The sequence below is a fragment of the Leiobunum rupestre genome, chromosome 2 (assembly GCF_980474605.1).
Source record: "Leiobunum rupestre chromosome 2, qqLeiRupe1.1.hap1, whole genome shotgun sequence".
Lineage (NCBI taxonomy): Eukaryota > Metazoa > Arthropoda > Arachnida > Opiliones > Sclerosomatidae > Leiobunum > Leiobunum rupestre.
The window spans coordinates 86,028,879-86,173,057 of record NC_143385.1 but is presented as its reverse complement, the minus strand read 5'-3'; the positions used below and the strand labels follow the sequence as shown (position 1 = coordinate 86,173,057).

At 38.3% G+C, this 144,179-nt stretch overlaps 8 protein-coding genes and 1 non-coding gene across 12 annotated transcripts; 7 read left to right on the top strand and 2 right to left on the bottom strand.

Annotated features, from left to right (window-relative positions):
• The first annotated feature begins 1,031 nt into the window (after positions 1-1,031).
• Positions 1,032-7,646, top strand: LOC149960218 (uncharacterized). 2 transcript variants are annotated; one of them, XM_090165199.1, is made up of 4 exons: positions 1,032-1,243; positions 1,305-1,380; positions 2,028-2,313; positions 7,427-7,565. In XM_090165199.1, the coding sequence occupies exons 1-4, from the start codon at positions 1,211-1,213 to the stop codon at positions 7,428-7,430; spliced, it is 399 nt and encodes a 132-aa protein (XP_090021325.1). In that variant the 5' UTR covers positions 1,032-1,210; the 3' UTR covers positions 7,431-7,565. The 2 variants fall into 2 exon arrangements, with proteins under 2 accessions (XP_090021325.1, XP_090021324.1); XM_090165198.1 differs by having other exon boundaries at positions 1,043-1,243; positions 2,028-2,308; positions 7,427-7,646.
• A 16,914-nt stretch (positions 7,647-24,560) lies between these two features.
• On the top strand, positions 24,561-27,635 carry LOC149960217 (uncharacterized). Its single transcript, XM_090167412.1, has one exon. The coding sequence runs from the start codon at positions 24,561-24,563 to the stop codon at positions 27,633-27,635; it is 3,075 nt and encodes a 1,024-aa protein (XP_090023538.1).
• A 36-nt stretch (positions 27,636-27,671) lies between these two features.
• LOC149960216 (uncharacterized) lies at positions 27,672-28,584 on the top strand. Its single transcript, XM_090167411.1, has 2 exons — positions 27,672-27,866; positions 28,111-28,584. The coding sequence occupies exons 1-2, from the start codon at positions 27,672-27,674 to the stop codon at positions 28,582-28,584; spliced, it is 669 nt and encodes a 222-aa protein (XP_090023537.1).
• A 5,862-nt stretch (positions 28,585-34,446) lies between these two features.
• On the top strand, positions 34,447-55,665 carry LOC149960215 (uncharacterized). The gene is made up of 8 exons (XM_090166591.1): positions 34,447-37,700; positions 37,790-37,881; positions 42,449-42,529; positions 43,171-43,270; positions 47,161-47,228; positions 50,440-50,719; positions 51,236-51,457; positions 53,628-55,665. Exons 2-8 carry the CDS (start codon positions 37,844-37,846, stop codon positions 55,512-55,514), a joined length of 2,676 nt encoding a protein of 891 aa, XP_090022717.1. The 5' UTR covers positions 34,447-37,700; positions 37,790-37,843; the 3' UTR covers positions 55,515-55,665.
• A 2,095-nt stretch (positions 55,666-57,760) lies between these two features.
• LOC149960214 (small Cajal body-specific RNA 14) lies at positions 57,761-57,893 on the top strand. Its single transcript, XR_016479360.1, has one exon.
• Positions 57,894-73,470: 15,577 nt separating this feature from the next.
• LOC149960213 (uncharacterized) lies at positions 73,471-76,399 on the top strand. Its single transcript, XM_090166590.1, has 3 exons — positions 73,471-73,614; positions 74,646-74,681; positions 76,035-76,399. Exons 1-3 carry the CDS (start codon positions 73,533-73,535, stop codon positions 76,322-76,324), a joined length of 408 nt encoding a protein of 135 aa, XP_090022716.1. The 5' UTR covers positions 73,471-73,532; the 3' UTR covers positions 76,325-76,399.
• Positions 76,400-89,729: 13,330 nt separating this feature from the next.
• Positions 89,730-109,794, bottom strand: LOC149960212 (UNC93-like protein). Its single transcript, XM_090167410.1, has 4 exons — positions 109,254-109,794; positions 103,493-103,824; positions 101,398-101,665; positions 89,730-89,947 (listed from the first exon to the last, which is right to left on the bottom strand). Exons 1-4 carry the CDS (start codon positions 109,792-109,794, stop codon positions 89,730-89,732), a joined length of 1,359 nt encoding a protein of 452 aa, XP_090023536.1.
• A 17,406-nt stretch (positions 109,795-127,200) lies between these two features.
• On the top strand, positions 127,201-135,168 carry 128up (GTP-binding protein 128up). 2 transcript variants are annotated; one of them, XM_090165196.1, is made up of 9 exons: positions 127,201-127,383; positions 127,862-128,027; positions 128,427-128,627; positions 129,728-129,897; positions 131,510-131,695; positions 132,253-132,365; positions 133,417-133,539; positions 133,709-133,804; positions 135,070-135,168. In XM_090165196.1, the coding sequence occupies exons 1-9, from the start codon at positions 127,342-127,344 to the stop codon at positions 135,074-135,076; spliced, it is 1,104 nt and encodes a 367-aa protein (XP_090021322.1). In that variant the 5' UTR covers positions 127,201-127,341; the 3' UTR covers positions 135,077-135,168. The 2 variants fall into 2 exon arrangements, with proteins under 2 accessions (XP_090021322.1, XP_090021323.1); XM_090165197.1 differs by lacking the exon at positions 135,070-135,168 and having other exon boundaries at positions 133,709-133,808.
• Positions 135,169-138,184: 3,016 nt separating this feature from the next.
• On the bottom strand, positions 138,185-138,958 carry LOC149960210 (uncharacterized). Of its 2 annotated transcripts, none has more exons than XM_090165194.1 (2): positions 138,811-138,958; positions 138,185-138,750 (listed from the first exon to the last, which is right to left on the bottom strand). In XM_090165194.1, exons 1-2 carry the CDS (start codon positions 138,817-138,819, stop codon positions 138,415-138,417), a joined length of 345 nt encoding a protein of 114 aa, XP_090021320.1. In that variant the 5' UTR covers positions 138,820-138,958; the 3' UTR covers positions 138,185-138,414. The 2 variants fall into 2 exon arrangements, with proteins under 2 accessions (XP_090021320.1, XP_090021321.1); XM_090165195.1 differs by having other exon boundaries at positions 138,185-138,747; positions 138,811-138,921.
• Positions 138,959-144,179: the final 5,221 nt, after the last annotated feature.

The following is a 144,179-nucleotide window of genomic DNA, read 5'->3' as shown; positions in this document are numbered from 1 at the left end:
TCATTTGACTACTTAGAGGTATCATACACTTATGCAAATAATTATTGTTTTCTATACTTAGCAACCAAGTAGTGCAGTTTTGATAGCTATACCCTCCAAGAAGGTAAAATTAAATTATGATAAAAATCTGAGAACATATTATTTATGTGCTTGCTCTTTTAACTGCTTTTTATAACTAAAAAAGGCATGATGTTTGTAATGAGCCCTTGCACAAGACTTACAGAATCCCTTAGGTGTAGCCATAAGTAACGTTCTACTTAAGTATGACACGTTCTATTTTTCCAAAAGAAAGTTTTTTAAGTGATATCTTGTTCCGCCCATGACCATATAAATCATAACCAGGCTATTTGGATTAGATGGGCCAAGTAAAGTAAGAGCCCCAATTTTTTATTTTTTGAGTCCTTAGAAGGATTTTTGGGCCACTTTTCATAGCTATCAAAGTATGGTAATTCATATTGACAAAATGTCAATTTCTATAATTCCTGTAATAATTTTCTGTAGAATTTTAAGGAAATTAAAAGTTACCCACCAAAACATTTTGCACATTTTACATTTTTGGGCCCCTTGGTAGGATCTGAGAGGCCTCTTAAAAATTGCAGAGTAGACCATAGCATAACTTGTCTAGCCTCTTGTACGTTTATTATGATACTTTTCTTTGGATATACCAGGTAATAATGATCTACAAATCGTCTTCTCCAGCCTAGAAAAAAAATGAAACTCTTTTAAAAGTAAAAATAATGCCCACTTTGAGAAATTAACGATGAATTAACAAATTTAAACGTAATAATAACTACTTCATTTCTGTAGTTAGTTAATTTAGTATTTGATACCTAAACGCGGTTTCAGCTCTAATTTATTTCCACCCAGTAGACCTGGTTTTGGTGTCTAAGGCTTTTGACCGACACCATGAGTTTGTTTAAAAAAGGTGACCTGGTAATGATTTTTCTTTGCTACAGACTATCATTAACCTATTTATATTCAGTTTCATACTTTTGTTTATTTCATTTTTTATGGTATAGCTTTGATGAAACTACAGTGAACTTTATACCTTTAAAACATATTTTATTGATACATAATTTAATCATCATAATAGCACGGTTTACGAGAATGAAGGTTAAAAGCTAGGATAGTCTAATAGATAAAACTTAAGCACGAGCGCAAGTTCCTTAATAATAACACAAAATCCGGGTTATTGGCTAGGTGTTTAAATATGACTCAAGAAATTGTCACATTATCTAATATGGTGAGCCGAAGTCAAAACCTTTTGAATACTGAATTTGTAATTGACTGTCGTTACAAAACAGGTGCTTTTGGACTTGCCCTTGGCCCATACTCCGCGGCCGCCGCACAGTGTCCACCCAGTCACCCCAAAGTTGAAAAGTAAGTATTTTTTATTCGTAGGAATTCATATTGACTACTAGGAATCAGGTCTTGCCGTGATCCGTGAAGCCTGGGGAACCTACATTTGTAGAAACGATTTCGTATAGCTATATCCAGTAATAAAGGCTCTCTAATTAGCTCAAAATTATTGTTTTCCTGAGGCAGGGACCCACTTTTGGCGGCTCTGCAAGGAATTACTATCCAGTATAGCATCTGGCAGTAAACTGATGCGGTACTAATTCTGGTTGAGCTCATAGAGAAGATAAGTCTGTGGACTCTGTGCTATCTTAGGATGTGGGGTGGGAAACTTGGCCAGGCCAGCCCATAATGTTCCACCATGCTTTACTATTGACGTTGATTCCTAGTATCAGCTATGAATTCCAGTCGTGTTAAATGGCTCAATTGGAGTACATAAAGTATTAAACGTGTGGGGCTGTTGGTGGTAGGATTTGAACACATGGTAATTTGAAAGAAAATATTATTGGTACCATTTTTAGACTAGGTGTATCACTTTAAAAACCGTTAAAACGTTTTATTCGGAAATATATCGGGAATAAACCCAAATTAACGGACCTTTCCTGAAAAGGGTACAACGTACTTTCAAATTAAACATGAGTGTACTTTCTTAATGGAGTGTTTATGTCCAGAATCAACATTTATCGAAGAGTGTCGTTCCAAAGTCATCGGAAAGCTAACGAAACGAAGGTGTATAAATGCGTCGTTGAACAAAGTGGGCGCTTCTTGTTTATCTCGCAGAGATCGGATACTGGTACTTTCGGTAGCGTGTCTTCTGTTTATCGGAATTACCGTGGCGACTGTTTGCGGCGAAATTTACGCTTCCAGTGGAACCCTCTCTGACGAAAGTAGGGTCCTGAAATCTCCCAGGACCACTGGAGCGACTACGTTAACCACCGCTGACGTGCCTGAAGTACGGTTTGTACCGTTAAAAATAACATTTGGTTTCGCCATAGCCGCCATTACTACTCACTATTGCGAGAGTATTAGGTGCCTATAGTATTGATTGAATGTTGTGATTTTGAAAAAATTATCTTACAAAAATCTACCGCCACTCTGCATTTGTTCGCTCCAGTCGTAGAGCGATCATGTTCATTTTTAGTATGTATCTATAAAAAGTCTACATTTCAAATTCAATCGTTAAGTTTTAGTATTTTTTAAGCTACCACTGGAAAAGGCATACAGGGGAAACCTTTAGGCTTGTAGACATAGCTTTATTCTGTACACTCTGCACTCCTATAAAGCCGCGTTCACACTAGCCACTTTGGAACCGTTTTAAAAAATGGTTTCGAAAGATAAAATTGTTAAATTTTGCCATCGAATGTATTTATCGTATGTCTATTAATACAGTTGACATCGAAAATGTTCTATTTTATCTTTCGAAACCGTTTAAAAGCGGTTCCAAAGTGTCTAGTGTGAACACGGCTTCTGTTCCCCTACACGTTTTAGAGAGGTAGCTTAACTTGTCTTTAACTTACTCTATCCCTTATATTTCGATATTACAACAAGTGGCAGCTCGACGTGAAGTAGCTCTTTATTCAATAGATGTCGCTAGCGTCGAAATAAAAAATGCGATACTTAAAGGTACCCCTCACGTTGATTCGATCGTTTGTAAATTAGTCAATAACATAAATTACAGCAAATATAAACAATATTTTTACCCGGGATATATAATTTAGGTTAAAGTCCACTAAACAGAGTATAAGTTGGCTAACTATAATACTCAACAATGGCTCTCTCGACGTTATCATTTGGCCAATTTTAATTTAGCTTCCTTTGAAATAAATAGATGGCACCAAGCTCTCCAGTAAAGTCGCATTTTTAGAAGCATGGGATAGATTCATGAGCTATGGCCATCTCTAATAACAGCAGAGGTGGGCAAACATTGTGAGCGTTCATTTCCTCTCGAAACGAGTGAGCACTTCAAATACGAAGGTCGGTTGGTCTTGTTAAGCGAGAAAGAGAAATTGAGCCAGCTCAGGGTGATCGCCGATTAGTTTGCTCAGTCTGAGCCAGCTCAGGGTGATCGCCGATTAGTTCGCTAAGTCAATGATTTTTCACGGCGCGGTGAGCGAGATCGGCCGGTCGAGGCGCTAGCCTGCTCAATTTTAAGCACCGCTTCCCCTAGCGGCGGGATAATTCGTTCACTAGAAAGCGCTGACGGCGGTCTGAGTGAGATCGCGCCAACTATCCAATGTTAAACAAGATGTCACGGACATTTAAGTACACACAATCCCCCGATGTATTAACTATATTTCAAATATTAAATTTATATTTGAACAAATTTCCGATCATCTTGTACTTCAACTTAATAATCCCAAGAGGAATTTTATAGAAAACGAATTTTTCGAGTTACCTGGTTTTGGAAATAAGGTAGTGAAACGCGAACACTTCAATTTAAATAAATTTTTAGACAAAACTAATTTTTCAAGTCACCAGGTTTTGGAAATAAAGTAAGTAACCGTGATCACGTTATTTTAAATTTATTTTTAGACAAATATAATTTTTCGAGTTACCTGGTTTTGGCAATAAGGTAGCGAAACGTGAACACGTTAAATTAAATTAATATTTAGACAAAACGAATTTTTCGAGTTACCCGGTTTTGGAAATAAAGTAGCGAAACGTGAACGAGTTAGATGGCGCCTGTATAGAGTTCGGCGGAACAGATAAATTAACGGCCAAAATTTTAATTATTCATAAAAATTTCGTTTAACTGTTTATTTATGAATATTATTCGCGGGTATAAAACGAATTAATATGCCAAAAATAAGTTTATATCGGATAACTTTCGGCTATGGATAAAAACAAATAAAACGGATATTTCTGACCCAAACGCCGAGCTCTACGCCTGTATCAATTGGCACTAAATTCAAATATGACAAAAGTGCGTACGCGGGTTGTAGAGTCACGCGAATTGACCAAAATTCTCACTTAAAATTAAAAAATCGTAGTTCAGAAATGATCAGTACCAACTAAAAATATGATATTCAAACAATTCGCTCTTAATTTAAAAAAGTACGTACATTTTAAGACGAAAAAATCGCCAAAAATCAATTAAGTGGGCAAATACCCCACTCCCAGGGCTCCGATCCCGAAAATTATGAAAATCCCGTCGAGGCTATAATAGTGCCTACCGATTGAGATATCAATCGCCTTTGTACCGCGAGCAATCGTGTGTACGGCGGCTGGGCATAACAAATATTTAGGATCACACTTATTTATTACGCGCTTGGTCAAACGTTAATCATATTTTAGGCAGGCTTTCAATGGAATGCGAATATAGCTTCAGCGCGTAAAGAATTCAGGTATGACGCGAAATGGCTAATTAACTCACTTAAAATTAACTCTTTACCCACACTTATTTGTTACTTCTGGCCATACACGGCTTCGATAAACAAGTGTCACACTTATTTGTTACTTCAGGTCATACACGGCTTCGATAAGTAAGTGTCACACTTATTTGTTACTTCTGGCCATACACGGCTTCGATAAACAAGTGTCACACTTATTTTTTACTACTGGCCATACACGGCTTCGATAAGTAAGTGTCACACTTATTTGTTACTACTGGCCATACACGGCTTCGATAAGTAAGTGTCACACTTATATGTTACTTCTGGCCATACACGGCTTCTTTTATCCAACATTATAACATTTTTAAAAAATACCCCACTTCCGGGGCCCCGATACCAAACATGAAAATCCCGTCGAGGCTATAATAGTGCCTACCGATTGTGATATCAATCGCCTTTGTACCACTAACGTACCGCGAGCAATCGTGTGTACGGCGGCTGGTCCTAAAAATATTTAGTGGCACACTTATTCTTAACTTCTGGGCACAACAAATATTTAGGGTCACACTTATTTATTACGCGCCTGGTCATACGTTATTCTTATTTCAGGCAGGTTTCCAATGGAATGCGAATATAGCTTCAGCGCGTAAAGAAATCAGGTATCACGCGAAATTGCTAATTAACTCACTTAAAATTAACTTTTTTCAACGCGACTGCAACCTAAGCTGGAATGGGCCTAGAAGAAACTAAACTTGTGGTTTTTGATCAAATCTTACTTACCTTCTTCCTGTCGTACGACGTGCGTAAAACGTGCGTAAAACGTTGAGTGTCCACTTAATGCTACTTCTGGGCATACGTTGAAAGCTCGGCGCGAACGGCCTTGAAAAATGCGAGAGGGAAACTGGCGTTTAGAACTCTATAGATACGAGGATTTACAATGTCGGAAGTTGCGAGGGTCCGTATACGCTGTCGAAAAAACCTCACCTAGAATTAAAATTAAACAACGTAATTGCAAATCTAGGTTATATGTAAACCACAGCTATTCAAAAATATAACTCTCATGAAAATCGGACTTAAATTAAGGAACGTTATGTAGACTTTTAGGCGAAAATATAAAACCGCGAAAATTGGGGTCCCGTAAATTATCCTGAAAACTATACTTTTAATATTTACTGATATAACTGAAGTTGTATATCCGCTGAATCCTAACCTAACCAAAATATTTTTTTAACGTTATCGGACTTAATTTTAAATAAAATATCAACCACACAAAGCGAAACCACCAAAAATAGTAAATTGGGCATTTGCCCAACTTCTCGGGCTTCGATCCCAAAATTACGAAAATCCCGTCGAGGCTATAATAGTGCCTACCGATTGTGATATCAATCGCCTTTGTACCACTAACGTACCGCGAGCAATCGTGTGTACGGCAGCGGCGGCGGCGGCGGCTACACAGTAGGTGATCGTAATACACACAAATCCCTAAGGATTGTGTGTAAAAACTACCGCTTCTCTCGGCGCGATCTCACTGAGCCCGTCGTCGGGGCTTTCTAGTGAACGAATTATCCCGCCGCTGGAGGACGTGGCGCTTCAAATTGAGCAGGCTAGCGTGTCAATCAGCCGATTTCGCTCAACGCACCGTGAACGATCAGTGACTGAGATAATTTCACGGCGCCCGGCCTGAGCTGGTTCAGTTTAAGAGCATTGCCAGTATTGAGCACTAGCTTACTTGATCACTCAAATTAAAAAGGTCTGAGCGTTCATTTCAGAATTCGCACACAATTTTTGCCCACCTCTGAATAACAGGGACCTTTTCATAATACACGTAGCAATGATAGAGCCGCCACTTAATTGCTTCAAACGACTGTGTATTAAATGACCTTATTTTATTTAAAAATAAATGAAGAAATACATCCCAAATCGAAGATAAGTTTGTTATTTAACAAGTTAGGCTTGTTTGGTTCCTTGGGTATTAGCTTAAGTCAACATGTAACTTGTGAAGCCAATTAGCGGTGACCAGGTTAAATTTCGTATTACCGAGAGGACGCTGTAACCTCGCCACCTATTTAAAGGCGTTAAAAAGTCACTCGATGACTTGGACCTAAGGTGGTGCCTTCGGTATTAGCCTAGCTTATTATTATTGATTATTAATAATAATAGTTAACTAAGTGCAAATTAAAGCAACTGTCGGTTCTATAATTGCCACCTGTATTATTAAAAGGCCCCTGTTATTAGAGATGGCCATGAATCTATCCGAATCTTCGAAAAAAATGACTTTCGTGGAGAGCGTGAAGACATCTATTAATGGGAACTGAAGCTAAAATTCAAAATAGCGAAACAATAACGTCTTCAGAGAGCGATTATAGAGTATTATATTTAGACCACTTTTACTCTACTTAGTGAACTTTCACCTAAATTATATATCCCTTATAAAATATATTGTAAACAATTACTTTAATTAAAGTTATTTACAAACGAGCCAATCAACGCGAAGCATACTTTTATGTCCCGCCTTTTGGGTCAAAATGTAGCTTCAGCATCTTGTTTAGATTTCGACGCTAGCGACATCTTTTGAAAAAAGAGCTACTTCACCTTGCTTTAAGTAGACTGCCAACAGACTACGATGATAGTGTTGCTAGTTGTCATTTGTTTAAAATGGCGGCGTTCACGTTTTAACGCGAAACCAATTCTATAGGAAAGCTTTACAGTAACTTGATTAACATGGTTTCCCTTCTTAGGTGACCGGTATGGTCAAGCGGAAGGCCTCTACTGAAATAACGGCTCGTGGGGAAGAAGTTAGTCATGATGCAGCAGAAACTCTAAAAAGACTTCTGAGTATCGCGGGACCATTACAAATCCATCGTACTTAAATATTTTACTTCAAATAAATTTTAAATAACGCAGGTCGTGTACCAAATGTAAAATCATGAAATTAAAATGGAAATTTTTTAGAATAGAACCAAAGTTTTGGGTTAATGCCCCCTCCTAAATTTTCTACTAGGGGACAACACCTGTGCCCCCCCCCCCTTGAAATAATGTTAATTTGTTTTTACAACCATCATGAAAAAGAAACTTTTCGTTTAAAAATTTAACAACAAAGTGAGAGCGAATTCAAATTCAACTTTTTGTCGAATTGAAGTTAAATTTCTAAATATTTGTCCACTTTTATAATATCATTTATTGCGGAGCGCCTTGCTCGCTTCGCTCAAACTCAAAAACGTTCCTACGCCACTGACATAATTGTCAATGAGACTTGTTTCACTCGGAACAAGACAGTATAGTAGTCCTAAAAATTTAAATTTATTTTTTTTCCCAATCGACCGCCATTACCTTACAGTCTACGGGGAGGGTAATGAAAAAAACCGGTTTTGGGAGGATGAAATTTTTGCGGTAGAGGGCTTGCTGGTTAGCTGTCTGAACGATAATGGCGGCGCCCAGTAAACGTTTCTATAAAGAGTGTATACATTGTGCGAGGAGTTCTGGGCTTTACAAAATCCGCTTCACTTACTCTCGTTTCCCATCGATAAAGTTGATGACGTCACGGAGTTGGAAGTAACGTAATTTACGTCATATCCCGTGAACAAGGTTTCAATTAAAGAAAATGCTTTTATACTTATGAGTGATTATGTTACATAGTGTCCTACTAATTAAGATTAAATATTTAACAACAATTAACTAATTTTCAATCTTTATCCAGCCAAAGCTAGAGCTCTGACGACGTGAGTTTAATCGGATTTACTCATAGTAGGGTGTCCTAATAATCGTCTATACCTTTTAGTTAATGGCGGATAATCTAGTTTCACATTTAATTCACCAGGTTTAACAGAAGCTACATCTGATTGGCGCTAGTTACGTTAAAAACAAGTAGCATAAATAATAGCAGACAACGCGTAATTTTTTTTTTCAATAAGAACTCGAATCAATGTGAGAAATAAGGCACTATCACAGGCCAACCGCCAGTTTAAAAATTAGCTGGGTTAGTTTAAAAATTAAATGCTTGGGTTGTTAGTGGTCCTGGTGACCACTTAATTAATTAATTCACAAGTTTTTTCCCTCCAAGATTTTAGTTCATTAAAAAAATTATATATTAATCCCTAAAATTGTTTGGTCTTTGCTTCTACATGTACGCTGTGTGCTTGGCCTTGTGTTAATTGTGTGTATGTGTGAGTGACTGGGTCTCGTGAGTCTCTCCACTCTACATTCTTTTTGACCATAAATTATGAAAGCCTGATTTTGAAGGTTAAAAATGGTAAGTGGCCACTGGCCAGTTTTTTAATTAAACTACCTAGGCTCTACTGGCCACCGGTCCAGTTTAAAAAAATTCCTTATTTCTCAGCCAATCGCCAAACCATTTAACCACGTGATTTTTAAAGAAAAGCAGTACAGTCAGAAGGTAAATACGGTCCCGTCGTGGAGCTTCTATGGTCCCTTTGTTATTAATTATTTCAGCGAAAATTGGGAGGTTGATGTGGTAATTAATAGCGTTTTCCATTTGACAGGTCTCGAGCGCTCTAGATCGCTCTGATCAACATTTTATGTTCCATTAGCGTGCTCGGATCTGCTCCGATCAAGTTTCGCGTGTTCCATTTCACGCTCTCGGGTGCTCTGAGATCGCCCAAAACCGATCTGCCGATTTCGACAGATCAACGGATCGAGCAAATTTTCGCATGTTCCTTTTAAATTTTTTGGCAAAATGGCAGACCAAGACGTGAAAATTCAAATTACAAGCAGACGAAAAACAACAAAGCGCGGGAATATATTCATGGAATGTTCAATTTGCTTTTTCTATGACGTCAGAGACAAATTCAGAGCGAATCTTGAGCAATCAAATGGAAAGTTTTAGTTAATTTAGATACGAATTTGAAAATTTAAAATGCCGCGGAAGAAAACTGCAGCCCAGTTATCAGTTGTATTAAAACCACAATCGACACAGTTTAAAAAGCACAACTGAAAAGTCAGTTCAGTCAAGCCTTGGCCCAATATTGAATTTCGAAATCAAATTGTTATTATTAAATACAAATGGAACTAATAATTATTTACATAACAAATAAATCTGAATTATTGAAATAACAATTCATTTTAGAAAGCAAATTTTAAAGATATCGCAAATTTTACGACGGAAATTCATTGAACTCTTATTAACCACCCTAAGTTTCTAGACCTTTTTTCCCCCGAATATTTCTAAAACCCTTTATAGTAGAAAGTCAAGTGATACCTTTTTGGAAAGGTTAAATTACGGAGAATCCTTTAGCTATTTTCAATTTCTAAAATTTGAATAATTATTCGACCGAGGCTTAAAAAACTAAAACAACGCCTTTCAGCTTACAGCCGTCCACAATGGTTTGGATTAAGAAAGTTTTTTAAAGCAGATTATTGATTGGCCATCAAAAGGTGCCGATATGAATCCTATCGAAAATATGGGGTAGGTACATTTGTTCGAATTTCAATCGTCCGAACGGTGGAACAAATGTTCGAATTTCATTCGTCCCAACCGCCGAAATAACAAAGGTTTCAATTGTTCGAATTGGACAATTTGTTTGTTTCATTCGTCCGAATCGGTAGCATCACTTGCCCGAATTCTGTCGCTAAATTTGTATTTCTTATTGCTGTTTTTTTGGTCCGGATTTTTTTTATTGCAAGAATAAAAAATAAAAAACTACATTGTAAATATCGTTGTTTGTTCAAGTGGTTTTTCCTTAATTGTTGCTATATCTATATATTGTATATTTTACTTCATATTCGTATTAATATCGATCAATGTTGTGGATATTTTAGGTAAGGTTAGGTTTACGTTAATGTTACTATTTTCTTATATTAACAATATTTAAAAAAAAAACAATTCCTAATGTTCGAAAAAACGGACAAACGATTATTCGAACAAATGAAATTCGCCAGTAAAGTTAACATAAATTGAACGACTAAATCACCAACAAAAAATGTGATAATTTTTTTCGGGCAATTGAAATACGTTTCCGGACATACGATCCTGTTTTCCGGCATTCGGACATTTGTACCACCGTTCGAACAAATGTACCCAAATCGAAAATGTTTGGGCAGAAATGTTGAAAATTGTGGATCACCGGAATGTTCGAAATCAAGAACAATTGTGGACGGCAATGCATGGGCTACTCTCAAAGAAAATTAAAATCTCTGGAGACATTTACACGAGAAGAATGCAACTGGTGCAGCAAAATAGAGGATATTGGTCAAAGTATTAAAATCAATAGACCCAAAAGATAACAATATCTTTTCATTTGTAGAAATTATGTTTAATTCAGAGAAAACGGCATGGTATTAGAAGATAAAACTTATTTTATACAAGACGTTTCGAGCCGAGGCTCTTCTTCAGTCGTTCGTTAGTTTTAATTTGATTTAAAATTTTTACCACGCGCCATATTCAAGTTCTAATATCACGCGAGCAGAAGGTCAGCGTGTTAAAAAATAAACAAAAGTTTTACTGATTTTAACAATTTACGTGTGTAATAGAATCAATGTAACCGATAAATCCAAAGTATATGTAAGTCAGTGTGAATTATTAAAATATAAATATAAAATAAAATAAAATTTTAAATCACAATATTACCCCAATTAGTTACTTCTTGACATCCTTTATCTAAATTTAAATTACCTAGTTTACGAATATACAATCCTTCATAGAATTTTCTTTTGTACCAATTGGTTTCCCGTTTTAAAATTTTGTAATCATCCCATTTAATAGAGTGGTTTAACGTAGACCAAATATGTTTTGAAATTCCGTTATTCATATCGCCCTTAGCCACGCAGGATTTATGTTCACGTATCCTGTCTAAAATGGAACGTTTTGTTTCACCAATATACGTTTTTCCACATGAGCAAGGGATTTCATAAATAACGCCTCGAATGGCGGAATCTTCAATTTTAGGTTTTAAATGAGAAATTTGATTTTTTAGTATATTAGTGGTTTTTGATACTAAGTTTATTTTATAATTTTTCAAAATACGTTTAAGTTTCTCTGTGGTTTTAGGTATATAGGGTAAAACTAAAACCTCCTCTTTAGGTTTACTTTTCATATCAGAAGGCATGCTGATTAAGTTTCTGTCAAATATGGTTTCTATAAGTGTTTTTGTCGATTGACAACCGGCGAAACTTCGCTACTAGAAAAGGGTCTTAACTTCAAACCAACACAAACCAATCCCAATATCAATGATATCTATGCTACAACTGAAAATTTCTTACGCACTTCAAAACAATCCGATCAAGATAAACAGGAAATAAGGAGTCTAATCAAAAATTCGTTCAAACACGAGAAACAAGTGAAAAACTTAACTCCATCAAATCTAAACAAAATTGAAAGAACAGCTCTCAAATTCTTTAAAGAAAATAAGGACATTATTGTTTTAGAAGCGGATAAGGGTAAAAAAGTAGTTGTTATGGATAGACTTGATTATGTTCACAAGATGGCTGAGTCTTTAGATAAGAACAATTACTTAAAGCTAAAAAATGACTGTACTCAGGACATTGATAGGAAACTTAGGATTATTATAAATCAAGCGGTGAAATCAAAAGAAATTACGGAAAAGGAGAGATTTAGATTCTATAATGACAATGTTCAGACCCCTCATATTTATGGAAAACCCAAAATTCATAAGCCGAATAACCCACTACGAACTATAGTAGCTTCATATGGAAACCCAACGTACAACACGGGAAAAATTTTATGTAATATAATTTCCCCTTTAATTGGAAACAATATTTCTTGTTTAAAAAACTCTGAAGATTGTATTAAAAAACTAAAATCCCATTGCCCTGTCTTATCCCAGAATGACGTCTTAGGGAGTTTTGATATAACCGATATGTATGGTAGTATCCCTATAAATGAAGCCCTTAAATTATTGGAATCTAAATTGAGAAATGACCCTAATTTATTACAAAGATCTCCTCTTAAAATCAATACAATTCTTAAGCTTTCGGAATTATGTTTAAATAGTACTTATTTTGACTTTAATTCCCAAATTTATAAACAAAAAGACGGCCTAGCAATGGGGAATCCATTATCACCGGTTATAGCAAATCTCTTCGTGGAAAATCTAGAGGATACCATTTTTGGGTCGGACATGGACAAAAATCATTTGGCTTGCTGGCTTCGTTTTATGGATGATATATTTTTTGTATGGAAGGGAGACTTGGATTCATTAACGACTTTTCACAATGATTTAAATAATTTACATAACTCTATTCACTTCACTCTTGAACTAGAAGTTAACCACGAAATTCCTTTTTTAGACCTATTTATTAAAAATGTTAATGGTAAACTAACCTTTTCATTATTCCAAAAGCCTACTCATTCAAAAACCTTTTTAAACTTTAATTCAAACCACCCCAACCATGTAAAAACATCAGTCGTAAAAGGTTTAAAACACCATATTGAATCCATATCTGATAACCCAATTGCGGATAAATTAAAAATTAAAAATCAGTTAATTGAATCAGATTATCCAAAAACACTTATAGAAACCATATTTGACAGAAACTTAATCAGCATGCCTTCTGATATGAAAAGTAAACCTAAAGAGGAGGTTTTAGTTTTACCCTATATACCTAAAACCACAGAGAAACTTAAACGTATTTTGAAAAATTATAAAATAAACTTAGTATCAAAAACCACTAATATACTAAAAAATCAAATTTCTCATTTAAAACCTAAAATTGAAGATTCCGCCATTCGAGGCGTTATTTATGAAATCCCTTGCTCATGTGGAAAAACGTATATTGGTGAAACAAAACGTTCCATTTTAGACAGGATACGTGAACATAAATCCTGCGTGGCTAAGGGCGATATGAATAACGGAATTTCAAAACATATTTGGTCTACGTTAAACCACTCTATTAAATGGGATGATTACAAAATTTTAAAACGGGAAACCAATTGGTACAAAAGAAAATTCTATGAAGGATTGTATATTCGTAAACTAGGTAATTTAAATTTAGATAAAGGATGTCAAGAAGTAACTAATTGGGGTAATATTGTGATTTAAAATTTTATTTTATTTTATATTTATATTTTAATAATTCACACTGACTTACATATACTTTGGATTTATCGGTTACATTGATTCTATTACACACGTAAATTGTTAAAATCAGTAAAACTTTTGTTTATTTTTTAACACGCTGACCTTCTGCTCGCGTGATATTAGAACTTGAATATGGCGCGTGGTAAAAATTTTAAATCAAATTAAAACTAACGAACGACTGAAGAAGAGCCTCGGCTCGAAACGTCTTGTATAAAATAAGTTTTATCTTCTAATACCATGCCGTTTTCTCTGAATTAAACATAATTTCTACTAATATTCACCATGGTAAATAATAAGTTTAATATATCTTTTCATTTATTAACAACATCGTAAATGTTTAGAATAACATATTATTATATTCATATATTTCTAAATTAGTTATATTTTGTTTCAACTATATTTCATTTTTCAAATGTGATTAACTTTTCTATAAACGGAGCTGGTGAAATTGAATCCACTTATTCATTCTGAAAAACATTAGAAAATATCGATAATAAAAAAAATTACAGAAAATAGAGTAAAACAGCTTAATAATAATTCAAAAACACTTTAAAACTGCGTGAAAAGGAAGCGTAACTTTCATAACTCAGCGTAAAATAGGTTATAATTAGCAAACACCGTTAAATACATGTATCGTCCAATAAAGAATAACTTTACAGATTATAGTTAGCGAGTATCTTTAAAACAAATACACCGTAACACACAATTACACAGCGCGATAATGAAGCATAATTTTAATAAAACCAAGTAAAACGTCTTGCGAGTTTTGTTTAAAAACACAGCGTTAATATGAAGCAAAACATCAATATTAAAGCAATTTAAAATAGCGTTAATATAAAGCGAAACTTCATTAAAACAACTTAAAATAGCGTTAATATAAATATTAATAATAATAATACTAATAATATATAATATTGTAATAACGCGAAACCTATCCAAAACTCAGAAAAAAAAGCCGATATAATAACGTGAAATCTATCTAAAACACGGTTAAACACCCATAAAGGGCGATATAATAACGCGAAACCAAAAGTGACATAATTACCAAAAGTATGTCAATCGGACCTATTTCTTAAGGAATGTTACGAGCGAAATACAAGTTGGGAGGGGAGAAGGGAAAGTATGCCTTGGGGAGGGAAGGAAGTTAAAACTAACAAATAACGCCTCGTAGTGAGGAACGGAGGAACTAACCCGAGGTGTAACTCATCGATTTTGTTTAAATTCAGGGATTAAGTAGACCTCCATGTAACTTAAAAAACCCCAAAGGGAAAAAATGCGATGGGCTTTAGTTTCACCATGGCAACCGAAAACGTTTTTGACAACTAAAATATTATAATTCTCTATGTAAATTAACATGGCAAAATCGAAATTACTCCAAATTTCAAAGATTTTTTTAAAACAAAGGTAAATGTCTAATTTTGGGTAAATGTCTAATTTTGGGCAAATATCTAATTTTGGGGTAAATGTCTAATTTTGTGTAAATGTCTAATTTTGGGTAATTGTCTAATTTTGGGTAAATATCTAATTGTGGCTAAATGTCTAAATTTGGGTAAGTGTCTAATTTTGGGTAAATGTCTAAATTTGGGTAAATATCGAAATTTGAGTAATAATTTGGGTAAATATTTTAATTCAGGTAAATAGTTAAATTTAAATATTTAAATAGAATTTAGGTAAGTATTTAAATTTGGGTAAGTATCTGAATTTGGGTAAATTATGTAAATTTACTATAAATATCTAAATTCAGGTAAATTGGGTAAATTCATATCAAATGTCTAAATTTAGGTAGATGGATCAGGTACTGTAAATTCTGTAAATTCATAACTAATGTCTAAATTTGTTTAGATTTATCAGGTACTGTAAATTGGATACAATTTTATCGGGTACTCTGAATTGGATGAAATTTTATCGGGTTATTTAATTAGAAAAGCTTTATTAAGTACGTGTAACATTTTTAATTTAGGGTAAATATCTAATTTAGACATTAGATATGAATTTACCTGAATGTAGATATTTATAGTAAATTTACCCAATTTAGCCATTTTAATTAAGATTTTACCCAAATTTATTCAGATTTATCGACCAGAATAACCCTAAGACTAATTTTTATCCAAATCTAAAAAGGAATTGTGGAAAATTCCAAAACATTTGGTCGATTTGTCGTGGAATGACCCCAAATTTAGAAGTTTACCAAAAATTAGACATTTACCCAAAATTAGACATTTACCCAAAATTAGATATTTACCCAAAATTAGATATTTACCTGAAATGAGCAATTTAACCACCTTTGTTTTAAAAAAATCTTTGAAATTTGGAGTAATTTCGATTTTGCCATGTTAATTTACATAGATAATTATAATATTTTAGTTGTCAAAAACGTTTTCGGTTGCCATGGTGAAACTAAAGCCCATCGAATTTTTTCCCTTTGGGGTTTTTTAAGTTACATGAAGGTCTACTTAATCCCTGAATTTAAACAAAATCGATGAGTTACACCTCGGGTAGTCTCCTTGTAAGTAGCACTGGTCAAAGTTAGTGTTTTTTTGGATATTTTGTCGTTCTGTGGAGATGCTATCGCCATCTACCTACGATATAATACCATAGACTAAAAAAGATCCAGAAAGGCGAAAATGAATAGTCTTTTATGTGGTCGATCTCGAGTCGAGCATTCATTAAACCTTTAGCATACGAAAGTATACGGATTGTCACACTTTTGGTAATTATGTCACTTTCAGCGAAACCTAATTAAAACACCGAAAAAGACGATATAATAACGCGAAACCTATCCAAAACACCGAAAAAGACTATAACGCGAAAGCAATTGAATACACCTAAAAAAAGCGATATAATACTCCAAAAACGATTCATTAAGCCAAAAGAGCCGATATAATAACGCAAAACACCCAAAAAGGGCGATATAATAACTCGAAAGCAATGGAATACACCGGAAAAAAAGCGATTTAATATCACGAAAATGATTCAAAATGGCAAAAACGCCGATATAATAGCTCGAATCTGATTCAACACTCCGAAAACGCGATAAACTATACCTAAAATACTGACAAAAGCTATAAAATATGATTTAAATATCGTAAAACACCGTAAAAACTACGAAGAAATATCATAAAACACAGTCAAAAACTCAAAATAGTCGTAGAACCGGGGCTGCCAACTTTCGATTAGGCTTAAGAATCTCGATTTTTGGTTTTGGTTTTTCCGCAATAATTCAGGAACCACTTGACTGATTTTGAAAACGGAATCGCTCGATTGGTGTTGGTTTCTAAACTATTCATCCGCCTATAGTCATATTGTAACGTTTCGTTACTATTTTACCTTTATGCCAAGAAACTTTTTTGTTTCTTCCATTATTTTCGCAAGACGAAACTGCGCATTTCCTACCCATTATGCTTAAAATTTCACTCAAAATCTATGAAAAAATAGTAAAGAACTCACAAAAGAAACCTTTATTGTGTGAATAAAGAGTTTTCAGATATACATGACTTTAATTTAAAAAACGCGTTTTCAAAATTTTTCTTAAAAACGCGTCGCTTTCCCTCTTCAATTCAAAAGTTAAAATTATAATAGTTCACTAAGTCGCTAATAGGTGGCGGCAGGGGCCATCGAAGAATTTTTCATTTAAATAGTTTCATTTTTCGCTCATAGGTGGCTTTTGTCGTAGTTGATAACCCTCCCATGATTTTCGTTCCTATCTTCACTAATGCTGTGTTAAAGCCTATGGGGAAAATTTGAACTGGGGCTCTAGATAGTATTATTCCCAACTCAATGTTCGGGACGATCATCTGTCGAACAACCAGCGTCGGCATTAACTAATAATAACAACTATGACGTAAGAACTATTTCTCTACACGGAGAGCCAAGCCACCGAACTCTCTTTGTGGGATAGAACTTTTTATCTCGTTAAAGCATGGTTAAAGCTATAGCGAAATGATTAAACTACAACCCTTAAATCTTAACAATGTCGACACTTTTCTTTTATATCCAAGTTTTTCAATAAAACCTTTAGACAAATCTATTTCGACCCAATAATTAATTTACAGTCTTAATCTACTTAAAAAGTGCCACAATATCCACTTTTGCTATTAAGTTGACAAGACGCGCTTTGGAGTTGATAGAAGTTTTGGATAATCCATTGAGTTGAGAATATAGTACTTTTAGAGCAAAATATTTAATTTTATGGCTGGAGCGTTTTCTTCAAATCACGTACGAACCGAAACACTTTATCATTAGTCGGTGGCGTCATCTACCGTAAGTCAGCGGTGATAATAATTTGAGCTAGTGGAGCTATCTACCACTACCATGAAATATTCGATGTAAGCCCAGTTTTTACGCCTATGGTTTAAAAATCTATGCGAAGAGTGTTTGGCGAGTAGTTACGAACTTTCGACGGATGCTTTTTTTCTAATAAATTACTAGCCGAGAAGACCGCGTTACAGGCGGGCCCTCAGCTAGGTGTGTGTTTCGACGCACTCCACCCCAGTACGCCCCCCCCCCCACCCCTTTTTCCCATGGGATAATTTCCGTGACACCCTTTAGCCCATAGCCGAACCACCGCAGTAAGGCCCCCTCCCTTTTTTCCCTTGCGATAATTTCTGTGGTACCCTTTACCCCATAGTCGACCTCACCGCGTAAGGCCCCCTCCCCCCTTTTTCCCATGCGATAATTTCCATGGTACCCTTTCCCCCAAAAGTAGAACCACCCCAGTAAGGCCCTTCCTCCCCTTTTTTCCCTTATGATAATTACCGGGGTACCCCCAGTAAGACCCTTCCGAGGGGTAAGACAGTCTCTGATAATCTGTACACTGAGTTGGTGCATTTAGCACTGTTAAAGGTACATTTTCAAGAGTTCGCGAGTTCCATTTAGCACTGTCAAAGGTACGGCAGTGTACACCGAGTTCGCAGAGTGTCTTACCTCTCGGGCCCTTCCTCCCCCTTTTCCCCATGTGATAATTACCGGGGTACTCCCCATTTTTCCCCATTTTATAATTACCGTGGTACCCACCTCCCTCTTTTTCCCGTGTGATAATTACCGGGGTACCCCCAGTAAGGCCCTTCCTTCCCCTTTTCCCCATGTGATAATTACCGGGGTACCCCTCCCCCTTTTTCCCATGTGATAATTACCGGGGTACCCCTCCCCCTTTTTCCCATGTGATAATTACCGGGGTACCCCCAGTAAGGCCCTTCCTTCCCCTTTTCCCCATGTGATAGTTACGGGGTACTCCCCATTTTTCCCATGTGATAATTACCGTGGTACCCCCCTCTCCGCTTTTCCCATGTGATAATTACCGTGGTACCCCCCTCTCCGCTTTTCCCATGTGATAATTTCCGTAGTACTCTCCTCCCCCTTTCCAATGCGAGAATTTCCGTGGTACCTTCTTCCGCGCAAAAATAACTCAAACTCGCAGTTGTACCAAACCCCCCTGTACCCCTTTAAACCCCCCTTATCCAATGGCTGATGCATAAAGGCCACGGGACTAACGTACGCCGAGAGAGCCACGGGATTTTCAAATCGGAACGAACCCGATACCCCCCCCCCCCCCCGTCCCCGTTTCCGAAACTCACGGGCGTTCTGAAACTACCCCGTACGATCCCCCGCCCCCTTCCGAAATTCGCGGCGGAAAGAGAGAAAATTTCGGGTGTATCGCGTATTGGGACAAACACGGCCCAACTCTCAGTGGCGACCGATTTTGAACATTTTTATAAACTGACATTTGCGTCACTTTTGAAAATTTGTAATAAAGAATTTAAAAACCAAATCGGAAATCAAAGCCGACTCGATGCGAAAACGCGAATCGCAGCGTTCGTAAAAAATGCCACGCGACCCTCGCGCCCGTAACGCGCGCGCGAAAAGCGTCAGAAAATCGAGAAATAAGTCGCCAAAATCGTATCTATTTCTGTTAATGAAATATGCTTGATTAATAACCATGTTTTAAAAATAGGGTTTGCAGATAGAATCAAAAACTGTTTCTAATTTTTACAGACTACTTACTTATCTAGTTCTAGTACCAATTTATATCTTTTAAGCCTTGGTTCACGAATGATTGCTAATTTACTATCGACAACCCGGCCGAGTAAGTTAATTTTTTAATTAATTATTTAGTATAAATTTATAATTAAGTTTATAATCAAAGATAATAATTAAAACGTAACTAAAATATAAAATAACTTACTTGCGTAAACGGTAGAAGATCGTGTAGAAGTAAATGCAGACGCTTGAAAGCTTCCCTAAAAACTCATTTAAAAAGAATACATATATACTAAGTTTTACTTACCCATCCTTGCTCTAGTTACTAACTATACTTTTTTATAATCCTGATTATCGAAAGTTTTCTTCGGCTGACATTCCTCCAAAATCGGTTGACGAACGAACCTACCACCCAACCAACAGCTTTTTATGAGATAGATAATTGTTTAAAAGAAAGAAAATATTTTTGGAAGAAAAAAAATATTTTTGAATAATCGCCGATCTTTTAAAACGCAAATAAGCCGATATGTAGAAATCTTGAAGTTTCTTTAGGCTTCGTCGAAAGGGAGTGGTGTACAAAAATATGCCTTGAAATCACAATTCCTATAACAATCCCAGGACAGTATTAGTAGTCCCGGACTCCCGGCTAGCGTAAAGTAGAGCCATCTATGTGTCGGTATATGCACTTTTTCATTTATAGCTAAAATATGTTTTCTCAATTATTAGACCGTGTTTTTCTTTCCTAATTTTTTTTCTTCCATAAATATTTTTTTCTTTCAAAAATATTATTTTCTTTTAAAAATACTTTTTTTTTTCCAAAAATATTTGTTCCAAATTTTTATTGATTTCTTCAAAAAAAATTAAATTAGTTTTCTTCCAAAACTATGGTTTTTTTTTCAAAATTTAGTTTTCTTCCAAAAATATAATTTTTTCTTCCAAAATAACAATTATAATTTGGAAAAATATCCAATTTTTTTCCAGCGAAAAATACCGTTTTTTTTCTGTTTAATTTTGACCTGGATGGCGTGCCATAGTACCATTTCTGGAATATTTATCTATTTTACAAATGAAATAAATTGACAAAATATCAAATTAAAACTGGTTAGTTTTTGCGTCGTCCTCCACCAGTGTTGAAACACGCGCTACTAGCTGGCGATACCGGCAAAAGTACCCCGAAAGGGACCCGCCGGCCTGGGTGCCTAAACAAACTTTTCTGACTATTTCCAAAAAAACCCATTTACCTGGGGCCCGAAATTCCTAGCGCCGGCCCTGGATACCGGTGGTGCCATCTCTTATCTAGATCCTAGGGGCATTTTCCAGTAAGAATAATTGTTACAGCTTTTTGAAAGAGAGACGTCTCGCTATACTATACACTCTCTGTAGCAACTAACAAGGAGACATACCGAAGTGTAACCCACCGATTTTGTTCAAACTCGGGGGATTGGGCCAAAGAATATAAAGCCCCAGTAATGGAAGGTGTAGCTCCGTCTAGTGGAACTTTTGCGCCTCTCGTTTTTAAAGAGAGACCGGGTTGCGATAACCGTTTCCGGTTACTCTGATTTGGTTTGCCGGAAGTTTCTAACGCAACCAAAACACGCGGCCAATAATATCAATCCTTCCATTCCTGGGGCTTTATATTTTTTGATTGGGCAGCCGTTTTGCCATGGCAATGAAAAATGTTTTTGAAATTTGCCCATTGAACATAACATGGGATTCCGACCCATTTTGATCTATTAATTAAAATTTTTATCATTTTTGACCAAATTGACCAAAATTATTTTTTTTTCAAATACACAAATATATATATTATTCCATAAAGTCCCCATTAGCAAAGGTCTAGGCCAAATATTTGACGATCACATAGTACATACCCGTTATAAAGAGGTAGGTTTTCAAAATCTGCACCTCAACTATGCATTTCTGAAATAAATTTCACGAAACATGGGATTCTGACAGATTCCTAGCCCGGTGAAAAATTTACAAAAATTGAAAATAAATTAAAATACCAAAATTATAAAAAATTGTTAAAAATTTACGAAAAAAATCAAAATTGATCACATTTTAATCAATTTAAACCAAATGGGTGAAAATGAACCGATATGGCTTAAATTGGAAAAAATGTGAGAAAAAAAATAAAAAAATACAAACATTGAAAAAAAATATAAAATTGAAAAAACATTGATCAAAAACAGTAGTTTCGATCAAAATTCATAGGAATTGACGGAAATTTATAAGTTGTGTAAAATTGGATTAATGTATAGATAAATTGCGATTTTTTGAAAAACAAAGTATTTATTTTGGTCAATTTGATCAAACTTGACCAAAGTTTGAAAATAATAGTTCGAAATTAGCAAAATTTTAAAGTTTTGTAAAAATTATAGAAAAATGAACCAAATTCGACAAACTATCTCAAAATTGTTTCAAATATTTTTTTTCAAAATTGAAAAATGTTAATAACACTGAAAAAAATTATTAAAATCAATAGTTTCGATCCAAGACGATCAAAATTGATACGAATTGATTCAAATTTATTTATAAAGATAAATTGCTTTTTTTTATATTATTTTCCAAATTTGGAAAATAATTGATCAAAATTAGCAAATTTTTAAATTATTATTATTATTATTATTGATTTTTTTTAAGAAACAGTGTTATACAAAATTGTTTTATTCGTTGTCATTAAACGTTTCTCGGTTTTTCTTGTTTTCTCATATTTTACCTTTTTAAGTACGTTATATTTACACAAACATATTTATATAAAGTACTATAATACTATATAGGAAAGAAATTAGTTCGCCATTTCCGTTTTCTACCAACCAACATGTTTTTTTACTAACAATTGTGAATTTAATTAAAAGTAATTTATTCGATGGTTTACTCAAGTATAATTGAAATATTTACGCTTTTACCCAATTTTACTTGAAGTAACTAATATTTATTGGTTTTACCCAAATTTGTTCGCTTTCATCCGTATTAAATTGTAGGCATGGAAAATTACCTATAGAAGCCAGAAATCGTAAAAATCGCTGTCATTTGGCGAATATTCTTTATTTTACCCAATTTGGGTTATTTTTAACGAAATCTCTTTATTATTACCCAATTTTAATATCTTTTTTATTTTTTCTCCCAATTTGGGTCAATTTTAGCGTAATTTCTTTATTTCACCCAATTTAAGAATTTAACCCAATTTGATTTGATATAAAAAATTGTTAATGAATTTCACCCAAATTTATTACAAATAACTTATTTTCCAAGGTTTATTTCATCCAAATATTTAAATTTAAAATGTTTTTACCCAATTTTATTTATTTGATAGAAATAGTTTTTAATGATTTTCATTTATTTTTTTATTTATTATTTATCAAGTAAATAATATTTTAGAACTTTTAGAACCAAAACAACTACGGATATAGATTGGAAATTAATGCGGTTTTTGATTGAAACTACTGATATTTTTAAATTTTTTATATTTTTTTAACAAAATTTAAAAATTTTGCTAATTTTGATCTGTTGGGTGTAAAATAGCGTAAACTTAATTTGTTTTTGTTAGCATATTTTAAGCCCATTTAAAAATGACGCAAACGTAAAAAAACCAGAACATTGTGTAATTTTATTTGTATTGTATTTTTTAGTTTGTATATATAAGGCATTTTAAATTTAATCGTAGGGCAGTCTGGTCTGGTCAAGTCATGTATTCGTATCAGTAATGTAAATAATAAATTGTTTTTAAAAGTTAAGCTGACTGAGTAAATTATTCTTCTAAGTCCACGATCATTTTTGGTCCGTCGAGCCGGATACGAACGCATCGATTGAATTTACGCCTCAATCTCGTTGGTTCCAGCTATCATTTCGTGAGATACTTGGAAATCCTTAATTTCAACTCAGCAATCAGTCAAGAACGTTGCCAGTCATCATGGACGCAATCCTGAATAAACGTAAGAATATCAAAAGTCAAGTCACCCGACTGGAAAACAACATTTTACAACCATTGACCAAGAGTGAACTGATAGCCCTGACTGACTCAGATGTGCCATTTTATCTTAACAAGATACAGAAGCTGACCGCCGAGCTAGACAGAGTCCAAGAATTAATTATGCATAATTGCAAGCCAGACGAATCAGATGGTCACGATACAGAGTATAACAACATCATGACGGGATCAGAGACGATGGAACGACTCCTTCTAGATGCCGATGCCAAGAGATCAGCGGCGGCTTTAGCAACTGCTATTGTACCATCCAAGCCTACCGCCGACATTAGACTCCCGCCAATCGACCTTCCAAGATTCGGTGGTAATTACATCGAGTGGTTCCCGTTCAACGACTTATTCGTCGCCACAGTACATAACAACACGCTACTATCAGGGGCTCAGAAGTTGCACTATCTAAAGAATGCTACGTACAGCGATGCTGCGCTCCTTATTAAGTCGCTTCAGCTCACAGACGGCAATTATAATGAAGCTTGGGATATCCTCAAGAATTGGTACCACAATTCACGAGAAATCATAGAAGCACACGTTCGACGATTATTCAATCAGCCATCAGTGAAGGAGGAATCGTCCTCAGCTCTACGGCGGTTAATCGATACGACATCTGAATGTATCCGATCATTGAAGGTATTACAAGAACCAGTAGATCAATGGGATGCAGTACTGATTTACGCAGTCAAGGAAAAATTGGACTTCGAATCAAGGCGTCAATGGGAATTGTCGATGACTGGAACAAAACGTCCGAAGTATGAAGAACTATCTACGTTCCTAGAACAGCGGGCCCGAGCACTGGCTGCATCACAATCGTCCGCAGTAGCTTTAAGAACGAGATAATCTACTCATCAAAGGAAGTATATGACCTCTCATCATGGAGCCGTAAAGGGAAAATGTATCATTTGCAGCGATGATCACGCAATTTGCAAGTGTCCCGAATTCCTGAAGGCCAACGTCGAAGAGCGTTGGGGCTTTGTGAAAAAGTACTCATTATGTTTCAACTGCCTACGGGGCGATCATCAGAGTAGCGACTGCAGATGGGGTACTTGTAAACTGTGCAAATTAAAACACAACAGCTTACTTCATCGTCCAAATCAAGAATCAAACAGTTCCAGCCCAGGAGTGTTCGCACATGTATCCAGGGAACTATCGTCATTATCAACTAAGAGGTCTGGAGATTTCCAAGTACTCCTACCAACAGCGGTTATTCAAGTCGAGGATGACACTGGTCATTTTCAACCGCTACGAGCATTATTGGATTCTGGATCTCAAGCCACTTTTATCAGCGAACCAGGAATCAGAAGATTGCAATTAAAACGTACTCGCTGTAATCTATCTATCGGTGGCATAGGAGGTTCCGGCATTGGAACTTCACGGGGAAGCGTGAAACTACACATCAAGACAAAGGCCAACCATATTTTGGAAGTAGAAGCCTTAATCCTAATGAAGGTTACCGAGAACTTACCCAGTCATTCGTTCCACTCGAGTCATCTACCACACATAAAGGGTCTGAAACTCGCCGATTCAACATTCTGCGTATCAAGCCCAGTCGATGTCCTTCTAGGCGCTGATGTTTATTTCAACGTCATCGAAGAAGGGAAACGTCAAGGAAAACGACACTTACCAGTAGCCTTCAAGACTGTTTTTGGCTGGGCGATCGGAGGTTCATTATACCAAGAAGAAGTATCGGTTCTGACGACGTCCATCCAAATCCATGGCTGTACCCTGGATGAGCAACTGGCGAAATTCTGGGAGATAGAGGAGGTTACGTCCCCGCAGCTACTGACGATCGACGAAAAACGATGCGAGCAGATCTTTGAAGCCACTTATACTCGAAACAAGACAGGAAGATTTATCGTTCGTCTCCCGTTTAAAACAGATCCAAAGGAACTCGGTAATTCTCGGAAGTCAGCAGTCAAAAGATTCCTGTGTCTGGAACGTCGCCTACAAACCAATCCAGACTTGTACAATCAGTATCGCACCTTCATGAAGGAATATGCAACGATGGGGCACATGAAGTCAGTAATGCCAAAGCAAGATACCGAGACGGCATACTACTTACCTCACCATGCGGTCATCAAGATTTCAAGCACGACCACTAAACTCCGCGTCGTCTTTGATGCTTCCGCAAAAACTACGGCTGGAAAATCACTCAACGACACGCTACTGATTGGACCGAGATTGCAAGACGATCTCATCAACCTTTTACTTAGATTTCGTTCTTGGCCAATCGTGATGACAGCCGACATTGCCAAAATGTTTCGACAAATCCTGATTCACCCCGATGACACGACCTGGCAGCGTATCATTTGGAGAGACGATCCAGCAAAGCCATTAGAAGAACAGCAGCTCGTAACCGTCACATATGGTACAGCGTCGGCGCCATACTTAGCGACCAAGGTTCTTCAACAATTGTCACGAGATGTAAAAGACGGGTTACCTCTAGCATCAGCATCGTTGTCCGGTGACTTCTACATGGACGATTTGATGACGGGTGTCCAAACAAGATCCGAAGGGCTAAAACTTCAGAAAGAACTCCTTCAAGCAACAGGAGATGCGGGTTTCGAACTCAGGAAATGGACATTTAATGATCCGGTACTAGTGGAGAATCTCCCACCGGAACTCCGAGAAAGTCAAGGGTCGTTGCGGCTGGACGGCGATGAAACCGTCAAAACATTGGGCCTACAATGGGCTCCGACGCCAGATCATTTCACGTTCACAGTCACGTCTCCGGAAGCCAGAGCCATCATTACGAAACGCACCATCCTATCAGACACGGCGAAAATCTTTGACCCTCTGGGACTGCTCGCTCCAGTCACGATCGTAGCGAAGTTATTGCTACAAGACATGTGGCAGTTAAAGAAAGATTGGGACGAAGAGTTACCGATGTCCATGATTCGAAAATGGCAACTGTTCAGAGAGGACTTAACTAACATTGAACAGATTACGACAGCACGATATATCTCGCAGGAAGAAATACAAGAACAAAGTTTGCACGGTTTCAGCGATGCTTCAGAAAAGGCATTTGCGGCTGCAATCTACCTAAAAACTACTTCAAGAACAGGTCAGGTCAAAATCCAATTATTAGTAGCGAAGACGAGGGTCGCCCCGCTGAAAAAGACCACCTTACCAAGATTGGAGTTATGCGGGGCTCTCTTGTTGGCGAAACTAATCCAAGTCGTTCAAACCTCAATGAGAAAAAGATTCTCCACCGTTCATTGCTGGACTGACTCCACGATTGTTTTGGCATGGATTCTGTCGGCGCCACAACGCTGGAAAACATTCGTGGCCAATCGCGTGGCTGAAATTCAAGAGCTTCTCCCAACCGCACACTGGCATCATGTGTCCGGCGACTCCAATCCCGCCGATTGCGCCTCTAGAGGTCTCCAAGCAATAGAGCTACGACGACATGAACTATGGTGGACCGGACCAATATGGCGGCGGAGTTGGACACCCACAGAAGCTAGGGTATCAACTGCAGAGCCAACAGAATGCGGTGCAGAAGAGAAATCGATTATACCGATCGTCACTCATTGTCGAGTAAACAACGATCTCCTTCAGAAGTACTCCTCGCTAAGTATGCTGATCAACGTCACAGCGTACCTTAAACGAATAGCTCATAACGCACGACTTCGTCACGGCGTCAGAGAAGCCAAGCATACTGGACCATTGTCCACAGAAGAACGGAAAAACGCACTACTGTTTTGGATCCAACGAACGCAGCAGGAGACATTTGCTGAAGACTACGAGCGACTAAAGCAGAAGAAAGATTTGTCCAGGAAAAGCAAACTTTTGACATTATATCCATTCCTCGATCCGTATGGGATTATTAGGGTCGGAGGCCGTCTTCAAAATTCTCAATTGTCGCCAGACAAGATTCACCCGATGATATTACCAAGACGAAGCTGTTTGACCCATCTCATTATCAACTACTAGCATGTAAAACAACTACATGGCGGTCCCCAACTATTAATGGCCTGTCTACAACGAAAGTACTGGATTCTGGGTATGCGGGATGCAGTGAGATTTCAGATTCGTCGCTGCGTTCGTTGCACTCGTCAACAAACTAAAACAGCAAAACAATTGATGGGTAACTTACCGACGACCCGAGTCCTTCAAACCCGAGCCTTCCTGAACTGCGGAATCGACTACGCTGGACCATTCCAAGTAACCATGCGAAAGGGGCGTGGTCAGAAGTCTTTTAAAGCATACGTAGCACTCTTTGCTTGCTTTGTTACCAGAGCGTTACACCTAGAACTCGTAAGTGATATGACGACTGAAGCGTTTTTAGCAGCCCTTAAGAGGTTCGTCTCTCGTCGGGGAAAATGCAAATATCTATTCGGACTGCGGATCGAACTTCATCGGAGCAGATCGCGAGTTGAAGAGTTTCATAAAATTCCTGTCTTCGAAGTCAACCCAGTCTCAGATAGCCAGATGGTCAACGGAAGAAGAAATCCAGTGGCGTTTCAATCCCCCAGCTTCCCCTCATTTCGGAGGACTTTGGGAAGCTGGAGTCAAATCTATGAAGTATCATTTAAAGAGGGTTACTGGTAACGCTACACTAACGTATGAAGAATTTCAGACGCTGATATGTCAAATTGAAGTGTGTCTTAATTCGAGACCGTTGACGTCTATGAGCACGGATCCCAGCGACCTTTCTGCCTTGACGCCTGGCCATTTTTTGGTTGGAGGACCGTTAACCGCCATTCCCGAGCCTGATCTAACTGCAACTCCGATCAATCAGTTGTCACGATGGCAGTTCAGCAAAGGCTGTTGCAACAATTCTGGAAGCGTTGGAGCCAGGAATACCTGTCCCGTTTGCAACAGAGACCGAAATGGGCAACACCTCATCCAAATCTCAAGATCGGGGACCTGGTCCTGTTGAAAGACGAGAACATGATGCCAACCAAATGGAAGATGGGTCGAATTCTGGAGGTGCACCCGGGAGCAGACAACCGTGTTCGAGTAGCCACAATCAAAACCATGGATAGTCAAATCAAACGACCAATAGTAAAATTATGTCCTTTGCCACTTGAATCGAGTATTTAAAATCAAAATTTTCAAGACGGGCGGAATGTTGGGTGTAAAATAGCGTAAACTTAATTTGTTTTTGTTAGCATATTTTAAGCCCATTTAAAAATGACGCAAACGTAAAAAAACCAGAACATGGTGTAATTTTATTTGTATTGTATTTTTTAGTTTGTATATATAAGGCATTTTAAATTTAATCGTAGGGCAGTCTGGTCTGGTCATGTATTCGTATCAGTAATGTAAATAATAAATTGTTTTTAAAAGTTAAGCTGACTGAGTAAATTATTCTTCTAAGTCCACGATCAGATCTATTATTCTATATAAATAAATTTCCATTAATTCCTATCAATTTTGATAGTTTTGGATCGAAACTATTGATTGTTATTAACATTTTCAATTTTGAAAAAAAATATATATATTTGAAACAATTTTGAGATAGTTGGTCGCATTTAGTTTATTTTTATATAATTTTTTACAAAACTTTAAAATTGGACTAATTTAGATCTATTATTTTGCAATTTTGGTCAAGTTTGATCAAATTGACCAAAATAAATAAAAAATCGCAATTTATCTATACATTAATCCAATTTTACACAACTTATAAATTTCCGTCAATTCCTATGAATTTTGATCGAAACTACTGTTTTTGATCAATATTTTTTCAATTTTATATATTTTTTAATATTTTTTTTGAAAAAAAAAAATTATCAATTTTGAAATATTTTTTTTTCTCACATTTTTCCCAATTTAAGCCATATCGGTTCATTTTCACCCATTTTGTTTAAATTGATCAAAATGTGATCAATTTAGATTTTTTTCGTCATTTATTTACAATTTTTTATAATTTTGGTATTTTAAATTTTTTTAATTTTTTTAAAATTTTTACCCTTGGAATCGGTCAAAATCCCATGTTATTTTCAATGGGAAAATTTCCATTTGTTGTTGTCAAAAACATTTTTCGTTGCCATGGCAAAACCGTTGCCCATTGAATAAATTCCCTTTAGGATTTTTCAAGTTACATGAAGGACTACCAATCCCCCGAGTTTGAACGAAATTGGTGTGTAACACCTCGGGTCGTCTCCTTGTAAGTAAATGACAGTTAGTCCTAATCATGCGAATTTTACATAGTATTTCTCGATAAACAGAAGTAAATAAATTATGGGTATATTGAACAATTATAAATAATTTAAGTGGATCAGGTGCAACTGACACTACGAACGTGGAAGCAAACACATCACCCGTCGCTTCCATTAGTTGCAAAAAACCAACTAAGAACGAAGCAGAAAACAGCGCTTCATAGCCTTTCACTGTAAATTCTAGAACGATGTGTGCATCACGTTTTATTTCGATTGGTATCGTGTCCTTGCTTTTCATTCTGAAAAATGTCCAAGGTCAGTTACATTTTAAGTTCGGTTTTATTTCAATAAATAAAAATCTAATCCTCAATATGGGCCGTTAAAAACCCTAAATTACTTTCTTTCGGTATTTTAAATTAGGATAAATAAATTATGCAAAAGACATAAGATGCTGACAAGGAGACATCCCGAAGTGTAACCCACCAATTTTTTTCAAACTCGGGGTTTTGGTAGACGTTTATGTAACTTGAGAAATCCTAAAGGGAATTTATTCAATGTGCAACCGTTTTGAGATGGCAACGAAAAATGTTTTTGACAATACAAAATGTTAAATTTTCCCATTGAAAATAACATGGGATTTTGACCTCAAATTGATCAAAAGTTGATCAATTTTGATGTTTTTATTGTCAATTTTTTTTTTCTTTTTTTTTGGCATTTTCGAAATTTTGAAATTTGTTGAAATTTTTCACAGGAATCGGTCAGAATCCATGTTATTTTCAATGGGAAAATTTCCATTTGATGTTGTCAAAAACATTTTTCGTTGCCATGGCAAAACGGTTGCCCATTGAATAAATTCCCTTTAGGATTTTTCATTATACATGAAGGTCTACCAATCCCCCGAGTTTGAACAAAATCGGTGGGTTACACTTGTGACTTCGGGATGTCTCCTTGTGAGTGCTGGTACTCTCATTCCATTATTTGAGGATACTCGTTTCAGCCTTACTCTGATCTCAATTGCTGTAAATTCTAGTGTCGTTACCCGTTTCATTAAAGCTCGTTGGCCACGGGACATTTTTAACAACCTTTCCAACCTTTACAATGGTTAGCAAAAGCCTCTTCATGAAATAGGACAGAGAACTGTCACCAAAAACGAAGCTAAACCAAGAATGTATTTAATTATAGGGAGAGTAACTATATCAAGACGATTCTTAGCGTTTATCAAAAACCACCTTACGGTCTGCTAGTATGCTCCTCATCTTAAAAGTCAATCAAATCAGCCCGGTACTCATTGGCTCCCTATAAATAACTTCATTATTGGTTAAATCTAAATGGGCCATAGGATCATGGAAATTTCACTAGTTTCCCGCGAGTCTATGGAAATGGGGCTGAAAAATACCAAACTAGAATACGGAAGAGGCGAAACACTTGAAATTTTCATATGATTCTGCGGCACTTTAAATGGCCACAAAATCTTTGAATTTTTATGGTAGGGCTACCTAATCACGTGTTTTGGGAAGCCGGAAAGAATGGCTGAGTCACGTGACGGAGTTCATGAGGAGCTACCTGAAATTCGGGTTGAATATTTCAATGACTATGTGCATTGTGGAAGAGCCAATGGTGTTCCACTTTTTCACGGTAAACCATATTTTGCAGAGGCCTTTGCATTTTTTCCGTACGGTGGTCCTGGTGCATTCTATTCCGTCGAGGAAGAGTCCTGGGAAGATGATTACTTTGGTGGACCGTGGTATTTTGGAAAATGAATTGAGCAGAAGAAGCAGTACCACTCTGTGATGCACGCCTCAATTTCAATTACCTATATAGCACCCATTTCAATCTAATTATATTTACTGGGACATACCACTCTGGACATACTCATAGAGAAATACCGATTATAATCGAAAATATAATAGCCTCGATTATGCCAATTAATTTGTAATCTTTCCACTTTTCCATTTTCACGTATATTTAAATGTCTTATTTGTCTTTGGGTTATAATTTCGATAATGAGAGAGAAGGCCATGTTTGGACTATAAGCAAAATTTACGAGGGCATATCACTCGGTTTAAAATTTAATAATTTTTAAACATCACTTAACCATACGAGCAGAGATCCTGGCAGTTATAGAGATGCGAAACTCCCTATACCCTAAGCAAACCAGTTTTTTTTCAAATTTTTGCCGATCGCAGCGACGCCTGTACGTGGGGAGTAATCGCAGAGATCCTAGGATTGTTACCGTTGTTTACAATTTTTGCGTCTCTCGGCTTGAAACGGGCGCTTCCTTCCGGCCGAAGGGCGGCGCTGATGCTTGCATTTTTTTGTCAGGTTTTCGGCGGAGTTTCGCATCTCTATAACTGCCAGGATCTCTGATACGAGGGTGTTCTAATAATCAAGGCAGTGAAGAAATTTAAAACTAAGCTAATGGGGTTTTCCATATTTATAATGGATCACCTAATTTAACATTTTTAACAACAACCATCACAACGCAATATTCTCAGGAATTGATTGCAGCTAGAACCATTAACCCCTGGACCCGGTACTAGATAGGCGACGCGGCTTTCACTTAGCCTCCGCTACTCCAGCGCCACCACTGGCAATAAGCGGAAATATTGGTCCTCAGTAAAAACGAGAACTGACGAAACGTATTCACTTCACTCTCCTATCGTGCGGCGTTTTACCGCTAAGCTCGTCGGCATTCGGCAGAATATTTTCCGTTCTTTCTCCGTCCGTTAGTTGCGCGTTGCGCCAAGGCTTACCGATAATAGCGTACAGTATTGAAATTATATCTAATATTTATTTTTACTTATTAAATTAATATCAATATTTTATTTATATTCTTGTGTTAGATGTAGGAAAATTTACATTGGAACATGGAACTAATAAGAAGCTTCTTATTAGTTCCATGATTGGAAGACCTAGTGAAAAATACCCTAATTTCCGGAGGCAGGCTCAGGCACCGCGTGAAAACTCGAGCCCGGGATCTCGAAGACGGCGGTCAGGGCGCGAAAGCGACGAACTTGACGATTTGCGAGGAGCACGAAACGCTCGCAGCCAAGAAAAGGGGGGTGGGGAAAACGAGCAACTGAGGTCCAATTTCCCCGTTTTACTCCGCTTGATGGTGCTGCCACGTGGAGAAAACTAAAACGGCGTTATAACATTGAGTACCGCGTCCAGGGGTTAATGGTTCTAGATTGCAGTTGCATTCCGATAGGAAGACAACAGAGTACTATCCGATATCTATATATTTATACCCTAGAAATCTCTAAGGATCCATTGCCACCGTGCTGCATACGCGGTTCGAGACAGGGGCGGGGCTTAAACTACGTCGCATGTAAAACCAGACCAGAGTTCCCACAGTAAAAGAGATGAGGAAGCCCAGTTTCCTGGCCCGGGGAAAGCCGGTACAAATTACCGCGGCCCGTACAAGTTTTGGGGGCCCTCGTTTGAGCCCTTCTTTTATACTTATCCCGCGAAATATTGTTAATTAGAATAATAAGGTAGCTCTTGGGGCCCGGGCGGCTAACCGGTGATCGCCGGTCAGATCGTGACCAACCAAGTCCGTGGGCCAACTCAAATTGGGGGCCAAAGAGGAAAAATTTGGCAATAATGGGAAATGGGGCCAACACGATTGCATAGCCGGTGGGGCCAACCACTAGCCAGTCCGGCCCTTCCAGTTTCCCCCCGTATTGAACCCTTGCGGCTGGTTATTAAACAACATTGCGGTAAATAGAACGAGTAGAGATGATGGGAACAAAGATAATTTAAATTCGTACGGTACCTAGATTCGAAATCACTCTCTCGCGCGTTGCCGATAGCGTTTACCCACTTCCCGCTGGAACTCAGAAAAAATCGCTCCATGGTTTGCACCGATGGAGCCCGATTTTTCTGAGGTCACGTAAGGGTAAACGCTTCGTAACAAAACCGTCAACGGGAAAGCTCTCAGTATTCGAATCTGGGTACGAGTTTAAATTATCTTTGATGGGAAGAACAATTTATCGAGGAATTCCCTTTGGTGGCAAATGCAGCTACTTATCAAGCTTCCCCTCTATAATTCACACTGCAAATTGAAAAACAACCACGCAAAAAAGGAAATTCTAAAAAAATAAAATAACCAATTTGAAGTTGGCTGTGGTTTTACATACACTGGTAATTTCATCGCCCGTCGTTACGAGCGTTGGTATCGCTCAGGTGGAAGGAATGTTTTGGAGATACGGGATTTTAGCATTACAGAATAGCCGGCTTTCGCGCAGCGGAGATAAAATAAAGAATACTGACTCGGAAAATAGACTCATCACCAACCATTTTCATCGCCACCCTGTGCTTTGCCCTTTAATAAACGTTTCAGTAAAACTATGGTAAAACATATATTAAACTTATTATTTACCATGGTGAATATTAGTAGAAATTATGTTTAATTCAGAGAAAACAGCATGGTATTAGAAGATAAAACTTATTTTATACAAGACGTTTCGAGCCGAGGCTCTTCTTCAGTCGTTGGTAAAACATCTTAAAGGAAATCGCCAAGATGTAATATTTCCGAGAGCCAGAACCTGCAAGTCACTGTTTATATCGTGCATGTTAAAATAATTGAAACCTTTCACCTGTACGGTTTGCAACAATTAAGTGTTCCCTTTTAACCACGTAACTTTTTTTTCACATATTAAGGCTTAGAAAAAAACACGACATTCTGTTTACAGGTGAAACGTTTCCATAATTTCAACAAGCACTTTATAAAAAGTAACTTGTGGATCTATGCTATTTCATATATCCATGGATCAGAGTCTGACCAGCCTTGGAAATAACGGTGGTCAGGTGGTCAAATACCGAATACCAGTTAATTAATTGCTCAGACCAGTTTATTTATTAAAAATTTGGGGGGTCACTGGTCACCGTGTCCAGTTTATTAATTCAAAATAATAACAAAAAAACAGAAGGTGACCAGTTTTATAATTCCAAATAATAGGAGATGAAATTTTAATTCAAGGTTTATATCAATTTTGATTTCCCTATTCACTGGATTTCTATGTACAGCGACTCCGCTTACTACCGCCGCGACCGCACGCCGAGGTTTAATGTAGAGCCCCTTCGCTCGCATCCCTCAAACGAGTGGAACTGTCTAACCCCCCTCCGGCCTCAAACCCTCAATCCTCTAGTCTCTCTTTCCCCCAAGTACGGTAGGCTACCCTGGCTACGCGGTAACGGACCGGGGACTCTGGAGTTACGGGGCCTAGAGAAAGAGAGATAATACGGTAAATTACGAGGGTCTTCTAGGCTATGGTAGAAGTCTTAGGTGAGATAGTACTATATTGTACTATTCTTGTGGTACTCATAAAATAAAGTTAACTATTTTGAATACGTGTAAAGTTAATGTTACCAACATAATCTAACTTCTAAACAAGTAATATAGGTTTTTTTAGGCTTATAAATGACATTAGAACATTTTATTTGAGACCAGTTAAATAATTAATAAGCTAGGGGGTCACTGGTCATAAGGACCAGTTTAATAATTCATATGCTAGGGGGTCACTGGTCATAAGGACCAGTTTAAAAATTCATATTCTAGGGGGTCACTGGTCAGAAGGACCAGTTAAAAAAAACCTTATTTCCAAGGCTGAGTCTGACGCGAAAACGAGAGCTTACTAAACCAAAGATAATATAACTACGTACCCTAGATTGGAAATCAAGCTCTTACTGAGTTCCCGGCGGAAGTCGAAAATAACGGCCTCCATAGAGCCGTGGCTGGCAGGGCTACCGACATCTAGTTAAAATGTTTTAGTGAAAATTGCGCCGTGGTTTTTGACTTGCGGTTTTCAAGATATCAGATATTTTTGCGTTATATTGTTTTAAAACAATAATGGATCATGCCTGTAGCTCTAAAAATGTTTCTAAACGAAAGAAAACTAAAGGTGAGTAATTGAGCGTAGCTCTCACTGTGGAAACTGGCAGAAAAAGTGGCTGTCCGGTCCTAGAGAAGCTATTGGATGAAACGAAAGGGGCGTTTCGGAAAACGACTCGAGAGGGAAAAACGGGTGATTGTTCCGCGCTTTAAAAAAAATTGGTATTCTCTCACTGCGATGAATTGGGGGGGAAAAAAGTGGGGTTTCGGAAAACGAGTCGAAAGGGAAAGAGTGGTTAATCGGTCGTGTTGGGGGGAAAAACGACTCCAGAAGAGCCGGCGCCAGAAAATTGCTGTCTGACGGAGCCACGAGAGGGGAAACAAGTGGGCCCGGCAGTCCCAAATAATAGTTTCACACGAGCCAAGCTTTACGAACACACGAATAGTAGTATAACCGGTAACGGAAACATGAACAAATAAAATAAACGGTCGAGAAAAACCGCTTGAAATATTTTTGTTCGTAATATGGGAACCACTCGAAATATGTTTGTGGGAAATATAGGGGTGGCAATTTCAAAAATTACCCAGAGTGGTTGGGCTAAAGGGTTAAAAAACCAACAGAAGCGATTTCACCACGTTTAGAGATGCACTTACGAAAACCCATGCCGCCCCCTCCCCTCCCTTCACACCTAGGGGCTCAGGGAAGGTGATAGCATAGTTCCCAAATTCCACAGAATGGCTGGGCTCCGAAGAGTCGCCAACAATAGATAGGAGCGCTCAGTGGGAGAGTCGCCATATCTTACCCTCCCCCACCCGAATGGAAGCGAGAGGCAAGCGCTGTTGCGGAAACCGTGTGCGAACGAAAACGCCAAAACGCCAGAGGCGGAAACGCCAGAAGATCGCCGAATCCCGATTGCCTGACTTGCAAGGTTGTTGGTTGTCTACACCGCGTGAATTTTAGGGATGAAAAGCTGGTATAACTATAGCAGCATATGGCTAGCTTTCTACGGCCTTTCCCTCTCTGGTTTAAAGCGCGAGCGTAGGAGGATTCTACCGTGGCGTAAGAGAACGACGTTGTTGCGGACGGTGAGAATCCTACCGTGGCGTTCGAAAACGGCGTGTTTGCGAACGGCGGCGGCGGCGGCGGCGGGGACCATAGCGGCTACGGGAGTTTTACTCTAGCCTATAGTAAGCTCGTGTAAAACTAAAAAGACTCAACAGCTGACAATGACCGAAAAACACAAAACGTTTAAATGAGTTTTGAAATTTATATTTTTATTGACCGAAAAACATAAAACGTTTAAATGAATTTTTAAATTTATATTTTTATTGACGAAAAAAAACAAAACGTTTAAATGAGTTTTGAAATTTATATTTTTATTTAAAAAAAAACAACACGTTTAAAAATTTATTTTGAAATTTTACGTAAAAGAACATTTAAACAAGGGGCCACGTCGACGTCGACCTCAGATTCCACACCGGCAAGTCGTTCCCCGCATCTTATAACTGTTTCTCCACTCATTAATGCAAACGAATTGAAATAAAGAGTAATCTTTAAAAACTAAATTATTTATCTCGCTTTCCTTTCTCTACTTGAGTTTAATTAATCTAAGCCTAATTAACCACCGGATTTGCATCTCGCTCCGCTCAAGTATTTGTTGAAAATTCCGTTTTCGGTTTTTGCAACGTCCTAGTATAATTTTTGGTTATCTATTGAAATTCCTTATTTCTCACCCTGATATGGAGCCCGATTTTTCCGACTTCCGGTGCGAACTCAGTAAAAGCCTAACGAGAAAACGGGCTATCGATAAACGCCGAGATTTCGAATCTTTGACCAAGCATGGAACTAATAAATAGCTATTAGTTCCATGGACCAAGGATAAAGAATCCTTGCTTTGACTAAACGCAGCCTATATACATTCTTTGGAATCAATCCAGCACTCGGAATCGTCTGCTACACTTACTGCTGATTAATCTATTCAGAGACTTGGACAGCTTGGACACAAATCTCTAATAACCTTGACTCCTATCACTCCTTGAGACGCTGATCAGACTCTTCAGGTTTGTTGTAATTTATATTAAATTAAAATTAATTTAAATTCAACAATATTTAATAAATAAAGATGTTTAATTGGTCTTTGTTTTTTCAGTTATTTTAGGAGTTAAGTGTATGATCTATTTTTGACACTTTTGGAAATCGTATTATGGATGAGGTTGTAGATGCTGCATCTATTATGGATAAGTAAGCTAACGAACGAAATGACTGCGTTTGTGTTTTTATGTTAATGCTAAAAAGTATGATATAAATATAGTACATAATTCTTCCCCATATAGAACTTATGATAAACAATTAAACATAAGTTAAATTGCAATTAATGTTGGGTAGTCTTTTTGTACTTAATGCCCCATGTGACATGGTCACCCATGCTTTATTTTTACTTAAAAAATTGGCATAGGAAATGGTGAGATTTTCCAATGAAACTATTATACAAGGAGTGTTTCTTACTAAATCATTAACTAGGGTTAGTATGATTCCCTTCATGCATAAGAATCATGTGTAAGAATCCCTGGTAGCCATTTTGTCTAAATGTCACCTAAATTATATATGTATCTCATTACAGCTTACAGCATAAAATGATCACGTCATAGCTTAAGATAGTGGCTTTATAACTTAAATAATTTCATTTCTAATAACACTTTCCATTTGGGACTTGAGATTAACTTTTTATGCATTTGCAAAGTCTGTAATCTCACCCTTATGGGGAAAATGGTAAATGTTTCATATATTCGAAAAGAAACACCAAACATTTTGTTCTTAGCAGACTGAGGTCAATGAAAATTGGTACACACAGAAAAACTTGCTTGAGTGCAGTAAAAAGCTTAAATCGATTGGAGCAGATATGAGCATGCAATTGGAACATGAAAAGTTGATTGGTTTGATCCTTCTTAAAGGCAGTGAAATAGAAAACCATATAAGCACGATATTAAAGGGGTTCCCCCCCCCCCCGCCTTCCATAAAATATTGTTGAAGTTAACGGCAATAATGAGTGTAGGGAGCTGTGGGCTCGCGTGGCATGAAAGGCTTGCCACCACCCTCCTATGCATTGTAACCTGGCATTAAAAGTCGCTAGATGACTTGGGCCTAAGGTGGTGCCTTGGTTATTAGTGTAGCTGATTATTATTATTATTATTATTATTATTATGGTTTTCATCAATTATGGTTAATTCATATCATCTTACCTAAGCCTTGGCTGAAATTCCACTTTTACCATATCATTCATATAATCTTCAACTTTATCCATCTTAAATAACCAGTTTCATATCTACATATTATTAAACTCTCTATACACTTTTACTTTTAATTTTACTTGCGATACATCTGAATTAAAGTTTTTTTCACGTGCTTTTTTTGTGGGGGAGTGAGAAAGCTTAGTGTTGAAAATGAAAAAAGAAACCCCCGTTCAAATACTTAAACCCTACCACCGAAAGTTACCAAATCATGTGACCACCGCTCTTCTTTGGAATCACCTATTCATTGTGTCAGTCAGACTTTGTTAAATTATTGACAGGGGGATATAAATAGAGGTGAAAAATTTGTAAACTCAAAAGCTATAAGGCTTGAGCTCTAAGGGAGTTTTCGACACGAAAAATCACTCTTATCTTCCCCATTATTGAGTAAGCTCGCTTTTTCTGTCGTAAGTAAGTACCTGCTGAACCTAATTTGCACTTTCTAAAATCAACAACACCAACCAGATTTACAACAAGAAACATATTACAACCTGATTAAGCTACAGGTGGCACTTCTACATAGAATTTTTTTATCTGTTGCCAATTGCTATCCTATCTCTAAATTATTGAACTGCACAGAGCTGTGCTATTACTAAAAAATTAAAAAGAAATTATTGTATCACAGGATTGTATCAAGATTATATTTATAGAATATGATAAAATTAGCGAATAAGTAGATTAGTCAATTATGGAAGGGATAATAAAGCTAACCCTAAACAAATTTGAAGAAATTTAAAAACTTACTAATAGCTTGTACCGATAGGTCTTCGAGCAAACAAAAAGACGCGAAACTCGGACCAGGGGTAGGTTCATTGGACCAGAACCTGCTCTCCCCATCTCCCGGGGACTTGTGCACGTCTTGATCTCTAAGTTTATGTCAGATCGTCCACTCAGACAATGGTCTGAGATTGAGGGTCAAAGGCAGGCCAAAGAGTTTACTCTTGGCCCTTCTAGGGAGAGAGCCAGAGAATTACTCTCGCTCTCTAGTTCTAGTATTAGGATTGTTATTGGCCTACTTACAGGCCACTGCCATCTGAACAGACATTTAACTCTCATTGGGGTCAGTGATGACCCAATTTGCAGAGCTTGTCTAGCTGAGGAGGAAACTGCCTCACATGTACTCTGTAGCTGCAATTACTATGCAGCCCAGAGGTTTGAGCATTTGGGTATGAATCGGTTGGAGACGTATGACGTCTCTAACATCACGGCCAGGCAGATTTTAAGCTTTGTGTCAGCAATAGGACTTATTTAAGTCGCCCAGTTTGGGGATGCACAATGGACCTTAGGTCGAAGTGTTTTGGCTTGCCACACCACTCAATAATAATAATAATACTAATAGCTCGTACCGATAGGTCTTCGAGCAAACAAAAAGAAGCGAAACTCGGACCAAATAAGTCAAGTCAAGTCAAAGTATTTTATTATTTAAGAGTTAAGTCGGTTGTCAAAGGGCCAAGGTCTTAAGAGTGAAAAATTTAATATAATAGCCAGAAATTCATTTTAACTTATATTTATTTATACTTGAGCAAATTTCAAGTTTTAAGTTTATGACTATGTTGAAACAATTTTTGTTAGCTTTTATTACCAATCCCCCACATGCACGAAGAGTAACCTCCGTCCCCCTAAAAAAATCAAATTAAGCCCAGTATCACATTGACTCCCTTATAACAGAAGGTGAATGAATCCCTACTAACTACTAATTACTATTTATAATCTAAACTAAAGGCAAACACAACAATAGAATAATTTAACGTTTCTTACTATAAACACTTTTAATAGAAAATAGAATTTTAAAAATAACTTAAATTCCTTACCAGGAATACCATAGGTAATGCTCATCTCAAAAAGTAAAAGCTTTTATCACTACATCTTCTAGGATTAGAGCATCAAAACAAAACTTTGTTTCACCACTGTGAACTGTGGACTAACCCCTCTGGAACTTTTGAGAGGGCAAAGATAAAAAATTAAATAAACTTGGACCCCAGGTGGCCAACTGATTATCAGGGTTAGATAAAAACGCATATGGGCAAGAACAATTAATTAAGTAACCTTAACAGTTTACTACTAGGGAATTAGATTTTTTTTTTTGGTGGTGGCATCTATTAAAAATCACTTTACAATGGAAGCAGAAACTTGCTTACTCTTTCAACTCTATTTTTTCTCTTCATGCTGAGTTAAAATTAGACCATGATGCCTGCGGAACATTTTAACAAAGTTATTATCCCTAAGTATAAATAAATACTTTCGTGGTTGTATTTTCAACATGCAATACCACTTTCCAAATCATTTCAAGGGGGAAATTACCATGCGGGTACCATTCTAGTGTCACCAGAACTGTACTACATAAAGCCAATTAAAACTATGTCCAGTAAGAGTACTATATGTGACTTTTTGAGTGTTAAATACTTAATCTTTTAATGAACAAATCATTGTGTAGATCATTTAAGGCCTTTCTGTAAATTTCTATGCAAGTGCTTAGTGTATGAAAGAGTCAAACTTTTTACAGATTTGTCACTGTAGAGAGAAACAAATAGGTACACGCATGAACATTCAACTGGAATACCCTAGGTCATCTCTTGCAAGGAAGAAGGCAGAGCTTATTATATATGTAAAACTCAGTGATTGGCTTGCTGTTAAGGTGTTATGAAAATCCTACGAAACCTAATTATATTGATTTCTTATTTTAAAGCAAGTGGTCACTCTATCATTGCCACCTGTATTATGAAAAGGCCCCTGTTATTAGGGATGGCCACGAATCTCCGATTCTTCAAAAAACGCGACTGTTTATGGCAAAGGAAGCTAAAATTAAAAATAACCAAATGATAATGTCGTCAGAGAGCCATTGTAGAGTATTATAGTTAGACAGCTTATACTCTATTTAGTGGACGTTAACCTAAATTATACATCCCGTGTAAAAATATTGTTTATAATCGCTGTAATTTATGTTATTGACCAATTTACAAACCATCCAATCAACGCGAGGGGTACCTACAAGTACTGCCTTTTTGATTTCGACGCTAGCGACATCTAATGAAAAAAGAGCTACTTTACGTCAAGCCACCACTTGCTTTAAAAATAGAATGAAAAGAATACTTGCATCATAAAGTAAATTCCAATAGATCTGAGAGAAAAACTAAGCTATGCGATAAGTTTATTTCAACCAAATTTTTGTTTGCTCAAAACTGATTTCTTAGACTAGCTCTCATGCTACCTCCAAGCAATGATTAGAATATATGTAATATGAAAATAGTTTCTGAATTTCACTTTCTGAGAGGGGACTAAAGGTAATGATAGAGTTGAAGATTCATGTTTGAAATAAACTTATGGTACTATCTGTAAGTATTACAGAAGTATACTATAATTTTTGAGAGGGGTTTGACTGGTATAGCTTGGAATTTATAGAAAGGTTATTAATAAAACTGAGGGCTGGACTCTGGTGGTTTTAAGTTGAAGTCAGTAAGGTTGGTTAGCCACTGTCTACAAACAGAATCTGTAATGAAAATGTCCGTATTCCATGTTCTTAGTGGAGGATCTGTGATAGAAGCAGAAATTGAAACTTTGAAAGCAATATTCATACATGAACTTGATGTTTGCAATGAAAATGGGTAAGTTACTAAGTTTGCAAAAAGTATCTATGTAATGTGCTTGTAACTTCTGTAGTATGTAGCATATTGTGTTTATTCAGTGCTCCAAGAGCTCTTTGAGGATTACCATACTTATACCGTAATGCTTGCCATTGCAAGCACTATCACATTTAAATTAAAACTATTACTACATTTGTTAGCAAGTATCAGAATGTCCTAGATTTATTTAGAAAATCTTTTTAATGTATGGGAATCTAGTTAGCACAGGCAGTATGTGGTTGAAAGTTTAACTCTACATATTATGTATAACAATAGTGAAATTGAAAAACTAAACAGTACCAAATCTTGTCAAAGTTATATTTCTTGAAATAATTATTCATTTTTAGACTGATAAATGGGAATATACATGTAGCTTAAAATATGTTTGGGAAATAAGCAGTGCAGCTGTTGGGAGGAGGGTGGGAATTTTTTTCTGCATCAACTAGATTAGGGCGTGTTCAAAGCTGTAAAGTACACTGTAAATTCCAAAGTATCGGCTTTTAAGGAAATACTTGCAATTACATTGCATTGGGATGTAAATCCCAAGACTTGAAAGCTTGCGCTATAAGAGTTTTAGGCCATGTGTTTTGCAATATTAATTGTGCATTACATTTTATTTATAGGTTTCCTATAACACTAATGATAAATTTGGAACCAGCAACTGCTGATAAAAAAGAAGAATGTTTTGTTTGTCTTACATTGTGCATCACTGTCACTGAAGAGGTAATTTCATATAAAAGGATATTTTTAAAATTTCAACTGTAACAAAGAGCTCTGAGCTGCAAAAAGTAGTTTAGTGCTTCCAATGGCATATGTTATTGAAGATGATAATCATTTAGTCGAATCAAGTTTATCTTTCATATTACCCTCTGATTTCAAATTGTCCTTAATTATGCCCAGTAATTCATCTGACCAGATTCAGCTAATTGACTTATATTTTTATTATGTATAATATCTTGTGGAAGCTTATCTACCTAAATAGTAAAAAAGATTTGAAAGGAATTTAATCAGTCGGGGATATTTAGAAAAGATAACTATCTGGTTTGCATTTTGATATATCAACTGATCTCATAATATCTGAACATTAATTCGTATAATAGGATATCACAAGTTTTTAATAAGGTCCTTCTAAGTCAGAATCACTATAATGCTCTCATGTAGACTGCATTGACGTTGTATAAGCATTTAAAAATTTTGTTGTTACGATGTGAGTGCCATCTTCAGATGTGTACGGTTATAAATATAAATTTTTTGACCGAACGTTAGAAGATTCAGTGATTGTTAGTAAATTCAAATATTTTGTCCCCTAACTTTGAAAACATTACCCCTCTTTTATCGCTTATGTGAATATGTCTTTAACGCTTTTCTTTTGAATCTAAGTTTACTTTGGTTAAATATCTCCCACATCTAAATTCGGTCGCCATTTCATCTAATGCTTCTAAGGCATGCGCATAAAGATTTGTGATTACAGTGGATTCCGTTTAAATGGGACATCGTTTAATCGGGTCAGCCGCGTATTAAGGACAAATCGTCAGGGACCAAATCCAAACCTATAGTATAATGTTTATTTACTTCGGATATTTAGGACAAAATTCCGCTTTATCTGGACAAAAAAAATTACGAAAAACCACAAAATGGTTTAGATAATAAAAGTACACGTGTACTTTATCTTTTCGAATCGATAAAACAAATTTTTTTCATTCAGTCGATGTTCACTCTCATTTTCAAACTAGTCATGAGTTAATACAGTCCATCAATATGCTACGGAGTTACTAGACTCTTTTGGTTAAAATTAGTCTGCTTAGTAAAATTAGGAGTCATCCACCTATCACTAGCCTTTGTCGCTTAGCGGATTTAACTGGTGTTCCAAAGTCTACTGTAGCTTAGACTACTAGAAAATCCACTTCGGGATGAATTTCATTCAAGTTGAAAATGAAGAAAGCCTTATTTCTGCTTTGAATACCTGTTCTGACTTTGTGAATTTACAATATTTTTTAAATTTTAAACGAACCAAACTTAATGATTTCTTAAAAAAAAATAATTCTTATTTTATACATGTGTAATTTTATTCAAAAATTTACAATATCTTTTAAAGAAAGTTGTTCTTCGGATTATTAAGACAGCCGCCTATTTGGGACAAAATGGCTTGGGCCTGATGGGTCCCAATTAAGCAGAATCCACTGTATTCTATTTCCGCGTAGTCTTCGCGTGAAAATATATCCTTAATCATAGTAGCAATGGGGGAGGCTACCAGGCAGCGTATGATAGTCGTGACGTTTCCCTTAATATAGGGCGTTTGATATCCAACTAAAATGCCTTTGATTCAGGCTTAGAGGGACATAATTATAAGCTTATGACGATATAATAATAATAATAAAATGCTTTATTGGGTGACACCATTCAGGTCTAGCCTGATTTACAAGGAGACCCAGCAGGGTTTACATAGACAGATTTAGTTAAGATTATATTTATTACAGTAAATCTGTCAATATAAATAGACGCAATTATCTTTTAAAGTCATTTAAAGATTGTAAGTTTTTTATTGTGTTTGGGATTTTGTTCCAAAGTTCAATTCCTCTAGATTTGGTGCTCACTTGACGAAGGGATGATTTAAGATTTTCTACGTACGTAGAAATTTGAGGATGAAGCTCGAGTGTTTTGTAGATGAATTTCATTAGGTTTCTTAAAATGTTCTTGAAGATAATCTGGACAGATTTCATTGGAGATTTTAAACATCATGGTACACAAGTTTAATACATAATGTTTTTTCAAGGTCATCCAATTTAGTTCTCGCTGAGTATCTGTCACCGATGCATATCTATCTGTTTTTGCTACGAATCGACAACCGTTATTATGGGCCACTTTTAACTTATTAAGGTATATTAAATTGGCTGAATTGTAAAAGATATCACCGTAGGTGAATAGTGGTAGTATTAATGAATTATAGAGCAGATTAAAAGTTTTAGTTTCTAAGGCACTGTGAAAGGGTTTTAAGTATTCCTAGTCTTTGGCTTGATTTTGTGACCAACATTTCAATGTGGTTTTTCCAAGAGAGATCTTCGTCAATAATGAATCCAAGATATTTGAATTTATTTACTCTCTTTATTGATGAATTTTGTAATGTCATTGTATTCTCGGATGAGATTTGTTTCCGTCTTGGGTGAAAAAGCATAAATTCTGTCTTGCTTTCATTCATAGTTAGATTTTTTGAAGCGAGGATCTCTTTTAATTTTTTGGCTTCTTGGCTCATATTATTTAATAGTTCATCGAGATTGGTATTAGACAGGATCAGGGCATCATCATCAGCATATTCATTGGAGATACTCGAGGTTAGCTGCCTATGTATATCACTAGTATATATATTATAGAGAGTTGGGCTAAGTATTCCTCCCTGTGGAACCCCGGTTTTTATATCCATGGATGGTGATTTAGCTTCGCCAATTGTTACGAATTGTTTCCTGTCGCGTAGGTAAGTATTGAACCAGGATACACTAGTGCTTGAGAAGTTTTTATTTCTTAGTGTTGATAATAGTATGTCATGGTCGACTTAGTCTAAGGCTTTACTTAGATCGGCGAAGAGAACTCCTACATATTGACCGTCATTTAGGCGAGAAATAATGGTTTCTAGGAGGTATAAGACACTGGTGATGGTCGAATAACCTGCCCGGAATCCAGATTGAAGCGGATTTAAGACGTTGTAATCTTTTAAATACTGTGTTACTTAAAGGCACGATAGGTATTCTATTGGTTTAGATAGACATGAGGGGATTGATATCTGGCGATAATTTCCCATATTTGAGAGTTCTCCTTTTTTATGAATGGGGATTACCCTGCTTGTTTTCCACTGTGATGGATAATTATTCGTTCTGATTTATCACAAAACTGTTATCTGAAAATCAGTTGGAAGCACTATTTGTCATAGAATTGCCCTATACCCCTATGTTTTATAATTAAAATACATTATGATTAATATATGATTATTATTTATTATATGTTTATATTATTTATTTGAATATTTTGGTAAAATGCAGATTGTTTATTCCATTTCTCACAATTTACGTGATGTTACAGTCCATGTGAAATCAACAATGCCCAAAACCCCAAAGCACTGTAGTCACATTTCTACCTTGGTGAAGAGGAGTAATTGAGGTCAATTTTAATGTCCATAGAGGGAGGGGGTTCAAAGATGTAAAAACATTTCTGCAACGTGGAATGTTTTTCCACCCGGGTGATTCAATGATACTATTTTCCCACGGGAGCTCCAGAAGTAACTGCTTTCCCTAGGTACTCAATTTTCATCCAGATTTTTCAAACACGGTTGTAACTGTAATTTCTTATAGTATGCTAAAAAGAAGCTAAGCTTTTTTACAGCTTTTACTCTTACCTTCGTTAAAAGTCAACAAAGTTCTTTGCAATCATTACCTTCAGGAGAGTTTATGAAGCTCAAAAAAAAGTACATGGGGCATCAATGATGATAAAAATGTTCAAAACTACGTCATGGCCATTATTATGAGCTATATGTTATGGGCTGTGTTGATTTGACCTGAAATTCCTAGTAATTGTTTTCCCAGACTAATATATATTCTAAAATAAAAAACATGAATCTTTTACAGTATCCCGAATGCCTGCCAAAGGTGCTTATCAAAAATTCACGTGGTCTTTCTGATGAGGGATTAAACAGGTACTTTGTTTCTAGAAATTTTTTATTGATGGGAAAACTTATTGCATAATTTCAAAGCTTCGAATTTGGTGAATAGGTAAAGCAACAAATCAATAATATTGTTTCATATGAATGTCTCGTTGATAAATATTATACTGAAAGATGTTCAATGAGTGATGTCATCTCGGGTAGTAACTCGCCGTCTAGTAAGTCATTGTGATAGGTTACGTGAAAGTTGTCGATGTAAAATGTTGACAAACTCCACTATGGAGTCTGTCACAAATATCTCAGAGTATGCATATTAGTTGTGTGAGAAATAATATGGAACAATATCATAAAATTGTGGTACAACTCAAGGTTCTGTAAATTGTGACAAAGCCCAGATTTAAAATCTAAACTAGCGCAAATACATAAATTATTTGCTTATCCAGGGCACTTTGAAATTGGGTTGTTCATTGGAACAAAATAGAGGTGTAAGAATAATTGAGTCAGAGGACTCAGACTCTGGAATCTCTATTGCCTGAGTCCTTTGCCAACGCTTAGAAATTAGTTGACTGAGCTTGAGATTATTATTATTATTATTAATGAAAGGGGATAAGGGCTAAAGACATGCCCATTCGCGCACTTGGACCAGTGGTCTATTGTGCAACCCCAAACCTTATGACTTAAAAAGTCCGATATCAGACACAAAACGGAGAATCCTCTTGGCCGGCATGTTATGGAAATCAGAGGTTCCCAACTGATGCATACCAAGATGCTCGAAGCCCTACAGATTTGGATCAACATTATTGTTATTATTATTCAGTGGGGTGGCAAGCCAAACACTTCAACCTAAGGTCCATTGTGCATCCCCAAACTGGGTGACTTAAATAAGTCCTATTGCTGACACAAAGCTTAAAATCTGCCTGGCCGTGATGTTAGAGACGTCATACGTCTCCTACCGATGCGTACCCAAATGCTCAAACCTCTGGGCTGCATAGTAATCGCAGCTACAGAGTACATGTGAGGCAGTTTCCTCCTCAGCTAGACAAGCTCTGCAAATCGGGTCATCACTTACCTCAATAAGAGTTAAATGTCTGTTTAGAAGGCAGTGGCCTGTAAGTAGGCCAATAACAATCCTAATACTAGCCCTAGAGAGCGAGAGTAAATCTCTGGCTCTCTCCCTAGAAGGGCCAAGAATAAACTCTTTGGCCTGCCTTTGACCCTCAATCTCAGACCATTGTCCGAGTTGACGATCTGACAAAAACTTGGAGATCAAGTAGCGTACAAGTGCCCGGGAGAAATGGACGAGCAGGTTCTGGCCCAATGAACCCAGCCCTCGCACCTTCCTTGGCCAAGGCGTCGGCCATTTCGTTCCCACGATGCCCCTTATGCCCAGGTACCCAACAAAGTTGAACTTTATTGTGCAACCCAACAGCACAGAAGAGATCTAAGCAGCTAAAAACCAGTTTAGAAAGAATACTATACTGGCTGAGAACTCTAAGAGCGGCCTGACTATCTGAATAAATCTGGATAACCTTCCCATGATACCCCTGATTTAAACAGTAAGCAACACAGGATCAAATGGCAAAAATTTCCACCTGGAATACACTAGTGTGTATCCCTAGGCTTTCATAAAAGCCAAAGTTATTAGTAAGGAAATACATCCCCGCAGCAGTGCCATAGTGGGCCTTAGACCCATCAGTGAACCAGACGATCTCTCCTCTGGTACTGAGGGTCAAGTTACTCCACTCCGCACGGCTAGGGAAGTTGACCTCAAAAGTTTTACTAAAGTAAAGTTTAGTAACCATCATATCAGAACCCATTGTCAGAATCGGCATCTGATTGGAAATATCCCGATTGAGCTTGGGGTGGCTATATATATGCTCCCAATTATTAGCCTTCCACCAGCCCTTTTGGTTAAGCCTATAGGCACCTAAAAAGGCAGCTTCCTCAATAAAAAGGTGGAGAGGAAGCATATTCAGGAGAATTTCTAGAGAAGCACTTGGGGCTGTTCTCATAGCTCCTGTGATGCTGACACAAGCCAGCCTTTGTAGGGTGCGCAGATCACTCTGCACAGTCTTAATTCGGACTCTAGGCCACCAGACCACTGCAGCATAGGAGAGCAATGGTCTGATGATCATGGTGTACAGCCAGTAAACCACTTTAGGGCCAAGCCCCCATGACCTGCTAACTGCCCTTCTGGTTCTCCAAAGTAACCTCTTAGCTTCTTAACTATAGAGTCAAGGTGAGGCTTGAGTTTAGGGATGAATGTTTAGTTCTGGTGCTCAATCGATTATTTTTGAAGTTGGCAAATAAAAGTTTAAAATAATTTTAATATAAATTTGAATTTTGGTGAAATTTCTTATTTAGTAATTTTCATATTTAAATGGCTTAGGGATAAATTTAGAACTCGAATAGGACTAAAACATTTTTCAGGACTAGAGGACTCTTGAGTAAATGAGCCCAATTTTCAAGGACACAAGACAATACTTCCAAAAACCAGAATCGAACACCATAAAACAAAGCACTTCACAAATTATTTGCCTGTGCATTTAGATTCTGCTCATGTCATTATCAAAAACCTCTTAACATTCTTTGCACTAAACTAAATGTCTCGGTATATTGAATAGGTTCCATGTAATGGAAAATCTATTGAAAAATCTCAATGGAAATGATAACACAAAGCACATTATGAGCTATACATTTTTAATAATGAAACAAAACTGAATAAATTCAAATTATAATTTTTAAACTCGCCGTTTTTAAGGGAACTCTTGCTTCTTCTTGGATATTTTAACAAGTTAAAACCATAGTATTGTAACAGGTTCGACCCTTTCGTATCTGATTCAGATTTACCATGTTTCAGCTTAACTATCACTATAATAATATTGAGAGAGGCAAGGTTTATTAAGAAGAATGTATGACCAATAATGGGAATATGTACTTAAAAAACAATATCTCGCCAAAAATTTCAGATTCCCACTGCTCTACTATTTACTGCAGATATTAGGGAGAAATAACTAATCGCACCAAATTTCTTTTAGAGAGTAGAAACTGATTTGAAAAATTGACTGCTAACATGCGACATTACTTTTTTAATGTAACTAGCACAACTACCCCTAGCTTCTGATGAACCTGGTAGCAGACATGTAAAATTCATTATCCCCCTAAAATACAGAAGTTTACACTCCCTTCAATTATTAACAAAATTAAATACTTTCATTAATATTTTAATTTTAATTTTTGTTAGGATTCTTAAAGATATTAATTTGAAAGCCGATGATCTGAAGGGCAATCCCATGTTGTTTGAGTTAATCGATGTTGCTAAGGAATATCTTACATTCTGTAATATGCCCAGCTGTGAATGCGCAATATGCCTTTATGAATTTCATCAAGATGATGTCTTTACAAAAACTGAATGTTATCATTACTTCCATTCTCATTGTTTAACCAAGTATATAAAGTACTCTAAAGAACAATTTGAAGAAGAACAACCAAAGGGAAGTGGGATTATTCCTAAAACCTTTCAGGTACTTTACAATTATTTATTTTTGGATTTGGATAAAACGACTATGTTGAAACTTTTTAAATTTTTTTAGTTTGTATGTCACTAATTACTAGCCTTCGGTTTTTATGTTGTTGTAAGAGCATGCATGATTAGTTTAATTCGTAATACAAAAATTAAGAGCAGATTTTATTTTTAATTTGGAGTAGGAGTAAGGTCACAGTTTGACCTAAGTTTCTATTTTATCACAGTTGAAAAAATGTAATTAAATAGGCCTCATTGTGTTGCTAAAAATAACTAGGCCTGTTCATGAAATGATTTTCTTAAATAAACTAATATTATAATCTGTTAGGTCTCACTACAGACCCATATAAGTGAGTGATTTTTAATGCTGTTAATTCAGGGGGCAGCCCTTCGAGTTAAGTGAGCCAACAGCTCCCTGCGCTTATATTAATTACCTGTTACCATTTGTTTAAAAAATATGGTGTTGTATATATTTGTATCACACCCCTCAGAAATGTTCTATTTTTAAAATTTCTAGGCGGAATGTCCTGTTTGCCGAGTAGCTATACAATTTTTTGGTGAAAGTGATGAACTATATCCTGCACCTGCTGCGTCTTCAATAGATGAATCTTTTGAAATATCTGATGATATGAAAGAAATTCAAGAAAAGCTTGCATCACTTTATGAGAACCAAAAAGCCAAAGGAGGCATTATAGATTTGGAAGAAGAAAAAAACAAATACTTAATTGAGATATCATCAGTAAGTAAAATTTTTTTTAGAGCTTAGCTAGGATAGGTCAATTGGGACAGCTATCCGGTGCCAAGAGGAGCCAAAATTAAACTTTTTAACCAACCCACAAGGTCCACATTTCTTAGCTACAGATTAGTATTTTGAACCAATTTATTTCAAGATCAAATTCTGAAAAGTCTGATTCTGCCTCAAAAGGGCGCGTTGGCTTCGAATTCAGGGGCAAATAAATCACCACGTGTTTCCGGCGCCTGCTTGCCGAAGTTGAATTCTAGCGGTCTTTAGGTTATGGGAAATTATTTTATTTTAAATTATTTTACATATTTATTAATTTTATCTGTGATAATGGATTTGCCCTTAGATCTTACGATTAACTCTCATCAATTTGACAATTTATTGAGTGGTGAGTATTTAAAAAAATATTTTTTAGGTTTAAGTTGCTATAGTTGTTTCTTAACGGTAAAGTCTGTAACCTATAAATATATTTGACAAATTAAATTTTGGTAAGTCTAAGTATAGTTACAGAACTTTAAAAATATCAACATACCAATTCTAATTTCATTAATAATTGGTGATATCTGCGCTATGGTGGGAACACTGGATTTTTTTGCTTTGATACTTATCGGCGATAGAGCGCAGCACAGTTTTGTGAGTGAAGTATAAGATCACGTGTTGCCCCTGAAAAGTTAGGTAGATTGTCTTCCCCCCCTCCTCCGGCACGCGCTCTAAAATTACCTTGGTACAGGAATCAAACTTTAGAGATAGCGTTGTAGAAGGCTGCCCGAGAAGAGTCCTCTTATAATTCGGCCAATGGCGGAATATTAGGCTAAAATAATAAAAATTGAAAACGTTTTTCTCGGCGCCAAGAGCTCGTTTTTTTATCACGCATGATTGGGACGCGGGCTTCAAAACAAAGCCAAAGCTCCTCGCGACTCGAGAACGTGCTCTCCGATATTATGTTAAATTTTTATCCAAACTTAGTCATCCAAAACGGTAAGTCACAAGTCTAAGTCACAGCTTGAAGAGAGTATCGGTACCGAAAAAAGGTTCGGTTAGAAATTTAGTATTAAAGCAATAGGAAGTGTCATACTTAATGTTATTATGTTACTTATGGTATCAGCCAATATTAACTTAAACAAAGCCGATAAAGGAAACTTTTGAAAGAAAATTCTTGATGAACTAATATTTTATTTTATTGGCCGCGCCATTGGTGCCAGACTTCAGAAGCTAGATCATACCATTTTTTAGACAGGGGGTTACCAGTGTAATCAAATAAAAAACTACGATATTCGTTTTTTGATAAAGAATTTGTATCAAGTAAAATTAAAAGAGACATTCCGATATGCTCTTACAAATTTTTTTAATGAAAAATAATAATAAAATGGTATGACAGCTGTGCACTGAGCCGTCTTTTAAAATGATTTTATCATATACACTTCTGTTATGATATATAACTTTTTAATTTTGGTCGATATATCGGCTGTACCCATATCAGTGCATCCCTGATATTTGTCCACCCTACCTTTCCATATGTCATTGAAATTTGGTAATCCTTATAGCACAGCGTTTTAAAAAATCCACCTTTGAACACCAATTTCAGAAATTTTTTACTATTAATTTTCTAATTCCCTGTTTGTCATTTACCATGCAGTATTTTCAGTTATTTACATGAAGTGACTAAATTGAACCCTGACTTTGATGTGAAGTGCTCATTTTAAAGTGCCTATCGTTTAGAAATCTTTTTTAATAACATAAGTGTTGATGGTAAGGGATTTGGGAAATAACATCTCCACGTTTAACCAAAATGTTCCAGTTTGGGCTACATATGTTAGACACAGGCCCAGACTGGCTCTTTTGGGGGCCCTCGGCTAGAGACTGAAGAGGGGCCCCCTTACCGGGCGGTGGGGGGGGGGGGGGGGGTTATGGAATAAAAATCTTATTTATTATTAAAATTTGTTATAAGCAATTTGGGGGCCCCTTGATTCGGGGGCCCTCGGCGATCGCCGACCATCCGCTATGGCCAGTCCGGGCCTGGTTAGACATATGTTCCAATTATTTTCTAAACACTAGTTACCACTATAAAATCATTTAAGTATAATTTGTATAGGAAAAGTTTTGTGTAATTTTGGGTTGTATTTATGGTCTATGCAAGAAATTAATTATCTTCAATCAATATTTTTAGGTACCATCCATATCACTACAAAAAGTTTCATTGCTTCAGGATGACCAAATTAAAATTATTCAGAGCAGTCAATCAAAGCCAGAAACACTACGCAAGGACAGTCAATATTTGAAAAAGAAAGCTTTGGCTAAGAAAACTGCAGCTAGTAATAATGCCAAAATGTCTCAAATTACAGATAAACATCAAGAGGATATTAGCGTAACTGACATTGTTTCTGATAACCAAACGGAAATAAACTCGGATAGCAAAACTGAAATAAACTCGGATAGCAAAACTGAAATAAACTCGGATAGCAAAACTGAAATAAACTCGGATAGCAAAACTGAAATAAACTCGGATAGCAAAACTGAAATAAACTCGGATAGCAAAACTGAAATAGATTCTGATGATAAAACTGAAAAGAATAAAAGTAACACTGAGTCTGTATCAACTCAAGAGAAGACTTTGAAAAATGTTGCAAGAGATAACAGAAATCACAACGGAAGGTACCAAAATAGGGTTCACAACCACAATTACAGAGGAAATTATCATCAGGAAGAAAAAAGTGGTTGGTATGGAAATTATAGACAGGATAACAGAAGATACTATAATGGATATAACTATAGGGACAACTATTATAATGATCGCAGGCAAAACTTTAGAAATAACGGAGTTGTTAGGAAAGAAAATATGTCTATCCCCGGAAATTATCGAAGTGAACCTGAGAACTCTAATGATAGACAATGCAATATCAGCATGAAGTCATCTAGAAATAGAAGAGACTCACATGGAAGCTATAGCGGTGGAACTCAGTCTGAAGCTGATAAAGAGATATTAGCAAATGGTAATGATGAAAAAGTAGAGGACTCTTTGTTAACTGAGTCACAAAGTGGAAAAGATGATGGAAAGTTTCAAAAACGACCAATTAACATCAAACCTAAAAGTAACAAATTTAAAGGCAACAAGGACCACAATACTAAGATTGATAGTAAAACTGATGATTTTACTAGAGCTTCGCCAAGTAGACGCAACAGATATAGTTCTAGATATAGCGCAGATAGTGAAGAAATTGCAACCGCTGTATCTTTTAATAACAGCAGCCCAAAATCAGATTTACCGACAGCTAACTTAGATGATACAAAAACTTATGATTTGACTAGAGCTTCGCAAAGTAGGCGCAACAGATATAGTTCTAGATATAGCGCATATAGTGAAGAGATCGCATCTGCTGCACCTTCTACTGCACCCATTAATAACTGCAGCCCAAAATCAGATTTACCAACAGCTAACTTAGATGATACTAATAATGATAAACGTGATATAATCCCTACCAAATCTCAAACTAAACGCCCTTTTAAAAACAGGAATAGGAAGTTGAATTCACCAAAGGAAGAACCATTAATTGATAAGCTTAATAAAGATTATGAAGGTTTTATTCAAGACTTCAAAGAAGAGTACCAATATTGTGATGAATGTGGTAAATCAAATCGAATACTCAAAGATGGTGTTACAACTTTCTCCAAAGAAATGGAACACTCAAAATCTTGTGCTATGGTAAGAAGGGTCAATCAACAGTATAACACCAGACCTAATCCCAGGTACAACTATAGAGGTAGACCGCAGTTCAATAGACCCTTCAGAGGTTTTCGTAGGCCTTATTTTGATTTTCAAGGAAGGCAAGGTTCTTATAATAAACAAGCTGCACAGAATTCCAAACTGGTTCCTACTGACATTGAAGATAGTTCTAAATCACATCCTGCTAGTTCTAAATCGCATCCTTCCATTACTAAACCTAAAGATAAACCAGATATTTCACCAAAGATTCTGCATCCTGCTGCCAAGTTTCATCCACCAGGCATACCAGTTACTAAACCCAGCATTAGTACACTGTCTAATGAAAATTTGTAAACCGTAGAATTGCTTTATTTTCCAGTAAGAGGCTTTCATACTGTAAAAAGTTTTTGATTTTTGTTTTTCTTTTCATATTCAATGCTGATATAACTTCCTAACTTTGTATAAAATATAGCCAATATAAATTTTGTTCAATAATTCTCGTTCATTTACTATCAATACTTACTTATTAGATTATGAAATGTACCAACACTTATTATCACCTGTTAAAAAAATGCATACCTTTTCAGTGTGTGTGTGAAGAATGTAGTGATCCTCTTAGGTAATGTTTCTTATTTGTACCAATATGAAACACACTTACTATTTTGCATCTGTTTTTTAAATCAATTTAATAATTATACCCATTGTAAGGGCTCAATCTTCATATATAGAGTAAGGGGGATGGAACTTTTTCTTTTAATAGTGCATTCATAGTAATAGAGTAGGGAGCTGTTGGCTCACTTGGCATGAAGGGCTTGCTACTACCCTCCTACACATAGTAACAGAGCCACCTGTTTAAAGCAATTTTAAGTTGCTGGATGACTTGGGTCTAAGGTGGTGCCTTGGGTATTAACCTAGCTGATTATTATTATTATTATTATTAGCTCATCAAGCGCTGAGGGACATTTGCTCTGTTTGTCCAACCTTGGGGGCTCTTATGATAATATCCTTATTAGCTGTAATTTCTTTATTTTATTAATAGTTATTTGTCTGCCAAGCTGTTCATAAATGAGATCAAACTGTAAGGAAAATAACTAAAAATTCAAACATGAAAATTGCAACAAAAAATGCACAACATTAAAAAAAAGTAAAGTAAAGCACTGGGCAAAGAACTCTACAAATACAATTATTAGAATATAAACAAAATTATGAAACCTGGGAATTAGGAAGTACCAAAATGTGCAACAAGTAATTTAGAATAATTATGCTGGGGAATTATAGATTGAGTGAGAGAGTTCCAATCATTTATGGTACTATGGGAAAAGAAACTGAAACGGGTAGCAGTGATGCCCTGGGGTTTTGTAAGTTTGAGGGAATTACCACTTGTTTTTGGGCCATCATTTAAGGTGAAGTAATCAGAAATTTAGAATAAGGTTATTATGAAAAAATTTGTGTTTGAAGCAAATAGTATTGTTAATTTTTTTTCAGGTCCCAATACACTATTTAGCGCCTTTTCCCCCTCTCTTGTATGCCCCACACATTCGCCAATACCAACACCCTCGTTGGGGCGTCCAGGCTTGGGTTTTTGGGCAGAGGGTATGGAGAATGGGGGTTGAAGGGTAAAACTAAAGATGGCAGGCCCAGAGAAATACCGCGGAATAGAGTGTATTTACTGAATATTAAGAAATTTTAAGCTTGGCTGGGCCTGGAAGTTTATTAAGTTTAGTCATGAATATATCTAGCTATGAATATCCAACCCTACGATATAGCCCTTCTATCATGTCGATTTGATTTGGGTGGCAACTTTCGAGACCAGTGAAGCGTTTTCAGCCAATCAGGAGACTGAGGGAAATGACGGCATGCTCCTCACTCGGTCGGAGCAGATGTGATTGATCACGTGACTAGATAAGCCCAACCCAAATTTTAGCGGGAGGTTAGAGAGGCTATTGCTATTGTATATTCATAGCTAGATATATTCATGGTTTAGTGGTAAGTTCTGTATTCTTATTTTGAGCTTTTTGGAGTTGAAGTTTATCAGATTCTAAGCAAATAGAGGGAGTTATATAGTGACTTAAAAATTTTTTGGATCCCGGAAATAAGTTCAGCATATAAGCATGCCATTTTTAAACATGGCCTCATATCGTAATACCTTCACACAGAGTGCAGTCTCTCGTATGCCTGTTTTTCCCAATTAGAGAGATGGCTCTATTCATTTGCATGCTTGCCAGATAAATTTAATGACACTGAAATATGCCTGTATTAATTAGTCTTAAGGCATATTAATTTTTTTAAATAAGTATCAAAAGGCAATAACAAAAACTAAAATATTCCCAAGGCTGTAAAAATATGGGAATAATATTTATCTCCAAAAGTAATGTATTTTTACACCATTTTGAGGGATTAAACGTATTTTTACTGTATTTAATTTGATTGAACCCAAAAACACTTCCATATGTCATCGCTTTGAATTTATTTAGTTATTTAAGTTTTCATATAATTTCATTTTGGAAAGCTTGAAAAACATTCTTTTCAGATATATTTTGTGGAATTTTAAGGAGTTTTGTGACAAATATATAAGAAGTTGAAAAAATTGTTTTTCGATGGTGCTAGAGCCTAAATTAAAGTGGAACTTAAAAAGTTTAGTTTCATTAATGGCTCAACACCTATATTAATTTGGAGAATTTGCCGACAGAGTCTTCTGAAGAACTGAGACACTGTGCGATTATTCCCCACAAACAAATAAGCTCCATAATAAAGTGTTCCTTACGCATACATATTCGTGGGGGCCTACATAGCCTTACTACCTGGGGAGGGGGCCCGTTTCTGGAATAGCGTTTTCCATTTGTTTGCTCTAGATTCACTCCGAATCTGTATCTGACGTCATAGAACCTAGGTAGTTGAATTAAAAAACTGGCCACTTACCATTTTTAACCTTCAAAATCAGGCTTTCATAATTGATGGTCAAATTATCTATTCTTGACAATGTGCTAGGGCATAGGCTTAGTAGGTTAGTTATTATGGGTATTTCAAAATTTTGGGAGTGTTAAATTAAGAACTATAAATCTGCTTAAAGGGACTTCCAGGAAAGACCTAATCGATTTGAAATACGTCACTCAGTCGTAACTTTAGCTTCACAACGAACGCCGACCGAATGACGTATTTTAAATTGACGAAGTCGCTGCAGGTGACACTGGCTGGGTTATACGCCACTTCAAAGTTGCCAAAGCGCGTCCCCACGATTTTCGACGCCCTCATGGGCCCTCCCTTGAGTTCCTCCACAAGTCTGTGCGCCCCAAAAACCGTACTTTGGGTTCCTCTCGACCTTCTCTTCATCCCTCCAACTTTGTGTCATTTTTCCGCTGCTCAACCGACCCATCTCCTATGCCGACAACTCAAACTTACGGACCGTCTCTAAAGTTCTAAAGTTTTTATTAACTGGCAAAAGGCAATGCCAATCACGGCCGTGGGAATACAGTAGGCGCTAACATAGCGCTAGATAGTGATACAGTTCGCGTGTGAATTTAGTCCGATTTGGGAGACATTTAAGGAAGTCCCGGGGGGAATTCCAATCGTGGACCGAGGAGGGGATAAACGAGGTCCGTCGCAGCTGTGTCCTCGTGAAGGGGAGGACGTAAGTAGAGCCGCACTTTGAGCCGCGAGGGGGCTGCACCCAAGACGAGATAGCGCAAGATATTGGCGAGAGTGCACAGTTCGCCTTATGAATGAATTAATTGTGACGAGTCGCTTGTCGCGTCGGCGTTGTACAAGTGTCAGCCATTCCACGTTGTGCAGCACACGCGTGATGCTAATATCCCACGAGAAAGCCGATTGAAGTGGCAAAGCGAACAGCTTTACGTTGCACCAACTTATGCTTACCCGCCTACGTGTGCGGCGACCAGACTGCCGAGCAGTATTCCAGGATGGGCAAGACATACGTTTTGACAGCAGAAGCCTTCGTGGTGAAGGAACAGCCGTAAAATTTCTAGCGGAGAAGGCCGAGCGCTCGATAAGCCTGTGAGACGACCCTGGAGATATGAGTGTCCCAGGAGAGAGTCGAGTTGAGTGTGACCCCCAATTACTTGAACTCAGGTACGTGACGTAAGTGACAAGGTAGGATTTTATGTGATAAGACACGGCGATGAGGACACATCAACCTTTGCCGTTACGATCGCTACGATACACGCTGAAGTCCGAGCCGAAGATCTCCGAGGAATCGATCGATGAATTGAGGCTGGTCTCAGTGAGCGCTACAATAGCGGGTCGGAGGGCCGCCAAGTAACCCTGGAAATCTGAGATTTTGTTCCCTAGCGATTGCATATTGGAGTGGAGTAGGGTCGTGGCCTCCCGTAGAGGTCAAGCCGTAGCAGCACTTCGTCTGGACGGGTGAGACGAAGCTTCACCTCTGCACAGTCCAATCTCGATGCCCGCTTCCCAGCTGGATGGGTCGAGGGCAAGGTCTACACACTGGGTTTGAATGGTCGCGTAAAACCGGCTGAGAGGCTGTTAGTAGGGGCCTTCTGAACTTTGACGGGGACAACGCCGAGGGTTTCTTGGTGCTTCTGGACCATGTCCTCGGTAGCTGCTTCATGGACGTGTGATATTTCGATAGTGCGCACGTCCTCGGCAGCAAGGCCAAGGATCGCTGCGTCAGTGCTTACACCCCTGGCGCCGGAGAACTGATATTTGACAACGGAGCGTTTGGCCACATCGAAGTAAACGCAAGGAGGCCAAAGAGATCCATCCAGAACCCACTGTAGGTGGGCATCCGCCACATCAAAGAAACCGATTTTGTATCGATGACCTCGTTGGAGGAGGGTTCGTATTGAAAAAGGCTGAACGCCATGTTTAGAGAGGTGAGTCAGCAGATCCTGGTTCTCAATTGAGGGGTGCAGCCGCGAAAGCAATATCGTAACCCTAGGGTCAGCGGCTTGTAGGCTGGGCCTGGCTGCCCCAGTAGAGGTGCCGACAGCCAGTCTGGAGAGGGCATGCGGTGGAGGCCGAGTTGCTGAGGGGGTGACACTTCGTCCAGGGCCACCCTTAGCTTTCGGTTTGGTAGACCGCTTATCCACAACCAGTTTCCACGGTGGGAGCGTCGGAGCTGGTTGCTTGGAAGTGGAGGCCATGGCAGCCCAAGACGATTTCAGAAGCATCATGGGCGTCCGAGTTGAGGGAAGATGAGTCATCGATTCTTGGAGCATCCAGGGTGATAGGCGAAACAGCGGTAGGGTTGACACTGGTAACTACCCCTTCAGCGCCGGATTTAGGAACACCGGACCCAGTTGTGAGCGCCTTGTTAAAGGCAGCAAGTGTGGTGACTGGGAAGGTACCAGTATCACTGAGAAGATGGGATGGAACTCTGGTACGTTCTACGGCCGTTACCCGGGCAGTGAGGGAAGCACAAGACTTTTCCAGGGCCGAGATGTAGCCAAACAGTGGTGGCAGTTTCGTAGTAAACTGATCACAAGCCCAGACCCAGTGTAGTTTAGTGCTAGCATTGATGTTTAGACAGGCCATGTGGAAATAGGAAGAGCATAGTGCGCAAGACAGCATTTTACCTTCTGATTCATCCTTCCTCCCCTTAGCACAGTCAATTTTGCAGTATAGTTTTTGGAAGTGGAGCTGGCAGCGAGGGAGCTGTTATGGTCGTGCCCAACTTGTTTTGTAGCGGCCGGGGTATTCCAATTCGGTGACCTTCTCTCCTAATAACAATAAAATTGGGCATTACTCCAACTCTCACGCTGCCCAGCCCTTTCGTGCGTAGCTACCTTGACTCTCATGCTGTCCATTTTCACCCCTCACTTGCCACGTACTTACACTGCTTACAATCTCTTCTGCCGTTGAAGAATCCAGTGTGTTCAAATCGTGCAACTCCCTCATTATCTACTTACGGGGCTTCTTCATCCTCATCATTATCTACCGCTCTTCTCACAAATGCCAATGGTCTAACCTCTGTTTATAAGCGCAACGAGCTCTCCCAACTCCTTCTATATCGCAAAGCTGTTTTTGCTGCTATAACCTCAACATTTTGGTCTTCCGACATTCTGGACAGTGAACACTCAATTCCAGGCTACTCCCTCTACAGGCAAGACCGGGGTTCTAGTAACTACGGCGGTGTTGCCTTATATGTATCGAACTCTCTATCGGCCAGACTCTTACACTTTAATGACATTAACTTACACGACTTTTCTCCCAGTTCTCGGGGCCTTGACATCTAAATAGTTTCAATTTCTCACAATGTAACCACCTTCATGACATTTATCGCTTACTAACCAAGGTCAACGTTAATAAATCCCCGGGACCTGATGGTGTTTATCCTTTCCTACTCAAATCTCTAGCCAACTTAATGGTATCTCGTTCTTTCTCCCTATGTGAGCTACCTTCTGCCTGGAAAGAAGCTAACATAACCCCGATACATAAATCTGGCTCTCGATCCGATCCCACTAAGTTTCGCCCAATTAGTAACTTAAACCACACTCCGAAACTATCAGAATCCCTAACCCAGATTAGCTACGGTCATTTCTCTTTTTCATTAATATCTTTTCGCCGTTCCTACACGGATTTTTAACTAATCGCTCTTGTTTGACCAATTTGCTACACGCTACTAACACCTGGTAAAGATGGCTTGGTGAGGGTTAAAGCGTAGATGTCATTTACTTCGACTTCTCAAGGCATTCGACTCTATCCCTCACTCTTGCCTTCTGGAAGCCCTTCACTCTGCAGGTGTCGTGGGGGACGCATTAACGTGGATTGAAAACTACTTGCATGACCGTCGTCAACGGGTTGTTCTTCAGGGCGAAGCATCCTCCTGGAGTTCTATTGGCAAGGAAGTACCCCAAGGTGCGATTCTGGCGCCCCTAATTTTCAATGTCCTGATTAACTCAATGCCAGATGCAGTCATCTTCGGGCTATTATTGCTTTTTGTAGACAACTCCAAACTTTCGGCTAAATTAAAGCCGCTCTCCGATTGTTAGTAAAGTCACTAAACGGGTTCGCTTTATAGCAGGACTAGTGGGCCGCAACCTTTACTTTCGCTCCCCGCATATTATTCGCACGTTGTATAACACTCTTGTTCCCCAATTTTTGATTATTGTTCCCCTATTTGGACCCCCCACCTTGTAACTGATCAATTGACACTTCAAAAGGCCCAGAACCGCTTTTCAAAATTAGCCTCCAAATTTCAATCCTTTCATGCACCCTCTCGACTTAAATCTCTTAAAATTCAATCAGTTTCAATTCGCCATAAAATTAACAACCTTAGTTTGCTACAAATTTTTTTATAACGACTTGGTTCTAGACTTTTATGAATTTTTCACCGTACCTGTTGGTTCGCGTACAAGGGGTCTTTTCTCAAAGATATACAGGGTGTCTCAATTTGCTCGATCAGGCCATTTTTCTCAAAATGTATTTATGCTAGGGTTCTGAAATTTTCAGGGTTTATTTGTTAGGTATGGAAGGCTTTGGTTACTAAATTTCAGAAAAATCGAACGATTTTGTGCCGTTTTGGAAAATTTATTTTTGCACCGGTAGGTGTCACGCAAAATGATTCAATAGAAAAGTTGTAGGGCATAGTCGAAAGTGTAAAAATAATTTTGGTTCGGTTGAAAAAGACCTATTTATCACTGAGTTTGGAGGTCGGGGGAAAAAACAAGTTGTACTAGCAGGCAATAGCCTTTAACGTAAACAATCGTACATAATCACAACACACATGTACATTTATTTTAGGGAACTTATGCTTTCAGCTATGTAGTTAATAATCACATCTGCAAAAAGTTATTGTTAAAGAAAATTATTACGTTCAACACCTAATTAGACAAAGTAGACAAAGACCGCATCTTCCATTTCGACGTGGTTACGAGTAAGATCATCAAACAAAGATATGTAGACCAAAAATTACGCTTATTTTTCTTTTGTTGTTTTTAACGTGAAATATCAATTGTCCGAGTAGTATTTAAAGCGTTTACATTTCAAAGTTAAAACATAATCTCAGCTTGGCCGATTGTTGTCCAGTATGCCTCTTTACACTCGAGATCAGCGCGCTCGTATGCTAGAATTATTTTACGGAGAAGGTCGTCGTAATGCTACTCTAGTAAGTCAGTTATTTAGACAAAGATTTCCCAATTGCAGACCAAGTCATACGACGGTTCTTAGAGTGGTCCGCGACTTCGACAACTGGGGTAATATCAATCCGAGGTTTCGTGGTCGTGGTCTCCAGGACATCAACATGGAAAACACCATACTTGCCTACTTCGTCGCCTATCCTCGAGCGAGCGTCAGGACTGCCAGCTTTGACTTAGGGTTGGATCGAAACTACGTTTGGAGAACACTCAAAAGACACCATTTTCATCCTTATCGAGCGACACTTCACCAAGGACTGCATGACGGTGATAGACAGCGCCGACTCTACTTCTGCAATTGGTTTTGCCTCATGGCTGACGCACACCAGGATTTTCACGATGAACTACTGCTGTCCGACGAATGTTCATTCGGAAGAGATGGGCCTTTCAACCGTCAAAACCAACATATGTGGGACTACGAGAATCCACACTGGAGATTTCCTCACCGCCACCAAGTGCAGTTTCGCTTAAATGTGTGGGCTGGTCTGTTAGGTGACAGAATTATTGGCCCGTTCTTCCTGCCAAATCGTCTTAACGGTCAAAACTACTTGGAGTTCCTTCAAAATGAAATATCCAACGTGTTGGACGACATTCCTTTGGCCGAGTACAGACGCATCTGGTTCCAGCAAGATGGGGCGCCATTGGTTGCATATCTAAACGACGAGTTTCCTGGAAGATGGATCGGAAGAACTGGTCCTGTTCGTTGGCCTGCAAGATCCCCTGATCTAACACCACTCGACTTTGGGGATTCATAAAGGACTACGTATACCAAACACCTGTGACGAGCGTTGAAGATTTACGACAAAGAATCATCGAAGCATGTCGCCGGGTGACTCCTGAAATGGTTCGGGGAGCATTTCGCAATATGCAACATCGTGCATATTTGTGCATTGCATCAGAAGGTGGCATTTTTGAAAACATTTTGTAGAAGTCATTAAAAAACATTTGTCACTTGGGCGAATTATTATTTGTTTATTTTTCGAAATCTTATAAATGAAATGCATGTTACCTACAATTCGTTAAAGGCTATTGCCTGTTAGTACAACTTGTTTTTTCCCCCGACCTCCAAACTCAGTGAAAAATAGGTCTTTTTCAACCGAACCAAAATTATTTTTACACTTTCGACAATGCCCTACAACTTTTCTATTGAAACATTTTGCGTGACACCTACCGGTGAAAAAATAAATTTTCCAAAACGGCACAAAATCGTTCGATTTTTCTGAAATTTAGAACCCTAGCATAAATACATTTTGAGAAAAATGGCCGGATCGAGCAAATTGAGACACCCTGTATAAGCACCGAGCTCTTACTACCGCACCGCTCGACTTAAACTCATTTGCTCACAGCATTATAAACGACTGGAATTCTTTGCCCCAAGAAGGTGTCTTTCCTCCGCGATGAAGCCCCTCCTCTTGGAAAGCATGACCAAACAATTGACGACAAAGTGTCATCTCTCGAAACTCTCGTGTAGACTACGTTGAGTTATATTAACCAACTAGCCGAGAAGCCCGTACCAAACCTCCCTGTACTCCTTTAAACCCCCTGTATCCAATGGCTGATGCATAAAGGCTACGGGACTAACCTACGCCGAGAGAGCCACGGGACTTTAAAATCGGAATGACCCCGAAACCCCCCTCCCACCTCCCCGTTTCCGAAACTCATGGGCCTTCTGAAACTACTCCATACGGACACGGAAACCCTCCCCTTGTCTACGCTACTGTTAGAAACTGTCCATAATATTTTATCTTCACTGACTAAACTTGAACAGTCTGATTGACATCTCCAAAATTATAAATGTTTTTGAGAAAATTGACCCTCTTCTTCAAAAACATGAAACGGCCCATTTATCTGAAGTAACCGCTAAGGTTCAGAAGGTTGTTGACAAACGTCAAGAAGACTTACGGAAAATAATGTGTTACTACTTAACGTCCCCGAAGATCAACATTCTTCTGATGATTGTTCAGGAGTGGACGCTCTCAAGGAAAGGTGAAAATTTTCCATTATTTTAACAAGCGCTATATAAATAGTGATTTGCAGGTCCTGGCTGTCGGAAATATTACTTCTCGGCGATTTCTTGGGAGGATAATTTATTGACGCGTCTATTGAATATAATAAGAAAATCGTTAATAGAGAAACGTGAGTAAAAGAGTGGATGTTAAACGACACTCTTTCAAAATGAGATAAAGTAAAATAATTTTTATTTAAATTACACCTAAATAATAGTTTTAAGAAGTAACAATTAATTGAGCTCTCAACTCAGTGTTTTGAATTTTATAGTTAAAACAATCCCACGTCTATTGAAAAGGGGCTGCGGCCCGAAAGCTCGCCAAAGAAAATTTAAAACCTTTTTTTGAATAAAATTACATTTTACCATGAAGTATCCGTCACGGACTCATGTAGTGAATTTTATTTTATAATCCCACGTGAGAAAAATAACGTAAATTTTTTTAAGTGCTTTGATTGGTTCACTCTTCAAAAGTTGGGCTGCTGACAAAAATCGGGTCCACATCAGACAGAATTTGGGTCGGGCAGACTGTTCAGACTGTCCAATTAGTTGGTCCCATGTTAGTCGGAGATAGATCGTATACGAAAAATCCTGTTGTGTGAAAGGGGCTTGAGACCTTATAGAGACGTTGGAGGAGAGAAATTCCGCAACCCAGCTCAGGAAGATTAATTTTATTTTGGTCAGCACTCGTCTATAGTGTTGCCATAATTTAGAGGAATTTGAAACCGAGGGGCAAGTCACTTCTATTTTGGGCGCGTCTTAATCACAGTAAAATGATTAAATCAGGGTAATCAAGATTATAAAATCTAATCACGATTTAAACGATATTTAATCATTCTAATCACGATTTAATCAATCTAATCCCGATTTAAACGAGATTATATCATTCTAATCAGGATTTAATCTTATTAATCAGGATTTAATCATTTTAATCCGATATAATCTGATTTAATCATTTTAATCACGATTTAATCATCTTAATCACGATTTAATCAATATAATCGATCGAATCAAGATTTTATAAGTAAAATCAAAACTAAACAAGACGTACGACGGTCAGAATACACACAATCCTTCTAAAGTGTTAAGTTTGTTTGAGCTATTCACAGCAACCTGCAACGCCGGTGTCACAACCAAAATATATCCACGGTCACACATAAATACAAATTTACACTTATTTGTTACTTCTAGTCATACTTTGAAAGCATCAAAGATTCCTTCTATCAGTGTCACTCTTATTTTTTACTTCTGATAACACTTATTTGTTACTTCTAGTCAGCCGTTGAGTGCCACACTTATTTCTTCTGGTTATACGACAAAGACTAGTTCGATCAGTTTCATACTTCTGGTCATACGTTGAAAGCGCGGCGCTCACTCTGAACGGCCTTGAAAACCTCAGAGGGAAACGGGCGTTTAGACCCGCTTGTAAGAACCTTGGCGTACACCTCTAGTCCTCTATAAACACCCGGATTTACAATGTTGGAAATTGCGAGGTCCGTATACGCTGCCCAAAAAACCTTACTTAGAATTAAATTTAAGGAACGTATTTGCAATTCTAGGTTATATGTAAACCACAGATATTCAAAAATACAACTTTCATGAATATCGGACTTAAATTAAGGAACTGTATGTAGATTTTTTGGCGAAAATATAAAACCACGAAAATTGGGGTACCGTAAATTACCCTGAAAACTATACTAAAATATAATATTTACTGATATAACCGAAGTTGTAGGTCCGCTGAATCCTAACCTATCCAATAATAGTTTTTTTAACGTTATCGGACTTAATTTTAAAGAAAATATCAACCACACAAAGCCAAACTACCGGAAACGGTAAATTGGGCAAATGCCCAACTTCTTGGGCTTCGATTTCAAAAATTTATGAAAGGCTTTCAATGGCGATGCATGTACACTCGAACGAGATATCATTGACTCTTCTAGTCCTAACCGTTGAAGAGTTATGCGTGACACGGCGGCATCGGCAACGGCTACACTGTACGTGAGACTAATAACGATAATTTAATATTAATTATTAATATTGATAGTTCTATCGCGATATTGTTTGATTGAAATGATTGAAAAAATAACATCACATTTTATTTAAAACAAGCTATCACAGTTTTGTAACTTTTTCTTTTGGAATTTTTACTGATAAATATCACATTTCTTCATGGATTTAAGGAAACATTTTACATTATCATTTAATCCGAGTGAAAATCACGATACGAGATCGCGGTAAACGTGGGCCTCGACGTCGGCGGCAAATCGAGCGCGGTAAATACGAAATAATTATTATCACATATTTAATTATTCTTATCCGCTGGTTTTAATTACACACAATTATCATTCGAATCACCAATATAATCATTCTGATTCTCGTTCTAATTTCGAATCGCGATTTAATCATACTAATCACGATTTAATCATTAAATCATTATTAAATCAGATTTAAACATTCTAATCATGATTAAACCCGATTTAATCAACATAATCGTGATTAAATGTAATTTAATCATAATAATCACGATTAAATCGGATTTTATCTTTCGAGGGGTGCGTCGTTAATCAAGGAAGTGACCTGCCCCTCGTTTGAAACTAGTGATGCTATTTTTATATCATTTAACCTTGACCACTAGATGTCTTTAAAAACGTACGACGACCCAAAAAGACCACTCCCCCTATACTCGAAGTGACTGTTAACTTCGAACATTACCAAAGGCTGAGATTTTTCGGCCTCCGCCTGAAATATAGTCTGCTAAATAGAGTGATCTAATCTATATATTGGATTAGAGTTAGATGCAATTTATGGCTTGCCACTAATATCAAGTAAGAGCTTGTAAACCAAAATTAGTATTTTCATAAAAATATTTTCCCATTTAAAAATGTAATTTATAGTACCTCAACCACCGGCATACATAATAACATCCGCTTATAAATTAAAAAGATTGTGGCTTCCTGTTTTAAACGATTTTACAACTTGGGACTAACGATTGGACATAAAACAGCTATTTTTTCTACGTAAATTAACGTAAGTTGCGAGATAATTTATTATCTGTGGATGCTCTTATTTGAAAATTGCATCTTTAAAAAACAGAGGAGGACTAACGCCACCTATTGAGCAGATAATGAAGTTACTCGGATGTTTATTAATGTTATAATGCCGGCCGCTTTAGTTGACTCAGGTAACATTGATTTCGAGTAAAGGAAACTTGTACTTCGCCTGTACCAGACTTAGGTACGTACCGCCTGTGCTAGAAGTATCGTACTTTCACAGTCTCAGAAACACCTTCTATTCTCCAAGTAGATACGCAAGGTTTTCAAGATAATTTTCAAATGACCATGAGGGCCTGGTTCGAGGTCATCTTAAAGGGCAACGCAAGCTCTGTGGCAAAAAGAAAAAGCACCGTACTTTTTAACCCCCTACACCCCCACTCGGTACTAGCGAGACCACGCAGAGTTTACCGTCAATTTCGCACTTTGCATACATATCACACAAATGCCAGCTCACTTGCGTTGTCCTTTAATTTTCATTGAAAAATGTTGCCTGTACGGAGTAGGGCTCGGCGTTCGGATGATAAATTTCCGTTAATTTCTTTTATATCCATATCCGAAAATTATCCGAATATAAACTTATTTGTTACATATCAAATCGTATTATAGTCGTGAATAATATCCATAAATAAACAGTTAATCGGATTTATTATGATTAATTGAAATTTTGGCGGTTAATGTATCCATTTCCCCGAGCTCTAATACGGAGAAAAATAAATAAAATATAAATTTCCTAGAAAAATCAGGTAACGAGTTACTAAAGAATGATAAAATTCTTTACAATGCAGTCCATAGGTGGTTCCTTTTAACTTAACATTACGTATATAATAATCTCCACCACTCTCCCCCTATTCGGCTTTCCGTTGCTATGCAACTCGTTTTGAAATTTTTAATATTTAGGCTTAGTTTCTCTATTCGGTGTTATAGTCGCAAGCCAGATTACCCGCACGGTACTGACGAGTCCTAAATAGGACGGAACCGGTCTACTGTTGGATTTTCTGGCTATTTTATTTTATTTTATTTTATTTAATTTAATTTATTTATTCACTCGAAGATCTATTTGGTCCAAGTTTCGCGAGTTTTTGTCCGCTCGAAGACCTATCGGTACGAGTTATTAGTAAATTTTTAAATTTCTTCAAATTTGTTTAGGGTTTAGCTTTGTTATCCCTATTCATTATGGACTTATCTACTTATTCGCCAATTTTATCAACGACTTACATTTAAGTAAAAATTGTGACAGGTATATTTCAAATTTAACCATTGTATTTCATTGTTTATCGATATACGATACGTCTGTACATCTTCTTTTCATTTTCAGCTATAGCGAAAGTTCTAGAATTACGATCATTTTTATAAACTCGTAGAACATATGTAACATAATTACTCATAAGTATGCCACTAGCTCTATTTCTTCGCTAACGGTTTGTTTCGCAGATATTGCGTCATCCGTACCCTACGTAATATTTATTTGACGTCATCGAATCTCAATGTCGATTATGCCGTCGCGCAATTAGCTCTACGTCTAATAAACCGACGGCCATTATTTTAGTAAGAAAGGCTTAGGAGCTAAAGTTACCTTCAATATACTGTCAAGTGCTGTTAATTTCATTAATTTGCAAATTAATGAAGTTTTCGGAGACTCGTGCTCTAAAATAAATTTGCATTGCCAAATAAAAGAAGCAGGTTTATTGGAAAAAAATAATTGAAATTCCGGTTGAGCGTTTTTGGGGCATCTACAAGGCTTAGGCTGGAGTCCTAACTCTTCTATATAGGCTTGTTATGGGTTTTAATAACGCTTCGATGACTTGTTTCATGTTCGGAAAGCGATCACTGAACCGTATTGGTCATTTTCCCCAACCTTTTCTTTTTCTAAACTACTCATTATTTAACTTCATCCGCACAAACCGAGCGAGTTTATACATTTCAATAAAGCTACATTGGGTTGACTAAAATTCCGACACAAAAAATTCTTTCTCAATTTAGAGGTTTTCCATTGGCTTAAAAACTTATGTTAGTAACCAATAGTGTGACTCCCAAAATTACTAGGATGAATAAAAAGGTTAAAATCTAACGTAGTCCACCTTTTTACTGGTTCGTGGTGAAGCAAACCGTTAGTGAAGATTTCTGAAGGGAATAAAGGTACAGTGGCATACTTATGAGTAATTATGTTACATATGCTATTAGGTGTTTCTGTAAAATAAAACAAAAATTAAAATATAAAATGTTTTTCTCTGCGTCACGAGCGCTAGATTTTTAGTAATTTATTGGCAAGCGCGTTTCGCACGTGGACTGTAAATTCCAAAATCTTTATCGACACCAGCGCGTGCTCTCTAACTTCAATAATTATGATAAAATAGTTTGAACATAGTTAAAGAGGTGGCGCCACAAACTTGGAAACATGATTAAATTTTAGGACGGAGCTTTGGAATTTATTTCAAATAAATAACTTTTTGTTTTACATTGGTTCCTATTTTAAAATATTTGGTCCCTATTTTACCCTATTTCTATCGCGAAACGTCCCTTTTTTCCCTAATTTAATCTGTACGGACGCCCAATGAGAGGCGACTTTTGAAGTTAAAACGTCGCTTCTCATTGGTCGTCCGTACGGGATTTTCAAAACACACGGCGATTTCGCGTTGGCGGCGTCTGCTTTTTTCGGCATAGTTTTTATTTTCTTAAAATTTGAGTTTACATTTTTTCTAATGACTATAAATTGGAAAAACATGTAGTTTTGAAAGCTGAATAGTTTGAAGGTACTGTATTTTCCGATTTCATTATCCCTTTAAACCAGTGGGGAGAGAACTTGCAAACTCAATGCAGAAAGAGTTGTTCCGAGGTTTTCATCCAGTGCCACAAGCTAGGATCGAACCCGGCTCCTCTTGTGGCGTGACCGTGCTAGAGGTCCTCTCACCTCTGGTTGGTTAAATTTGTGTCTGCTATGGATTTGATGGTTTTTCCCAACTTGTTATCCTCAGCAAAAAGGCTGAGGAATGATTGGTGGATGGTCCTCGGTAGATCATTAATGAAGATAATAAAAAGAAATTTGCCAATGCCTGATCCCTGGGGCACACCACTACTTACAGGGAGCCATTCTGAATATGACCCTTCGAAGCATACTCTGTTTCCTTAAAGACAAGTGGAGTAGGTCAAGTGCCCGTATTTTTGAAAGCAGAAGGGAATGCGGCACAGTGTCCAACACTTTTTGAAGATCCAAGAACATTATATTTACATAGTTCCCCTCCATCCATAGCTTTCTTTATTTCTTCAAATTTCACAAGTAGATTTGTAATGCAGTATCTGCGCGTAACAAAGCCACGTTGTGCATCGTCAAAGTAACCTCTTTACACCAAAATGGAGACAGTGACATCTCTGATAAACCCTTCTAGGTTTTTTCCTGTGATTAGGGCTCGGCCTTCGCGTAAGAAATTGTCCGTTCATTTCTTTTATAATGCAAGTGTAGCTGCACCATCTTTTAGTTTGGGATATATTTCATCATGTTCTGGAGACTATATGCGTTTGAGTTTCGAACAATATAGAGTAGGATAGTCCCAAGTCGAAAGTATCGAGTTTTTCATCCACAGCCCGATAGGCAAAGAAGTCCGAAACGAGGACTACTTCAGGATGCGATTCAGTAGTAAAGACCGAATGAAAGAATGCTACTATATGGCCGACTATATGTCAGATGTCAGATGGCTCAATTAAACATCTTCCATCAAGAGAAACCACGCTGCGGGAAAATCAAACTTACCAGAATATTATTTTAAAGAATTGGTTTTTGACGACACTTTACAAGTAAAATATTGTATTTTTAATGGTTAAAAAAGAGCAAATACGTAATTGCAACAAATTTACGCATGTTTCTAGTTATCTTTGGACCGTAGAATCCATTGAATTACTGATTTTTAGAAAGATCTCGGAACAACTCCTTCCGCGTTGAGTTTGCAAGTTCTCTCCCACTAGTTTAAGGGGTTTTCTTCGGTTTCCCCTTTCTTAAAAACTTGTTGAGGTTAACGGTAATAGTGAGTGTAGGGAGCTGTTGGCTCGCGTGGCATGAAGGGCTCGCCACCACCCTCCTACGCATTTTAACCCGGTCACCTGAATTAATGGCTTTAAAAGTCGCTTGATGACTTAGGCCTAAGGTGGTGCCTTGGGTATTAGCCTAGATTATTATTATTATTATTATTATTATTACTAGGTCGTCGCAAAAACCGAAAACGGCATTTTCAACGCTGACTTGAGCGGAGCGAGCTGCAAATCCAGTGGTTAATTAGGCTTAGATTAATTAAACCCAAGTAGAGAATGAAAAACGAGATAAATAATTTAGTTTACCAAAGATTACTGTTTATTTGGTAAAGATAAAACAAAATAAAAATCGAAAATATCTGTACACAGCTATTGCTTATCTTATTTGAAACTTGGCCTATGTGGTAATACCGCAAAGGATCTTAAGCCTTTCAAGTTCTGTTTTTTTTTGGCAGATAATCCACTCTTATTGTTAATTTTTAAAAGGCGCGCAATATTAAAACCTAGGTTCCGACGTACAGCAATCTTTTCTCTCGAGTCGCTTTCTGAAGCTCCCCTTTTCCTTTCCCCCAATGCGTGACGGACAGCCAACTTTCCTGGAAAGTTTCCACAATGAGAGCTACGCTCAATTATCTAAAACATCATTGTCGAAATTTATTAGGGGCTTGTTTCTATGGCAATCATCACTGATGATTGCCATAGAAACAAGCCCCTAATATTCATCAGGGACACAGTAATCTACTTTAAACATTCCAAGTGTATAAAAATATAATTTCCTAGTAATGGTGTAGCTATTGGTATGTATTTGGAAGTTAAATTTCCCAGTAAAGTCTTTGATTTACGATTACTTGTTCTGCATATTGATCGTCTAACGTACATCTATATTACAGATTGCATCCGATAAGACCAAATTTCCCGCGTATCCTTTGATATACGATTCCTTGTTTCGGATACTGCGTCAAACTAGGGATATTGCCCAACAAAAGCACATTTTTACTTACGACTCTTTTGTATGATCGGTGTTAATCAAATCATAAATTGAGAAATTGAATTGAAAACACGATCTGATTAAACTCTTATTTCTTGGGAGTCATATAAACGATTGTGGCTTACAATTACGTTTTAATAGAAACTTGATTTTCGTTCGAATTGTTTCTTCGGTGCTCCAGCTTTTCCAAATATGTTGAGAGTATTAGTAGTTATATTGGTGGTTTCAGTGGCACTTGTGATGGCCGGCGGAGGTCCAGGATCTCAACCTTCTGGTCAGTTTCCATTTTTGAACATCGATTCACTTTCTATTAACCCCATAAGAAAAGGGTGGATCAATTTTGATTCAAAAATTATACACCAAATTGGGCAGATAGAAATTCGATTTTGATCGAAATTTGTATCCATAACAGAGTATATGACCCAATTATTATGGGTTTATGCCCACTAGCGCAGTTCCCATTTGCACATTTCCCAATAGCGCGGTTTCCCAAAAGCGCGGTTTCCTGTTTGCGCACTTTCCCTATCTCAACAAATGGGTTGAAAACACCTAACCTAACCTACAGTACCTACGCGCCTGCGGCGCGCCCGGCTAACCTAACCTAACCTAGTCATTCCATATTCAAAGTTATATACACTGAAATTTGGATAATTAAACCGCGCTTTTGAGAACTGCGCTTTTGGGAAACCGCGCAAATGGGAACTGCGCTAACGGGAACTGCGCCAATTTATTATGCATTAAATTTAGTTTTATTCCGATTTGAAAAAATTATTTTATGGAAACAGAATTGTATGTGTCTTGATTTCAGTTACAAATTTGAACATTAGATTAAGTCATTTCCGTAAGGTAATTACCGATTCATTGTAAATGCAAGATATTTATATAAAAATAGTTCAATAACGGTTGTATTAAAGAAATGGGTTTAAGTTTAACTTATTATTATAGCTCTTTTGTATATGTTCCTGCAATCTTTTTCGTGATAAAAGTTGGTAGCAAGACTGTCAGGGCCCAAAAACATAAATTTCCTGGTACAGCCTCAAAATAGTTACTTCATGTGATTAAGTTATGAAATGAAAAATTATTAAGCATATTTAATAGCAAAATTTTAAGGTTTTTATTAGCATTTATCGTGACTTTTCTAATGATACTACAAAAATAATCATTAAATCGGGATAAATTTGTATAATGCCTACCAACTACCACATACTAAAAGACTTAACTCACCAGCCCCAATTTCCATATAGAAATCACGCTTCAAGGTAATTTGTGCTTACAAAATAATGTTTCAATGTTTTATTAAAACAGGAGTTGATGGAAGTAAAACGACCGGCAATATGGAAGGTAACACAAATTTTATCAATATTGAAGAAATATTTTGTAAAAACAAATGGGTAGACAGACCTTGGATTAATAATAGTAGTTCCTACCTGTATATATCACTTGGGAAAAAACCTGACAAGCAATTGGATTTTGCTTCGGCGAAGTTAACGGAGAATTTCCGAAACTCCCGTAACACGTAGCCTTCTACAAGGCAGAACACTTAGAAAATGCACGCGGAATGCTAGAGTGATATATCCAGGTAGGAACTACTATTATTTATCCAAGGACCGACATTGCACAACATTCCATTTCCGTATCAAAACAAGTTGGCAAGCCAAAATATACCTCTCCTCGCAAGGGTTTTTAATTTTCAGTGAGGCGTAACTGTATCCGTGGTTCTGCGGTAGAACGCTCAACTGTCGCGCAAGAGGGCTCGGGTTCGAATCCCGGCCGATTAAAATATTATACTACACCCAATGACAAAAAGAGGGCGCTTTTGGAAAAACCTTTTCCCTGATTCTAAGAAACTGGGTACCCAGTGATTACGCTTTGCCCCGAAAATGCGAACGCGTTCGCAGGCCTGACAGACAGACCCACAGACAGACACACAGACAGACTGACAGACACGGTGGTTGTACAAAGTCCCCTCGGAGAGGTAATTAAATTCTTTCAGCTACTATTCGATAGACACGTAGAGATTTTTCATCAGTCTCCTTTGCAAATGGTGGGGCTAATAATAATTTAGATGGCTTTTCTTTCCCAGTCATGAAAAAATGTTTTAGTGCGAATGTGAACTTCGGTCACTTTAGTTATTTAAAGGTCGAGAACAGATCGAGATTCCATTTTCTCGTACGCGAATTTTGACCCCGACATACCTGAACTTGTCGATTTCTTGAGGAGTGATAGTGTGGACAGCTTGACCGACGGATCAGACGGTTCTTGAATTGAACATACATAATGAGCAACAATAAAAGACGTAAGGTACAATATTCAGAATTGTCCAAGTGGTCACTCAAGCTGTCGGAACTGTCAATCAAGTTCTCGGTCTTTATAAATATCAAGTTAGGAAATAATATTAAATTTAATCTGTGTTAAAAATTAAAAAAATTGGTTTAAGTCGATTTACCGCTAATTCTATAGAAATTTAACTGTTCTAATAGTTCTTCTAATAGGCCTTCTGGGTTTAATATTGCTCTTACGTCAGTCTCTTACTTTTAAAAGTCTACGAGCGTGCGCTACAGTCCCCAGGAATATAGCTTTTTTAGCGTGCGTGCAAATCGCTCGTGCAAAAAATAAATTAATGAAGTTGTGAAAGACAACTTTTTATTTTATACAATCAACTATTACAATGGTTACTTTTCCTGTCTACACAAGTAATTTCTGCACCAGCAAGTGGAGGTTCAGCACCAGCAAGTGGAGGTTCAGCACCAGCAAGTGGAGGTTCAGCACCAGCAAGTGGAGGTTCAGCACCAGCAAGTGGAGGTTCAGCACCGGCAAGTGGAGGTTCAGCACCGGCAAGTGGAGGTTCAGCACCGGCAAGTGGAGGTTCAGCACCAGCAAGTGGAGGTTCAGCACCAGCAAGTGGAGGTTCAGCACCAGCAAGTGGAGGTTCAGCACCAGCAAGTGGAGGTTCAGCATTTCCATCAATTACGATCAAAACATAACTTTCTACAAACGATTCTAATGCAACAACATCATAAATATAAAATTAAAGATAAAAGAATAAAATTTAAACTATAGAGTAGCTGTTTACTTCATTCGTTGATTTTCTTTTCTTAATCGTATACTTTTAGAAATCGAAATGTCAATAAATCTTTGACCTTTCAGAAGCATTACCAGTAAACCGATAATTAATTTTCATTTGAAAATGATTATGCTAAAGTAGCTGGAGTTTAAAGCCCTTTAAAAAAATTAAAAATGCGAGGAGGCCGGAGAGAAGATTGGGGCCTATTTGACCATTCCTCGCGCTCTTATAGCTTTGACAATCTACAGTTTAGCTTGTGCTTCACGCCCACGGGATTTGGTTTCCATGATAATCTTTTCAATAGAAGAAAAAGTGATTATAAAGATAAAACAAAAAGTATAAGGATTTGCCACCGAACTTTGGAGCCCCTTTAAGAAATATTTTAGCCTTTCCTGAAATAAAAAGCGCACAAAGCAATAGAAACCCGAGAACTCTTCTATCACCCTGTCCTAAAAGATTAGCGCACTGACTTAATAGTATTTTTACCATAAAGAGAAACGATTACAATCATTACAGCACTTTATCAAACACCTTGCCCATAAATTAGGAACAATATTTCGATCATCCTACATTTAACATAAGTAAGCTGTTTGTGAAGAAAAATAATAAAAATAAAATGTATACGTCACTCTCACTGTTAACCCTCTAAAATGATATTGTTGGTGTATTTTTATTTAAAAAATAATCATTAAGAGGCTATTTAAGGCCGAACATTAGACGGTAAAATAAAGTCCTTTGGCTTCCCGGCCTAGGAAGGGTTTTTTGAAGTTGAGGGTACGAAAAAATGGGAACATTTCTTGACGGAATGGCTGCCTTCCTCTAAGTTAGTGTAGGGAGCTGTTGGCTTGCGGGGCTTGCCACCACCCTCCTACGCATTGTAACCCGGCCACCTGAATTATAAGGCTTTAAAAGTCGCTCGATGACTTGGGTATTAGCCTAGCTGATTATTATTATTATTATTATTATTCGCTTCGCTACTCAATATAGTAGTATCGCTCATTACCTTTCAGCTATGGTCGCCATTTTGAGGGTAGTTTTTAATTTACACGAAAAAGTAAGGGTGACGTCGACAAACGTCACGCCGATATTACTCTATTGTCACTGTAATAAAGCCGATATTATAGTTACACCAGGGCAACAGCCAAATTACCTATAAAATCCACCGACGTCCGCCGTGGCCCGGCAGCATTCTCTAAGGTCCTATCTTCAAGTTCAAAAATAGCAAGGACGAAAGGTAAATCCAATCAAGTGGGGCTCGGAAATAATAAGATGTCACCGAAATTTAAAGGGATCCCTCACTCACAACAGGGGAAGGCATAGGGGTCACAAAAAACTGGTTTTCAAGCACACTGCAAGCAGGGGCGGCTGAAGGGTCGGCAACTGCCCGGGGCGCCGGTTTGAGAGGGGAATTGGATTTGTTTATAGAAATTTTAATGAAAGCATAACATACTTTGAAAAATATTTAGCTAATTAGAAATACAAATCGTTTTCCCAACGAAAATGTCCACCATCGTCGATGAACGTTTTTTCGCTAATATTTACTTTACAATAGCAAAAGTAAATAGGGGAAGAAAGTCTGGCACTTGGGTCCAACCGCACGACGTCTTATTTGAGGGGTAAAATTTTTGGGCTTCGGAAATGACTTCCCCCTCGCCTCTTTACAGGGACACAAAGGTATCGGTTGTACTCCGCCACGATGAAAAATAGTTATCTATAAAATACGTGAATAATAAACTTTTGCTTTCGCTAATTTGGTTAATTTAGTTCCTAAATAAAGTAGATATATGATAGAAACTAAAATGCGAAATTTTAAAAATAATAACGCGACTTTTGAAAAGAAATAAACCGTAACTAGAATAACACTCACTTAAATCGTGGAGAGCGTGGCGCCATCTAAGAGCAGAGATCGGGACTAATTGGTAAATCTACGATGTTAAGGCCTAACAATTTGCAAATTTAACTGAAATAATAGCTATAGCTACGAGCTTTTTTTGTTTATTTTACAATTGATAGAGTAATTATTAATTAAAATCCACCGTTATCGAAGGAAATAATGGTCAGCATTTGACAGAGAAACTATTTGAAATCGCGAGGCGGTGACGTGGTTGCCAGGGAATAAAATTCAAAATTTTCATCTTAAGCGGGGACCGGAATAGCACAAATGCACTACTTCGCGCGTAATGCGCTATCCTTATTGGTTAGAAATATCACGTGATCACTAGCTCTTTAAAAAGGGTGTCAAGCATGGTGGAAGGTAAAATCTGGAGGCAGTGATAGACTTTCTCCCCCTATTTACTTTTGACAATAGTAAATAAACCATAAAATTGCAGTGGATAGTTATGACGGATAAAGCATTTTCCTGGTATTTTCATTATAAACCAGGGTATTTAATATGAAGAGGAAAAAGTGGTTGGGCGATACTACAAGAATAGAAGGAAGCCCAAAGTAATACAGTTCTCGAGTTCGGTTTTTGCTCAACAAAGGGTTAAAAACCCATCACGTCGATGGGAAGCATTACTCGTACAGGTCCATGAACGAGGAAAGCGTCTTCCGGAATTGCACGCGACTTGGAATGTCCTTCAGGTGTTCCGGAAGGGAATTGCACTCCTGGACGGAGGAGGGGAGAAACGAATGTTTCCGAACGGCGAGACGGAAACCCGGGAGGACTATGGAGGCTACACGATTCCCTCGGGGGAGGCGATGCCAACCGGAAATGACCGTCGAAAGTGTAGATAGGGCACCAGAAACGCGATGCACGACACTGTTGACAATGAAAAGTCTCTTCAGACGGCGGCGCGCAGTCAGGGTGTTCCACTTATAGTTACGAAGAACCCTCGTCATGGAGGTACTCCACGCGAAGCGGAGGGCTCGGCGCTGGATTTTTTATACTGCGTGGACTCCACTCGTTGTCGAAGGAGACCAAACAGCTGAGCAGTGTTCCAGGATCGGGAATACATAGGTTTTTACACCGAGTGCCCTCTTGGCAAAAGAGCAGTGGAAAAGGTGACGTCGAATGAACCCAAGTGCTCTCGCAGCCTGAGTGACGACCCGGGTGATGTGCGTAGTCCACTCAAGGGTATCAGTGAGGGTCACCTCAAGGTACTTTTGGGATGTGACCAAATGGAGGTCGACATCTTGAAGAGTATATTTAGCGTTATGCGCTATAGCTGGCCCACCCTGCGAACGGAAAGGACAGATCATTTGGCTGTGTTAAGCGGGAGAAGCCACTGGTCACTCCACTTGCTATTAGTGTCTAGGTCAGATTGTAGAGTGTTACAGTCCTGCGACGAGAAGATCGTCCTTGAGAGGGCTACATAATCCGCAAAGACATACATCTTAGAGACGACGTTGTCTCCAATGTCATTGATGTAGATGATGAAGAGGAGAGGTCCCAGGACCGAGCCCTGTTGGACCCAAGTCGACGAGGTGGCCCTCAATCTGCGCCGCCGTAACAGAGGTATGCACCTGGGAGACGCGGAGAGCTTTGGTTGTCTTGGCCGCTAGCCCGGAGTCGACAGCAGCCGGTGGGTTGGTGCCCCATTGTACTTGCTTGCTATTTCGTGGTCGTTTATCCAGCTTTATGATAAATAAACTAGCAGGCCATCTTCTATTTGTTTTTTAGGCTCTTATGAACCTGCATTCAATATTCTAAAATGCATTTAAATCGTTTTCGATGGCTAGTTCCAAAGCAGTCTATCGGTACGATTACATCTGTCGTGTGTCCGTGGTTACAGTTAGTCTCTTCCATTTTACGCGCACGCGCAGAAAGCCATTTATTAGTTTTAGTTAGATATTAATTAGAGTCACGTTGAATTGAATTAAGATGTCCGAGAAAAAGAAGCATTCTGGTTCTTTTTATAAAAAAAGGATATGGAGAGAAGCCGTTGAAGCAGAAAAGCCAGCGACAGCTTTGAACAAGTTCATAAGTGGAGGCCTTAAAAAATCCTGCACAATAGTGTTTTAATTAAGTTGTTAAAGCAATTAATGTAAGGAATAAAAGAATTAAGTTTACTAAGAACAACCCTTGAGTTAAAAATTAAAATATTCATTATTTTTATCTTTAACTCACGGATTCTTTGTAAACTTAATTCTTATATTTCACATATATTAATCGTGATTCAGTATGGACATTATAATTAATGTACTTAAGGTATACTAGTCTTGCCACCTTACGTAGTGTTTCAAGTTCCATGTAAAATGACCATGTACCATAAAAAAGTTATGAAATATGTGTACACAAAGTATTTAAAAAGTGATCAAAGGGATTATTTATTGTTATGAAAACGGTTAATTTATAACATCGACATGGTAATGTTTTTTACGGGGGGGGGTAGTTTAATTTAGTTTCAACATTAGAGGGGCGCCAAAAATTCCCCTTGCCCGGGTGAAAAAATTTCTTGAGCCGGCCCTGACTGCAATTCTGGATTTTTTGTGACCCCTATGCGTCCCCCTGTTGTGAGTGATGGATCCCTTTAAGTCACTCTTTCAAATTTCGTACACGCCAGTGATCTGAAAATTTCCAAATTTCAAATTTCTGATTAAATTTGAGAAAATCTTTTCAAATTTCTCAAAGTTCTCAAATGTTTGGGCAAATTTTCAAATTTTAATCGATTCCGACAAATTTCTCAAATTTAATAAATCTTATGAAATTTGATGGTTTTTCGCAAAGTTTTATGAAATCTTGCAAATATTTGTAAATTTGAATTGAAATTTTAGCAAATCTTGAGAAAATTCATAAATTTCTACGGGAAATTTAAGAAATCTTCAAAATTTACAAATTTACAAAAATCACTGCGTAATTTTCTTCGCCCTGGCTAAGATATCCGAGGCAATATCCGAGCTCGGCTTTATAGGGTGGGTCCGAGGGTGGGTCGATGGGTCTACCATAGGGTTTGCCGAGTGTTCGTTCACATACTACATATTTGTAAAACAAATGGGATTTCTACCATCAACTTCGAGCGCTCAACTTAATCTAACATTGTTTTTGTATAAATCGTAGGTCTTCTTCACCCACCTATACATCGACCTTGAATTTTGCCCCGTTTCGGTTTATGTCTCAGTTGTCTCACCTTGGAGTAGAGAACTTCTCTACTCCAAGGTCTCCCGTACAGTATAGCCGATGCCGATGCCGCCGTGGTGGTTTCGCTTTATGTGGTAGATATTTTATTCACAATTAAGTCCGTCCGATAACATTAAGAAAATATTATTGGATAGGTTAGGATTCAGCGGACCTACAACTTCAGTTATATCAGCAAATATTAAATTAAAGTATAGTTTTCAGGGTAATTTACGGGACCCCAATTTTCGTGGTTTTATATTTTGGTCTAAAAATCTACATACAGTTCCTTAATTTAAGTCCTATTTTCATGAAAGTTATATTTTTGAATAGCTGTAGTTTACATCCATGTATAACCTAGAGTTGCAAATACGTTCCTTAATTTTAATTCTAAGTAAGGTTTTTTGGGCAGCGTATACGGATCCCCGCAATTTCCAACATTGTAAATCCGCGTGTTTATAGAGGTCTACGCGCCCGTTTCCCTATAGCGTTTTTCAAGGCCATTCAGAGTGCGCCGCGCTTTCAACGTATGGCCAGAAGTAACAATTAAGTATGACACTGATCTACCTAGTCTTCGGCGTTTGACCGGAAGTAATAAGTGTGACACTCAACGTAACAAATAAGTGTGATCAGAAGTAACAAATAAGTATGAAATTGATCGAACTAGTCTTTGTCGTATAACCAGAAGAAATAAGTGTGACACTCAACGGCTGACTATAGTAGTAACAAATAAGTGTGATCAGAAGTAAAAAATAAGAGTGACACTGATCGAAAGAATCTTCGATGTTTTCAAAGTATGACTAGAAGTAACAAATAAGAGTATGTGTGACCGTGGAAATATATTGGTTGTGATACCGGCGTTGCAGGTAAATGCTGTGAATAGCTCAAACAAACTTAACACATTAGAAGGATTGTGTGTATTCTGACCGTCGTACGTCTTGTTGTTTCTCGCTCGGTCCAGAATTAAAGATATTTCGTCAAATTTACAAATTAAAAAGTACTGTTACACTCTTTGTCTATCGAAAAAATACTACCTGAATATTACGTTAAAATCCGAGCGGTAAAATCCCGGACATGTTGGTAATATCGAAATGTTGATGTACTACCCTTTAGTCATAATAAACCGAGTAATACACACTTTTAGATTTATTAGTTAAGTAAATTCAATAAAATTGGCGCCTTCACATTAAAACGCAATTATTAACACACCTTTGGAAATTCAAAAGCTTAGATATCCCTTAAAGAAATATTCTGGCTTTGTTGCTTTAAAATTATATAAATTTCAAATTGAAATATCTAACTGCAGTAAGTTTCCTAATTACAATCTTAATTTGCGTTTCTCATAAGCTTTGGTCACACGTTGGAATTGATTTCGAAACGGTTTTGGACCACTTGGGAAGAAAACGATCGAAAACGGTTCTCAAAGTCTCTAGTGTGAACACTAGAGACTTTGACGAAAACGATTTGAGGCCCCTTGAATAGATATGAGATAATGAGAGAAATGTGAACCGAGCTCGAAAGAGCTACAGATTTTCGAAAAACAGTCAAATTAATGAAATATTAAAATGACGATCACTATCAAATATCGTTAAAATTTCCAAATCCCTATCAAATCTCATCAATATTTTCAAATCCCTATCAAATCTCATTAAAATTTGGAAATTCTGCAAATTTTGTAAACTTATGAAATTTCGGTCAAATTTTCAAATCTAGAGGAAAAGATTTGAAAATTTTCAAATTTCGTACGCATTTTAGACGAGTGTCGGACCCCTCGCTTTAAGTACACAAAACCCTCCCGTTCTACTAAATATATTTTAAATATTAAATTTAATTTTGAACAAATTTTCCATCATCTTGTACATTAACTTAATAAATCCCAGAGTTATTTGATCGGAAATGAATTTTTCGAGTTAGCTGGTTTGGGAAATGAGGTAGCAAAACGCGAACACCTTTATTTAAATTAATTTTTAGACAAATCGAATTTTTCGAGTTACCTGGTTTGGGAAATGAGGTTGCAAAACGCAAACACCTTTATTTAAATTAATTTTTAGACAATCCAATTTTTTCGAGTTACCTGGTTTTGGAAATAAGGTTGTGAAATGTGAACACTTTAAATTAATTTTTAAACAATCCAAATTTTTCGAGTTACCTGGTTTTGGAAATGAGGTAGCAAAACGCGAACACCTTTTTTAAAATTAATTTTTAGACAATCCAAATTTTCCGAGTTACCTGGTTTTGGAAATAAGGTTGTGAAACGTGAACACTTTAATTTAAATTAATTTTTAAACAATCCAAATTTTTCGTGCTACCTGGTTTTGGAAATAAGGTTAGATGGCGCCTGTATCAATTGGCACGAAATTCAATATCAAATATCACAATAGTGTATGGCACGCCATCCTGGTCAAAATTAAGTTGAAATATAGGATGATGGTTTGGAAATATAGGGTGATGGTTTGGAAATATAGGGTGATGGTTTGGAAATATAGGGTGATGGTTTGGAAATATAGGGTGATGGTTTGGAAATATAGGGTGATGGTTTGGAAATATAGGGTGATGGTTTGGAAGTATAGGGTGATGGTTTGGAAGTATAGGGTGATGTTTTGGAAATATAAGGTGATGTTTTGGAAATATAAGGTGATGTTTTGGAAATATAAGGTGATCTTTTTAAAATATAGGGTGATCTTTTGAAAATATAGGGTGATGGTTTGGAAATATAGGGTGATGTTTTGGAAATATAAGGTGATCTTTTGAAAATATAAGGTGACCTTTTGAAAATATAAGGTGACCTTTTGAAAATATAAGGTGATCTTTTGAAAATATAGGGTGATGTTTTGAAAATATAGGGTGATGTTTTGAAAATATAGGGTGATGTTTTGGAAATATAAGGTGATGGTTTGGAAATATAGGGTGATCTTTGGGAAATATAGGGTGATCTTTGGGAAATATAGGGTGATGGTTTGGAAATATAGGGTGATGTTTTGGAAATATAAGGTGATGGTTTGGAAATATAGGGTGATCTTTTGGAAATATAGGGCGATGGTTTGGAAATATAGGGTGATGGTTTGGAAATATAGGGTGATGGTTTGGAAATATAAGGCGATCTTTTGTCGCTATCGCCATCTCTCGCTTTTGCTTTAAAACTATTATTTGCAGTGCTACCGCTCAATATCATGAAATCGGGGAATGCGACCCTCCTGGTGTTTCGAGAAAAGATAGGTCTATAATGAACGAGGGTCTATTTTTCCAAAAGATCATCCTATATTTCCTAAAGATAACCATATATATTCAAAAAGGATCACCCTATATTTCCAAAAGATCACCCTATATTTCCAAACCATCACCTTATATTTCCAAACCATCACCTTATATTTCCAAAACATCACCTTATATTTCCAAAACATCACCTTATATTTCCAAAACATCACCTTATATTTCCAAAACATCACCTTATATTTCCAAAACATCACCCCATATTTCAACTTAATTTTGACCAGGATGGCGTGCCATAATAGTGCGTACGCCAGTTGTGAAGTCCCGCTAATAGACCAGAAATTTTCCTTAAAATTAAAATTTCATAATGAAACTGACAACATAGTTCAGAAATGATCAGCACCAACTAAAAATATAATCTTCAAGCAAGTCGGTCTTAATTTAAAAAAGTATGTAGAGTTAAAGTCGAATATCACCAAATAGCAATTGGGCAAATGACCAAACTGGTAGGCCCCCGATCTCCAAAATTCTTAACGGGCTACCGAGGGTATAATATTTTGTTCGATTAAGATATTCCTGGTCCTTCTTGTAATATTGTCATATTTGAAAACCGCACCTAGTCTACTACCGCCATCTAGCATGTGATAAGTTAACACAGTACAAGTAGTAGAGGATCGAGACGGTACCTATGTAGCGCGTGTGTTATCATCGGGAATAATAAATGATGTTTATATTATTAACCTAATGTCTTTTAATTATCATACCTGAAGGCATTACACTTCTAAACCTAATTCTTCGAGAGTTATGTGGAATTAGGCGGCATCGGCTACACTGTACGTGGACCCAGTAGTTTTCCTGCCAATTTCATGCTCCTAACGAACTTCTCAACTTACTTTCACATATCACACACAAACAGCCCGGACATCAGCTTTGCTACCGAAGAAGAAAATGATACGATATAGATCTTAACGAATACTACGGATAATTCATGTACCTAAAGTAAAACTGAAACAATTTCTAAAGATGCTAGAGCTATTTTTATTCTTTGTGATAACCATAATATAATAAAAGTGCATTTAATTGTCCATTTCATTTCTAAATTTTATAGTTAAGTGGAGGGGGTAAATTCTAACATTCGAAAGATAATATCCAGCTCTACATTGTGGCAAAGATAATATAACTACGTACCCTAGATTCGAAATATCGACGTTTCTCGATAGCCCGTTTTCTCGTGAGGCTTTTACTGAGTTCGTGCCGGAAGTCGGAAAAATCGGGCTCAATAGCAGGGTGAGAAATAAGGAATTTCAATAGATAGCCCAAAATTATATTACTCGCCTTTAGTTTTCATTCGTTTATAATTTTTTTTAGAGCTACAGGCATGATCCATTATTGTTTTAAAACAATATAACGCAAAAATATCTAGTATCTTGAAAACCGCAAGTCAAAAACCACGCCGCAATTTTCACTAAAACTTTTTAACTAGATGTCGGTAGCCCTGCCAGCAGCGGCTCTATGGAGGCAGTAAGAGCCTGCATTACGTGCAAGGAGCTTGATTTCCAATCTAGGGTACGTAGTTATATTATCTTAGATTGTGGGGATAGGCCAAAAAAATTAATAGTTAAATATAAATGAAAAACAATCTTAGTTAATTAAAATAATTATTTTTTTAAATGTTTGATTTTAGCTTAAATTAATTCCGTCGTAGTTAGAGATACGGGCTTCTAGCGCAATAATTAAATGTATCCTACATGTATGTTATTGTCTTGCGCAACACTGTAGGCCTAATAGATCGAAAGATATATCCCTAAGCGCTTAAAAGGTCAGATTTGACCTAAGGGGGCGGAAACGGGAGAAGCAACACTCGGATTCACGGGGACTTCGGAGATTTTCATAAGGGCATCATATACTAACTTTCTGCTAAATTTCCGCTGTCTCCTAATTTATTGGAGGTTTGGCATTTTTTTGCTTAGATTTACTGGACTATTATGCGAGTATTATGTATTAACAAAAGTATCATAATTACCATACACTTCCAATGGTTTTGACGAATCGTTTTTCGACACTGACATTCTCGCCCAGCTCGGCAGCTCCGACTTGGCCTCTCAACCAAACTGAGTAGTATATTATCGTCCTTGGTAGTAGTGTAATTCGCCTCGGCCATATTTAGACACTATAGTCAGTTGCAGGCTAAGAAAGACAAAATATATAGTACAGTCGGCGCAAGGATACCTCAGACCATTTCCGGCCAGTCGACCGCGCGTAATTTAAATTTGACCAATTTACGGTCAATTTCAAATTTCGTGAGTTTTATCTTTTTTTCGCGCCATCTAGGAACCGAAATTGGAATCTATTTTTTAATTTCATGTTGTCATGAGTTTAATTACTGAATGCAGCTAAAGAAGGTTCGATAATTGAAGCTCCAAATATTTTAAATAGCCCAAGAGGTTACTATAAAAAGCACGATAAAGGTTTATTGTTAAAAAGTAAAGATAAAAACATAATTTTAAACGTCTATAGCTCATTAAGACAACGTTACCCCAAAGAAAGCGTGGTAACTATTTTAAAAGAAACTGTCGATTTAACTGGTAAGACGTAGAAATAAATTAACAAAATTAAATAATTATAAATACTATTTTAAATTTAAGAATGATAGGAATGCCTTATCTTTTAAATTTGCTCACCACCACAATTATGAAATTTACAAATAAAGATTCCAATTTCGGTCTCTAGATGGCGCTAAAAGACGACAAAAAGAGCAAAATTCGAATTTGACCGTAAAATGGCCAAATTTAAATTTCGCGCGGTGGAATGACCGGAAACGATCTGAGGCATCCTTGTGCCGATTGTACTATATATTTTGTCTTTCTTAGCCTGCAACTCACTATAGGGGACTGAGAACTAGACCATGATTGCGTAATAACTCTGAATATCAATTAGTAAATTACTGTCTTATCAGTTTTTTTTATCCGAGGGTTTCCATAATGTGTAATCCTGATTTTGAGCTACTTTTTACTTCTCCGAGGGGACTTTGTAACCTAGGAGGGGTTATACAACCACCGTGTCTGTCTGTGGGTGGGTGGGTCTGTCTGTCAGGCCTGCGAACGCGTTCGCATTTTCGAGGCAAAGGGTAATCACTGCGTATGCAGTTTCTTAGAATCAGGGAAAAGGTTTTTCTAAAAGCGCCCTCTTTTTCTCATTGGGTGTAGTATAATTTTTTAATCGGCCGGGATTCGAACCCGAGCCCTCTTGAACGACAGGTGACCGTTCTACCGCAGAATCACGGATACAGTTACGCTTCACTGAAAATTAAAAACTCTTCGGAGGATAGGTATATTTTGGCTTGCCAACTTGTTGAATAATAATGTGGTCTTTCTTTAAAAAATCAATTTTGTACTACACACCAAAAGGAACAAAACAATTCGGTAGACCTAAGCCAAGCACGTAGATATAGAAAGTCTAAGATGAAATCGCGAGCGCGAAATGTTTCGTTAGCAATAGGGACTTGGCAGTGCTACGTCACAGTTTTTTTTCAATAGTTTTTATCGTGGGGAGAAAAATAATACCACAATGGCGGCCATGGCCAAAGCTACGGAGTGCCAAGTCTCTATAACGCATATTTAAAGTACTGGCTAGACTCGGGACGAGTGACAATGACATTTCCGCACGTGTATCAAACGAAGTTTTTTAGTATATTTGCGAGCAAATGATAATAAAACAAAGAACAAAATTGAGATTGTTTTGCAAAATTTAATTTAGTAAGAAAGGAATCTAGTCCTAAGGGGGGGTTTGAACCCCCTAAACCCCCCCTTATATACGTCCTTGACCTAAGCTACATGTTTATGGCTTCCCCCCTAAACGGTTAGAATACCGAGAAACCTTGTTTTCGTTTCCATAAGTAGTAAACCATAAGCCTATCATAAGTAAAGGTCTAGCATATAGAGCCCCATGTTTACGGCATTGTCCATGCGAGAAGAAAATTAACGTACGACGATAGGGCAGTAGCGACAACTTCGTTTTCAAAGATTTTACACCTAAAATATTATCTTACTTGGTAGAGCAGCCACGCTCGGGTTCATAGATGCCACACAAAACGCGTCTAAATCTCAAATTTCAAAAATAAATACCTTCAGAAACACAGTTATCGGTTCTAATTAATTATTTATTATTTTTAACTGTTAATTTTAAGTTTTAAAGCTATTAAATTGTGAATAAGCCTTGGCTACGGTGCGAAGGGCTCGCGGCTGAGATTTCTCCCTCGTGGTTCTAAATTTAAAAACGTTCGCGCACGGCTTGTGCCCATTCATAAAGCATTTAGCTAAATTTATTTCAGAAATGCATGGTTGACGACGTAGCCACTAGGAGGTGCAGATTTTGAATACCTACCTCTTAATAACGGGAATGTGATCGTCAAAAATATGGCCTAGACCTTTGCTTATGGGGACTTTATGGTAGTACTTGACTATGACGGGCCTCACAAAGATTTTCTCAAGTTTCCAAATTTGCTATCGTTCTACTATTTTAACCGTAGCGAAGAAAGGTGGTTAGTAAAAACCTGCATGGTTACAATCATTATACTTTAGATTATTTTGTTACTATTAATTTGTTCGCTCCAGATCACTTAAAAAGTCAGTACTTAAAATTGTTGTAAGTCGCGTCATTTTCTGAAAACAACTGCGCTCATCTGGGAAGTATTTGAGACATGTTTGGATAAATACGAATTATCCTATTATTGCAATTTGAAAACCAATGCAGAATGTAATTTTTTAGCAGTTTGCGAAATCTTCCAAAAATATTTTACCCAACAAATAGCACTTTCTCCCCTATTTACTTTGAGTCAGGGAATAGTTCTTTTTATAAAATAATAATCCGTTTTATCTCCCACTAAAGAGTTTATGAACTCATTCTTAGGCATTGGCTGAACTATTAAAGGGCAACATTTCAACAAGTTGGGCAAGCGTAAAGACATTTTATAAAATCAACTATTGGATCACTTTGGTTTTATTGAGATTATTTCTGTTGAATTTCGTAGATTTTGGTTAGTTGTTATGACTTGCAAGCTCTATGTTTTGCTTGTAGTTTGCGGTTTCTTGTGAAGTCGTTCCGCGCAGACGTAGCATACAACAGACACCGCGTTGAAAACGGCAAGAAGGATGAGTTTAGTGTAAACGCAGAGGTAACTGTCGTAGGCATAAGCAATTAAAAACCCGAGACTGTTGTAGGTAGTCATTGCCGCAAAAGCAGCCTCCAGGTTTCCAGAAAAAACAATGGCATAAAGAGCTGAAATTAAACCAGAAACTCAATCAATTTTAATTCTATGTACCAGGGGCTACATGTGAAGTTCTAAGCGGTAAGGGAAATGCATGGGAGGTAATTAAAAAAAAATACCCTGTCCCTTCGCCAGCGGAAAACCAACGGTTTTGTTAAATACAAAATTGGTATTTAACAAAAATTATAGAAGGCGCTACGACGATATTGTATCAGAATTTAATATAACGGTGCACCTAGGATATCTTGTCATCTCATATCACCGGTAATCTCATCGGCGCTAACGTCCACAGCCCGAACGGATGGACAGCGAGAGAACCCTACTGCTGGCAGTCGCACCTTTGACGCGAGCTTAAAGGCGCAGCCACGGAACGACCATTCCCCAGTGCGCGTACACCTGTAGCATCCCCAGCAGTCACCCAGCCTACATAGGTATAGGGAGCCATAAGCCCTTTGGAAAAGGTACCTAAAGGCGGCATAACGGGACAGTTGCTTTAATCGATTAATGGATATTAGCCATCTGGAGCACAACGGGAGTTTTAAAATGTTGAAATATTAAGCGTGAAAATGAAATGGTATAATATGATCAATTCTGAAATGCTAATAAATATTTTATTTACAAAAAAATTATGAAATGCTATATTGTCTCTCAAAGACCGACTTTTACAGCCACGAACGGCACAGGTTTTAGGCATTTTTTGGTTTATGCAGTTTAAATTAACATATAACTAGGGCATCACAAAACCCCAACGGGTATTTTTGACAAAAACCTGAGCGGAGCGAGCTAGCGACAATATAAATAATGCAAATATTGAACACACATTTAAAGAAATTAAGGTAATAACTTTTATATTTATGACATACATATCATAGTAGTTTCAGCCTCTCCAGTTCTTTTTTTTTTTGGAAGCTAGTCCGGTCTTACTATTGACTTTCAAAAGTCGTTCTAAATTTGGAGGGCGAAAGGTAATTGCACAATATATTTTAATATTATCATTATAAAATTTCCGTTTGCCATTATAAAATTTCCATCATAAAATACCCATTGAAGTTTTATAAGTTGAAATAAGAGTGTAAATAAATGTGTAATCCAATCGTAGAATAAAAATCTAAAAATTCTAAATAGTTTTATGTAGTCTTTACCTATCTACCCCTTTTCTCTAGCATCCCCCTCCACTTCTCTACAAAACGTTTCCGTACGAATCGCTCCTATCCCCATCTAGCGCCCCCCTACTCTCTCTCTCTCTCTCTCTCTCTCTCTCTCTCTCTCTCTCTCTCTCTCTCTCTCTCTCTCTCTCTCTCTCTCTCTCTCTCTCTCTCTCTCTCTCTCTCTCTCTCTCTCTCTCTCTCTCTGAGACAGTGATTGTCGCTATTTATTTGCTCCGCTTTTTTAGTTGAGTTTTTAAGTTTCTTCAACAGTACCGCCACTGTTTTTCATTATTTTCGGTGTTTTAATTGTCCAGCTTAAAAGTACTGTATTTATTTTCCCTAATTTCGCTTGTTTTTATTGTGATTTTGTGTTTCACGTTTTCGCGTTTTTGAACTTTACGCCGTTTTTCGGGCCTTGGCGTTTTTTTGCGTCTCGGCCGATGTCTAGCGGCAGCCTTCCCGCGGGCGACGGCTTCGAGCCGGGCGCCGCTTCGTCAGCGCCGCCTGGTTTTCTCGCGTCCGCTACTAGCCCTCTCTGTTACAGCGGGCTTCCTCTCCCCGGCGTTTTTGCGTCTCGAGGCTTAGCTCCACCTTCGACGTTGCCGTACTTAATCTCGCCGTCCGTTTCTGCGGCTTCGTTCCCGTCTGCCTCGGCGCCTTATTACGGGTTACCTGTTCCAGATTCACACGTTTTTCCGACTTTTTCGTTTGCAACTACCAACTACACCCCAATAAACTCTACGTATCACGCCATTAAAGCGCAATGCGCGGACAATTACCGACAATCCACCTTTAACACTACTTCACCACTACCTCCAAGCTTGTCGACTAACACGTCACCTGCTACTTTATCTACTAATACTGTCGTGAGCGGCTCTTTTTCAAGTACTCAACAACCTATTATTACTCCAAATTCACCTCATACGTTCACCCTCAATTCACAAACATTATCTAACACTCCGACGTCGCCGTTACCGGTTTCTACCGCTACCGCTTCTCCTTCCACGAGTTCCGGGTCTTGGGCTAATATTGCCGGGAGCTCATCTCACACGTTAGCCTCGAGCGGTGCCCCGTCAACGAATTCGCAAACTACTTCCGGTCTACACCCCTCCCATACGTTTTCGTTTTCGAGAGCAACCTCAAGGACCCACCCTAACGACCGTGGTATTGCCATTCGCTCTTCACACAGAGTTACAACTATTGAGGACTATGTATTAGCGATTGCCGATGTCGTTCCATCGCGAAATATTACCGATATCTTTCGCGCTAACGGCTATATCCACGTCTACTTTTCGGACATATCGTGGGCGCGCCAGTTAATCGCTGACGGGCTAAATTTTCGAAATACTTTACTCGAATGTCTTCCACTCGGGATGGCTCCGAAAAAAGTTTTATTATCAAATGTTAACCCCGTTATTGAAGATTCTATGCTTACCTCTATTCTATCTAAGTACGGTGTTGTACAGGGAGCAGTTCGTACTCTCCCCGCCGCCGTTACCCGCCAGGAATTTAAGCACATAAAGAGCGCTCGACGCGAACTATCGGTAATTTTCGATTCGGATGACGATTTTCGCGCTCTTCCGGATTTTTTCACCGTTTTCGTGAATCACGAAATGTTTGTACTACCGGTTAACGCTCCCGTTCGATGTATTACGTGCTACAACTACTTCGACCGCGACTACAATAAACGCTTCAACCACTACCACCTCATCTATCGTGACAACAAACGCTATCACCACCTCCAATAAAATTTGTTCTCCTGACAATACGCAAGTAAAAACCGTGTCATCGCCGTCTATTACTATGTCTTCGACTGTCACGGAAACCTTACCAGCGCAATCGACATCTTCAACTATAACTCCTCAGTCACGTGACTCGTCCATTGATCGCCCCACCAGCAACGTCGACCCGTCTTCAATCGTTTCAGGTTCTGAAGCTGATTTCGAAGACGCGAACATGGATTTCGACACAGACCCCTCCGTTAAAACCGTCGAGCGCAAACCGCGACGAAAAAATTCTCAGACCGACAACAACTCCAAGAGGAAGCTTCCAATGGATCCGCCAACCGAAAAGCCTAAACGACGTCCAGAGCCTAAGAAGTATCACTACGACCAAGTAAAAAACGAGTGGATCGATCCTAAGGGGAATTTCAAGCCAGTCTTTTCTTACGACGAAACCTTAAAATTCGTCCGACGCACTTTGGGTCAACCGGCTCAAGTCGCTCGTACCGTGTGCACCGAATACGCGAGTGACCCCGCGACCGTCCGTGCCTTATCGCGTCAGGTGCTCGTTGCTGCCTACACCGATCCCGCTATTATCGCTATCGCCAACAATAACCAACGACGTAACGAACGAAACCGTTACTACCGTCTCTCCGCCGCGATTCGCGCAATATTTCCTGACCTTTCTGATGTGGAAAGTGCCTAAGATATTTAAATCGCGTACACTCCTTTTGATATTTTTAATGGTTTTTAATATTATGTCTTTAAATGTTCGCGGAATGGGTCAACCCTTGACCTCAATCCGTGTGCGCGATTTTGTAAATCGCTTCAAGCCCGATATAATTTGCTTCCAAGAGACTTACGTATCTTCCATTTTTTCGAAGTCATATATTTGGTCTCAATGGCCATACGTGTTTTATCACGCTCCCTCGCTGCAACCTCGTAGTTCTGGGGTGTCGATTGCGATACGTCCGTCTCTTCGTACTTACGTTCACTCCGTTGATTGCTTTCAAGACCGATGTCTTTACATTCGTCTTAATACTGGAGTTTTTCAGTGTGATAAGGCAATTCATTTGTTTTGTACGTATGTTTCGTCGTCGAGTGACGCTGTCGCCATCGATACTCTTAACTATATTAAAAACCAATTAGAAGCCATTGACCCCTCCGATACTGTTATGTTATTAGGCGACTTTAATTGTTGTTTAAGTTCAATCGATCGTAAGAACTGTAACGAGTATAGAAAAAATGTATGTACTACTTTATCCGATCTAGTCGCCAATTTTGATTTTATTGACGGTTTTAGATTTTTAAATCCAAACGCCAATAGTTTTACGTGGCGAAACAAAATAAGACACAAATTGTTTTCCGCCCGCCTAGACCGTCTCTATTTACGTTCGAACCTACGGTTGAAAAGCGTTCGCCATATCCCTTCGGGTTTCTCGGACCACGACGCTGTACTCTGCTCCTTTTTCGACATATTTTCTATCCCTCGTTCTCCGCCCTTTTGGCGAATGAATATTCGTTGCCTCGAAGACCAGCAATTCGTAAACGAATCCCGCCAATTGTTACTGGATTTGATTGACGCCAAGCCACCGATGAGATCCTGGACCTCGTGGTGGTTTGACGTTATGAAGCCGGAAATTAAGTCGTTTTCAATGATTTTTTGGCAGCGTCGCCACTTACGTGAAAATGCCGCGATTAATCACCTCGAAGCTATGGCGGGCGCTTTCCCCTCTGGCTCCCCGGACCATCTCCGGCATAGTGAAAACCTAAAAGACTTATTACTAGAACGCTCTGTCGATTCTCTCGTTCGCGCGCGAGAAACGTTTTACAAATCTATCGACACTCCTAGTAAGGATTTTTATAAACTCGAAAAAAAGGCCGTAGCTTCCAACGTAATACCAGCAGTTTACGATTCCCACGGAATTATAATCACCGACCCCGACGCTTTACGAGAGGTTGTTGGTAACTATTACGGTAGTCTTTATTCCAAAGACCAAAACGTCACTCAGTCCAATATTTCCAAATTTCTGCCCAATGACTTACCTACCCTGGACGATAGTGAATCCGCTGCCGTCTCAGGCCCTTTTACCCTCTTAGAGACTACCAACGCTGTAAAGGGACTGTCACGTGGTAAGGCATGCGGCCTCGACGGTCTTCCCTTGGAATATTTCTTGGTATTTTGGAATATTCTTGGTCCGATTTTAGTGGATGTTTTTAACGGACTACTTTCGTCGCCTACATTCTGGAAAAAATTTTGTTGCTCCATCGTCTCCCTCCTCCCAAAGACCGGAAATCTGATCGATTTATCGAACTGGCGTCCAATTTCATTGTCAAATTCCGATTACAAGCTGTACGCGAGGGTCCTCGCTAATCGCTTAAACTCGGTAATTGCCAATATCGTTCATCCTTCACAAACTTATTCTATCCCCGGGAGAAGCATATACAATTCCCTTTCGGTCTTACGTGACTTGATTACCCTGGCCAACTCGAAAGCCGAGAAGTTAGCCGTAGTCAATATTGACTTTCGAAAGGCATTTGATCGCGTCGATCATGTGTACCTTTTTGAGGTGCTTTCTCGTTTCGGTTTTCCTAGCGATATTATGGATTATTTAAAAGTTATTTACACTGACCCTGTTTTTCGGGTACGCGTTAATAACACTATCACTCGTGCAATATCTTTTGGCAGTGGAATCCGACAGGGATGCCCACTTTCTGGCTTACTATACGTTCTGGCCCTTGAACCTCTTCTATTTTCATTACGTACCGCTATCAGGAGACCTCTCGGGTCCCCTCATACACGAATCGTTAACGCTACCTTCGCCGATGACCTCAACGGCCTCCTTCGGTATCCCGCGGAGTTCAACACCTTTGATCATTGTCTCACCGCGTACTGCGTCGCCTCCGGCGCGGTGGTAAATACCGATAAATCTTTTATACTCTGGTGTGGCGAATGGCGCCACAAACCACCAGACCTCCAACTACAATATCCCTCCCGTTCAGACGGTGGAAAATTTCTAGGTGTCTACTTAGGAAATACCCCCGCCTACGAGGCTCAGAACTGGCCAGAACTATCTACGCGCATTTCGCGAGTTTTAGGGCGCTGGATTACCTATCGGCACCTATGCTCCTTAACGGGTAGAGTGTTATTAATAAACCAACTAGCGTCGTCGATTCTTTGGCATAGGTTAAAGGTTTTGACCCCACCTATGTCCTTCGTACGCGAGTGGCAATCGTCCTTTATTAATTTCCTTTGGGCGGGAATTCACTGGGTGCCCTCCCACTACCTTTACCCCCATACCTTCGCGGGTGGACTTGGAATCGCTAACATTGAACTTAAGGTCAAAGCCTTTCGAGTTCAAACTCTCGCTCTATATCTATCATCCAGCGATCGTGATGATCCCGCGATCGTATGTACCAAGTCGATCTTCGACTCTTTTATGCCCCGAAATTTATCGCCGACCGAGATCCTAAGTGACCAAACTAGCCAAAATTTTAAAATACCTTTTTATTCGACGGCTCTCTCTTGTTGGTTTGCCATGCCTCTAAGGCTTCAACCAACGTTCTCTTCTCGCGATATTTTCTTAGACGTCCCTTTTGCCTGTTCTACGTTCCTGAGGACCGTTGAAGGCATCTGTCTGAAAGCTAATGACGTTACCTCATTATCCACGCGAGGCCTTACGCGTTTATCTCATCTGCTCGACAGAAACGGTTGCTGGCTCACGCAGAGGCAGCTTTTTTCTTCCCGCGCGCCGTCCCGTCTTTTCGTCCAACAACAGAGAAAACTCGTTACCACCCTGATACATAGCTTTCCCGAAACGTTTAACGCCTCTGGTATTAAACCAGACGCGCTATTTAGTGACGATGACAAGCTTTCGATATCAATCGAGTGGTCTACCGGTTCTCGGGTAACTCGTAGTATGGTAACTGATGCGCCAGTCACCCGAGACATCTACCGATGTCTCGTTAGCCAAAATTTTCCTGGAAAACTGCCATCTATTCCTATAGCCGATCCAACACTGGTCTCTTTCAACTCCTGGAATTTACAAAAAATTTCTAAAATCAGCTCGAGAGCTGAACTTTGTGTGCAGTGGCGAGCTTTTCATTTAGCTCTTCCCGCCCCGGCTAGGCTTTTCCACGTTGTCGAAAGCTTAGATTCGAATTCTTGTCCTTTTTGCCCAACCAAGGGAAGGCCGGAACATTGTTACTATCAATGCCCACTTTCCCAAGCTATATCGCAATTAATATTAGAGTTTGTCTTTAATTGTAATTCCCACCATCATTCGCCGACAGAAATTTGGACGTTGGTGAGTGACTCTAACGCTTGTCATAACCTTTGTAATTTTGTTTTCGTTCTAGTAAAAGTAGCGCTAAGTGAAATGTACAGCGATATTCAGCAAATATCTTTAGCAACGACCCCTTTCGAAAATTATGTAAATAAAGTGTTTATTGGTATTAAAAATCGGGTAATCGCGCGTTATCGTGCGAATCGTAAAACTGCATTAAGACGGGGAACAATTGACTCTTTCAATACTTTATGGGGGTTACAAGATGAACCCAATTGGTTTTAAAAATGTATTTATATTTGACCAAAAATGAAAAAATTGTATAATATTTATAAGTGTTATATCTTATGTTATATTACTTAGTGTGTGTTGTATTTAACCTATAACGATAATTAAAATCGAGTTATTATGAAAACAAAAAAAAACTCTCTCTCTCTCTCTCTCTCTCTCTCTCTCTCTCTCTCTCTCTCTCTCTCTCTCTCTCTCTCTCTCTCTCTCTCTCTCTCTCTCTCTCTCTCTCTCTCTCTCTCTCTCTCTCTCTCTCTCTCTCTCTCTCTCTCTCTCTCTCTCTCTCTCTCTCTCTCTCTCTCTCTCTCTCTCTCTCTCTCTCTCTCTCTCTCTCTCTCTCTCTCTCTCTCTCTCTCTCTCTCTCTCTCTCTCTCTCTCTCTCTCTCTCTCTCTCTCTCTCTCTCTCTCTCTCTCTCTCTCTCTCTCTCTCTCTCTCTCTCTCTCTCTCTCTCTCTCTCTCTCTCTCTCTCTCTCTCTCTCTCTCTCTCTCTCTCTCTCTCTCTCTCTCTCTCTCTCTCTCTCTCTCTCTCTCTCTCTCTCTCTCTCTCTCTCTCTCTCTCTCTCTCTCTCTCTCTCTCTCTCTCTCTCTCTCTCTCTCTCTCTCTCTCTCTCTCTCTCTCTCTCTCTCTCTCTCTCTCTCTCTCTCTCTCTCTCTCTCTCTCTCTCTCTCTCTCTCTCTCTCTCTCTCTCTCTCTCTCTCTCTCTCTCTCTCTCTCTCTCTCTCTCTCTCTCTCTCTCTCTCTCTCTCTCTCTCTCTCTCTCTCTCTCTCTCTCTCTCTCTCTCTCTCTCTCTCTCTCTCTCTCTCTCTCTCTCTCTCTCTCTCTCTCTCTCTCTCTCTCTCTCTCTCTCTCTCTCTCTCTCTCTCTCTCTCTCTCTCTCTCTCTCTCTCTCTCTCTCTCTCTCTCTCTCTCTCTCTCTCTCTCTCTCTCTCTCTCTCTCTCTCTCTCTCTCTCTCTCTCTCTCTCTCTCTCTCTCTCTCTCTCTCTCTCTCTCTCTCTCTCTCTCTCTCTCTCTCTCTCTCTCTCTCTCTCTCTCTCTCTCTCTCTCTCTCTCTCTCTCTCTCTCTCTCTCTCTCTCTCTCTCTCTCTCTCTCTCTCTCTCTCTCTCTCTCTCTCTCTCTCTCTCTCTCTCTCTCTCTCTCTCTCTCTCTCTCTCTCTCTCTCTCTCTCTCTCTCTCTCTCTCTCTCTCTCTCTCTCTCTCTCTCTCTCTCTCTCTCTCTCTCTCTCTCTCTCTCTCTCTCTCTCTCTCTCTCTCTCTCTCTCTCTCTCTCTCTCTCTCTCTCTCTCTCTCTCTCTCTCTCTCTCTCTCTCTCTCTCTCTCTCTCTCTCTCTCTCTCTCTCTCTCTCTCTCTCTCTCTCTCTCTCTCTCTCTCTCTCTCTCTCTCTCTCTCTCTCTCTCTCTCTCTCTCTCTCTCTCTCTCTCTCTCTCTCTCTCTCTCTCTCTCTCTCTCTCTCTCTCTCTCTCTCTCTCTCTCTCTCTCTCTCTCTCTCTCTCTCTCTCTCTCTCTCTCTCTCTCTCTCTCTCTCTCTCTCTCTCTCTCTCTCTCTCTCTCTCTCTCTCTCTCTCTCTCTCTCTCTCTCTCTCTCTCTCTCTCTCTCTCTCTCTCTCTCTCTCTCTCTCTCTCTCTCTCTCTCTCTCTCTCTCTCTCTCTCTCTCTCTCTCTCTCTCTCTCTCTCTCTCTCTCTCTCTCTCTCTCTCTCTCTCTCTCTCTCTCTCTCTCTCTCTCTCTCTCTCTCTCTCTCTCTCTCTCTCTCTCTCTCTCTCTCTCTCTCTCTCTCTCTCTCTCTCTCTCTCTCTCTCTCTCTCTCTCTCTCTCTCTCTCTCTCTCTCTCTCTCTCTCTCTCTCTCTCTCTCTCTCTCTCTCTCTCTCTCTCTCTCTCTCTCTCTCTCTCTCTCTCTCTCTCTCTCTCTCTCTCTCTCTCTCTCTCTCTCTCTCTCTCTCTCTCTCTCTCTCTCTCTCTCTCTCTCTCTCTCTCTCTCTCTCTCTCTCTCTCTCTCTCTCTCTCTCTCTCTCTCTCTCTCTCTCTCTCTCTCTCTCTCTCTCTCTCTCTCTCTCTCTCTCTCTCTCTCTCTCTCTCTCTCTCTCTCTCTCTCTCTCTCTCTCTCTCTCTCTCTCTCTCTCTCTCTCTCTCTCTCTCTCTCTCTCTCTCTCTCTCTCTCTCTCTCTCTCTCTCTCTCTCTCTCTCTCTCTCTCTCTCTCTCTCTCTCTCTCTCTCTCTCTCTCTCTCTCTCTCTCTCTCTCTCTCTCTCTCTCTCTCTCTCTCTCTCTCTCTCTCTCTCTCTCTCTCTCTCTCTCTCTCTCTCTCTCTCTCTCTCTCTCTCTCTCTCTCTCTCTCTCTCTCTCTCTCTCTCTCTCTCTCTCTCTCTCTCTCTCTCTCTCTCTCTCTCTCTCTCTCTCTCTCTCTCTCTCTCTCTCTCTCTCTCTCTCTCTCTCTCTCTCTCTCTCTCTCTCTCTCTCTCTCTCTCTCTCTCTCTCTCTCTCTCTCTCTCTCTCTCTCTCTCTCTCTCTCTCTCTCTCTCTCTCTCTCTCTCTCTCTCTCTCTCTCTCTCTCTCTCTCTCTCTCTCTCTCTCTCTCTCTCTCTCTCTCTCTCTCTCTCTCTCTCTCTCTCTCTCTCTCTCTCTCTCTCTCTCTCTCTCTCTCTCATTTCAAGAATTTTTCCGTTTCGCCAACCCATCCCGATCGCCCCTTTGACCTCTCGCGAGGGTCTTGCGACTTGGCGTATTTCGAAACTATCTCCTTTTACTACCCGCCTTGAGAACGGTGTTCAATGGCGGGCCCTCCATGGTGCCCTCGCAACCCCCTCGCGATTGGTACATTTCGTTCCTGAGATTTGTTCTCCTCACTGTCCCTTCTGCCCTGCCTTTGGCGATTTCATTCACATCTATTTTAATTGTCCAATTATCTCTATGCTCGTCGCCGGTATTTTGGAGTGGGTGCACTTTCATACCGGCCACGTGCATCACCCTGCCGAAGTTTTTTACCTGGTGAGCACCCCTGGAAATCACTGCTTTTGCAACCTCGTTTTCGTTGTTTTGAAATCCATTCTTCAGGATCGTTTCTATAATATTTCTCAAATTAACTTTAATGGTGACAATTATAAATTTTTATATACCAACATTCACCTAATCCTTTTTTTGTTTATTGACTATAACTCGTTATAACTCGTTGAAAACATGTTAATGTTTTTTCTCTAATTTATCCTTGGCGGTCCCCAAGGTAACCACGTCCTCTTTGTTGTACCGATGTTATTTCGTATGAAATGTTTTATTGCCGCCGTTTTTATCATTAGTGTTGTACCCTTTGTTTTTCCCGCTTAACTGACCTGTGACATGTATTGTATTGTATTTTGACGCCAATAAAGGCCATATTAGAAACAAAAAACTCTCTCTCTCTCTCTCTCTCTCTCTCTCTCTCTCTCTCTCTCTCAACCCGTGGCTCATACCATTCCTCTTTCCCTTGCGCCCCCCCTCCTTTGTAACTTACTAACGGACGGACGGACAAAACTTACCCATAGAACTCGCTGCTAAGAGAGCTACGCTCAATAATTGTTTTACTTTAAATACATTTGCAAATATTTATAAAGCGAAAAGTTTAAAAAAAAAAGCTTAAGAACTTTCGTTAAGCTTAAAATGATTAGGTTTGGAAATTGATCATACGAATTGCCAATTTAAATTATCCACCCATTAATATTTTTCCTGCTAGATGGCGTCACACATTTGCCGGTGGGGGGCTATATTTTATCTCAATAGTGGCTCTATTTCTTTCTTCAAAGGAAAGCTCATTTTTCGACACGCCGCGACTTCGACGTCTTGCGAGAAATCGCTGTTATCTCACAGCCTATGTACGATTCTAACTTATAGGGAGCTAGTATATTATAAACTTATAGTAAAACGAAGAAAATGACCGGCCATCTTAGCCCAAGATGGCAGAAAGGGTAATGAGTACATTAATGATCCTACTTTATATTAATTTTTCTAGCTCCAGCAGCACAAGTGTGCTTCACCCGTAACTGACCTCGTATTTGGACGTTTAAAACGACGGCCACGATGGACCAGATGACGGATACGGGGAAGATAAAATGACGGCTATCAGCAACTGGTGTCCAGAAGCCGAGTGCCGCCACGCATCCGATCATCACAAGAAACGAGGGAATGATGAAAATGGAACGGTGCAATTTGCTGGCTCCGAATCCGAAGCATACTGCGCACACGGTGTGTCCGATGCCTCCCACCAGCATCACGAATCCTATGTTACTCACGCCCCATGTGCAAGATATGAATGCCTATACAGAATAGATGAAAAAGAGTTTCAAATATATTAGCGTATTACCATATGTAACATAATCACTCATAATTGTGCCCGTGTACAAAAATTACTTAAAAAACATTTCAATGAGAGCTGGATTCACACGGAACATACAATAAGGTAATGAAACTTCGTAGCCATGTTGGTATACATTTTTTTCCTATAGGAAAAAGCATGGGTGACGTTCTATGATAATGAGTAGCTCGCTTGAGGGTGTGGCCTGTGTTCATTGCCATGTTAACATGAAATTAAGACGCCGAAGGTGGTCACGTGCTTATTCGCAGTATCGGGTTGCATTTTGCCTCGTGATTTGTGACGTGAATAATTTTATGGCGACCGTTTCAAGGCGGGGCTTAGCTATGACGTATGCCAACGACGCTACGACTACCGATAGGTCTTCGAGCAAACAAAAAGACGCGAAACTCGGACCAAATAGATCTTCGACTGAAAAACTAAATTAAATTAAATAAAATAGCCAGAAATTCCAACGGCAGACCAGTCTCGTCCTATTTGGGACTCGTCAGTACCGTGCGGGAAATCTGACTTGCGACTATAACACCGAAAAGATAAACTAAGCCTAAAAATTAAAAATTTAAAAAAGTGTTGCGTAGCAACAGAAAGTCGAATAGGGGGAGAGTGGTGGAGAAGAGTATATACGAAATGTTAAATTAAAAGGAGTAATCTACTTTTTCGCTAATTTTTTATGCTTAAGGCAAATATAAACTGGGTCTTGACCCAAATTGTTTAAAATTCACGTAAAATATAAAGTTTATATTTGGTTGAATTCCACGGGTTCTGCTTCGTGGATTTCCTAAAAATAAATTTCAAATTGAAGCTAATTAAACACACGATACAATGATCTTTAAAAGATCTAGAGATAAAGTATCATAATTTAATAGTGATTTCGTTATGTAGTTTCCCATAAAACTTAAATTAGGGTAGATTGTATAATTTCGGTCATTTTTAAATTTGAATAGTTCATCGACACTAAAAAAAAACCCCTTCTCGCGGGCTCACGCTGAGGCGGCTCTACATCCCAGTCAGAACTGGTTTTTTCTTCAGCGGTAGTTCCCACAATCCTCGCCAGAGAGCGTCACTAAAATATTTCATCTCGGGTCCGTCTCCGAGACTGGAGGTACCACGGTTTGGGGGGTAACAGTTTGAGAAGGGAAAGACACGTTTTTCGTTCACAGCGCGCGTTGGGAAAAGCGCCCGGCTGTGAACTCCTAGTCATCAGTAGCGGCCCTAAGGGTGGGCTGAAGTGGGCTTTAGCCCCCGTGCATTTATATTAAAAGGGCCACATATTCATAATTAAGAAGCCTCATATTTTAATTTATGAATTTTCATTATCTCTAGAAATTTGTTTTATTGCGAAGAAACGTTTTTCTGGGAAAAATCTTTCAAAATCAATTTGTTTACTCAAAAAGGTAGTAGACCATAAACATATAGATTCGGGAGGAAGGTAGCGGAAATTGAGAGAAAGTTGAAAAGAAAGGGGCTTATGGGAATTTACGGAAATATCCCAGGCATGCACGTGTCCCCTCCAGGTCAGATTCAAGGTCAGTAGGGATCCAAAAAACGCGACGAGCGCCGCAACAATAAAACGACCTTGCTCTTCTCGCTTCCTAGAAAATTTTTGGTTTTTTCGATTTCACCACTTTTGCGAAATATGCTCAATCCAAGGTTCCCACTAAGGGCCACAAAATTCTTAGGGGCTAAGGGGCCACAAAATAATTAGCCCACCTGTGAAAAAACCTTAGCGCCGCTACTGCTAGTCATGTCTCATGTTCCTAGCTATACTTACTTTGGTGAAATCTGTAGAGAAAAAGCAGGTAGTTATGCCCATGGTGTAATTGACTAATCCGAGGAGGTGATGTTGTGGATCTTTGAAACAGCGGATTGTAGCCAGGAACATTTCCTGGACCTTGGTTTTGTTGATTTCGTTGGGTGTTTTGACGGGATCAGCCAGAAAGAGGACCGTAATCCCAGCCACAAACGCGCAGACCAAAAACAACGCACTCATTTTTACGATTTGTGTCTCTGACGGTGTTTGCAAAATGTCTTCGGGTCCCATGGCGTACCAGTCGCAGAAGTTCACCCCGCAGATCTCGGACACGTTCACTATGGGCGTTGAAGCTAGAAATAAACATCCAATTGATTTATTTTTATCTGCTTAATCCTCTTCGAACCATTCCGTGAATCTATCAGGTACAGTCCCGATCTAAAGTTTCTGGCCGTTTTCTCTCGGCAGCCATTTTGTTTCTATTTTAAGTAGAGTGCCAAATGAGGGCATCTATGAAAGAAAACCCTCACGAAATAATACGCAGTGAAAATTAATGCCCAACCACCATTGGGCCGCGAGCAAAGCCGGTAATAGCCAAACCCCTCCCAAATGACGGAAACATAATCTGGTTTCATTTTTCAAATCGGATTTGTGGTTGTAAAGTTATTGATAACGGAAAACCTGAAAACTAACCCAAATTTCATTTTTAAGTGAAACAAAGCAAGCGTGCAAGTAGTATTTAAAATAATATCGCTCGAGACAATGATATTTTTTGCTTCACCCGAAAATAGTGGTTAAGCTCGTCCAATGAAATTTGCACACAACTCTGCGGCAATTTTATATAATTTCTACAAATTAACTAATGGTCTAAATTGGAAGTGTGCTCGGGACAGATTTTTAATTATTACCTATTTAACAAAATAAAACCAACCCCATCCATTGATATTACGCCATCTGCATAAAAACAATTATTTAAAAATTTACAAAATTTAGGTTTTGACAGGGTTCATCAAGAGATTTTTTAAAGCAAGTGGGAGCCGTGGGAATAAAAAACGGGGAGAGATTGGTGTACATGACTTGGCAAAAAAAAACACAAACACTCCGCCATCAAAGAGTGGCAGAACTCAAAATGACAGCAAAAAAAATTATACAAATAGGAGATCCAAAATCCAAAGACTTCAATAAAATGTTAGTTAGTTGGTCGCAGTATAGCGCATGTATCCGTGATGATATCGACCCACTCGGTGTGAACACTCCCGCCGTTGTTTTCGGGAGTGCCCCCCACTGAAGCACCGTCTACAGAGAGCACCGAGTAGCTGCATAACCAGGGCAGTCAAAAAGTATGTGGTGAGAGTCCTCCCGAAATCCACACCGCGCACTGGAGTCGACCGATGAAGAGTAGCTTTGATCGTAATCCAGCCAGAAACGAGCCGCGCCAGGAGCGTGTCAACCCAACGCGTGAGAGTTTTATCCATGATCGCCCGAGAGCCCATGAAAAGGGTTCGTCTGCCGAAGTGGGGAGGGATAGAGAGAGCCAATGAGTGTTCGACGCACGTATCAGACACTGCTTGGCAGCAGGCATTTTAATATCCGCAAGAGTCGACTTTTTGCGGACGTGGTACGAAGGTGACGGTTATCCACCATTTCATTTCCCGGGACGCCCACATCAGCGGGGCATCACAGTTAAGTAACGTTATGTTAATAATTTCCAGTGAAGTCAGATTTTAACGCAGAAACGACGGATAGTACGCTGGCATATCGGCGAGGTTGGCCAGGTTCAGTAGAACCCTTCGGTAGCCAATGGAGGTATGGCATTCTCTATTTCCATCAGCTTGATAAAAGAAGACTGTGGGACTCCTAAGATAGCACGGAGGGTGACGTTTTGAACTTTACCCAGTTTAACCAGAAGCGTGGAGGTTGCCAACGCATATAGCGAACATGAGTAGTCGAGCCGGGAGCAAATCAGGTGGGTGTACATTAGCCGAAGGATTCCACGGCCCGGACCGCAAGAAGTCTCAGAGACAGCCCGGAAGAGATTAATCCATTTCATTGAGGACGAGACGAGAAGATCGAACTGCCTATGTCTAAAAAATTAGACGCGTTTCAAGTTTCGTGTAGATCGTTAAAATAGCGAAATCGGTTAACAAATTGGTTGGGCATATTTGCTTATTCAAGTTTTCTTTAACGAGATTAAAATTCAATCGAATGTTTTAGTCATCTCTATTCTATTTTGGGCAAAAGTAAATAGGTTCTTTTGATATTATTGGCTAAAATTTCCGTCGGCTTAGAATATCACCAGATTTAGTGAAGGCAGATTTTGGTGGGAGTCAATGAATATACAGGGTCTTTTTTTTTGCTCGGAAAAGTGTTTTTTTTCAAAAACTATTTATAGTACCGATTTCAAATTTGGAAGGTCAATTCTCTATACCGGGGGACATCAGTTTGAGAAATTTGAGCGTTTTCGGTAATGTTTTTCACCAATTTTGAAAAATTATTTTTCGACCACTAGGTGCGAGATAAAAAATTTCTATTATAAAGTTGTAGGCCGTCATCGAAAACCCTTAAAAATTGTTCACTCGACGAAAAACAATTTATTTATCAGTGAAAATTCGAGCTTGAAAAATTTACAAGTTGGTGAAGCCAAATTACGATTGTTTGAAACGATAATTGAAACCGAATTACCTAATCCAGTTGAAACTTTGGTTAAAAAAACGACCGGATTTAAAAAACACGAGGCTATAGGTCAATCCTAAACATGCATTGGGTATTTAAAGGAAAACTTTGGGAGATTATTATCAGTGTTTGATAATATTTCGAACAATGCCTCGTTATTCAGTAGCTGAGCGTACCGAGATAGTTGCCATTTACTATGGAGAAGCAGCGCAAAACCTTAGAAGAGTGACTGAAATCTTCGCAGAAAGACATCCAAATGGAGCACCATCTGTAAATACAGTAAGACGAGCAATTCACGATTTAAATCAATTTGGTAACTTGCAACCTAGGTTTCGCGGATTGGGTCAACCGGATTTAGACTTCGAGAACAATGTACTCGAGTACTTTGTGGCATATCCTCGTCACAGTTGCGCTAACGCCGCTGCTGATTTGGGTTGTTCTGCAAATCGTGTGTGGAAAATTCTTCGTAAGAATCGCTATCACCCATACAGAGCTACGCTCCACCAAGGACTAATTGACGGAGACCATCAAAGACGTTATGCATTTAGCAACTGGTTACTAAATGCTGTCCAAGAAGATAGACAATTTTTGCGCCATGTTTTGTTCTCCGACGAAGCGTCATTTTCTAGAGATGGGCCCTTTAATCATCAAAACAGCCATCTTTGGTCTGACATCAACCCACATTGGGGTTTTGAATATCATCACCAGGTTCAATTTGAACGGGTCAATGTTTGGGTTGGACTTGTTGGAAACCGTTTGATTGGTCCCTTTTTCCTGCCGACGAACCTCAACGGCCAAAGGTATTTACATTTTCTACAGAACGAACTGAGTGACGCAATCGACGACATTCCATTGGCTGAAAGAGGTCAGTTGTGGTTTCAGCAAGATGGCGCCCCTCCGCATTTTTCCCGGCAAGTAACTGAGCACCTCAACAACGAGTTTCCTGAAAGGTGGATAGGGAGAAATGGTCCAGTGCATTGGCCAGCAAGGTCACCTGACCTAACACCGCTGGATTATTTTCTCTGGGGATTCGTTAAAGCAAAGGTATACGCCACGCCCATTGAAACTAGGGAGGAACTCATTAGACGAATAATCAGTGCTTGCCGAGACGTCACACCAGAAATGGTAGAGAAAGCGTTTGAGAACTTAATTGTCCGCGCACAAACCTGTGTTGCAGCCAATGGTGATATTATTGAAAATGTTTTGTAAAAATTTATGTGAATAAAATATCTGCATTTAAAAACCAAACGTGTACATTTTTTCAAGTGTGAAAACTCTACTACGTTTGTATTAGACTTGTTCCCTTTTCAATTATCGTTTCAAACAATCGTAATTTGGCTTCACCAACTTGTAAATTTTTCAAGCTCGAATTTTCACTGATAAATAAGTTGTTTTTCGTCGAGTGAACAATTTTTAAGGGTTTTCGATGACGGCCTACAACTTTATAATTGAAATTTTTTATCTCGCACCTAGTGGTCGAAAAATAATTTTTCAAAATTGGTGAAAAACATTACCGAAAACGCTCAAATTTCTCAAACTGATGTCCCCCGGTATAGAGAATTGACCTTCCAAATTTGAAATCGGTACTATAAATAGTTTTTGAAAAAAAACACTTTTCCGAGCAAAAAAAAAGACCCTGTATATTTTCATTTTTATTCATATAGACAGAAAATCACGTCGGCATATGGACCTTCGGCGTAGACATTCGTCGGCGAATTGAACGTCGGCAGTGATTAAAATGGTGTCGGCGCTGCTGCGACGGCGTTATTGTCCGTCGGCGGTGGGTTTGTGGAACCCGCAAAAGTGGTTTTTGGAGAAGGTTGAGCGTGAGCGGCCTGCCTGCATTGCGAACGGTACACTTTCTGCCTGTCCGTGAACACCCCGCTGCCTTTCGACGGGCTCTGCTCGCTCGCCCATTCTTTATTCCTTTCCCTCTTCGCCGGGCTGTCGACACTTGGATTAATTAACGCATAGGGATATTCCGGTTAAGCCAAAACCTGGAAACCTACGCTGATGGTGCTTAAGCGGCGAGAAAATGCAAAGCTATATCTGCGCAAGCGCGAAAAACGGGGCACAGAATAGATTCAGAAAGTAGGGACAACTGGTGTTTAGTTTTCGAAATATTTTTCGCGTCCAACACGAAAGTAGATATATTAACTGGTGGCGTAGTTTACGTAGAAAAAAAAGTACCAATTTTTCGCGCATGCTCAAAGGTGGTTACGCCTATCTTTCAACTAACAATAGGTAATACATTTACAAACTCGTACACAGCGAACAAATCGTTTTTTACCTTTGCACACGATAAATATTTGATGTTACGAATGGTGGTGCTAGGATTGATGTCCAGTACTTAGAGAGGGTAGAAATTAAAATGAAACATTGTCTGGTAACACGCGCTACGACCTTATTTACGTATCCTGGTGGCCAAAATTTTAAATTCGTTGATCCACCATAAATATGGAAGGGTACACCAACTTTAAAGACCCAGAGGAGAGCGGATTTCCACCCCTCTTATGATGTTCTAATTTTTTTGACGAGTGACAGCTGATCGACATTTGTGACAACTTGCTTTACAGGTCTGACAACTTACTTGACAGCTCTGACAGATTGAGTGATGCTCAATATCGATATTCTATTCAAAAACGGTCTGAGCCGTCGGTCAAGCTGTCCACGCTGTCACTCCTCAAGAAATCGACAAGTTCAGTTTTGCGGGGCAACAATTCGCGCACGAGAAAATAGAATCTCTCTTCTCGGCCTTTAAACCTGGTGGCCAAAATTTTAAATTCGTTGATCCACCATAAATATGGAAGTGTACACCAACTTTAAGTGTACAGTTTACGGAACGTGTGTACTATATCAAATATGGTATCCATTTTTTAAATGGCAACTCTGGTGTTTGAATTTCACTAGATTTTTTATTAGATTTAATAGAAATATGGCGGAAAAATCCAAGAATATAATTGACAGTATTAACTTACACGAAGTTAGGGAAGGGAGGAGTGGAGTTACTCGATTTTCACTAATATTTTTAAAAAGGCGATGTGTTCCTTTAAAGAGATATATACACTTTTCTGGTTACACATATAATTTAAAGTTAAATCCAACATACCGTTAACTCTATCTTCGTGCAGCATTATATAACTGATCAGATTTCCCCAAATTGAACCGGAAGAGAAGAACGTGACGAATATGCCCATGAAGATGAACTTTGCGGAATCCTCGTCTTCGGGTGTCCGGGCATAGTTGGTGGCCAATTGCATGGTGTAGCAAGACACGGACACCCAATAGACCGACGCCGCGAATCCGTTGATGACGTTGGACACCGCGAAGACCGCCAACGTGGGCTTGAAGTTGCCCACTGTCGAGAAGCCATAGAGGACGATGCCCAAGCCGATGCAGTTCTTCAGACCGAATAATTTCACGCACAAGGAAGCGATCGCGAAGTTGCCAATGATGAAACAGGCGTACAAGATGACCTGGGAATTATTCCCTAAGCTGTTTTTGATTCGTATGCTGCTAATGAGATCCACGGATGACCCGAACACGGAAAATTGGACAGCTGTGGCGACACTCACCACCAAGAGGCTTCTAATTATTCTTGGTCTTGAAAGCATTTTGTTACTAACAATCACCGGAACCGAACTCTCCATTACACACAAAACGTACTCAATAGTGATATATGGTAAAACTACGAACTTACTATTTCGTGATGTAGACTCTGAGTGACTATCGTTGAAACGCGGGATTTACGCAAACATGTAGAATAAACAGCTGTTGCATAGAGCAGAAAACCTTGATAGATATCGTAAGGTTGAAATGTTCGTAATAAAAATAACGAGGAAACTTTGGACTTGTACATATAAGAATTTTTTTTCTCAAAATGACACCGTTTGACACGTTTTATGAATTCCCCTAGCAACAAATAACATCACTAAATCTCATTTGAGCTATGAGCAGGGGTGCAGGTGGGGGAAATTCCTGGGGCAACCATGCCTTTTAAGGCCCGCGCGGCAAAAGGTACCACGACTTTCAGTTTTTCACCGGACCCAGAAAAGCCTTCGCATGACCTTATTTACGAGATAGCTTCACTAATTTTACTCTTAATAATTAAATTGTAGTGGTTGAGGACATCCTCTTAGCACAAGTGCTATTTTACAACCTCAACCAATACAATTTAAATTACAGTATGTTAAAGGAAATTTAAACCTGAAACGGAGTACCCTTCGCTAAATGGGAAAAAATCAAATCAACGCGGTTTCGCAAAGGTCCTCTAAAACGCGGTTGAAGCTCACGATGCAGTCGGATGATCTCGAAGTATAAATGCCTCCTAGAAGCAACAGATGTTTGAAATATTAAACGGGAAAGCAAGTGACGCCTCGACGTGAAGTAGCTTTTTTTGTAATAGATGTTGCGTCGAAATCAAAAAGGCGATAATTATACGTACACCTCGCGTTGATTGGATCGTTTGTAAATTGGTCAATGACATAAATTACAGCAATTATAAACAATATTTTTACTCGTGATATATATTTTAGGTTAAAGTCCACTAAATAGAGTATAAGTTGTCTAACTATAATACTCTAAAACACGAATCCATCTTTCTACTTGGAATGCTTATCCTGCGTATCATGTATGGTAAGATCACTCTTGACGGCTTTGGCCCTGCCTACGATAGAAAAAAATCCCCTTTGCACGCGCTCACCTTTCACGTAGTTGTTTGTTTAGTAAACATAGTGACTTTAAAGAAACCGTCAGCCACATCGAGACGAAAATCTGCCGCGATAAGCATTCCAGGTAGAGGCATGGATTCCTGTCTACAATCGCTCTCTGACGACGTTATCATCAAAATCGACAGCTTCCTTTGCCATAAATAGATGGCACCACGCTGTCTAGTAAAGTTGTGTTTTTAGAATAATCGTATAGATTCGTGGTCATCTCTAATAACAGGGGCTTTTTCAAAATACAGGTGGCAATGATAGAACTACCACTTGCTTTGATCATGGACATTGTATTACTGGGACGAGAAACTGGTGAATATTTGGTCGTTCTAGATTGGTTTGGCATCTACTTCGCGCACGGGGAGTCATTTGTAAAAAAACTGCGGCCATTTTTAAGCTATTGCTTAGATTAGTTTAGATAGGGAATGGAATTTAATAAAAATAAAACCAAATAATAGCTAGGGACATGCTTTCATTAGTTACCAAAATTCGTTCTCATGTGGATGTGATAAATTTTTTTTTCAAATGGTAAACCTAGCCAAAACTAATTTTCACTTTTAAACTTTTCTAGCTGATGCCGCCGCCATCTTTTTGGATTACTACCAACTCACATTGCATCTAGGTCGTTTTTTTAACGTGATAGATTCTAACGGAGGGCACCGCTAAACTTTCTAGTCCCTGTAATACAATGTACATGGTTTAAGCCATCTCATTAAAAGGGAATGCTTGTACCTTAGACCAAGAAACACAGGAAAGTCGCACGGTAGATATTTCGCGCCCGAAGCTTTGTTGCGGCTGCCTATTTACTATTTATCTCGCGCGGTGTCGCTAGTAGCGAAGGTGAGTCAATTTTTATTGGCTATTTGAGTCACGTGCACAGCCCTACAATCTGTCAGCACGTGGCCTGCAACAGCGTGGCTCCGAAAAATGAAATTTCTGGTATGTTTTTTAATATTTGTGTCTTTAAAATATTAAAAAAATATAAAATAATTTAAAAATACGTAACTCTTAGCTGATTATTTTTTTCAAGTTCTTTAAAAAACGGTATTTTTATCTCTCATGGATGGCGCCTATTGACTATCTGTATCACCTAACCCCCCTCTCCCTACCGAAGCCGCAACAAAGCCCCACCGAAAAATAAAGCGTTGGGTATTCTATGAGCGAGACGTCGCTGTGTTTCTTGGTCTAAGCTTGTACGAGTGTAGATGTAGCTTCATTACGTAAAATCTATACCGTTACAGGTTCCCTCCACTCGCTTTCAAGAGGATGGTTTAACATATTCTGTTTAATAACTTTTTACTCTCGAATTACAACTAAGCTATTATATTATTTTCCGATTTATTTATTATTTCTTACTTATTATATTTTCTTTCTTAAACCATTTATCATGGAAAATATTTACAAATAATTCCACACAAGAAAAATAATCGAATAATAAATTAAAATGGATGAAAAATAAGTTAATATTTAACGTTAATAATATGACAGCAGACAGCAGAAGTAAATTAACCAAAATAATCGAAATAGCGCTCAGAATCGGGGGGGGGGGCTTTTTTCCTTGTGAACATGATGAGAAAATAGAGTCAAATAAAGCTAATTTCCATCTCCGTCCTTTGACGCGATAAATTGCACTTGAGAATTGTGGGTTTAGTTATTTCTATGTATAAAAAACTATTTCATAAAAACAAAAACTTTTTTTTCCGTTTGACAGTTGTTATAGTTTAGCTCGTGTCCCGCGATCACGAAATTTGGTTTTCATAGTAACCTTTCCGATATCACGGGCAATTACATTTTCAGTTGGACTATTGCTAAGGCGCCACCTTAGGCCCAAGTTATCTAGCGACTTTTAATGCCGTTTAACCAGTGGCCGGGTTACAAGAACCAATTTTCGCAAGGAAGAACTTGGAACCGACGTATTTATTTTCGAAAGAGTCCGATGCCTGCATCTATTGAGCGGAATAGAAAGTATTAATAAGGCAACTTTTAGATATACAAAATTTATAGTAACTTCTAAATATACTTTGTAAAATGCTGTAACGAAATTTTTTTAGAAAATAAATTATTTTTATAATAAAATAATAATAAATAAAATTATATATTAAATTAAAAATCCGAAACAATTAATAAAACAATATAAATTAAATTATTAAATTACAAAAAATAATTGTTACGCTATACACTCTTTTTAGAAACGTTTACTGGGCGCCACCATTATCGTACAGACAACCAACGAGCAAGCCCTCTACCGCAGAAATTTCATCCCCCCAAAACCGGTTTTTTCATCACCCTCCCCATAGACTGTAAGGTAATGGCGGTCGATTGGGAAGGCGCGTTTAAAAGTCTATATGCAAATGTTATAAAACAAAACTTATTTATAAAGATTTATATAATTATAATAATTAAAATAATAATACTTTTGAGCAAATGGGCCCAGTAAGATATCTTTTAGGACCGCTAGTTATATCTTTCCAGTGCTGAATTTCCATGCTTGGGTCATATGCTCTGATGTTTGTCAGTGGCGTAGACAAGGGATGGGTGTCCGTGCCCCCCCCCCCTCCCCTGGGTGTAACTTTGGCTATACTAAAATGTAACCCCCTTCTCGACCCATCTCAGTTATTTCACATAGTTTGAACACCTCAATTGAAGGATTTCTGGCTACGCCACTGATGTTTGTTTTGATGTGTACATAATAAACTGATTCATTTAGAAGTAACCACAACGAGGCTTTTTATTAACGAACTATACATCTGCTACTTATTGGTTCCCCTAATACCAGACCTAACCACTAGGTGGCGGTAAAGTATAATAATACAAAAAATCTAAACACTTTAATGCTCCCCTTGATATGGGTTGGTTAGGTAACGTTCAATCGTTTAAAACGAAATTACTACAGCTAAATAGTTCCCTACATCTCATCAATCAAAAATCTTGGAGGTCTTCTATCTTGACGAAAGTTGTACCTCGGGACTTCTGGGATGTTGCCGGCTTGAATGTTTTCTTTATATGAACTCTTTGTTGTTGTTGTTGAGGCTGCTGTGGTTTGTGGTCGTCACCCTGATCGACTTCACGGGGGTATTGAATTGCTTGACCTCGGAAGTGCTTGAAGCTTTGGTTTCGTGTTATTTTCCTTTCTGAATTTTCGGCGGTGATCATCAACTTTTTAACTTGAATTGCCACTAGCACATCAGGGGCAAACGTTGGTACCATTTTCCCTTGATTCCGGCTTTTAACTCCACCAAAAAGGGTTGGCACTATCCAGCGACGGATTCTGGAGAGGATAGATGGGATACCCTCGGGTGACCCTCTACCTCGATTCTGGAATTTTAAGCTGGAAGGAGGCGCAGTACACTACCTGTGTAAGGATGTGTCTACTGCAGAAGGGCTGGGGAAGGAGTTCGACCAGAAGGAGTTAGTTCCTGGTGGGTCATTGCTTTCATCAATGAAGGTAACAGACCTGCCAAAACCATTGAAGGTCGCCTTCCGCACCAAGGATGTGTACACGAAGGACGCTAACGTCCTTCTTCGCAGACTAAAGACTTTCAACAGCGCGTTTAATACGCAATGCTGGAAGATTGTCAATAAGCCTGAGGTCCCGACTGCCATCCGCTGGATTTTTCAGATGGATGTAGAGTCGGTCTAGGCCATCAGGGAAGCAGGTCTTAGAGCTGAGACCGGCTTGGACAGGAGTTTCTTCAAGATACTCTTTGATCCTAGCACGGACAACTCAAAGGACCAGACCAACCTGGAGGGCCCATCACCGGATTTCGAACAATCTGAGGTCTCGGAGATGGAAGAGGAGATTCTAGCCACTGGGGAATCTGGGAAGGAAACTCTCGCAGAGGACCTTAAGGCTATTGACTTGTCGGATATCGACGAGATCAAGGAGGCTGCTCATATGGAGGGAGCCACAGGGGGGCAGGCTGGGGAGTGATGTCGCCTCAGCATCTACAACTGGGTACGGCTTGGCAGAACTGGCCAGCAACGAAGTTAACCCCACCTAAACTTGAGTTTGAAGGTGCTGCAGATTAATCGGCACCACTGCAAGGCAGCCTCTGCTGTACTCTGCAGAAGGTTTGCCAAGGAGAGCTTTGATGTCGCTCTCATACAGGAGCCATGGACTGTCAATGGCAAGATACTTGGCCTATAAAATGCAGGTAATATATTCTATGATTATAACTCTGCCATAAAAGTATTTTCGTTAATGAAACCTTGTTCACGGGATATGACGTAAATTACGTCACTTACAATTCCGTGACGAAATACGCGTCATCAACTTTACTGATTGGAAACGGAAATTAGTGAGAATTCCTCGCGCGTTTCTGGCTTTGCCCATGTCAAGTTTAGCTCGTGTCTCGCGATCCCGAGATTTTGTTTCCTTGGTAACCTTTTCAATAGCGCAAGGATTATAAGCATTTTTGCATTTTTGGGTCCGCTTAATGTATGTTCCGCGTGAAACAAGGTCTCATTGATTTTTTTTCAATGGAAATGTTATACAGAGGCATACTTATGAGTAATTATGTTACATATGACTAGCTTAATAAACACCCTTAATTACTCGAAAATTCTCGTAATTTAATTTTTCCGTGGTTTCTCCATTTGCAGGACTAGCGGCATCTATCGCACGACGTGACAGCGATTGTATATGATTTAAAAAATCCTCGTTTTAGTCACTTGCAAAAATTCCTCATTTTACTATATTCCTCGATTAGCAACCAAATGTTATAATTACAAATTACTGATTTTATATTTAAATTATCGTGGGTACAAGAACGTACAATTATTATTTAGCTGCTTCATAACCACCCTTTGTTACTTGTATATTCTCGTAATTTAATTTTTCCGTGGTTTGTACATTTGAAGGAAAACACTCCGAATGAAATATACAGCCGCCGGATGATTAGCGGCATCTATCGCACGACGTGACGGCGATTGTATAGAGTAATGGCAGTGCTACGTCACACGACGTCACCCATGCTTTTTCCTATTCATAAAAAATTCGCGTCCACAATGGCGGCCATGGCCAAAGCTACGGAGTGCTACTTCTCTATATGATATAAAAAATCCTCGTTTTAGTCGCTTGCAAAAATTCCTCGTTTTACTACTTTCCGCGGTTTGGAAATAAATCGTTTTATTACGAATTTATGGTTTAAATTAATGTATCGTAACTATAAGAAAGTCACACTATGCTTAATTGTTTAATAAATAGATTTAATTATGCTCAAATTCGTAGAATTTCATTTTTCCTCGTTTTATTATTTGCCGTGATTTAGCAACCAAATGTTATAATTACCAATTTCTGATTTAAATTTAAAGTATCGTAGGGATGAGAACGTAAAATTAGCATTTAGCTGCTTCATAAACAACCTTAATTACTCGAAAATTCTCGTAATTTAATTTTTCCGTGGTTTCTCCATTTGCAGGACTAGCGGCATCTATCGCACGACGTCGCGGCGATTGTATATGATTTATAAAATCCTCGTTTTAGTCGCTTACAAAAATTCCTCGTTTTAGATTTTCCCATAGAAATCTCATAGGTAACTAGAATGCTGCCGCCTACGGCCGAGCTTGTCGCCAGTTCGTTTTGAACCTTCAGCCAATGAGAGGCCATAGAGTGCTTCCGCCAAGGAGGATAATAATCCTCCTTGGTTTCCACTACTATTCGCGACCGAAACAGCTCTAGGTGGCGATGCGGTGCCTTAGTTTTCCCGCCACTTCTTGTGTGTGTAGCGTCTGCTAGAGCCGAAAATAAATACATCTGGGGTACGTTCTATGTTGTATTCTAATAATAAAACTAGTAACTTCTAAGGAAAATATTATATATTTTTATATATTTCAGCGCGATTTAAAACTTTGATTGTTAGTACCGTCTGCTAATGCGCGACCTGTTACTGCTTCCGTCTTTTGCCGAATGAGGAGAAATGAGGGCGTATCCATAGTTTTCGGTCGCGAATAGCGGGAGATAGCTGACGTCATTCTCTCCGGTGACATTAAATTCTTGGCAGAACCGCTCTTTGAGCTCTGATTGGCTGAGATTTGGCTTCGTCTGCCACTCTGCCACGGCGTTTGGGCCATTTGCCAGTTACACGGCAGCATTCTAGTTACCTATGAGATTTCTATGGATTTTCCGGGTTTTCAAAGAAAATGGTTTTAGTAACGTATTTATGATTTATATTAATGGATCGTAAGTATGAGAAACTGGAATTAACATTTAAATGGTTAATAAATAGCATTAATTACTCTCAAATCCGTATAATTCATTTTTTCTCGTTTTATTATTTTCCGTGATTTAATTAGTACAATTTCATTTATTCTCGTTTTAATTTTTCCGCGATGCTTTTGATACAACTTTTGATCTAAGACGTCGATGTTGACCAAACTTGTCGAGGATAGGGAACAGTTAAAAGGCTACGTGGTAGCGTTAAGAAAACCCAGGTTAATAAATAAATAAATGATTTCGTTAAATTTTTTTATTTTCGTTTTACAATTTCTGCGATTTCGAAACAAAATGTTATAACGAATTTCAGATTTTATATTTAAAGTATTGTAAAATTTTCATTTAGCTGCTTCATAAACAACCTTAATTACTCTAAAATTCTCGTAATTTAATTTTTCCGTGGTTTCTCCATTTGCAGGACTAGCGACATCTATCGCACGACGTCGCGGCGATTGTATATGATTTAAAAAATCCTCGTTTTAGTCGCTTGCAAAAATTCCTCGTTTTAGATTTTCCGGGTTTTCAAAGAAAATAGTTTTAGCAACGTATTTATGATTTATATTAATGTATCGTAAGTATGAGAAACTGGAATTAACATTTAAATGGTTAATAAATAGCTTTAATTACTCTCAAATTCGAATAATTTCATTTTTCCTCGTTTTACTGTTTGCCGTGACTTAGCAACCAAATGTTATAATTACCAATTTCTGATTTAAATTTAAAGTATCGTAGGGATGAGAACTCAAAAATTAGCATTTAGAATCTTAAAAAGCAAACTTAATTACTCGACTACTCTCGTAATTTAATTTTTCCGTGGTTTCCCCATTTGCAGGACTAGCGACATCTATCGCACGATGTGACGGCGATTGTATATGATTTTAAATCCTTGTTTTAGATTTTCCGAGTTTTCAAAGAAAATGGTTTTAGCAACGTATTTCTGATTTATATTAATATATCGTAAGTATGAGAAACTCGAATTAACATTTAAATGGTTAATAAATAGCTTTAATTACTCATTTTCCCTCGTTTTACTATTTTCCGCGATTTCGAAACCAAATGTTATAATTTGAATTTCTGATTTTTCTATCGCACGGCGAAAAACTCCTCGTTGATTATTTTCCGCGGATTTCTTGCTGGACGCAGCGTGAAAAAGCCGTCATACTACTATGTGGTAGTTTTCCTTCATTTTCCTCGTTTTCCGCGCTTTCCGGGTTTTCCTTGTTTCAGTCGTTCCCTTGACACATTATTTGTCTCATTTAAATTTTCCCCAAATCAAGGAATACGCTAGACATTGTTCGTCTCGTGTCCACGGAGATTAACGTTTCCGCTATCGACGGAAGTTAAAGTTAAAAAGATAGGGCAAAACGTCGCCGCAATTAGTTGAATATACCAGTTCTGATTTTCCATAGGATAAATCGCAATTATAATTAGTTAGATCTAATGTTATCGACGGAAGTTAAAGCTAAAAAGATAGGGCAATTAACATTAGATCTAGCTAAACAACGTCACGAAGAGAAGCGCGTGAAGTTAGCACGTATCCCTATCGACGTTTGTTTTAAATTTTTCACGGGTGTCGATGGATTACGCTAAATCCATGATTTGGGAAATATTTAAACGAGGCAAATAATTTAGTCTAGGTGCTAAAGGGGCCGAAAATGTCGGCCCAAATAGCAAGTTCGTATGAATTTACCGCGTTTAACGAATAACGATCTACTATAAAACACGTGTATCGATTCTTTTCAAAATTCAGTAAAGTAGGACTCCCTACTCTATTTTACTTTCACAATGTACGTTGTTGGGATATTTATGCGACGGTTATTGCTGTTGTATTTTTAAAGTTTGAGCTCGCCTGTTGCTAGTACCCGGCCTTTCGGCATAGAAATCTAAATAAATATTTGAAAGGATTAACTTGAGCTGATAAGAGGAAAAACAACGCGCGGTTGCACTGTACACAGCCCCATAGGCAATTTTCCACCACCCATTGTGCGGTTTGTGGGGGTGTTATCTACGCCACTGGCTTTCCCGCCGTTTTTCCTTTAATTTGGTTCCGAAAGGGGTCGTAAATTATACCTGCCCCACACGGATGGCATCATGGTGCACTAGTAGCAGGAGCGGGCAAATATTTTATTCGCGTCCATTGCTACATTTGGAAAATTATGCCGAGCTGCCGACTGAAGAAAATACAAGTTGGAAAACCAAAATATACCTCTCCTCGGAAGAGTTTCTAATTTTCAGTGAGGCGTACAATGTATCCGTGGTTCTGTGGTAGAATTCTCGAATGCTCACCTGACGTACAGGAGGGCTCGGGTTTGAATCCCGCCGGGTACTAACGCAACTTGAAAAATATTTATAATACACCCAATGACAACAAAAAACGGGCCCTTTTGGAAAAACCTTTTCCCTAATTCTAAGAAACTGCGTACGCAGCGATTACCCTTTGCCCCGAAAATTCGAACGCGTTCGCAGGCCTGACAGACAGACCCACAGACAGACACGTCGGTTAATAATAATAATAATAAGCTAGGCTAATACCCAAGGCACCACCTTAGGCCTAAGTCATCATACGACTTTTGAAGCCCTTAATTCAGGTGGCCGGGTTACAAAGTCCCCTCGGAGAGGTAAAAACTAAAACTATCGCGGATTGCCAGTTTTCAAAGCAAACATTTTGTGGATGAGTCACTAGCCCATTTTCAATTGAGAATGCGTAAGGCGGTGTCATTGACACTTACGTAGAAACGCACATAGCGGATAAAGATGGGCTTATATGAAAAACAAATAATAGTAAATTAGTAAGTTTAAGTACTAAATTTCAACATGCGCTAAATGGTGGTAAAAAGTTATAGAACCGTTTAAAAACCGTTCATAATAATAAAAAAGCTCGGTTCCGGTTCGGGTTTCGGTTATAATTTTTTTACAAATATCGGTTCCGGTTCCGGATACGGTTATCACATTTTGATATTATCGGTTCCGGTTTCGGTTCCGGTTCCTAGAATTTACCCGGTTCTGGTTATCCGTTGCATCCCTAATAGCTACGAGCTTTTTTGTTTATTTTACAATTGATATAGTAATTATTAGGGATGCAACGGATAACTGGAACCGGAACCGAGAATTGCGATACATGTTAGGCGGAGGTAAAAGTGAGCTCTAAATATACTGTAATCTGCAACAACAAAAATTAAAATAATAATAAATTTTAATTTTTTAATGTTAAATGTGTAGGGAAGTAAAGAAGTATAAATATGGATACTTTGTGGGCCAAATTTGATCAAAGATTTGGTGTTAAAAATTGGAGGAGCAGTGGACTGTGATTTGAAAGGCTGAATGACGTCATTCTGTTGTTCGCAGGATTATTTTTTAATACTATTTCAATGAATTTGACATATTAATCAACAATAAAAATGAGAAAAATATTAAAAGTTTAATGGAAGTTATGGAACATCAATTACAAAAATTTCCAAACCTTAACAAAATAAATAGTCCCTTTAGGGCTGCAGCTTTAACGAGCTCTAAACTGTGTTTTTTTTTTCAGTTCGAAGAACTTTTTTTGTTATAATAATTGTACATGGCGATAGTCGCGACTCGCAATAGTAGCTACGCTGCATGCGTCACCCGATACCAATGAAGGGAAGTCCTCCCCCCTCCTTGAAAAACCTTAATGATTATAAGAGGCCCCGAAAACAATTTCGCGGGAGGGTACCGAACCCTTAGCTACGCCACTGAAAAAAGCTATTATTTTTAAAATAATTTACCAGAAACAAATTTTATATTCTAAATAAATAAATGTGGTGGATTTTATTTATCTTAATTTCATTTGAATTGCTTATGTATTGAACTTTATTTAATTAATACTAAACACACTGGAACCGTATAAGAACCGTTTAGGAAACGGAAGCGATCGGTTCTAAATTTTGATAACCGGAACCGATAAATTAAAAATTTAAGAACCGGAACCGATAGAGCGAAAATTTAAGAACCGGACCCGGATCCGAGATAGTCCAAAAAAGTAGAACCGTTGCATCCCTAGTAGCTCTAGCTATTATTTCAGTTAAACTTGCAAATTGTTAGGCCTTAACATCGTAGATTTACCAATTAGTCCCGATCACTGCTCTTAGATGGCTCCACGCTCTCCACGATTTATGTGAGCGTTATTCTAGTTACGGTTTATTTCTGTCCAAAAGTCGCGTTATTATTTTTAAAATGTCGCATTTTAACTTCTATCATATATCTACTTTATTTAGGAACTAAATTAACCAAATTAATGAAAGCAAAAGTTTAATATTCACGTATTTTATAGAGAACTATTTTTCATCGTGGCGGAGTACAACCGATACCTTTGTGTCCCTGTAAAGCGGCGAGGGGGAAGTCATTTCCGAAGCCCAAAAATTTTACCCCTCAAATAAGACGTCGTGCGGTTGGACCCAAGTGCCAGACTTTATCCCCCTATTTACTTTTGATCTGAGTGAGAGCGCGACTGGCATACTGGAAAGTATTGGAGTTTTAAATCCAATGTTATTCAGCAGAGCTACCCTACACTAACTAACTAATGAAACTAGTAAGAAATCATAACGTAGTAATTTAAAAGACAAACGTTTATTAAGAATGAATACTTTACAAGATGAACGACATATTAGGAGTGACGATAATAATAAACGCTGTAAGCGAATATATATACACATAAGGTTAAAAAATAGTAAGATAAGATTAGTGATTAAAAATATATCTTATTTACAATAAACATTTTTTTAACCTATTAAAAAACTAAACGAGAAAAGCCGATAACGCTTTTTATCTTCAACACTCGCCCTCGTTGACGACTTTCTCGTACTGTCGTAAACTGAGATTCTGACGGTGGCGGGTGAAGACTTCTTTAGGTAGTGGCTTAGTGAAAATGTCGGCCAGCTGTTCTTCACTCGGGACATACATAACGTCGATGACGCCCTCTTCGACCAGTTCACGAATGTAGTACTGACGAATACTGATATGTTTCGTTTGGCGATGAAACTCAGGATTTCTGATGAGTTTAATGGCCCCTGCATTGTCGACTCGGAGTACGGGTACATCATCGTCTACGTTGAGACCCAGGAAAGACTTGATTCGTTCAATCCAGACGACATCTTTCGCCGCTTCAGTGGCAGCTACCAGTTCAGCCTCCGTGGTTGACAAAGCAACAGATTGTTGCTTTCTGCTCGCCCAAGTAACTGGAGTTGAGCCAATTAGGCATACGATCCCAGACGTTGAACGTCTTGTTTTCTCACAACCACCGTAATCAGCGTCGCTGTAGGGGATGGTTGTCATGGAATTCTCGGACTTGAATAAGAGACCTAGTGATTTGGTCCCTCTGAGATAACGAAAAATTCGTGTAACTCCATTCCAGTCAGCGACCTTTGGATTCGCCATTGCTTGGGACGCTCGATTGACTGCGTATTCGATGTCAGGTCGTGTTCCTGTCGCTGCGTATCTGAGACTTCCAATGGCCGAGGCATATATGGTCGTTGACTCGAAACTCTCCTGACTTTGGTTGGTCGTGTCTGGACTGCCGATAGGAGTGCTCACTGGTTTACAGTCTTGCATGTTGAACCTTTCAAGAACCTTCTCGATGTAGGCGCTTTGGTGTAAGAATACGGAGCCGTCGCTTAACTGATCGATTTTAAGTCCAAGATACGTTGACGCTTTTCCGGTTATGATTTCGAATTCATCGCTGAAGTCGTGAAGAAAGTCATCAACTGCTTTGGTGGTACTGCCGGCAACCAATCCATCATCGACGTAGAGGATCAAGACCAATAAAACGTCATTGGTTGATTAAATATATAGACAGTGATCTCCATCAGCACTCTTGAAGCCATGGTTCTGAAGCGATTTGTCAATTCATTCATTCCAACATCGTGGATACTGTTTAAGACCGTAGAGACTTTTCTTTAACTTCCAGACTTGTCCACTACTATTGTCGAAACCTTCAGGTTGACGCAGATAAATTTCTTCGGATAGCTTCCCATGAAGGAATGCGGTCTTTACGTCGAATTGCCTGAGGTTGAGATTTTTCTGGGCAACTAGGTTGAGAAAGATTCGTAGTGTCTGGAATCGGGCAACTGGAGCGAAAGTCTCATTGAAGTCGATTCCCTCTCGTTGCGTAAAGCCTTTTGCGACAAGCCGGGCTTTGTGCTTGACGATCGTCCCATCTTCATCATTCTTTGTACGAAAGACCCAACGATTTCCGATTATCTTGCGACCAGGTGGAGGATCAACCATTTCGTAGACATCGTGTCTTTTCATTGCCGAAAGTTCATCTACCATCGGTTTCTACCACTCGGCGGATTCGTTGCTTGAACGTGCTTCTCGTGCCGTTTGTGGTAACATGTCGCAGATGAGGAATGCTTTATTTGCTAGCTGGCACCTCTGACATGGTTCGACTTCCCTTAGTGTTGAACGATCTCTAAGGACTGGACCGCTCTTCTCAGGTTGATTGTCCCGAACATTGTCAGGAAGAGACACTGTTGCCTCATTAGGTGTGGTGACCTTATCTTCTGAAAAACCGGCAGCTCTGATGGTCATGTTGGTTGGTACATCTGTAGCTGTGATGGGCTCGTCTTCTGAGAAACTGGTTGCTCTGGTTGGTATGTCTCTCAGTACGTCGATGACTGTGACGGGTCCGTCTATGCAGACCGTATCTTCGGTTGACTGCTCGCCCTGGTTACGAACTTCAGGAGAGTACTCCATGACATATTGCTCTGGATCAAACTTGACATCTCTTGATCTAAGTACGTTATCGAGCTCCGGAACGTAAATTCCGTAACCGTCAGCGTCATCTTCATAGCCGACGAGGAGACCCTTGTATGCTTTCTTTCCAAGTTTCTTCCGTTTCACATTTGGAACGTGAACGAAGCAATCAGTGCCGAAAACCCTTAGATGCTTGATTGACGGATTTGGCTTTCCCGTCCAAAGTTCGTATGGCGTCTTCCCAGTAATGCATGTTGGAGCCGATCGATTCAGAATATAGACGGCCGTATTCACCGCTTCTGCCCAGAGCTTGGGTGGTAGCTCTGTCCTGGAAAGCAACATGGCACGGACTGACTCCATGATTGTGCGGTTCTCTCGTTCAGCGACTCTGTTCTGTTCGGGCGTGTACGGCATGGACGTGCGATGTTTTAGACCTTCTTGAGAGGACCATTGATGGAACTCTGCGTTGACATATTTTGTTCCGTTGTCGGTGATCAGCTCTTGAACTGGGTAATTCCGGGTTCGGCAAAGAGCAAGAAAATCCTTGAAATAGTCGATGACCTCGGATTTCTTCGTTAGGAAGTAGACGGCTCGTATACTGGAATACTCGTCTTTGAACAGGAGGTAATACCTCTTCCCCTTCATGGACGGTGTCGGTGACGGTCCCCAGAGATCGGAGTGAATCCTTTCACCCGGCTTTGTAGCCTTCTCCAAACGAGTACCGAAGCTGTGCCTCGACATTTTTCCATAGATGCATCCTTCGCAAAGCTTGTTTGAGGTTTGGTTTTGGACTTCATATCCAAGTCTTCGCAACGTAGCTGCAACGTGCCGTTTATCCTGATGACCCAGCCTCTCATGCCAGACTTGAAGATCTGCGACTCTGTCATTTCTAGGATCGGCTGCTATGTGAGCGGAACGTTGTGGTTTCTCGACCTTGGCGTCCAAACAGTAAAGATCCTCAACTTTGCCAGGCAAGCAAAGGATTTTCTTCCCTCCAATGTTTTCATAGACCCCGCAAGAGGTTGCTGTGACTAGGAACTCAAGGTTCTTGTTCCTCTTCATGACGCTTTTCAATGAAAAAACGCTACGGGCGAAATCGCTTATGTGCCAGACGTTGTGCACAATTTCGTAATAGCGTTTCTTTCCAATACGGAAATGAAATTTGATATCTCCTTCCCCATCGGCGGTCATCAGTGTCTTGTTTCCAATCTGGAGAGTTGCTGGAGTGGTGAACTTGCGGAATGTGAGGAAATTCGTGACGCCGTTCGTAATGTGCTGTGATGCACCCGAATCGAAGTACCAGGCTCCTTCAGAAGAAGAAGAGCTGACAACTAAGCCATTAGCTGCAATCATGCCTCCGGCTCTGTCACATGGATTCTCTTGGTTGCTGCTACTTCTGGATTTCCTTTTCAGAGCTCGACAGTCTTCGATGACATGACCATACTTGTGGCAATGGAAACATTGCCTTTTGTTTTTCCTGTTCTTCTCGGTTGAAGTAAGGGTTTGATGACCCTTACTATTGCGTTTCACCATCAGACCAGAGGAATCTCTGAAGACGTCTTCCTCTCTGGTAGCTCGACCAATTAACAGACGTTCCAATTCGGCGACGGTCTGTTTTTCTGTGGGAATTGTGTCCCAGAGCATGCCGAATTCTCTGAATTTTTCCTGAGGTAAAGACTCGAAAATACAGGCGATGAGAATGCAGTCATCGAAGGATATGTCCTTTTCTGAATGTGCCGTTGAGAGAATATCTGCCCAAAGAGAGCACATCTGGGCAATGTGGGTAGCCATGTCGACATCAGGCGACTTCGTCGTGCGCATTAGCTGCGCCAGGAGCTTTCGCAGACGATTGGACGATTTCTGCTCGAAGATTTCAAGTAGCTTATCCCACATCTCCTTCGGGGTGTCGCAGTTGGCGATCATGTTTTGGACCTTTTTGGACAAGGCTGACCAGATGATGCCACGGACTGTACTGAAAGCCACTCGGTACTTCTTCTTGTTTAAAGTGTATTCAGACCTCTCTGCTACTGTTAATGGTTCCATTGGTTCAAGCCATTCGCCAGTAAGGATCTCGTATACGTCTCGTACGGTTAGAATGTCGACGATTAGTCTTTTCCAACTCCTCCAATTCTCCGGACCTGATAGTTTCTCGACGTCTCGACGAAAAAGACTATCCATGGTTATTAACGGGAACTGTTGACAGGATACGGATTACGGTGATGGTAACTGAAACCGGGATACAGCAGACTAGATCATCAGCATAGTAGTGGCGCAGTGGGAGCGTGCTGGGCCCATAACCTATTGGAGTTTTAAATCCAAAGTTATTCAGCAGAGCTACCCTACACTAACTAACTAACTAACTAACTAACTAATGAAACTAGTAAGAAATCATAACTTAGTAATTTAAAAGACAAACGTTTATTAAGAATGAATACTTTACAAGATGAACGACATATTAGGAGTGACGATAATAATAAACGCTGTAAGCGAATATATATACACATAAGGTTAAAAAATAGTAAGATAAGATTAGTTATTAAAAATATATCTTATTTACAATAAACATTTTTTAACCTATTAAAAAAACTAAACGAGAAAAGCCGATAACGCTTTTTATCTTCAACAGAAAGGTTGAGATCCGCATCCTGAATGTCAATGATATTAACGGTGGCTATAATGCAGTCCTTAAGGCTTAGATTGACGAGCCTAGGTCTGCGATTGTACCAAAAATTTCAGAACAAAAAGAAACCGCGGAGATTAAAAGGCCCTAACACTTCTGAAGTGCGTAGTTTAAATTTTGGTCATAAGTATCGCCGCCTACCGACCCAGATTTAAATTTAATATATGAAAGCTGTCTGCTCGTTCAAAATTATCTCTACACAACAGCTGAAACTTGAAAGTATCAACTGAAAAACCAAGAAATGGCGTCTGCTGTTTCTTCACATAATTAGTTGAGTGATATTAAGCCAGATGGCGCTATATTTCCTAAGCTCGAAGCCTATGTTGTTTAAATTGATAGACATATAGTAGTTTAAATGTACATACTTTTATTAGTTAAAACATGCGAACATGATTTATGATCTAGTCTAGGTCTACATAATACAGATGGTCATCATGGTCTTGATTATTAGAGTATCGTTCTACCCGTAGTGCCCCTAGTGGATTAATCTAACATAACAATATAACAAATCTTATTAATGCCAACCCTCTTCCTTTCTTTGTTATTGCCCAACGAATCTCGCGCCCAAAATAAACAAAACGTCACCGAGATATCTGAGCCGTAATAATACATTTTTCAAGCCGCTTTTGTGTAGTGCATGAAAAATAGTCCTTATTTACCACCCATAGATCCGGTTACCCTTTTCTATGGTAATAGTATCGTCTGCTTGTGTTTCAGCTTTAAATGGAATTTGTTAGGGAGATGAGAGTCCTATCCGTAGTGGCACTTTTGGCTGTTTGAAATTTTCACTTTTCAGTAACGATTACGCGTTTTATCGTTGAATTTATTAAACATATTTCATTAAACTAATTCTATCTGAAATAGACTGAAAATGAGTTCTGTGTTGGAAAAAATTGCAGGCATAGAGGGAGAGGTAATATGTTTCACATACATTTAATACATATGCTAAATTAAGATTTGGGGCCTTTTAAAGTTCCAAGCTATTAACTAAAAGCAAAAGTTAAAAAAATTAATGTTCGTTATTTCTATTGACACCTGGTGGAGGTTTTTTTGTTGTTATATAAATCATAAATAATAGATGCATCCAAAAGATGTGTCCCAGGTGTATAGATGAAGAAACTAACCCCCCCCCCCCCTCATATTTGCTTTATCCTCTAGCCTTAAATATCTCAGCTTCTACCCAGTCTACCAGAATATGATAAATTTACTAGCAGTAGGGGTGGCGTACTTAAACAATCCTATGTTGGCTGAGACGCACTTTTGTTTCATATCTTAAAGTTGCACAAAAGCATTCGATATACCTACCTACCGCAACTTATAACTAATGGAGTTGAAAGTTTAACCTATTGTTTTTAGTTTATGATTTTTTAAATCATTTTTCATGATTCTAGATGGCACGTACGCAAAGGAACAAAGCTACGATGGGTCACTTAGGGCTTCTCAAAGCTAGATTAGCTAAACTGAGACGAGAGCTCATTACACCAAAAGGAGGTGGGGGAGGTCCTGGAGACGGTTTTGATGTCGCAAAAACTGGAGATGCAAGAATTGGATTTATTGGTATTTGCTTTCATTATGTCCGAAGTTTTCTATAAGTATTAATTCCCCATATGTCTGACATTTACCTGAACTTTAGTTGTACTCATTTCAATGGTGACATCCAAAACTTCTTTGGTGTGAATTTAATTAAATCTTTATTGAGAAAAAATGTGGTGTTTTAATAAAAACTATAAAAATTCACCAAAAAACAAAACTAGCAAAAGATTTGTTATGAAAAATTAACCTAGAGCAAAATAGATGCCACTAAATAATAAACTTGTTCTGTATTTTATGACTCCTAACCTAGCGCTGTACTTTTTTTGAAATATCTAAATCTAACCTAGCGCTGTACTTTTTTTGAAATATCTAAAGTAGGAATATATTTTTAAGAGCCTCATTAAATATTTTGTTCATAACCAGGGTTTCCATCAGTTGGTAAATCGACCCTTATGACTACATTAGCGGGTGTCTATTCCGAAGTAGCTGCTTACGAATTCACCACATTAACGACGGTACCAGGAGTTATAAAGTATAAAGGAGCTAAAATTCAACTTCTAGATCTCCCTGGTATAATTGAGGGAGCTAAAGATGGCAAAGGAAGAGGGAGGCAAGTTATTGCAGGTGTGTTTAAGATAATGGTATTTTTACTTCTTTTTTTTATATAAATCCCCAGTGGTATTTCTATCATAATTGATTTTACTTAAAGAAAGTGGCGCCTCTAGTGTAGTACCTGGATGATATGATAGATATTATTTTGGCAGTTAGTCTAACCTAGTGTACGAGTCCGATTTGGTTGATTTTTCCAAAGCTTATGAATAAACAACTCCTGTATATTTCCATCAGGCATGGCTATTCAAGTTCTAGTTGCCCAAATTTAACACATTCACTGCCCTATGGCGAGGCTTAGTATAAAATCTCAATTTTAAATTATAATTATAATAAACATCTTTTTGATTTAATAGAAATAAGTTAAAATATGTAGAGATACACACCTACATTATGTTAAAGGGTTAAGAGTAATTTTCTTGCTTGTTAAAGGGAATATAACCTGCAAAGCAACCTTTATGGAAGACCCTTTCAATTTTTCAAATTACTATGTACAGTGGCGCCAAATATTTCTAAAGGCAAAAGCGGCCAGAGCTGCAAATGTTGGTGTTGCACTGCAGGTTGGTGTTGCACTGCAGGTTGGTGTTGCACTGCAGGTTGGTGTTGCACTGCAGATTCTTGTTGAATTATATTATTCTCTATGGCTGCAATAATGGGTGTAAGAGGTTTTTAGTGTAATAAGGAAAAGCGTTTAAGGTGTTCTTTGGAGCCGCCACTAGCTTTAAATAGCCAGCGGGGTTGCCACACGTCAATAAAAGTCTGGGAATTTAAAAATGTGCCTAAAATTCAGGGAAATCAATTTTATCTTGACACATTTGGAAGGTAATTTTATTCTAGATCTATGAATAAATTCTATGATTATCATTTATTTCCTTGAAAGTTTGGCTAATTTTTTCAACATTGCAATAATCATTTTAATGAAATAGAAGTACATTTTCTTCTGATCAAAGTAAAGTATAAAATAAAAATTTTGGCCTTAATAAGTCAGGGAATTTGAGTCTTCAAATTTTGTGTCAACCCTGGCCAGCGAATATTATCATTTTTTCTTCTTTAAAAAGTAATTAATGCTGTCCGACTATTCATTAGTAAACACACTATATTTTAATTTTCTATAGTTGCTCGAACTTGTAGTTTGATATTTATTGTGTTGGATGTTCTGAAACCTTTGCAAGACAAGAAGATAATCGAGCGTGAAATTGAAGGGTTTGGAATTCGCTTGAACAAGGAGCCCCCAGGTGTAGTTGTTAGAAGAAAAGACAAGGGAGGAATTAATTTACAAACACTGGTAATTGCCTTTTTTAATAACATTCTACAGCGTCTAAATTTAGTAGTCCTATTTAAAGGACCACATGATTATTTAAATTTCACCCATTTGGGTCGTATGTCTCTTGCTTTTTGGAATGTTTGATAGATAGTAAAATAAATGGGGGTGTCACTGTTATTTCATAAGTGGATGCTAGCTAGGGATGGTACACTGGATTGGTTGATATTTGAGCATGTGCAGAGACCATTTTCTTTTTCGCTGATAAATATTTGTGGTAGACCAATCTTGATACCTCATGGAGCACATGCAGTGGCAGATACAGAAAAAACTAGGGGGGGGAGGGCGCTAAGAGACATCTTGAGCTATGGGTGTAATAACAAATCAAGTCACATGCAAAGCTTAAGCGGCAAGGGGGGCGCGCGCCCCTCAAATGTATCTGACACTGAACACATGGAGCCATTTAAGTTAGAGGCATGACAAAATGCACGTTTAACTATACATTTAGTTTTTACTTTACACTCATTACATTAAAATCGATATTATTCATTGTATGATACATCGTGAAGAGAGTTTTATATCATAATGAATTTCAGACAAGGCTGTACAGTTTTATAAAATATTTCAAAAAGTTTATACAGGCTGTTAACTAAAAAACGAAAAGTCTAAATGACTGTAACCAGGAGACATGACTAGGAGTTCACAGCCGGGCGCTTTTCCCAACGCGCGCTGTCAACGAAAGAGAAAGACGCGTCTTTCTCTTCCCTAACTTTTACCCCCCAAACCGTGGTATCTTCAGTCTCGGAGACGGACTCGAGATGAAATATTTTAGTGACGCTCTCTAGCGATGATTGTGGGAACTACCGCTGAAGAAAAAAACAGTTCTGACGGGGTTGTAGAGCCGCCTCAGCGTGAGCCCGCGATAAGGGTTTTTTCTCCCAGAGGGCGCAATGTTGATAGTATGGTATCTACGTGACGGCCGAGAAAAAAAGAAACCGCCAGCGAGAAAATTCGAGGGGTGGGTAGAAAGCGGGAATTATTGGGAAAAACGGGATTTGGGTTCACGACGCCGGGGCCCATTCACCGCGGCAACCGCTGTCAACTCCTAGTCATGTCTCCTGCTGTAACCCAATGCAAACACCATGATGATAACCTTTCAAATTGGAACCATTTCTCTAAATCCATTGGTTTTCGAGATACACTTTGGAAATTACCTTGAACCATGAGTTGGTCATCCGATTTTGAGAATTCAGATGAGTATGTCTAGTTATTAGTCCTTCACCCTGGTCTCTGGTATATTATTTTCATAACGACCCACCGGTTTTGGCCTAAAATCCCTCGACTTGTTATTGGTCAAATTAGGTGGGCACAAAGCTATTTAGTCCTAAAACGTGACGGGGAACACGTTTCTAATTTAAGCAAACAAAATTAATGTTGGCTTGCAACATCACGAACATGATCATGCTTGTAGTGAATTTCCTTTTATTGGGAATAAAGGAATTTAAAAAAAAATGTTACTTCAAAAGCCAAGCTCTTTAACTCCCACGCAAACACTTTTACATTTTCAATATTTAATGAGTTTTGTGAATTTTATTTGAAATAAAAATTGCATTTATTTTGTTCTTAATACATTCAGGTTAATCAGTCTGAACTTGATATGGAAACCGTGAAAGCTATACTAGCAGAATACAGGATATCAAATGCTGATATTGTGCTGAAATGTGATGCTACTTCTGACGATTTAATTGATGTTATTGAAGGAAACCGTGTTTATATCCCATGTATCTATGTCCTAAACAAAATTGATCAAATATCTATTGAGGTAATTATAATTTATAGGTTGATTGACAGTATTCCACTAGTTTTCATATTATAACTTTTATTAGTACCTGTTTGGTAGGTTTACTGGAGTATTGCTACTTCATGGAGTAGCAGTCTTTTTTTAAACGTTTAATAATTTTAAAATTTATAATTACTGGAGTATTGTTAGTTAATTTTAGTAAACCATGTACACTCTGTTTAAAAAGTCTTCGACAGGTGAAATTTTTGCCCTCTTTTTAATTCTGCTAGAAAACTATAATAGATAGATCGATGAAACCAATTGCAACTATTATTTATTTTCCAATATCTTTCGTTATTTATCGGTTTCGTCCGCCAAAAATTAATATTTTTGGCGGCGGGTACCGTCAAAACTCATTTTTGACAACTTTTTAAATATTGGTTCTACGGCACTGACTCGCGCGTTTTTGAATTCACAATGGTCGATTCATATTTAGAAAGTGGAAAAATTGTCCCTCTAAAACCAACATAACTACTAGTCTATGGATTGCCCAAGTTATAAAACAGCCTAAATTTCTTTGTAAATTTTTTCTTCTACAGGAGTTGGATATAATTTATAAAATACCACATTGCGTACCAATTTCTGCTCATCACAAATGGAATTTTGATGATTTATTAGAAAAAGCATGGGAATATTTAAAGCTAACAAGAATGTGAGTTTTAAAATTAATAGTTTGGCACAGTTATTGAGGGCTTGAGATAAACCGTAAATAACATAATCCATCAAGAACGCATAGAAATAACAAGGACCCCAGAGGTCCTATAATTCCTATAAAATCCTATATTTTCCAAAATGTCCTATAACATCCTATATTTTTAGCAAAATCCCCCAAAAGTCCTATAAAATCCTATAATTTTGATATTTTGCCCATTTCAAATCCAGCCACTCAGTTAAATTGCTAGATTTAGCTATAGGATAAATTCATATACCAAGTCTATACTTTTGTTATTGTTAACATGGTTAGCTACTAGTATATTTTTGTGATAAAATGGCTAAATAGTTTCAATTTCTTAACTGAAAATCAAAGATTTATTTCACTAAATATAGATTTGGTTTTTAAATAAATAAAGTTAGTAAATTAAATAGCATATATAGTCCTATAAAATCCTATATTTTTGTAAAAATTGTCCTATAAAGTCCTATATTTTTAGAAATATAATCCTATTTTTCCTATAAAAAAATTGAAGATTTGAGTGGGGGCCCTGAAATAACTAAGATCCATGAAAATATTATTTGCTGGTACCATGAAGTTTTACTTCTCAAACTTAGGCCTATATTTTCATTTAGGCATCCAAAATGGAGTCTATAGATCATAATTTATGGTTATTATTATTCTTATAATTATAAATTATAATACTTCACTAAACAAATGCAAATTAAAGAATATCTTACCATTTTTAAATCTTAAATCAGAGCAGGCTAAAAAATATTCTATTTTGCATTTTCTAGATGGGGCATTTCTCAGAAGTATAAGACCATGGCAGTAAGGGACAATGTTATCATACTTAGTTGTTAGTTACTTCTATGCCTTATTGATTCCCTAATTAAGAAACACATCCAGTGCAGGGAACTAATTAACAGACCAATTAGACATGTTTCTGATTTACAGTGTAATTAAAGTAAAATATGGAAGTTAATCTACAAAAGTGAAAAGTGTACAATTTTTCTCTGAAATAATTTTAATATCTTATTTTGTATTACAGCTACACAAAACCCAAAGGACAATTACCCGATTATGAAGCTCCTGTTATTTTGTCAGTGGAAAGGCTCACAGTAGAAGATTTTTGCAACAAATTACACAGAACTATAATGAAAGAATTTAAGTGGTACGTTACTTATGCTGTCTTAAGGGCTGTGTAAATTCTACCCTTAGCACGAGGGCCTAAGCTTGACTTTCGCTTAAGGGACCTTATGATAGGTTTAAGGTGCACATGAAAAAGCATTCCAAACTCTACAATAAATTATAATTATAGTTGGAAATAATTTTTTTTTCAGTGCTCTAGTTTGGGGTTCATCTGTAAAACATTTTCCACAGAAAGTGGGCAGAGATCATCTGTTGAATGATGAAGACGTTGTTCAGGTTATCAAAAAGTGAGAACTTCTTTATGTAAAATATATACAGCAAAGAATTTGGTATGTACAGATAGAGCATAGCGCCGATTTGATTTGGGTCGGCGGCGGCGTTTGGCGAAAATCAGCCAGCACTGATTATACAAAAATCCTCGGCGGCATTGATTTTTTCGGCGGGGGAAATGTTTTAAAAATTTTTAATAAAAATTCCAAAATGTTTTTGAAGGAAAAAATATAAAGTTATGTAAAAATTCGGCGGCGTAATCAAAGTTTATCGTCAGCGGCGCACCGAAAAGTAAATTGCTCGGCGGCGGCGGTTGGGCGCTAGAGAAATTATCGACGATGCTTGGCTCTATCAAAAGTAAATAGGGGGAGAAAGTCTATCACTACCTCCAGATTTTACCTTCCACCATGCTTGACACCCTTTTTAAAGAGCTAGTGATCACGTGATATTTCTAACCAATAAGGATAGCACATTACGCGCGAAGTAGTGCATTTGTGGTATTTCGGTCCGCGCTCAAGATGAAAATTTTGAATTTTATTCCCTGGCAACCATGTCACCGCCTCGCGATTTCAAATAGTCTCTCTGTCAAATGCTGACCATTATTCCTTCGATAACGGTTGATTTTAATTAATAATTACTATATCAATTGTAAAATAAACAAAAAAAGCTCGTAGCTATAGCTATTATTTCGGTTAAACTCGCAAATTGTTAGGCCTTAACATCGTAGATTTACCAATTAGTCCCGATCTCTGCTCTTAGATGGCGCCACGTTCTCCACGATTTAAGTGAGCGTTATTCTAGTTACGGTTTATTTCTTTCCAAAAGTCGCGTTATTATTTTTAAAATGTCGCATTTTAGTTTCTGTCATATATCTACTTTATTTAGGAACTAAATTAACCAAATTATCGAAAGCAAAAGTTTAATATTAGCGTATTTTATAGAGAACTATTTTTCATCGTGGCGGAGTACAAGCGATATCTTTGTGTCCCTGTAAAGAGGCGAGGTGGAAGTCATTTCCGAAGCCCAAAAATTTTACCCCTCAAATAAGACGTCGTGCGGTTAGACCCAAGTGCCAGACTTTCACCCCCTATTTACTTTTGGCTCTATATACAGTTATTGTTTGAGGTCATTATAACAAATTTAGGTTAATGGCTTTTGGAGTAACCTTGTATATTTTACTATTTACTATTCATATATAAGTTTATCAAAATGACTTACACAAAAATTTTGCATTTCACATTATCAGTAATTATATGACCACTAATACCTCTTATCTTTTCAGGGTATGAAATGAACCACCCCATATGAAATATGGATCATCATTTTGTTTTATTATTTTATTACTGAATTACGCTGTAATAAAAAAATATGGGAAATTGTGTGGTTTTCATTTCAATGGTGAACTAAAATTACAGGTATAACCAGGAATATTTAATCTGTAGAAAAGTTTAGTTATTATGGCTCTCATCACTGTTGTTAGTACTAAAACAATTATAGATTACACAAAAAAGTCTTGATTCGCACTTTTAACATGAATTTATCGTCATTTTTATTCAATTTTGCTTGGTTAGTATTAGTTGGAAACCGTACTCACATCGATTAAATATTTAAACAAACTAGTTTACAGTAAAATAGCGATATATATCATTGATTGATTTAATACTACATTTTTAATATTACTATATTATAATATACTCGTACGTAGTCCAAAAACTTCGGCTGAATTTTTTAAGGCACCTTCCTTTAGTCATAATATATAAAATGTCAGAATTCCCCATCATATGGTTGTGAGCACAATTTTTAATGGCGGGAAATAGGCGGACAAAAATGGGTTTTGGCTGAAATCTCCGTTTGTATTGTATTTACGGCTATAAATCCAATTACGAAAATTAGGGTCCGGCTATTTTCTACAAAAATGTATTCGAATGTAATTAATATTGCGGTACGAGGTATCGTTATTGCGGAATCGCAGCTTGAACGTTGGACCCGAAACGAGAACTACGATTTGGCCCCTTCCTAGTCTAAAAACGCGGCCGCCGCTCTCCTTGGCATTCACCTGAATTTATGTCACATTTTTGTCCTTGTAGCCGCGTTTAAAATGGATAACTTGGACAGGGCCATGCAGAGAGTTTCGGGCTAGTGAAGAGCTAGGCGATGGTCCCCTATCGTACCGGCCCGAAAAAAAGCATGCTTGTGGGCCATTTTCTGCGGGGCCCAGGATATTTTGCCCCCTCTCTGCAGACCCTGAACTCGGCTAGCTATTGTTTTTTCTGTAATAAACGCTTAAAAATTTAACGATTTAATACTCTGATAAAAGCTATGCGCAATGTAACTTCATATAAAGTGCCGTAAAACTAGTATCAAGAATGTATTTATATTTAGGAAGAATGATTATGTTGCGACAATCGCAGGCACGTTGAACACCTTTCCCCCTTCTCGCGCGGGGGGGGAGACAAAACGTCATCGGCGTTTGATTACCATCGCGTTAGGTGACGTAAATTTTAAGCAGCCAATGAAATACCGGGACTATTCGTTTTATTTTAAGCGGAGGAGCGTACTGGGGGGACCAACGGGTGGATTGAGAGAAAGGCTAAAAAACGTCTCGACATAGACATTCTCCCTAGGTATAAATAAATACATTCTTGCTAGTATTAATACTTGAAAATGAAAATGGAAACTCGATTTTGAGCAAAAAGTTCAAAAACGTGGCAAACAGACTCCAATCTCCAGTGCGTGGTAACAAATTCACGCGATTGCGAAGGAGAGCGGCGGCCCCGTTTTCAGCCAATTGAAAAACGCGTTTCGGGTACATCTTTCAAACTGCGATTACGCAAAAACGATAACTCGAAGTGTCTCGAACCGAAATATTCCATAAAACTGTTTTTGTAGTAAATAACCAGCTATAGCCGTAAATACAATATAAACAGAGATATTAGTCAAAATTTTTGTGCGCCTATTTCTCGCCATAAAATATTGTGCTCACAACCAAATCATAGAAATATAAATGACTAGAGCCCCTGCGCTTCCCGCCAATCCCAATGGAAACGGGCAAGCTAGAAGGCTGCCATTGGGGTGGAATCGGGTTATCGGCGCCATCTGACAAGCGCATTAAACATTGTCGCCCTGGTTACGGCGGTTGCGTCGTGCGCAGTGGCCGGTACTTTTGTGTTTGCGTTTTTCATGTCACCCATGCTTTTTCCTATTCATAAAAAATGTCAAAGCTGCTACTGAGTGCACCGCGAAAACTTAAAATGATAAAATAAAAATTTTGCACTGTGAAAACCGATTTCCTAAAGAAATAAAATGATCATTTCATATTTAATATTATAGGAATTATTTTATACTAAACTCGGAATATAAGTGTTTGTTTTCACTAAAATGTCCTCTGAGCAATGCTGAATTGTTGAAGAAATGGGTTTCATTCGTATGTAGTCAACACTTTCTGCGGGATAAAAATTACATTCAAAATAGAAGGCACCATCTAAAAGCAAATGTACCTACACAAATAAAAATTACACTATCAATTAGGGTATTCTGAAATAATTAACAAACGGAAATATTTATAAAAAATGTCTTTCAAATTCTGGTTGAAATATCTCTCAAACGTTTCTATTCCTAAACATTACCATCTTGTAGAGTATGCCAATTTATTTATTTCAGGAATAGTTATTTACTTCGCCTGAAAACGTACGGAACCAATCAATTACCTAACACTGATGATAAGTTAAATGACGCTGAATTCCAAGATTACGGAATTTCGAGTATGCGTAATTTAGTCCACAATGAAATTATTAAAATTTAATTATAATGTTGCTATGATTTTTAGGATTTCTAACTTACAATGATGGCGCAAAGTCGACGGGTGACTTAAGGGTTACAGGTAACACTGTACCTTCCGACTCGGTCGCAATAGTTCCTCATCCCACCATAGAAGAGGTTAATTGGCATCCTATCGAGGTTGAAGCGCGAGGAGTCGGACACTTGCCATTATTTTGTACGGGATTTCGGGATTTCGTAGAGATTTTGGCGATTTTATCATTATTTTTTTAAGTGATTTTGGTTAATGTCTGACCCCTCGTTGAAGCGGCTAGTTCAAATCATACTGCGGGTGAAACATACCTGTACTATTACAAAGTCAATTGATCGGTAATTTAGGTTCAATTAAAAAATTTACGAAATAATATCGCACTAAGCCTTGGCAATGAAATTTCACAACGTTGTCCATCTAAACAAGTTTAGAGTGGTGTCGTGCGACCAAAGTCATAATAATAAAGCCTCTCCCACCCTAGCGACTGCAGACAAACTACCTAATGCAGTTTGTTGTTATTGAAAACAATTGTATTAAGCATTCACGCTCGCACATAAAAAGGATTGAAGAGAGCCAATGAAGATTAGAATATTTTTAAAAACAATTTATTCGTGCACTATAAATTCACATACAAACATTTTCGTTATGGGGAAACGATAACCCTATAAACAAACGCGACACAAAACATACCGGGCTGTAATGTTACTCAACGGTATTGGCGTCAACTTAAAACTTTAGCAAGAGCAAGAATAAAGTCTTACTAATAATGTTTTTTAAAATACTTGATTTAAACTTCAGCTAACAGTTTAAACTGACCAATTAATTGGGTACAGGCCAATACTGACCAGGTCGCCACCAAGCTCCGTACGGATGGGCCAGATCTGTGCGGTCCTTGCCGAAAGCCTTCCCTTCGCCGTCTTTCTTATACAGCCTGAAGTACACTCGTCTGACGTCGTCCAACCAGTAATTAGAATTAGGATAGAATATGAACCTCGGTAACCGCCTTCGAGGACGCGCGGCATCGACTTGGTTCAGTTTTATCTCTACGTCGTCCTGGTCAGAAATCTCGCAACGGACGCCATTTGATGTCAGAAAAATAACAATTAAAGCTGTACTAACGAAACATAACGCGAACCTCATGCGCAATAACCACTTCTAGAATTAAGAATAAATTAGATATCAGCGCAAAAAATATTCAAAGAATGGAAGACATACTATTTCCATCGTAGCAACGTCCCAGAAAGAAACACAGTCCACTTCGTTCTTTCGTACAAAACCTCGAATGATTCGAATTCGAGAAATTCGTTCCACTTTAAATAGTCATTTCTAATATATATTTATATTTTTTAACACTGGTAGGTAATATTGGCGCTCAACGGATAACAGAAAAATAAAGTTTTTTAATGGAAGTTAAGTCTTAACCAGTAAGTTTTACGACAGAATCACGAACAAAACCAACGTAGAGCTAAGATCAACGTCAAGAATGAATACTTTTTAACACTTTTTAATAGATTTACAGAAAAAATAAAGAGCTTAAGCGCGTATAATAAAGCGCGTACGCAGAACGTGAAGAACACGTCAAATTTACTACACTAAATAATTTCATTTTGATCATTTTGTTGTTAGTTTTTAACTCTCTTCATTACTTAATTAAAATTATTTTCAAGAAATTTTTGATTAAAAATTATCAAAAAAAACAGGCACCGTTTAGACGTTCTTTTTACACGTTTTAAGGCTCGGCTTAATCTCTTATCTTTAGTCCAAGGTTACATATGCACGCCTTGCCTTTTCAGAAACATTTTGGGCGATCTTAACCTCTTTATTTAACTTATATATTTTTTATAAATACGGTAAAAACCAATGGGAGTGTATTTTAACAATAGCTTGCATATATATAAAAAATGTTTTATTTTTTTTAAATATTGTCAGTGCGACCATGCATATCTTCTATTTTCCTCGGGTTATTTCTACCCATAGGTTTTCAAAATTTGCAAAAATCCCAGAAATTGTGTATTATTTCACAGTTAGCATTAACATTTTTATATGGTTATTATTATTCTATCGCAATAGACTTTGTTTCGTGCTTGGCATTTTGGTGGGGGCCTATGGATTTTTACTGCTACAAATAAAACAGGGCAGATAATAAGATATTTATGATTCTGTTTTTTTTATTCATGTACATAATTTTTTTGCCGTTTGCGGGGGACTTTTGTTGGTGGGGGCCCATATGCCTAGTCCTTAATCCAGCACTGCACCCAGCATCTGTGATTGTTGATAATAATTTAGGAAATTTCTTCCCATGTTTCTACAATCCTCCTACAAGCTTCTGTTATTGAGACTAGGCAATTTTAATGGTACTAAATTATTTATACCAATTAATTGGTCATCCTACGCTGTTCACACTTTACCACCAATTTTTGTGGGTCGCAATAACACGGAAATTGTTTACAAGAGGGCTTACGATATGGGTTCCTCCATTATCCAATGGTATTATTAATTTTTTATGGTCGTCTGCTATAATGTTCCCCGTATGAAATTCCGAAATTAGGTTTAGCCTGCTATTTCGATAATAGCAGGAAACTATATAGCTATACACTTGGAATTTCTAAGGAAGATTTTTACGGCCGTGATGAAGCTCGTATAAATGGGCGTGTCTTAAAGCGGGAAAACTCACAAGAAAACTCTCGCGCCTCGCTACCCTAATTCGACGAAAACTCGTCATTAAGCCTAGTCATGGTTATTATATTATTAGCTTACCTGATTATCTCTTTTATAACCATACAAATACCTGAAATTAGGTATCACTTAGGGATGCACCGATATGGGTACAGCCGATATATCGGCCGGCCGATATATCGGCTAATCGTGGCCGATAATATCGGCCGATTTTATCGGCCTAGGATAGCCGATATATCGGCCGATTTTAACAAAGTTACCAATCACAATATTATGCTTTTTTGTTTACTCTCGTAACCACCTGTTAAAAAATGATATGATCTATGGCTTTTGGAGTCGAAAAACCACTTATGATTCCTGACCGTTTTGGACGCGAATAATTATTTCCTACAACATTTAAAAGGAAATGTAAGGTTGTGGCAATAAATGTTTTCCATTAATTAGTTAGTTGAGTATCGCCTTTTTTTAAGTTTTTCCTGAAAATATTTTTCTAATACCAGAAGTATCGGCTAATATCGGCCTCGCTTAAGCCGATATTGGCCGATACCGATATTTGAAAAATTAGCCGATATATCGGTTACCGATATATCGGTGCATCCCTACACTACACTTCTTTCGCGAAGAACATTATAATTATTACTTTAAAATATTAAGTACGATAACAAATTGAGGTTTTTCAATCCATTGTTTTATAGGCCTATTTTGCGCGGGAAGATCGCCTATTTGTTACCATGACGACGCATTCTTTTCGCGTCAAACCTCGAGCCAATGAATTAGAAATGTCGTGTTACGTCTTACACTTGACGTAGTTAAGCCCTGCCTTTTTCTCAATGGAACCTTGGACATTCCAAGTGTATACCTCTATAGTTTCCTGGTTCGAAAGGTTTGGTGGTCAAACTGTATGCAAAAATGAAATACCGATATCTTAATGTTGCGTTAACATTCCATTTATAATATTGTTATGTTTTGAAAACACTCAATTACCGAAGGTTATCTTAGCAATATTCCAAAAAACGCCCTCCTGGATGGAAATTTCAAAAATGCAAATTCAATGGTACGTTTCTTGCCGTATAAATAACCATATGACTGGTACAAAATGGCAGCACCATATTTTGGCGCGAAACTAGTCTATAGCATCTCCGGCTCACTTCAAATGTCAGATAATATTCAAATCAAGCTGTGTGTTATACCATAAGTATATAATTTGACCCTGCTATAATGACATTCTTGAAACCCGTACCTTTTCAGCAGGCTAATGCTGATTTCTCAAAAGACGTTTCGGAAGAAATTAAATAGTTAGGGGTGAAATAACTAAATTGTGATGTTATTTACATAAGCATATATCCCTACCGAGTGTAGTTTTCATATTTTGCACAATCAGACGGAGTATTACCTCTAGTTTTGATGGCATAAATATGAAAGACCAATCATATTCTGGAATTTTACCAGCTCTTTTTTCGTTGGGAAACTCATTAAATTCAAACGAATCTGTGGTATATTTGAATATTTTAATGTTTTCCTTGAAAAACGCACACGAAAAAAAAACAAATATGTAGTCCTTCGTTGGGAGTCTTTGATATGGACAATTGAATAATATATCAAGATTATTCAAAGTTAGTAAAATATCGGTTTGGGCGAGGTAACAAAAACAATATAGACGGTAGACCTCGTACCTTAGATTATAAATCACCGCCTTGCGCCAGGCCCATATATGGGGGCGCCAGGGTATGCTCAGCGCCCCCAAATGTATACTTCAGCATCCCCAACCCGACCGACCCAACTACCAACTAATATCATATAACATACATCGGTTACCTGTATTTTTAATAAAATATTCGGTTTTCAACGAAGTCGAAATCCTTAATATAAAAAATAACAAAATAAAGCCAATTTCGGTATATTTACTAATTTCAGGAGAGGTAGTTAAAAATTACGATTTTTAGTATCAAGGAGGCTAATTATAGGAAAATATAGGAATATAAATAAGCAAATTATAGGAAAATATAGGAATATAAATAAGCGAATTATAGGAAAATATAGGAATATATATAAGCTAATTATAGGAAAATATATTAAACTAAATAGGAAAATATAGAAAAATAATACTGTAATTATTGCATATCGCTATACTTTGACTCGAATCACCTAGAATATTGAGAATTTTTGTACACTGCTTTCTTGCATTATTGGATCACTTAGCGGATTTCAAGATTTGGTTCGAAAGTGGCAGTTTTTTCACTACATGTTCTATGACACGTACTTAAAAAATTATCTCTGTTTTAAAAGATCAATAAATTAAATAGGAAAATATAGGAAAATGGGTGAAAATAAAGGAATTTATAGGAAAGCATTAAAAATATAGGAAAATATAGGAAATATAGGAAGTCTGGTCACCCTGCAATCTTTACACTTTAATGTTGACTAATTGAACGGCCACAACAGCATACGTTACTACGAGACCGAAAAATGATAATAAAAACTTTTTGGTTATAACGAAACAACCGCCAATTTTGATTCCGAAAGCGGCGACTAAAACTTCTTGATACAACAATACAACTTCGTCTCCTTTTCCCTCTTTGGTGGCCTCATCCGTCACCGCGGATACTCTTCCTAGAATCTTGTCGGTCATCTCGGAGACCTTGCTCGCTTCGAGCGTCAAAAACGTCAAATTGAACAAATCTTGAAAGTTGACGCATATCATGTACACCGTTCTCAGCAAATAGGGACTGTTAATTTGAAATATGAAGTTCGACGTATTGAAGCAGTTGGCGATCAAAGTGACAGAGTACCACACGAAGATGTAAAATTCGAAGATGTCGTTGCAACGATCGATTAAAGAGCTGGTGTGGTGAAATTTCACTTTCCAAACGGCCAGTTGAGAAGCGTCAATGACAACATCCGCGTTGAGACTATCCATGACGTCTTTGGAGATTAGATACAACGATCTGGGTACTAGCGTCAACAAGAGAGAGAGCAGTAGGCCGTAGCCCAGCGGCGCGAACGAGTACAAGCAGTAATCGATGGCCGAAGCCAAGACTCTCATCCATCGCTGATTTTCGCCGAAGTAGTAGCCGAAAGTGTACACTTCGAGGCCAATATTATCCAGTTCAATATAATCAAAAAATGTTCCCGTTAAACCCAAAACCGCCACGACGAAACTGTAAGCTAATGACGCGGCAAAAAACCCTTTTAACCGAGAGAGTACGCCAGCCTTTGCTCGCAATCCAAGCGAATCCAAGCCCACCGAAAGATCTATCAGAAATTCCCGAATTATCTTCCTTTTGAAGAGAAAGTAGTACATGGTGAATAGGAACAGGGAACACGATGAAATCGAATTATAAAACATCCTGAGGTGACAGAATGTTCCGTCGACGAACGTTCGAGTAAAGTACAATTTTAGGAAGGCAATGTTATAGTAATGAAGGAATACAAAGGCGTAAACGGTCCAACTGATAAAAACGCGGTATAGTATTTTCCAAACTACGGACTGCGACATAATTTCATCCCCACAACTCGTATTGTTGTACTGGAAAAATGGTCTTTACAGGTTTGCGTGTTAAACTCTACCTTCTCGCTCTATTGTGAAAAGATGACCCACTTTTTTATTCACATTAATCGATAAACGGTAAAAGTAACTTGTATAATGGAAACTTTTCTTCTGTACGATATGCCACTAGTGTTTCCTTTTAATCGGCTAGTTTTCTTTGACAAAAACACGACGTTCTGTTTACCGGTGAAAATTTTTAATTATTTCAACCAGCACTATATAAAAAGTGACTTGTAGGTCCGGGCTCTTAGGAATAGTAAATAAATTCCGCTCTACTTTTCGTTCCACCCCTACGCGCATCAGGCGAGACTAAATAAAATAGTCACGTGTTTATGTTAGTTTTATTTGTAAGGCTAAAGTT

Coding starts and splice junctions, on each gene's coding strand:
- LOC149960218 (XM_090165198.1), top strand. CDS start 1,211: ATGACTCAAGAAATTGTCACATTATCTAATATG. Junction 1,381..2,027: donor AGTCACCCCAAAGTTGAAAA/GTAAGTATTTTT, acceptor GTTTATGTCCAG/AATCAACATTTATCGAAGAG. Junction 2,309..7,426: donor CCACCGCTGACGTGCCTGAA/GTACGGTTTGTA, acceptor TTCCCTTCTTAG/GTGACCGGTATGGTCAAGCG.
- LOC149960217 (XM_090167412.1), top strand. CDS start 24,561: ATGACCTCTCATCATGGAGCCGTAAAGGGAAAATGTATCATTTGCAGC.
- LOC149960216 (XM_090167411.1), top strand. CDS start 27,672: ATGGCCTGTCTACAACGAAAGTACTGGATTCTGGGTATGCGGGATGCA. Junction 27,867..28,110: donor ACTACGCTGGACCATTCCAA/GTAACCATGCGA, acceptor CTGTCTTCGAAG/TCAACCCAGTCTCAGATAGC.
- LOC149960215 (XM_090166591.1), top strand. CDS start 37,844: ATGGATGAGGTTGTAGATGCTGCATCTATTATGGATAA. Junction 37,882..42,448: donor GCTGCATCTATTATGGATAA/GTAAGCTAACGA, acceptor CCATGTTCTTAG/TGGAGGATCTGTGATAGAAG. Junction 43,271..47,160: donor GCATCACTGTCACTGAAGAG/GTAATTTCATAT, acceptor AATCTTTTACAG/TATCCCGAATGCCTGCCAAA.
- LOC149960213 (XM_090166590.1), top strand. CDS start 73,533: ATGTTGAGAGTATTAGTAGTTATATTGGTGGTTTCAGTGGCACTTGTG. Junction 73,615..74,645: donor TCCAGGATCTCAACCTTCTG/GTCAGTTTCCAT, acceptor TTATTAAAACAG/GAGTTGATGGAAGTAAAACG. Junction 74,682..76,034: donor AACGACCGGCAATATGGAAG/GTAACACAAATT, acceptor TGTCTACACAAG/TAATTTCTGCACCAGCAAGT.
- LOC149960212 (XM_090167410.1), bottom strand. CDS start 109,794: ATGGAGAGTTCGGTTCCGGTGATTGTTAGTAACAAAATGCTTTCAAGA. Junction 103,825..109,253: donor GCACGAAGATAGAGTTAACG/GTATGTTGGATT, acceptor GTTTATTTCTAG/CTTCAACGCCCATAGTGAAC. Junction 101,666..103,492: donor TCTCTACAGATTTCACCAAA/GTAAGTATAGCT, acceptor TATTCTGTATAG/GCATTCATATCTTGCACATG.
- 128up (XM_090165196.1), top strand. CDS start 127,342: ATGAGTTCTGTGTTGGAAAAAATTGCAGGCATAGAGGGAGAG. Junction 128,028..128,426: donor TGCAAGAATTGGATTTATTG/GTATTTGCTTTC, acceptor GTTCATAACCAG/GGTTTCCATCAGTTGGTAAA. Junction 131,696..132,252: donor TTGATCAAATATCTATTGAG/GTAATTATAATT, acceptor TTTCTTCTACAG/GAGTTGGATATAATTTATAA.